Raw genomic sequence first — 144179 nt, 5'->3', positions numbered from 1 at the left:
AAAGCAATCTATTAGATATAAGGAAGAAATAATATCTCCTTCCATTCCAGGGGAGGTACAGTAGGTCAGGATTGAGTACTTGGCCAGGGCTGGCCTATCCTGGTTAAAGAGACTTGAATCTTTAACTTTTACAGACATGGACTTCCTTTTTATATCCCAGTGAATGTAAATGAGGACACATATTGCCTGAGGCTCTACTGACAGCTATCTTACATTGCAGACCAGTAGTTTTATTGCTAGCTTTACCCTGTGGCCAGATAAGTTTCTACTGAAGGAATACAAAAAAATGTTTTACATAAATGATAAAGGCACGTTTTAAAATTAAATACCCATTGCATTTTGAAGTTATTTATTACATGTTCCTACAAGCTAATATCTTTTTAAAGTATGATATTTGTAAAACACTGTGTAATATGAAAACATGAGAATTCTCATGAGCCGTCCACAACGTGTTAAGACTGTGAAGAAAGAACTTGCCCGCGGCAGCCATGAGAATACACCTGCAGATCGCCTATTGTAAATGGAAACAAAGCCGGACTCAGGGGTACCATCACCCCTTTTGCCAATTTAAAGAGAGACAAGATCTGTCTTTATCAGAGAAACCGGTAGCCCTGAGAAGGCAGGGGAATTCTGTCCACATAGCTGTCTTCACATTCTCCTGGTGCTGGAGGTTTTCAGAGGGTTCAGGGAGAAAAGGAAAAATAAGGTAAAAGTCTATGCAGTTAGTCACGTAACAATGTGCAGGAGGTGGGGATTCAGTTGCAGGAACATCTTCTCCACAGTTCTTCTTATATAGCACAGGCCCAATCAGCATGGTCCTATCGGGTGTCCTTGGTAAATCTTCAAGGTAGCTGGGGCAGGTGCCTCCCAGAAACAGCGGGGACCTGGCGCCTCTGAATTGTCTGTAAGAAGACTCCCTTTTTTCTTAGGATACAAAGTAAAGATCAAAAGTTAGTGAACTAAGTTTCTAATTAATTTATAGGCCTTGACCTCTCACAGTACATCCTGTGGCTAGGCTTTTATAAACAACTATTGTGATTTAAATTCCCCTAATTGTTCAGTCCCTTTCCAATGTAAACTTTCCCAAACCTTCCTGCAAGGGTAAACTTTTCACTACATTTCAAAGTAAATAAAGGCCAGGGATCCATTAAGAGATAATAGCTAGTAAATTAACTATTTCTTAACCCTTATATATCTTCTATTCATTACAACTAAAAGCTACTATTACGGGAGCCAAATTTCTCACTTACGGGCTTCCTTTTCACTACTACAGGAATATGACAGGCAGAGGGCCTTGGGCGATGCACTTTGAGACTCATTTCTGCATTTGTGCCCGGTCTCACTTATCGAGGGCTACTCCCCCTCAACGACTGAGTTTCTAGAACACACAGACTTCATGGTCAAGGACTCCCAGAAAGTTTTCTGAACCTTCCTTAAATGTAAGGCAATGTCAAGCATTCTCTCTTTTTCTGTCTCTCTGCCTGCCTCTCTCTCTCTCTCTCCTTCACTGCACTGAGGGCTGATGACTCTCCAGACACTCCAGCTTCCTCCCTATTTCCATTCACATAGTCACTTCCTCTAATAACATCTCGGTACATTTAATCAGTCATGTCTCAGTGTGAGCCTCTAAGAAAATTTTTGCTCTATCTGAACAGAGCCAAGAAATTGAGAGAAAGAAAGAAACTGGAACTAGCTATCTTAATTAAATTCTAGATGAAAACTTAGCTAAAATCATATCTAACTTTCGACTGTTGTTATATAAGCCAGTAAAATCCATTTTTTTCTTAATTAAGGTTGAGTTTCCTGTATCTTGCAACTGAAAATGTCCTAAATGATATAATGATATCTCTAAACAGCACTAGCTCTAGTATATTTTGACCTGAATTTTCATCACATATGTGTTGCTAACATCCAGATAGATAACTACCAGGTTTTGAAGTGGGTCTTTGCAAGTCTTGAAAGGTCAGAAACAGTCACATTTTAAAAGAAATATTTATACTGGAAAATATTTATATAAGTGGACTTACTTAAAACAGTGCAAAAAAATTGACACAATTCCCTCTTTCTTTTAAAGTCTTAAATAAAAGTTAAGAAGAATCTGGAGTCTCTTTCTTGCCTGACTCCCACGAGTACGGAAGAGGCCTAGTCAAAAACATGTAGGGAGCTCTCCGCTGAATTTCCCAAGACCCATGAGACAAGCTTCAGAAGGTAAGAAATTTGTGGTGTTTCATTTTATTGTGTTGTCAGGCATAAATGACAAAAGTTCTTATCACTGAATACTCTAATGCAGGGGTCCCCAAACTATGGCCCGCGGGCCACATGCGGCCCCCAGAGGCCATTTATCCGGCCCCCACCGCACTTCCGGAAGGGGCACCACTTTCATTGGTGGTCAGTAGAGGAGCATGGTTCCCATTGAAATACTGGTCAGTTTGTTGATTTAAATTTACTTGTTCTTTATTTTAAATATTGTATTTGTTCCTGTTTTGTTTTTTTACTTAAAAATAAGATATGTGCAGTGTGCATAATAGGGATTTGTTCATAGTTTTTTTATACTCCGGCCCTCCAACGGTCTGAGGGACAGAGAACTGGCCCCCTATGTAAAAAGTTTGGGGACCCCTGCTCTAATGTATAGTAATATGTCTCAATATTTTAACAAAAATCATTAGAAATGGATGTCCTGCCTTTTTAAAGTAGTTACTCGGGGGTAAAATAATGTTTCCAGTGAGGCTGTCATTCTTCAGACTAGCTTTTGAATTATTTTCTTTGGGAAATGTCAGTAAAGACTTTGACACATTCTTTTGACTTCTGTCCATGACAACAAATTTATTTGACTGGAAATCTGCTAATGGAACTAATCCAAATGTACTCCAAATCAACCAAAACTTTTGAATCAGAAGGTGATTAAGCTGGGTAACACCATTTTTAATCAAAAAGTGATTTTAAAAAGTGATGAAGAAGCTATGTGTGAATTTTTTTCTCCTGTGTTTTGAGTTGAAACATTAGGATAACCCTGCTTCCTCTCCTTGGGAAAATTTTTAAAAACTGGAACAACGAATTAGTGATTCAGATTTCCCCACTGCCTAGCATGAAACCAGTCTAACGTGAAGGATGATTCTTTGGTTTTGAAAGCCTTTTGGTCTTTAAGACATTCCCATGAAAATGCATCTGTCTATAGCTGGATGGTGAGGAGGAAGAATCGGCTGCAGTTTAATACTTTATTAATGATAACATGATGAAGAAGTGGGTAGAGGAAAGAATAGTGTGAAAGAAGTTGTTAAAAGGTGAAGGGAGAGTATACCTGGAAAAAAAAAACTACACTAATTTGAGGTTTATATATAAGTCACTCTTTTGTTATAGGGAAAGAATAAATTTTGAGCACTCTGGCTGGGCAATAGGGAGAGAGTTCTTCCAAGTAACTGTAAATATCGAATTGGTTGACATTTATTTTCATTAACTCAGAAGTTCTCTCAACTTTTTGCCTTCTTGCATTGAGAAACATAGGGCTTACCATTTCAAACCTTCTTTATATTGGTGATGACAATCATGTCTTTTAAGTATTATACAACATTGGTAATTCAGACTTTATTCTTGGATAACATTCTCTGCACATTTTTTTTTTTGTATTTTTCTGAAGCTGGAAACAGGAAGAGACAGTCAGACAGACTCCCGCATGCGCCCGACAGGGATCCACCCGGCATGCCCACCAGGGGGCGACGCTCTGCCCACCAGGGGGCGATGCTCTGCCCCTCTGGGGCGTCGCTCTGTTGCGACCAGAGCCACTCTAGCACCTGGGGCAGAGGCCAAGGAGCCATTCCCAGCGCCTGGGCCATCTTTGCTCCAATGGAGCCTCGCTGAGGGAGGGGAAGAGAGAGACAGAGAGGAAGGAGAGGGGGAAGGGTGGAGAAGCAGATGGGCGCTTCTCCTGTGTGCCCTGGCCAGGAATCGAACCCGGGACTTCTGCACACCAGGCCAACGCTCTACCACTGAGCCAACCGGCCAGGGCCTCTCTGCACATTTTTTTAGGGCATGGGGGAAACAAAGAATTTTTTTTCTTTCTAACTGATAAGGGGCTAAAAACATTTTTCTCATATCTTTCAATATATTTCTCCAAAAAAAATATCAAACTTCTTTCTGAAGGTAAAAGAGATTCCTTAAAGATTGGAATGTTGTGAGATTAGAATATTTTTTTCTGATTAAAATAGACTTGAGTTTATTTGACATAAAATAAATATATTGAGTAGATTTGAAGCATTTGGGCAATTGTATACCTTTCATTTTCTGATAAGTAAAACAGACTCAATCATTTCTAGAGACAGATTTTTTATTAGAGTAAAAGTCCAGCAGGAACTGACCATGGGCCTCTATTTACAAACGGAAAGGTGTAAAGCGTTATTTGACTAACTACGGGTATGTGGAATCTGGGCACTGGGGAATGCTTTCTGTCGTCAAATAAAGAAAACTCTGTCAATCATTCTAAACAGTACCTTGATCAAGATCAAGATCAAAGAATGCTTCTGAGTATTTTCATTACATTTTCAAGGTCAAAAAGAGTTTGATGTTTTCATACTTTATAATCCAGTGCAAACTTATTCAAGATCATCACTTTCTTTCATGTCCTGCTTTCCAAATTGATTCTTAAATTTTCTCCTTTAGCTGGGTTGTTTTTTTTTGTTTGTTTGTTTGTTTGTTTTGTTTTGTATATTTTTGAAGTGAAAAGTGAGGAGGCAGAGACAGACACCCACATGCGCCCGAACGGGATCCACCTGGCATGCCCACCACGGGGCGATGTCCTGCCCATCTGGGGTGTTGCTCTGTTGCAACTGGAGGCATTCTAGAGCCTGAGGTGGAGGCCATGGAGCCATCCTCAGCGCCAGGGCCAACTTTGGTCCAATGGAGCCTTGGCTGCGGGAGGGGAAGAGAGAGACAGAGAGGAAGGAGAGGGGGAGGGGTGGAGAAGCAGATGGGCGCTTCTTCTGTGTGCCCTGGCCAGGAATTGAACCCGGGACCTCCACATGCTGGGGCCGTCACTCTACCGCTGAGCCAACCGGCCAGGCCCTCTCCTTTAGCTTCTTGATAATACTAAGAATATCTACATTCTGAATGAATGGAAGGCAGAGTGTATATGTGGCTTACACAGGATTCCTACCTGATTTGTAACAGATGTAAGGACAGAGTACAGATTTTCTGATTTCTATCTTAGAACTTGGGGTCTAGCAACACTCTCCTTCTGGGTGTTATTGCAGAAAATTGAGCATTGTATCAGAAAAGAAATTACCTCCACAGAAACATTCCTACAGAAATAAGCATCTCCCAGTTAGAAAATTCATTAGGTGGCTCTTTCAGAGCAGAAAGAGATTCCAGAGGACTCAGATTAGTTTGGACAGTCTTCTAGGTGAAAGTAAGGTCTACCAATGACTTTCCTCCACACCCACTGAGGGAGGCAGAATTCTAAAAGGACCCCAAAATGACCCTTGCCCTTGAATACCTGTTTCTCTTTGAGTGTAAGCAGAACATCTGATTAAACTATGTGGCCCTAAACTAGAAAAGATAATCCCAGTGGGCCTGACCCAATCACACGAACCCCTTAAAAGTGGAAAAATTTCTCTAGCTGGTAGCGGAGAAAGAAGTCAAAAAGATTTGAAGCACGAAAACTATGCAACACATCTCTGCTGCCTTTAAAGATGGAAGGGCTGCCTGACCTGTGGTGGTGCAGTGGATAAAGCGTCGACCTGGAACACTGAGGTCACCGGTTCAAAACCCTGGACTTGCCTGGTCGAGGCACATATGGGAGTTGATGCTTCCTGCTCCTCCCCTCTCTTTCTCTCTCTCTCTCTCTCTCTCTCTCTCTCTCTCTCTCTCTCTCTCTCTCTCCTGTTTGTCTAAAAATGAATAAATAAAATCTAAAAAAAAATAGGTTAAATTAAAAAAAAAATGGAGGGGTTGCACCAAAGGACCTAAGAAGTGTCTAGGCGCCGGAAGCAACCCTTCGCTAGCAGAGAGTGAACAAACAAAAGAGGAACCTCTGTCCTAAAACCACAAGAAACAAAATTCTATTCTATTACCAACCCGAATGAGCTCTGAAGTGAACCCTTCCTTAGATTTTCTAAATGAGAAAACAGCTTAGCCAACATTTTGGTTTCAGACATTAAAACCCTAAGCAGCCCGCCCACTCAGTGTCAGCCTACAGAACTTGAGATATTTTTAACATTTTGTTAATTTTTTTAAAAGGTGTTGTTTTAGGTGTAGTTGGTGACAATTTGTCATGTTGCAAGAAAAAATTAATATACTGACTTCGTCAGATACATTGAACGTTAGAACCAAATACACTGCTCACAAAAATTAGGGGATCAGGAAACATGCAGATACTCCAGTACTTTCAGCCTTTTGTATGGTGCGTTTTCGCCAATGAAATAAAACTTGGTTTTGCATCTCATTTGCATAATCAAAATTTCTTTGACTTGTCATTTGCTTTTCTGATGTTCTTGTTTAATAAAAAAATATCAAATACTTCTTTTTTATTGCTCCATATTCATCTTGAAATATCCCCTAATTTTTTGTGAGCAGTATATATATTATATATTGCAATATAATGCAAATAAATAATAGAGAACTTGAAATTCTGAGAGAAAAACTAGGCAATTAGATGAGAGAGAATTCAGACCCAACGTGTCTGGAAAATTTATACCTTACCAAGTATTACATTTTGATACTTGAGGAAAATATTAAAATGTATATGGGCCTGACCTGTGGTGGCGCAGTGGATAACGCATCGACCTGGAAATGCTGAGGTCGCCGGTTTGAAACCCTGGGCTTGCCTGGTCAAGGCACATATGGGAGTTGATGCTTCCAGCTCCTCCCCCCTTCTCTCTCTCTGTCTCTCTCTCTCTCCCTCTCTCTCTCCTCTCTAAAAATGAATAAAGAAAAAAAAATCTATATGGATGTCTATCTTCAAGGAAGAGCTTGGAACGCTTTGCTAACATTCTCTACCACCCTCCATACTAGTATTTTATAATATACTTTGTAGCCTTTGAATTATTTTCTTTGGTTCTGTCATCTACCTAGTCAACAGGAGTCTCTCCGATGATATAAAGAAATACCTAAATACCCTTAATAGGTCATAGTAATTTAAATTAACTTGTAAGAGGCAAACTTTCAAATCTTTTCACTATGAGCCAGTGTTATCTTTGTTGAAAAGCCACTAAAGTTCAGAGTCCTTTGACTCAAACTTTCTATTTTCCAAGCTTAATTTTCATTTTCACTGGTTCATGGGGAAAAAATTTACTCGAGAAGACAAAGCTGCATTTTCATCCATTTAGTCAACCAGGCAATTCATTCAATTGCTCATTCGACCCAGAAGTACAGCATTAAATTAAGCTCCTTCTATTTGCCTGCCAGATTCCCCCTGATACCCTGGAGAGCTAGATGAGACAATCTGCATCTTTGCTTGTATAATCTACAGCATCTCTCATTGACTTCTTAACTGGTATCCGAAATGCCTGTTTATGCCCTATCTCACCTATTGGAAGTCCCTTGAGGATCTTGTTCTTTGTTTACTTCATGGACCTAGCCCAGCAGCAAGCACATTGTATTTACTCAATAAATATCTGCTGAAAAAATAAATACCAACTGCTGTGCTAGTCACTGAGCATAAAGACTTAAAAGAGCTTTTCATTGCCTTCAATAGTTCTGTCTCCAAGCACACATACAGACCGGAAGAACATTATTATACGGTGTGATAGTTCTTATGCAAGAACTCTGAATAGGGTGTTCTGGGGGCATTTAAACAGTCTGGTCTGGGAAATGATCATAAATAGTGAGCAGCAGCCAGGTAAAGAAAGGCAGATAAAAAAGGCAAGTAAGCATTCCAAGAAGAGAAGGTAGCATGAACCAATGTGGCAAGCAAGACACAACTGAAGCAATCATAGAAATATTAGGTGATTCACTTTCAGGATGGTAGACAAAGGGGGTCCTAGTGAAGGAGAAAGCTAGCAACTGGGACTCAGGTTCAAAAGAAGAAATTACTCCTGTTACAAGATCTAAATGAAGTCCACGGGGGGGGGGGGGGGGGGAGTCATTGCTCACAGGAACAAAATAGCGTTCATTCACCCAAACTGAAGAACATGGTCAGAACAGCGTTTCTGGCAAAGCTGATGGCTAATCAGGTTGTATCAATCTTCCCTAAACATATAAGTGATCTACTATTGAGTTAAAAAAAATAAATCCAGAAAGTTAGAAGCCTAAGACAATAACCATGTATTTCATTTTCTTCTGTCGGTCAGCTGAGTATATTCTTTTGCCGATCCCACTGGGATCACTCCTAAGTCTGTCCGTTGCCAGCCAGCAAGGTGGCTCTGCCTCAGGGGTATGGCCAGCCTCTGGTTGGACCAAAGGTCTCTCATTATCCAAAAGACTAGCCTAGACTTGTTCTCATGGTTGCCCAAGAGAGCAAGAAGCATAAAAAATCTCTTGACTCTCAGAGGACTCAGAACTCATACAATTCATTTCTACCTCTTAGTGTCTAAAACAAGTCAGAAGACCAGTTCCTATTCATAGGGTCAAGAAACAGACAGCACCCACCTGATAGAAGGAGCACGAAATGCAGCACAAGGGTATGGGAGCAGGAGAAAAGCATCCGTGGCCTTTTAAAAGATCTTCCACATTCCCTAGGAGAAGGACTAGCCTCAGCTGTTCAAAGGAGAAGACTGTTTAGGTGGCTATAAAGAGCAGAGTCAAGCAGTCTAAGCCAGACAAACCTGTCTGCATCTCGGGCTGACTGAATCCAACTGCAAGACGTTTGAGTCCTCTAGACTAGAGTCCAGAGCCCTGGGCATGTCTGAAGAAGATTTAAGGCCTTTAAATAAATCTTTCTACATTAGAAAAACTTATTGTTGTTTGGGTTTTTTTTTTTCATTTCCCATCAGAGAAACATAACATTTTCATTGTCACCTTAGAAGCCTGAAAGGAATATGATACAGAGAAAGTTTTGAAGTAGGGAAAAAAGATAAGGACTGTAGGGAAATGTTACTCTAGTGCTTTAATCCTCAGTAGTAGTCCATCAGAATAGAAGCATCACAACATCTGGAAGTATCCTAGAAGGGCAGGAGATCTCACCCCAGGTGTCCGGAAACAAAATCTGCCTTTTAACCTGAAAACCAGGTAATTCATATGCACATAAAAGCTTGAAAATCTTATGGGTTAACTGACTCGATATTTTAGTATTCACAGTATATAAAAGGGGTTCTAAAACTTGTGTGTGGTCATAGGTGTGGGGGGGGAGCGCCCCCACAGGGTAGGGTAGGGGAGGGTAACAAACTACCAGAAGAGAAGTCAGTGGAATGCCAATGCCAAACCACTCATTTCACAGTTTTATTTAGCAATTTGCACTGATTCCTGATCATAGCACATTCACAATACTAGTTAACATATTGATTCAGACAGTTGATAGGATAAGAAAGGCACTGTTTTTACAATCAGAAGAACGTGTTCTAGCTGTACAGTTTACCAAGTAGGTTAATTTATCTTCAAGGTCTTTGTTTAAACGTCAGGACTATGTCCAATGGGATTCACCGCAAAGACACAGGAAACCCTACGTTTCCAAGTATAATCAGACTTGCTTCAATACTCCACATCTTTGCTCTGATCTCCTCATTAGCAGAGCGTGTGTTGTAACCTTGTGCTTCTCTCCAGAAGTTCCTGGAGTCGTAGCACTGACCCTTACCCAAATCTGAATAGAATACACAAACAAACGATAAGCGTAGTCCTGTGCTAGAGTCCAATACCTATATTGGGGAAGCCTGTATAAACTTATCAGTATATTTATGGAAAATGCACATATTGGTGGTTTACACTTGGTTATTATTATTATGTTATCTGAGTTTTTCTTCTTGAGCTTGATTGCACATTCTGTTTTTGCTATATAATCAATGGAGTATAAAACACCTTTCTTCTTCAGATGAGACCATGGTTTCTTTGAAATCAACATATTTCATATGTATCTTGGTGGTTTATGATCCAAACTTATCCTGTGCAGGTTGGCCACTAGCATCCCTGTGTATTCTTTCTCCTGCTTCACCACATCCTTCACTGTTACTAACACTTTGCATGAATATACTGTGCAGTCTCCTGAGTCTTTTTAATAATGTAAACACCTGTGATTAACACTAGTGGCAAAACTTCTCCGGGAAGTATGCTCCACTAGCTCTTCTTGGCTTTGAGCTTGGCCACATTAAGTTGCATTGGCTAGTAGTATGCAGACAATAGTAACAATCTACCAGTTCTGAAACAAGGATTTAAGAGACCTTGCATGTTTCTCTGCACCCTTGTACTTCTGCCACTGCCATAAAAAGACTTCTCCACCAGCTAGTCAGTTGCTGCTTCTACTTAGACCCAAGACTGAACACATGGAATGCAGTTGCCTTAGCCAAGCCCAGATGGACAGACAACTTGAAACAGAACCACACTGCCAAATCCAGCTGGTCAACCAACCTCCCACAAATTGCAGATTCACGAGAATAGGTCATTGTTGCTTTAAGCCCCTGAATTTTGAGATGGCTTATTTTGCAGCATTTATAAATAAATAGCCAATTGGCACAGATCTGAATGGAGAAACTGAATTCTTACAAACCTGTTGGAAGGCTGGGAAATCACTAAACTTTTAAGGAATGCTCAGAGAAGATGCAATCCAAAGGTGAGAAAACTGGTGTGAATACCGAAGTGTCAGAAAGCTTTAGGAAACCACTTCTCTACAACCCCCAAACCAGTAACTGGTAGGAACATAAAGAGGGGGTTTAGCTGTGTAATTTGATTTATGAGATTTCAAGAAGGAAGTTAACCAATTTTCCAGGGAAGAAACTGTATGGTAAAATTCAGGATATTTAATATTGTTTTCATTTGTTTCTTTTCTTTGCTTAAATTCTTCCATACCTACAAAACCTACAACAAAAGATTGTTATACTTGTGTTAGTGTACTGTAAGGAATAAAGGGAGAGGCCACTTGAAGAATTAAAGTGGGACAGCATCCTGGAGAGGTATCTTCATACATAGGAATCAATTGACCCCTCTTTCCTTTGGTAGTAAACACAGACGTCAATTTATAACACTGTACACCTGAAACTTACATGTTGTAAACCAATGTCACCCAGATTAAAAAGAAAAAGAACTGAGATAGGAAGACATTCAAGGCAAAAAGTGAAGGAAGACCACTAAGTACCATCCATAGAGCCCGGAAAAAATACAGACAAAGGGTGTACACCTTCCGTTTTCATATGATAAAGTCTGAGCTATTTCATTTGGACATTAAAGGGAAGAGAGACCCCAGAACACTGGAAAATATGGGGACTGCTGGACTACATGAGTGTATGGCCAGCAGCCGCGGCCATCACGGCCAGGCACGTGCAGGTTCCCACTAGATTCAAACAGACAGTAAAGAAACTGCGGAGCCAAAAACTGGTGGGCCATTCCTTTATTCTAGCCTCGCACTCGGCCGGCAAGTAAAACACATGGGGCACCAAAACCTGCTCACACATTCTCCCGTTCCACAACCAGGAGAATCTTTTCTAGGTTTTCTTAGAATCAAAGGCCCCCCCACTGTTGTAAGGTACAAAAAAGCTGAAAATTGATATTGATATTCTGGGAGGAAAGGTCAGGCTTTCCTGTCCCATCCCTCCTTTGGGTTATTTAGTTTTAAATCTATAACGGAGAAACATCTTCTCTTTCAATAGGAGGCAGAATTTACATACCACCTTGCATGGACTGTAGTTCCTCCCCCTTCCTGGAATCTTGAGAGTAAAATACCTCTAGGTTAGTGAGGGAAGAGGAGCCCTGAAAGATTTGTAAACATCTTTGATTGTGTTACCTTGAGAGTCTTCATGTTTCTGTGTCTCCCCTAGACAAATGTTATAATCTTGTTAATAATTGTGCCATGATATCATGCTCTCCCCCGCCCATGTGTGATCAAGGGTATATAAGCAGCCCCTGAACTATTTTGGGGGCTGCACAATTTGGGCCTGCAGATGCCCCATGTCAGCCATATGCGGCCGGCATATTTAAACTTTCCTCCTTTAATAAAACTCTTCAAACTTTATCTGGACTGGGTGTTTCTACGTGAACTCGATGAAATGAGGTACAGTGCCTCTCAGAATCTGGGGTACGGTACTTTATAACACCACCAGTCTTAGTCACCTCTGGTTCCCCGTCTGCCAACATGGCTTCTTACTCTGAAAAACTGGCTTCTCTCTCCTTCCCCTCCATCTTGGCTTCTCCTTCCTTCCTCTCTCTGCACAAACTTTTCTTGGTGCAAAAACCTCTCCTCTGGCAACATTAGCATAACAATGGCCCTTCCCAAGCAGGAAAATAATTAGCAGTTTCACCTGGGCAGTGCCATTTTTAACAATAAAAGTGAGAAACCTAAAAATCACATTTTACAAACTTATTTGCCCAACAATAAGCAAGTATTAGACTTACAAGTAATAAAAAAAAATTCCAGTAGGTTGGAAGTGCCTACAGATGCACAGACTACAGTATTTCTCATCCTTCATTTCCTATTATTAAATTATACAGAAGAAAAAATGAGCATATAATATTCAAGCAATATATATCTTTACAATTTAGGCATGAAAAGTACCAGAAATATCAGAAGATAATTTAAATTTGTCCCATGAGATAGTCTGAATTAATCTAAGGGTCATATTACAGCTCCCCTTCATTTTATATTTTTGCCTTAATCTTACTCATTGGATACTTTTTTAAAAAGTCCTAATTGCCTTAGACAAGGTTTAAACAGGGAAAGGTGAATCTTATAAGATTTCAGGTCTTCTGCAAGAAAGGACATTTTTACCCTTCATTAAAAAGCTAGGAAATGCCTGACCTGTGGTGGCGCAGTGGATAAAGTGTCGACCTGGAATGCTGAGGTCACAGGTTCAAAACCCTGGGCTTGCCTGGTCAAGGCACATATGGGAGTTGATGCTTCCTGCTCCTCCCCCCCCCCTTCTCTCTCTCTCTCTCCTCTCTAAAAATTAATAAAAGAAAAAAAAATAAAATAATAAATAAAAATTTTAAAAAGCGAGGAAATATAGCCATTGTGCTATTAAGAAGAACAATATGTAAATCATGACCCCACATCTTTATATTATAAAGGCCACAAGTTATTCAACCCAAAGCAAAAAAAAAAAAAAAAGTCTTCATACTAGTTTTTTGGGTTTTTTTTTTTTAATGTCTTGCTTGCTTTTAACAAAAGAATGATATCTTCGAAGTAGATAAAGCAGGTGGGTGACAGCCAGGTTTTCTCTGGCTTCCACTCATTGATATTAAAATTGTGTTTGGGTGTTGAGTGCACTTTTGGGCTGAAGAAATCCTGGTCAGAAATAACAGACAAAGAAACCAAGTTTCCTTAAGCAGACAGTGGGAGCTCAAGGTAGAAGGGATTTTTCTGGAGAGATCTTTGTCCCATTTATCATCTTATTTCAATCAGTCCTTGTATTTTTTAATATCTGAGTTTCAAATAAGTTTCTTAATGTCATCTCTTTTCTGCAGAGGAGGTGAAACTTTCTTTGGCTACACACACACAAAAAAGGAAAAGCAAATGCTCCATTTAGTCTTCCTCTAACTTCCCATTTCATATATCTTATTGTCCTTTGCTTCTATTCTTTTACTACCTCCCTTAACAGTACAGAGTTCTATTTTAGCTCTTTTGTCTCTGTGTCAGTGTTCTCTATAAGTAAGGACTCAAACAAATTTTGTTGTTCAAGATGGTCTCAATTATACTGTATTATGGCTTCTTCTGTCATTTCCTACTCTCATCTCACTGGCTACTGAAATATCAAAACTTTCCAAGTCCAATACCTTGACCTCCTTCATTTCTCTTAATAATCTCAGTACAATTTCTCCTACATTTCTCTTAATAAACTCAATACAAAAGTAGGCACAATTCTATTTCAGGAATAAAGTTTGATTTTTATTAAAATATGCTTAAAAGAATATTACAGTATAGATTTGGGGGTTTTCTCTTCTTTGTAGTTGACCTCATATATTGTGAGTAATCATGGAATAAGACATAAAAACCGGGCCATCAACAGTGAAGCTAGACATTTGGGTTTTAGGGAAAATAAAAACTAAATACAATCTATTGTATTTTTCCAAAAAATTGCTTTATTTGGATGTCTGCTATGCAGTTATGTCAGCCGATTTGGCAGTTATAAACCCAAATTCTTTAGGGTAAATATCAGTGGTTCTTGGTGATTAGTAGAAAGAGGTATCTATACCTCTCTTTCCCCAATGATCTCTCTGTTATATTATAATGAAAGCAAATGTCAGATACTAAGAAATCTCCATCCATAGGCACTCCATCAAACCCACCACAGGAGATCCTCATTCCAAGGCATCTACAATAATATCTTGACATGTCATCCAACATTTTTTGGAACAGGCAACAGGCAAAATGCAAGATACATGCTACCAAATGAATTTCTAGAACTTGTAACACTACACTGGAACTACCAGGCACCTCAGCTTAATAGATTCTTGTTCCTGGATCATGGAAGGTGATGGTGCCTACATCACTGTTTTAGGCAGTCATATATCTTGAACTTTATTTATTTCGTCAATGAAAAATTATTTCTAACAGTTCTTATACTAATTATTGAACTCTTTGGAGTAGATTAATATTTTAAAAATATATGAAAGCACAATTGGAGTAAAAATTTCTAATTAAAGTCTTTCAAATGCTACTATTATACTATAGTATATATACTACAATATATGTAAGATCACATATTAAAGTTAAAATATTTAACTACTTACATCACACAGTTCAAATGATGTATTTGGAAGCAAAACTACCACATAAACATTCTAGTAGTCTTGAACCCCAATTTGATTTTGATCACCTTGTAGATGGTAACTATGTGTTCTGTGTTCAAGCACCATGTTAATAGAGGAATGACAATCAGTCACTCAGCTATATTTATTTGGTAGTGAGCTAACAATGAGTTAGAAGAAAATGAAGAGCAAGGATGTAATCATCGAGTTAGAGAAAGAACCAGAGCCTCTCAAGGACTCACAACAAAGTTTTTCATTATAGGAATCTTTATTCAAAAAGTGTTTCTCTTGGCAGTAATTACTGTCAAGTACCTCTCCTCTTGATTCTCTCTTATGTTACATTACCTTTGTCTTTTTATGTTGTTTTGTAACATTGGAGGGGTTAGCATTCACTGTTTTAGATAATTTTTGAAAATAAAGAATAAATGAATTTAAAAAGAGATTTTGGTGTCAGCTATCCTCCAGCCAGAAACTATACATCTGATTTTCCTAACCGAAGCTTTGAGTTCATCTACTTCTATTATAACTATTTAGAATACCCTTCTCCATTTATGTTTCAAAACTGTGTACTTCTCTTCTTTCAGTTTACATCCTCCATGAACCTTTTCCAAATTAGCGCTCTTGAAATATTTTGTTTTCATACTCTTGTACCCCAACACCATAATGCCAACTTCTACCTTCAATAACTATCTTCCTCAATAAATAATAAGCACCTCAAGGAAGGTGCAAATTTATCGCTCTGGTTTTTAATTTTATTTTAGCAATCATACATACCTTCAATGACATTAATAAATTAAAAGTAGGCTTGACCAGGCGGTAGCACAGTGGATAAAGTGTGAGACTGGGAGGTAGGGCCCAGGTTTGAAACTACGAGGTCACTGGCTTGAGCGCGGGCTCACCAGCTTGAGCGCCGGGTTGCTGGCTTGAGCATGGGATCATAAACATGACCCCATGGTTGCTGGCTTGAAGCCCAAGGTCACTGGCTTGAGCCCAAGGTCACTGGCTTGAACAAGAGGTCACTTGCTCTGCTATAGCCCCCTGGTAAAGGCACATATGAGAAAGCAATGAATGAACAACTAAGGAGCCGAAACAAAAACTGATGCTTCTCATCTCTCTCCCTTCCTTTCTGCCTGTCCCTATCTTCCCTATCTCTGTGTCTCTCTGTCTCTGTCACCAAAAAAAAGAAAAAGTAAAAGTAAATTATTTTATTTTCTAGCTTTTATTACTGAATGTTTGAAAATCATCTTTATATTTATCAAGGTTTTGTACTATACATCCTGATGGAACTATGTAATAATAGCTCACATTAATTTATATTTTACCATAAAAATAGAAGCAATATCTTAGCCTTATCATCTTTGGAGAAGCCAAAGCTTACAAAGGTTAAATAATTTCCTTAAATCACAGAGTTAGTAAGTGATGGGACCTAGTTCTAACTTGGACCTGCTTTACCACAAGCTCCATACTCTTAACCAACATTGGCCACAACATCCCTATGGAAACAGAGGGTTTGACCCTCAGGAACATATCATTTGTTTCTTAAGTGAAAGAAATCCAAAGTGCCAAATACAGTTGAAGGAATGCTTAGAAGAAAATTTAATGCACTAGAGACAAAAAGTTAAGACATAATGAAGTTTAATAAAACTAGAAGTCAGAACCCCAAAACCAGTTCTCACGAAACAGTTATGCAAACAAAAGTAAACTGCTTAATCTTTGAATTTCAATCATTTTGCTGTTAAGTGAGGTAGATAAACTAGATGAATTCACTATGGTATGCTGTTTCCTTCCTTTTTTTTTTTTTTAAGAGAAAAAACTCAGCACAAATGTATTACTTGTACCAAACCATATTGTGCTTGATCTTCCTAACCAGGCACAGTGCACAGCTTGCCGAGAACTACTTTGAAACTTGTATTTGAGTATATTATCCATGTGTTTATAGGCCCCTTCAGCCTGGGGAAAGTGTGATTATATTAGCCATAATAAACAGCATTTATGTTTCTTGTTCCCTCTCATTATTTCAAGCCCTCTAGCTCTTCCTCAAGTCGTTTTTTGGTATCTCCAGGGCACGTTTCACAGGTGCTCACAGATGTGACTTTTGCCCCTTTTCCTCCTCTGTGAGGGATCTCCAAGCCTTGTCTGCCACAGAGGATTCTGCTGCCTGGGATGCTATGTGAGCCACGTCTTTGTGGCCACTACTCCTGGTACTTGCTGATGTCCGGAGTCCACGTGGCCATGCCAAGGGCACTGTCCTCTACCATCTGTAAAACCATGTTGGTGCCTACTGTTCCTGGTGCTGCCTTTCTCTTATTGTAGAACCCTGAGAGCTGGGTGCCTCTCTTGCCCCCCTGTCTGGAGGGCTCCTGTGTCCGGGCACAGCCAAGCACTGAAGTTAGGCCAAGCTCACAGTGCTCTCTGCCTAGTTGCTCTCCTCACATGGTCATTATTCAGCTTAAGGATGTCAGCCCTTCCTCACATTAGAATTGCCTGGGGCATGGGGGGAAATATCAATGTGTGACATGCCCTGAGGGTCTGTTTTAATATGCACAGGTCTCAGGTGAGTCCAAGGTGCAGCTGGACATAAAGACTCTGAATCAGCGAGCTATCAAAACAATCTGGGCTTCTTTCACAGAGTGCAACAGAAAGTTCAATGAAAGGGATGCAGAAACCTCAGAGCTCGTAAACCCTGAATCTCTCCCTGAACAGAGGGCAGCCACTGAATAAACTGCTGCTGTTATGAGGCATTATTTTGCTGCCTACTTGTTATTTAGAATGTACCGATAAGAGAACAAATTTCTATTCAGCAACCTAACTAGTGATTCTACATATTGTGGCATTAGTATGCCATGACCACAGTAGATCCAACTTCCCCCAGATCCCTTTGGACTGCTAAGGTATGTCCTTCACAACTCTCATGCTTTCTCCCTCTCTCTCTCTCACACACACACACAGAGTTATAAAACCTTGATATTGGAAGACTCTCCCGAGCCCATGAATCTCTTGCTGGGTAAACAATGTAAACGTAGTCAATGCAAACCAAAGAAAAGAAATGGGGGTCTTTGGGGAAAAGAAGTTGTCTCACAGAAACTCATTTTGTCCCTCACAGAAAAACCAAAAAAGCACTTAAAACACTCGATCTGGATGTGGTAGGTAAGAATATTGAACAAGCTCTTTAAACGCCCTGTTTGTCCACCTCCACTGGAATCAAGTTCTATAAAATTCATTCTAACTTTAATGTAACAGAATGCTGTCTTTACATTTTTTCTATTTTAACAACAAAATAAAATCAGAAACCGATTAGACCAAAGATTAGCCTGTACTGCATTCTCTGCTCCATTTCAACTACTGAAATATTGAACCAAGGACGGCAGTTTGTATTACCAGCATTCCCATCAATTGTTGTCCTTCCAGCTACCAGAGGGACTCGCTAACTGAAGGGCTTATATAGGATACAAGTAAAACATTCGTTTGAGTTCTACAAAACACTTTCATTTTCATTTATTTCTACAACATAGACCTTCTGTTTAATATTGGTTAGTCTCAGTAAACACTGAACGATTAGGAACGTGACAAATCTTTTACCAATTGCACAAGAAAAAAAAATACTACGAAGTCAATATTCTAAGTCAAAGAGAAACTGTGTCTTTCGTATGGATAATAAGCCCATATTAGAGCTAGCAGTTGACCAGATAGCAAATAATCCTCACCTAAGAAAAAGCCCAGGTGGTGTGGTGGTCATCAGCTTATTCAGAAAGTCAGATGTTACCTCTACGTTAGGGTTACACGCCATAGCAATGGAAGATACAAGAGCGCTTGATTTCTTTAGCCTCTAAGAAATATTATGGAAATACCTTCTTCTTTAAACCAAAGCAGTCAGGCTGAGACGGTTATGAGGCAATGAGAGTGTGGCATCTGATTCCTTGCTGACTTCGGAACACTAACCGTGCCAACACAACCAAACAATGTGCTGTGATTTGTGTCACTTCATGGATTGTTTCCTAAATCAGATTTTAGTTCAGAGAAAAGTAGAAATTCTCTTCCTAGAATTAGAATGTTAATTAGTATGAAAGCATAAAGTGTCTTACAACACCAGGAAGAACCCCCAAAATACAGTACTCTGAGTCATTCAGATTATTATATAAATATATGGTTCAATCAGGCACAATTGGCCATAAGGTAAATCCGATTTCTTGTTAACTTCTTGTAGAGTAATGAAGGTCACAGACACCATTTTGCTACTCTCAAGTTCTGTGTATTCTCCATAAAATGTAACTGATCGCATGTGTGTGGTTGAATTCAGAGAAGAAGACAGGTCCCGAAGTACAATGTCATGATAAAGTTCATTGGTTTACCTCACTGAGAAGCTCTCAGAAAAGACCCAGCCTTGTCTGCCCCGTTATCTGGCAGTGGGAAATAGCTTGCATGGGATGTTCTGTCAGAAAACCTGGCATTTAAAAAAGTGCCACAGGCATTTTTTCATATTGATAAACATTTCTTAAATATCAGATTTTTAGTATTAGAGAACATGTCACGGAATGTTTGTGTATAATTAAGTTTAAACTTACAATGTGATAGCCACATTTCTATCTGTAAGTAAAAACAAAACGAACAACAGTGAGGGACCACTTCGTGCCTTCTGTGAATTACAAATACACAGTCATCTACCAAAGTAAGGTCAAGTATTTTACGGTAAAACAAGGATTTGGACAAGAGAGGAGTTGGTTTTCTATTTATGTATAACAAATCACCACAAACTTAACAGCTTAAAACAACACACATTTAGTACCTCATGGGTTTCCCTGGGTCAGGAGTCTGAGTCTGCCTAGCTGGGTTCTCTGCTTCAGGGTCTCACTGCCTAAAATCGAGGTGTTGGCCGGGCTGCATTCTCATCTGGGGCTCTGATGGAAAACAGTCACTTTTCAGCTTCCTTGGGTGGTTGGCAGAATTCATCCCTTTGTTATAGGACTGCGGTCCCTGTTTTACTGCTGCCTCTTGACCAGGGGCTGCTCTCAAGTCTACCCATAGGCCTTCAAAACATGGCAGCTTACTTGTCTAAAGCTAGCAAAGAGGGGGGGTGTCTCTCTAACCAGTCTGCTAAGAGCAAGTCTTATATAGTGCAACCTACCCCAGAGAGTGACATCCAATCACCTTTGACATATTCTAGCGGTCACAAGCAAGTCATAGGACCCACCCATACTCAAGCAGAGGAAATTATATAAGAATGTGACTCATGGAGAGGTTACTTTATGGTGTGTCTGCCACAAGAAGCAATAGACACACTCACAGAACCAAAGGGAAGACATGCATCTTGCTCCCGTGGAAAGTCAACGACATGCCAACCTGAATGGACACGTGGATATTATAACTCTTTTCCCTTTTAGAGAACACAGGCCAAGTCACGTTTCCTCTAATACTTGACCCATCTGAATGTCTCAGTGCATACAGCCTCTCTCTTTAAATTGCAGACATTGACTCAGAAACTTAACAAGAAATTAACTGTGCCAGATGGTAGGTGCTATCAGCTGCTGCTCTAGCAACACCAAATACCAACCCCACTGCGAGAAATAATTTGTCTCCGTGCTAGATATGCTTCATTTATAGTTTGATACATTTTCCATAAACCCACTCCCCCCCCCCCACCGCCAAAATAATAAGAAGCAGGGTAGGGTTTGAGAAGTCCAGCAAATGTAGGAGCCTGAAAGTTGTTCTTGTTTGTTGTTGCTTAATTTTTCCATTGATTTGAGAGAGAGAGAGAGAGAGAGAGAGAGAGGAAAGAAGGGAGAGAAAGAGAAGCATCAACTTGTTGTCCCACTTAGTCGTTTTATTTTTTAGTTGTGCGCTCACTAATTGCTTCTCATATGTGCCCTGGCCAGGATTGAACTGTGACCTCTGTGTGTCAATACAGTGCTTTACCCATTGAGCAACCTGGCCAGAACCTGAAAGTTGTTGTTTTTAAGAGGACGAAAATTCTTACCTTATCTTGTGTGCACATTGCATATATACCATCAACCTTTCTATCCAAAAATGGATCAGCAAAAAAAAAAAAAAAAAAAAAAATTTAAACTCCCTTCATTAGGAATGCTCCTGTATTAAGAAATCGTTTGGCTTTATCTGAAGACCATCTGTTCTATCTACCAGTGTTGCCTCATTATCTGAAAGGTCAGTGAACATTCCTGTGACCTATCAATGTGGTGTAGTGAAGTCCCTTCTAGGATAATAAAATGAACCTTCAATTTACCACGTTTAAATGCAATCGTAAATAATCAAAAGAGTTCATCTTTATCTTGGAGGAGTTTAAAATAATTTAAAAATCAGAGAAAAAGACTTGGAGAAAGAATTTTTAAATGGAATAAGAAAGAAGAATTAATATTTGAATCTTACAGCCAAATTACTGGGTTATGAGGACTTAGCTATAATACTGCTTAAGGCCATGGGGGGAACACATAACTTTTCAGAATTACTTCTAGTCCACATCCTCACAGAATTGGAAGGGTTTAATTTAGAGCTTGATAAGAAAAGAATTTCTCTGGTAGTTTGCATCTATAGATTGACTTTGTTTTTGTTTTGTTAATGTTCTTAGCTTTTACTTTGGAAAATTTTCAGACTCAAAAAAAAAAAACTTGTAAAAATACCACAAAGACTTTCTGAATACCCTCCATCAAGATATTCCAAATAGTTACATCTTATAAAACCACTGTATAATCGTAAAAATTAGGGAATTAATATTGATATAGTATTAACTGATCTAGAGACCCCATTCAGAGTTTTCCAATCGTCACACGAATGTCCCATTTCTGGTCTGGGATCTAATCTAGAACTTCTATTGCGTTTATGCGTCATGTCTCATCTGTCCCCTTTAATCCAGAACAATTCCTCAGCCTTTTAGCTTTCATGACCTTCGCTCTTATGAAAGATACTGGACAGTTATTTTATAATGTCCCTGAATGGGACTTTAGTTACTGTTTCATCATTATGAAATTCAGGTTGTGCATGTTTGCCAAAATCCCACAAAAGTTTCCTTGGTCTCTTGTATTGGAGAGCTATTCATTTATTTAAAAATTTTTTAAATAAATTTTATTTATTTTAACCAGCAGTTTCTAACCTTTTTTCATCTCATGAAATACATAAACTATTAAAATTCTGTGGCCCACCAAAAAAATATATTTTTGCCAATCATAAAAAAAGAAAAAAAAAAGTATAATTTTGATTCATTCACACCAGACAGTGACTGTTGTATTGGTTGTGGTCATCTCTTTATTTGACAACCTAAGGGAAAAGAGGTCAGTGTCCCTGACTACACAGTCAGGTATTGAATGTTTTAAACATCCTTGCAGAACACCCACGTGCTCCTGCACGCCTGTTGAAACATGCTGATTTAAACTCTTTACCAGGTAGTACTTTCCACTAGCAGAATAAATTAGTAACCTAGTCAATGGAGTAAAATCCCATCCTACTCTCAGCCCTGCCCACACCCAAGGGGAGGTGCTCCACAGGTATTCACAGTAGAAGACAAGAATCTTAGTGGCCATCTCCCATTCAAAACCTCCACCAACAGATCTATGTACACCAAAACCAGAATAAGGCGGTAAATGTAAACATTCTCAGACCACAAACTGAATGTTTAAAAAGAAAAAAGCTATTGAAGTTGAACTATGGTAAAATAATTACTCACTAGATCAATATATTTGCAGCTCTGACGATTGGTTCGTCTTCTCTGCTACTTCTCTCCTAAGCTATTTCCTCTTCCCTAGAAGAGTGGGATGGTATACATTCTAGGCACAACACTGGAAGCCTCTCACTCTAAATTTTGATCCAGTCCATAAAAAAATATGTCACATTAGGACAATACCTCTCTCTTTAAAATAAGGTCAATATTTACATACTTATTTGGCAAATACATATACTGTTGTAATCATAAGTAGAAAGGAAATTAATTAGCCTTTACCCTGTTCGTGTAACTCTAGAATCAAGTTTTGCATTGTAAATGAATTCTTAAGTAGAGAGAAAAAATTGGGGGGGGGGGGAGGTGGAGAGAGGGATTGAGCATAAAAAAGAAGGAGAAAAACTCATGAACACGGTGTGTGGTGATCGCTGGGGGGGAAGGGGGGAGGGAAAGTAGAGAAGGATATGGGGGGCTATATGGTGATGGAAAGAGACTTGACTTGGGGGTGAACTCACCATACAGTGTACACAGGTGATGAGTCCTGGAATTGTGCACCTGAAACCTGTATAATTTTGTTAACCAATGTCACCTCAATAAATTCTATAGAAAGGGGTAAAAGGGGAGAAAATTTGATTTGACTGCCACAGCCACTGAAAGGTAAATGGAGATATCCCATCAGCATGCTGAACAGAGCTAGCCACTCAGTTTTTAGAAGTTCTTCATCTGCTTTATTACTATACTACATTCACCTTCAACCTCTTTACCAGCTAATTCTCAATAGCTAGTAAACATCAGGATTAGATGATAACTGACACTCAGGACTTCTGGTAGGGCAGGCCCTGTTGCATTAAATCGGGAAGTACTGACCTAATTTCCCAGACATTTAGAAAGCACCAGTGTTTTGCTGCCTTCTGGTATTTGCTGGTTATTAAGGCCAATTTAAATGCTGTCCCACCACTTCACAGAGCTGATTGCTTCTGCAAGAGCTCTCCAGGATTACAGAATAAAAACTGACTTGAGAACTTCAACTGCCATCATTTCTGATTTTGAATCTAACGCAGGCCTGACCTGTCCGTTTCTCCTTCAGCCGTCTTGCAGAATTGCAGTCCAATTAGCCTGCACATCCTGCACATGTGTCTCAAAACCATAATACTCACTTCAAAGTTCTTTTGCCCGAGAAATTATAAGGAAGCAGAGTAATAGCTTCTTTTTAGTTGTAGGAACTAATGAGACTGACACACTAGTCTTTTCTGCTGGGAAAGGAAGTTGGCGTAGTTCTCACTCTTCATATCTTTGCTCCTCACAATGTGGCCCAGGGAGTCAGCATGACTGGACTGGCTCCAGCGTGGCCCCACAGCAGAGGGACAGAACCAGAATCTCCCTGTGACGAGCCCCCCAGGGGACTCTCACATACTCATGATTGAGAAGCAGTGCTCAGTGGGTCTCAGGAAGCTATGAACCAGCTCTGTTTCGAATAATAATGACTATAATAGTTGTGGTTATTACTATTACATTTGTTAGTAATATGATACTTTTTTTCCTGAGAGAGTCTATATCCCTTAAGAAGAGCACAGAGAAGGATTAATTTCTTCAAAAGCTCAAACTGAAGATATTCAAAGGCTATTCAGCTTTTTTTGCTTTTTTTTTCCTTTATTTATTTATTTATTTTTATTTATTTATTTTTTTTTTTGCTTCCCAGGGTTAGGGATAGAGAGCACTATACCCCAAGGCAGATAAAAGAGTGGATTTTTTATAAATCCTACTACAATCATCTCTCCCCATAGAATGCCTTGCCTTGGTGTTGGCCCTACAACAGTGCAGGAAATGTTTGGGAGGAAGAGCAGCCTTGAGCCAACTTGTCTGGGCTGCATTGGAGAGTCTGGAAGAGACGGGGTCACTCACAGAGCTCCTCCCTTAGACACGATCAACGTCACTGAGCTGAATGTGAAACATCTTCCCTTCCGCATGTCACTTTTCATGTCTTGCCAAGCAAAAGATGATTTTAAACTCACGATAATACTCAAGTGCTTCTTGGCTCAGCTGCTTTTCCTGTGAAGCACATAAAACTAAGGTGACCAACTTTTTTACAATGAAAAGGAGGACAAAAATAAATTGAAAAAAACCAATATTGTAAATAAAAGAAACATTTTATTCATTGCAACAATACACTATAATATGATAAATGCATAATAAAAACATTTGTGATATTTTATATTGTAATTATGCTTACCTGCCTATTAATTTTAATAATAATTGTAAGAAAAATTGTGAGAAAATTGTAATATCCATTGAATGAATATTTTTCTCAATGTATCATCTTATAACAATATATTAGAAATATCTGAACAAGAAATATCCTTCATATTGAATTTTACGTGAATTGTGCTTACCTGTTGATGATTGAATATTCACTGAGAAAAATAATCGTGAGTCTACAATGTCGTGTGTGCTGTGCCATGTTTCAGTAAGAAGTACACAAAGCCATTCACGCGCTCGGTATATCACGCGCTCTCTCAAGGTCTCCTGTGTCGAGCGCATGCATCTCATAATCTCATCTCGCCGCACTGTATTGATCCTTGGCGAATCGTCATGTCAAATACAAATACATCACATCACACTCAATGGATCGACTCTGCATCAATTGAATATAAACATTTATAGACTAGTCTTCCAATATCAAAAAGGAGGACACTTTTCGAGGGAGGACAGAACTTACAAAAGAAGGACTGTCCTCCCTAAAGGAGGACGATTGGTCACCTTAATAAAACAAATGGGCATTTGCTTCCCTGAAAAGCTTACTCTTTCTCACCTTATAAGGATTCCAGCCACTTCAGGACGAGCTCATTCTTATTACTTCCCTCCAGCCATCTACAAACCTACTCTGAACTTCCATATTCCATTAATGAACACATATCTGATAAGTATCGGTGCTTTAAGTAAATGATTCCCGAACATTAACATCAGAATTAACTGGAGAGCTTGTTAAAACAGATTGCTGGGCTCCAACCACAGAATTTTTAATTCAGCAGGTCTGAAGTAAGGCCCCAAATTTTGGATTTCTAAGAAGATTCCAGGTAATGCCGAGGCTTCCTGTCAATGCACCACACTTTAAGAACCACTGCTCTCAAAATGAAAATTCCAGGTATTGGGAATGGGGTGAGAAGCTTTAGAGTAACTAGGTGTCACATTAAGCTCTCTTCTATGGATCAGATTAACCTGGGTCTGCTAGTGCCACCCAGATTTGCCCAGACCTGGCTGGACCAGGATTCACACAGCCAGTGGAGTGCTATGCAGAAATACTCCCTTCACATCTAGGCTTCTCCAACAGTCACCCCTTTGTCCAGCCATACTGTGCACAGGCAGTAAGTCACTTAAGAAACACACCTTATAGATGAGGGTTGTAACAACCACCCTGCTGCTATTTGTGTTTGGAAGTGACGTAACTGGCAATCTGGCTTCCTGCATGGGATATTTAATGGGTAAAGCCGCCATGCCAATCATGGAAAATAATTTGGGTTGAAAGAGCACAAATTTTATTGTCTACTTGGTCTCTGATTAATCACCTGTCAAAGAAAATGGATTTTTTTTCTTTTCAAGAATGTTAAGAAAACCATTTATTCTCTTAGCAAAGAGAATAAAGAGAGATGATCTAATGTGTCATCTGAAGTATGTGTTGAACTGTTATATATCCATTAATTATTTGTCAAGTTTTCAACCACTTAAGAAATTACTGTGCTGAATGAGGACTTGAAAAGTATAAAGTCTCACGTGCAATATGAACATGGCAATGTACCACTGTGTGTATTCATTCAAAGATTCATTCATTCCTGCACAATTATTTACTGACTGGTATGTACCAGGAAATGTGAAAAGTTCAGAGACAACAGAGGTAGGGAGTCAAGGATGATGTTTGTCAGTACTGGAATGTGACTGCTGCCCTGTGCCCAGGAATGCCTGAATACCACCCCACAAATCTTCCCTTGTTTAGTGGATAATCTAAGTACTACATTAGTAGTAGAAATACAAGTGCTTCAGAGATGTGTTTAACAAATTCAGTTAAAATTACATTAGAATATCTGAGCTTATACTTAAAGCATAAAGTGGCTTGATTACTATATCAGCCATGGAGTTGGCAAGAACTCAGGATACACAGAAAGTGCTGAATGAAAGATAATTTAATGAGGGCACTGTTTAGAGAGGTTTGGACAAGGTTAAGAAAACAAAGAAAGCTTATGCACTTGGGGACTAAAACAATAGGAATCATTTGCCACCCCTGGCCTGATGGATCGAAGGGAAGAACCAGAATCAGAATTAGAATCTTGGAAGGGAAGCTCTCTAAGAAGAACTGCCATCTAAAGAAATGTAGCCAGTGCCCAAACCATGGCCAAGTTGGAGGGACAAGTAAAATTATCATAAATTCTCTTTGCCTCCATTGTCAACCCCCTACAGTGCCTCCCACTGGCTGAACCCAAGAAGAAGCCCAAGGGACATAATTAGTAGATGTTAACCTCCTGAAACATAGTGCAGGGTCAAAATGGACTATAAGTTACACTCCTCAAGTCCCCCCTTCCTCCTGACCTATAAATTGCAGGAATGGAAAAGCCTGGAGTTCATATAGTATCCCATAGAGGAATTCCCATGACAAAGCTAGAAGGATACACTAGCCTCCAAAATGTTTGTGGCTAATTCCTTTTGACAATTTAGCTACATTTAACAGACAATATGGCACAACCAATGAGCATCCTCCACTGGGAATGTGACAGCAGGAAGATCAAGAGAAACATAATGCACAGTGCAGACATGTAACACACTGACCCTGCTTGCTCTAAACCGAGACTAAATCTACGTTTAACTCAGGCTAGAAATTCCTTCTCCCTTAGGACTTTGCCGCTGGGGAGTGAGCACAGGATTCTGACATGATTAAGGCGGAGGTGAACCTCTTTCTGCGATTTATGAAATTAATGATTGAGATTTACTTATGCAAAACATATCAGTCTTTTAAAATTCAGAGAAAAGGTAAGAATAGTGTTTTAAGGTGCATAGGTCAAAAGTTATGGGGTTTTTTTGCCTGACCAGGTGGTGGTGCAGTGGATAGAGCATCAGACTGGGATGCAGAGGACCCAGGTTCGAGACCCCGAGGTCGCCAGCTTGAGCGCGGGCTCATCTGGTTTGAGCAAAGCTCACCAGCTTGGACCCAAGGTCGCTGGCTCAAGCAAGGGGTTACTCCGTCTGCTGAAGGCCCGTGGTCAAGGCACATATGAGAGAGCAATCAATGAACAACTAAGATCTCGCAATGAAAAAAACACTGATGATTGATGCTTCTCATCTCTCTCTCTATTCCCATCTGTCTATCCCTCTCTCTGACCTCTGATTCTCTCTCTCTCTCTCTGTTCCTGTAAAAAAAAAAAAAAAAAAAAAAAAAGTTATGGGTTTTTAATGCTGTCTCTAAATGTTACTGTCCTAATTTTCTCCTTGGAAATAAAACAATAATCTCTGTTCTAAATAGTAATTTTTTAAAAAATTGTTTGCAAAACAGGCAAAAGCCTGCAGTAACAATTTAGTAGAGTGCTTTTTAAAAAATTAAACAATTTGAAAAACAGCAGAGCTAGTCTACATTGATAATAACTAGAGGACAATGTTCTCTTCCATAATGGACATTGATCCACTAAAAACTACCAGTCATGTATCTCAGCCAGGAAAAAGCAGCAATCAAGAATGAGGCACAAGATTAGAAATTAGCTGATCTTTGCTATGCCAACTCTAGCCTTATGCTACAATTCACTCCTCTCTCCAAACAGCACGCTCTATAAGCAATAATGATGTAGAGAGAGGGTGTTACAATTCTATTGAAAAGCAGCTGTGTGCTCTTACCTAGATAGGGTTATGGGGATTTGTCACAGGGAGAATGACCCAACAATGACCCACAGATTCCTTCTCAGAGGCCATACCAAGATGTGAAGAAAAGCATGAACAAAGACGATGTCTCTTTCATACCCAGGATAGAAATCATACCCAGGATAGAAATAGAAGTCTACTTCCTAGCCCTGGCTGGTTGGCTCAGCAGTAGAGCGTCGGCCTAGCGTGCAGAGGACCCGGGTTCGATTCCCGGACAGGGCACACAGGAGAAGCGCCCATTTGCTTCTCCACCCCTCCGCCGCGCTTTCCTCTCTGTCTCTCTCTTCCCCTCCCGCAGCCAAGGCTCCATTGGAGCAAAGATGGCCCGGGCGCTGGGGATGGCTCTGTGGCCTCTGCCTCAGGTGCTAGAGTGGCTCTGGTCACAACATGGCGACGGGCAGAGCATCGCCCCTGGTGGGCGTGCCGGGTGGATCCCGGTCTGGCGCATGCGGGAGTCTGTCTGACTGTCTCTCCCTGTTTCCAGCTTAAGAAAAAAATGCAAAAAAAAAAAAAGAAGGCTACTTCCTTTGATTCTGGTGATGAAAATTTGAAAAGAGGGGAAAAGGAACAGGAAGTAACCTGGCCAAAGCAGGCAGCAAGGAGACTGCCTCTTACCATGTGCCTGGGTCAGTCTCCCACCTAAAGCCTCTATTATTTAAACTAGTCTGGGTATTTCTGGTCTGGAGGTGAGGCAGTGAAGAGAAGACATGTCTTTCTGTGAGTCCCCATCACACTCCAGGGATCCTCATGGGTCTCTAGCTCTAAGTAATTGATTAAGCTCTAATTAATGTGTTGCCAACACAATCCAGTTGTTTTCTATTTGTATCAAGGGTGTTAGTGTGGTTTCCCCAAACTCTTGAAGTCAAAGGTTAAGTTTACAACAATTCATGGATCCAGCCATTCCCCCTCCAGAAAACAATGGTTTCAGACACACACAGAATATTCAGTGTTGATATCTGGCTGACATGAGTTAGTCCAACACTATGAAGTATATGAGCATATCAAAGAGCATCTTTTCTCTTCTGGAAACGCTTTTATATCATTTTAATAGCAATTCATTTTATATCAAGAAAATCACAGGCTTTGTAATCTAGGAATTACTGATGTTAACCATGTAAATACACATATAACACCATTATATCCATGTAACCTAGAGTAGTGAAGTGTTTCCTATTCTCAATCTTAAAGACTTTTCTTCAAAGTTTAAAGTTTTTCTTCACAGTAGACATTATTCATTTAAATTTGAGTCTTTTGCCTGACCTGTGGTGGCACAGTGGATAAAGCGTTGACCTGGAAATGCTGAGGTCGCCGGTTCGAAACCCTGGGCTTGCCTGGTCAAGGCACATATGGGAGTTGATGCTTCCAGCTCTTCCCCCTTCTCTTTCTCTCTCCTCTCTCTCTCTCTGTCTCTCCCTCTCCTCTCTAAAATGAATAAATAAATAAAAATTAAAATTAAATTTGAGTCTTTTATTTCTCCTCACTTTAATAGCCAAAGTGTAGTTTAACATCTTTATTTTCCTCTGGCATAAATTCAGTGATTGCTTGCCACCCGTAAGCAAGAATTTGTTCTGGGTCTCTGAAAACTAACGCTGTTAACCCATCAGGAAGGAGCTCAGCAGGGCTGGGAGCGAGCCAGCTCCGCTGCCAGATATTGGAGTATGCAATTAAAGCAACAGGACAAAATGAAGGAGTTAAGCCTTTAGTCACTTACTGCAGTAGTAAAAGCAAGAGTCTAAAATCAGAAAAAGATGCCAGCTCCCCCTGTTCCATCTTCCCCCGAGGAATAGCCCACTTATCGAGGTCAAATGGATGAGAACAGACATGAGGGTCCTCTCATTGTTGAGGAAGCCCCAAACAAAAGGCTCTGGCAGTTCTATGGGCCCTGAGGTGTGGGAGACAGCGAGGGAGGAGGGTTAGGAGGATAAAAGTTCTCGGTACTGAATCAAGGAGGGGGAAGTGTCTAAGATTTTTCCTGCCTCCCCAAGTAAGGAGGTCTCAGCAGGAGTACCTAAAGAAAACAAAGAAGAGCATGGCTGGCCAGATGGGCCTAAATCCCTGACTGCAATCCCCTCCAGGGACCACAACACATGGGCCAGGTGCCACTTCGGGCATGGAGGGCAGCTTTCCCCGTGGGGGCCAGCCAGGCAGAGCCTTAGTACCTGCCTGTGCTTGAGCCCGAAAAATCACACACAGACTTCTAATAGGAATCATACTCCCCAATACTGATGTCTTCGTGGAGGTCCACTTTGTCGTTGTCCAGCCAGGTCTAATTTTGATGAGATCCATTTATCCTCGAATGGATTTCTAGTTTCTCTTTCTCCTACACTGCCTTTGACCAAATACAGACAGGACCTGGCTGAAAATAATGGTAAGTATGGTAACTGACATTGAAGAAAAAAGAATAATGATGTACATGTTTCTCAATGTCCATTTATTTAAAATAATCAAGAAATTACATAGCCTGACCAGATGGTGGCGAAGTGGATAGAGCTTCGGACTGGGATGCAGATGACCCAGGTTTGAAACCCGAGGTCTCCAGTTTGAGCGTGGGCCCATCTGGTTTGAGCAAGGCTCATCAGCTGGAGCCCAAGGTCGCTGGCTCGAGCAAGGGGTTTCTCGGTCTGCTGTAACCCTCCAGTCAAGGCACATATGAGAAAGCAATCAGTGAACAACTAAGGTGCTGCAACAAAAAATTGATGCTTCTCATCTCTCTCCATTCCTATCTGTCTGCCCTATTTGTCCCTCTCTCTGACCCTGTCTCTGTCACACAAAAAAAAAAAAAAAAGAAAAGAAAGGAGAAAGAAAGGAAGAAAGAAAGAAAGAAAGAAAGAAAGAAAGAAAGAAAGAAAGAAAGAAAGAAAGAAAGAAAGAAAGAAAGAAAGAAAGAAAGAAATTACATAGCTAGGAGTAAATGAGAATGGCAGGTCCCCTTCCTTTTTCTTTGTGTGTCTTCTCATAGCTGTAATAAAACATAGAGCTACTTAGAAACACTGCTGTAAGTGGGAAGGACAGGGACTGGAGTGGAATCTTGGTTCTCTGCACCAACACAGGGGTGTATGATGAAAAACCAAGGCTGCCTTCTCTGTGCACAACGCACATCGACTTCTTGAATGCGGAAATTCACAAGGGGACCACCGAAAAGAAAAAAAATTTTTTTAATGTAAGAGCTTTGTCTTTAGACTTAACAACTTATGGAGGTAACTTACATGTGTAGTAGGCATAGGCTTAAAAGTTTTTCTAAAATTATAAGTCAGTTCAAATTCTTTGGGCTACAATCAGATATTTGGATTCTTTTGTGTGAATTTCTGGTCCAGTGGCATGTAGAGAACTCCGTTTTATCTAATCTTATGTAAGAAATAAAGCACTCCAATGTCTTGGTGAAACACCAGAAATCCCTGCCTATATTAGTCAGAATTGGCTACCCGATGTTGCAGTAACAAGTAAACCACAAATCTTAGTGGTATAACACAACAAAATGACATACCTTGTTCCTGTCATAATCTAATGTTGGTTGGGTAGTCCTCTTAAATCCTTTTATTTCAAGTGGTTAGTTATCAGCAGTTAGTTCCCTTCTTGTAACTCTGTATCTTGAAATCCTTCTAATCAGCCATCTGAGCAAGAAAGAGCCAGCAGGCACGCACACAGAGTTCTTTCTCAAATTGCTTCCGTCCCATTTTATCGGTGAGAGTAATTCACACGATGGCACCTTGCACTGTGAAGGAGCACATGAATAGTCTCTGAGAACTAAGAGACTTATCCACCTTCACCAAACCCTTTCCTTCCTGCTAGGTACTGGGGACAGCTCTGAAGGGCCTAGCAGGATCTGGTTGCTAGGAAAGGATGGATTGTCATTGGCCCTCGGTTCTAGTCTGCGAACTCACTGAACTGAGGAAGTGTGGTTAGGAGGCACCGGCACACCTGAATTCTCTTTTGGCTTTTCTGGTTTTTTTCTCTGCATCTTACTGCATAAATACAAACTAAAATCTGTGGGTTTTTAAAACACCCAATAGCCTAAAGAGGGAACCTATTTTATGTTTTAAATGAGATTTGGAACATGAGCGTAGTTGTGGCTGGCGTCGGTTTCCGTCATGTATTCCTCTCTGTCCTGCATTCTTTTTTCTTTAACCCTTGTCATACATTAGTAACTTTCAGATGAACATCTTCTTCGTCCAATGTGAGCTTGACATTGAGGAGCCGACATGGCTCATGTGTGCCTGAGCAAGCAGTGAGGTAAGAATGAACAGGCACAAAGTAAAGTGTTGGGAAGATAGAGTGACAAACAAAATCTGTTGGCCATCCAGGAAAACCTCTCAACAAAGTAGCAGAGAAAGAAAACAGTTTTAGTTTTATTATTGAATAAGCATTAAACCAGCATGTGATGCACGTCATAGACAATCAACTGCAGAGGTGGCAAAAACAGAAAGAAATCTGACCTTCTCGTGTATAGCCAGGCCACTACACCTTACCTGCCTGTTCTCAAGATAAACTGTCAAGCAAATGGCATCAGTTGCCTCTCATCAGGACTAGACGTGCAAACGCTTCTGACCCACTGTTCTCGGCATCAGCCTCACCAAGGAATACCCAACACAGCTGTTGGAGTAACCAAAGTAGGCCTAAGGTGAAGTCACTCATCATAAACCCCACATCAGCAAACCAAAACGTCACTCAGTTCCTATGCTCAGCTCTCCTGGAACAGGGAGGTCTAGGTCAACCACTCAGTGCTTGCCCGCCCAGCACCAGTCAGAAGACCCAGCTCTGAGAAGTCTCTTTGCTCCATAGAAGAAAATGAACCCTACTTTAATCAATCAGCTAATGCCCAGTACAGTGTGTCCTCACTTAACGCCATCAATAGGTTCTTGGAAACTGTGACTTTAAGCACAAAATGATGTTTAATAAAACTAATGTTACCAGAGGCTAATTGATATAAACAAATGTTAAGTCCCTACTTCATTTTACTGGCCACAAAAAACATCCCCAAACTTCCAAATGAAGACCCAAAACATTTCTAATATTAAACATTAAAATAAATGTGAGTGATACACACGCATTTGAGAAAAAATTAATAAGAAATATGTGAGATCATTCTTTCCCAACCTGTTTATTCAAGTTCAGAGTCCTGGGTGGCCGGAGCCTCTCTCAGCAGCCCAAGACACAGGCAGGACCCATCTTGGACAGGACACCCTTCTGCCACAGGGTCTACTCACCCACTCTCCAAAGACAGGGACAATTTAGATGAGAATTTACCTTCACTGTTCATCTTCAGGATGTAGGAAGAAACTGGAGTCCCCAGAGAAAACCCACGCAGACATGGGAGGAATGTGCAATCTCCACAGAGACCGTGGCCCCAGCCAGAGATTGATTTGTTTTTCTCATCAACATTAGAACAAAACAACATCCAACAAAACGATGTTATTCAAAGACCTGTTGTATAACTTCCTTGAATGTTGCCCGACCTATGAATCACTGAAAAAAGCCTGTAAGATCTTTAAAATGCACTCAGTTGAATCTTTGACTACCTATCTCGTATGACCAAAAATGAAAATCTTCTTGTCTTTCTTATCATTTTTATTAACTTGACTGAGCAAAAAAAAAAAAAAATGTAGAAAACAGAATTCAAATCATAAAAATATTAGACAGATATGAAGGGAACGGAGGCTCCAAGGTGTGCTACCTTGCTCCTCAAATTCTTTAAACAATGATGCGGTTCATCCAGATTGGATTAATTAAACAACAGAGTCACATTTACTTGCTTTTCTCTATTTTTTATTTCAGCATAGTTTTTGTTTTTTTTTTTTTTGAAAAGACTTGTAGTGCAAGAAAGGAAATAATTTGGGGAGAAATAACAGCACAATCAAGTCTGATGTTTACAATCTGAAATCATTTGTGTGGAAAATCAGTACTTTGGGATAAATATAATACAAAACTCCCTGCAATCATGAGACTAGAGGGGGCGACCCAGGAATCAGAAGACACCAAGAGTTTATAGCTAATTTATTCCATCTAACTTTTGATTATAGCATTTACCTAGCAAGTGGCATCCAATTAAGGCGTGAGTCATAATGCACCTGGGGATGGCTGTCTCGGTGCCAGCAGCCCTCTGCTACCAGGTGGGATTGTACAGGCACTTCAGGGCATTGCTAAGAGAGCAGGCAACAAAGGCTCAGGACCCGAGTGAGCAAGACTCACAGCATCCGGTGTTCTTTTCCTAAAGACCTGAAACCTGTCTGGGCAGGGTTGCTCTCTCATTCATATTACTAGGAGCTGTCAAGAGCCCTTCCTATCAGACTAATAATACTTGAGGTCTAGAGTCTCTCTGTGAGGTGCCAGGAAAAAAGGACTTCTCGGGTTTTGCTCTCACAGAGCCCCTCCTGTATTTGCTATTGCATTTCTGATACTGATTTATGCTTACTGCAGAGGGAGGCTCTGTAACAGGCTTGTTGAAGATGCTGGCTATTAGCTGTGCAAAGGGGTGACCATTGTGAGAATTTTGTCATTACTCGGCCTCTTACACGCCTCACCTTATAAAGAGAGTCCTACAGTTCTCCCCTCATTCGATCTTTTGTAACACAGAATAAGGGAGAGAGAAAGAGAAAGACAGGACTGCGGAGTGCAGAGAACCGGGAGAGGGAGAGAAATGCCAAGGGCCACCTGGGCTCCCGAAGGTGGAGGAGGAGAGTTAAGAAGGAGTTAGAAAGGGAGGCAGCCTCACAGCAGCTTGGGCAAGTGAGACTTGGGGTTTCAGCAGGAGCCACTGAGGGGTGTGAGAAATGCAGTACCCTCTAATGTGCTCTGGGAGTCAAAGTGCATTTCCTTTACTGCAGCCCCGCTCTGAGCCTGGGCCACAGGAAGGCAGGGCGAAGTCTAGTCCAAGATGGTTCGTTTTCTCACTGTACAGAATATGAGGTGATCATCACAATGTTTATAGTAAACATTCAGATTGTGCCCTATGGAAGAGCCGGCAGACTTGACTTTCTCACACAGGAAAGCAGCTCAATATATAGGAAGGAAGGAGGGAAGGAAAGAAGGAAGGAAAGAAGGAAGGAAGGAAGGAAGGAAGGAAGGAAGGAAGGAAGGAAGGAAGGAAGGAAGGAAGGAAGGAAGGAAGGAAGGAAAGGGGGGAAGGAGGGAGGGAAAGGCAAACATCCTTTGGTCTCTTCATTTATAGTAATTTACATATGCATGAAAGTTTCTACAAAATAAAGTGAAAGTACACTGTTTAAAAATTGTTTCATTTCTTTCTAAATTTAGCTTTGTATCCTAAACATTTTCCATGTTAGTATATGGAATTTTCTCATTTTGATTAATCACAATAGAATTTCAGTGTTGAATAATCCAAATTTAGTTAACCAATTCCCTATTGTTGAACATTTTGCTTCTTTGCATTTTCTTGATTTTGCAAAAAAAAAAAAAAAAAAAAAAAAAGTGCTACGGTCAGTCAATTCTCTGCACCTAAATCCTTTTTGCACAGTTTCCTACAGAATAAACTCTAGATAAAATATCAAATCTAGCCTGACCAGGTGGTGGCGCAGTGGATAGAGCATCAGACTGGGATGCGGAAGACCCAGGTTTGAGACCCCGAGGTCGCCAGCTTGAGCGCAGGCTCATCTGGTTTGAACAAAGCTCACCAGCTTGGACCCAAGGTCACTGGCTCTAGCAAGGGGTTGCTTGGTCTGCTGAAGGCCCACGGTCAAGGCACATATGAGAGAGCAATCAATGAACAACTAAGGTGTCGCAATGCGCAACGAAAAACTAATGATTGATGCTTCTCATCTCTCCATTCCTGTCTGTCTGTCCCTGTCTATCCCTCACTCTGACTCTCTCTCTGTCTCTGTAAAAAAAATAAAATTAAATTAAAAAGATATATATCAAAGCTAATTAGGCAGAGGCAGATTTAACAGCGGGTACACCGGGCACATACTCTGGGCCCTGACTTCTGAATGGCCCCTCAAACCCCCAACTTTATACTTTTTTCTAATGTAAGGGGCCCGATATTTTTTTCTGCACCTGGGGCTTCAACCAACCTTAATTCACCTCTGTAGTTAGGATAGTTTTAGCAACAAATAACAGTGTCATATACCAAAAGATACTACTTACCTCTCTCTACAAGAAATATGAAGGTATTTCTAGATCATTTCAGAGGCTCAACAATATGGGGATCCTGGATAAGTGTCTCTACAATTGTCTTGTCCCTGTGTTCATGGTGTCAAGCTGGCTGCCGCAGATCCAAGCCCCTTGTCACGCACAGCAAACTCCCAAACAGGAAGCAAGTAGGAGATGAGGGGGAAAGAGGAGCTCTTTTTACTACAGTATATACCCTGTTATCAGTAAGAAACTTATTGTCCAGAAGTCCCAACAGACACTCTCTTCTGTCTTACTAGACAGAGCTGGGTCTCAAGGCTAACCCCACCTGTGAGAAAGGCGAGGAACCCTCCTGGGGGCAGGCATGCCTCCTTCCACCACCGTCTGTCCCCCACTCACCCTCTTCTACCTGCCCCAACCCGTATTCCCTCTGGTGATCATCATACATTTGCCTGTGTCTATAAATTTGGTATTTATAGCAAAATCATATGGTATTTGTCTTTCTCTGACTGACTTATTTCACTGAACATAATACCCTCTCCATCCATGCTGTCACGAAAGGTAAGATTTCCTTCTTTCTCATAGCTGAGTAGTATTTCATTGTGTAAATATACCATAGCTTTTTAATCCACTCATTTACTGATGGGCACTTTGGCTACTTCCAGACATTGGCTATATATGTATAGTAAATAACACTGCAGTGGACAGAGGGGGGTGCATATATTCTTTTGAATCAGTGTTGTGGGTTTCTTAGGATATATTTCCAGAAGTGGGATTGCTGAATCATAAGGCAGTTCCATTTTTAATTTTTTGAGGAAACTTCATAATGTTTCGCAGGCAGCTAAACCCATCTGTATTTCCACCAACAGTGCAGGAGGCTTCCCTTTCCTCCACACCCTCACGAACACTTGCATGATAATTTTACTTTAAATTGCAAGTTGCCTTGGAAGTCAAACTACAAGTTTCTGAGAAAAGTAAACTAGCCATTAGCATAGTGAAATAAAACAGAGTTCCCGGAAAAGAAGAGAGGAGAACACGGGAAGGCAGAAGCTTGGTGTTTAGTCTGCTCGGGCTGCCACGACAGAGACCGTCAACTGTGCACCTTGTGAACAACAGAAACATTTTCCTCACAGTTCCAGAGGCTGGGAATTCCAAGATCAAGGGCACAATTTTTCTCCATCTTCCTATTAGAATCCCATTCCCCTTCTCCCTGGTTTCTAGAACGTGTACCAATGCCACATTTGAGATTCCTTTTATTTTCAACCCAAGCTTCATCTCTTCTTTTTATTTTTCTGTTATTACTTTTTAATTAACATTTTTATTTTATAAATTTATTATATTAATTCTTGCTACCTGTTGGTAGCAAGATAAAATACATTGGGCTCACTTTGTTAAAGATGGCGCTGCCCACATGGAAGCCCACCACCCAGGTGATTGCTTGGGATGGGTGTGATTGTATTAATGTGTGTTGGGGGCAAGCTGTGGGCAGGCAGGATCCTTGTAGCCTGAGGCTTGGTTTTGGGACTAAGCCTTTCCCACCCTCTTTGATGTGAGGTGGTGCACTCTCATGAGGAATCCTTATGCCTCAGACAAGTGACTTTGTATTAGACACTTCCTTATTTGTATATTGGATTAAACATTTTGATTTCTACACTATAAAATGGGGCAGACCGAGAGCTTGCTCTCTCTCAGTTCCTGAGATAAGCATTAAAGGAGAGAGCAGAGAGAGGCCACGTGGAGGAGGCCAGGAGAAGCAGTCAAGATGGTGGAGTGCTGAGTGAGAAGCCAGTTTGTGCAGAGTTTGTGCAGGGAGAAGGAAGGAGATGGGGAACAAAGGAGAATAAGTCTGGTGAGCTAGAAACCTCTAGAAACTCGGATAAATCAGTAGCTTCGTGAGCACTGAATGAGTGGGTTTTGGAGCCCAGTGTGTGTTTTTACTTGCCCACCCGGTGCAAGCTAGAATTAAAGGTAATGGCCCACCAGTTCTTGGCTCTGTTGTTTCATTACCGTCTGTCCAAATCCAGTGCGAACCTGCATGGGCCAGGCGGCTGTGATGGTGGCCGTGGCTGCTGACTTCACACTACCTCCCTTATTTCCATTCACTAAATTTATAAAATATCACCAGGACATAGGTCAGATTTCATGATAAAAAAATGAGGGAACTATTAAAATTTTAGTGTAAGGAACTTCCAAACGTGTAACAATTTTTTTGTTTTTTAGTTTATTTGAACCAAACTGTCTACAGTTGCTGGGAAACAAGATCTCAACTGATTGAGAAAGTGCTCCAGAAAATGGCGACCTCACCACTTATTTCATACATCAGAATCAAAGAGGAAGATGTAAGAGGGTTACATGAAACTGATTGCTGTTACATTAGGGAGGAGGTAGAAAGCAAAACTGGAAAATCTCTGGGATTGGATAAAAGTAAAAATGTATAAACTGAAGCTTCTTTTACAGGAGGAGAAATAAGATAGTTAATTAACATGATAATAAGAACAATAAGAGGGTTTGTTGGTTCCTGCTCTGGTGGGACTCCTGCCCTGGGTGGGGGGGAAGATTACTTTACATTTCAAAGGTATGTTATTAGGTACATCGTTGTAGGTGCAAAAGACAACAGACAGCCTAGATTAAGGCAAGCATTGACCTTTGTTAGAGAAAAATACTTCCCTAAAATAGGACTATCCACCAAACTTTCTGCTTTTAGTTAGAAAGTTTTCATTTCAGGCCATCCTTTGTGGTTACTTTAGACTCTGAGTTTTCAAGGCCATCGTGCAGGCTTTCCCTGAGCTTGTCAGGTTCAGCATGTGGCCTGTAAAGCCAGTAGCCACGGCCACCATCACAGCAGCCTGGCCCATGCATGTTCGCATTAAATTCAGACAGATGGTAATGAAACACAGAGCTAAGAACTGGTGGGCCATCATCTTTAATCCTAGCTTGCACCTGGCGGGCAAGTAAAAACACACACTGGGCTCCAAAACCCACTCAATTCTGTTGTAAGGTATCTAAATCCACAAATCTGCAGGTGTTAGTAGAGGTATATAGTACAAATAAGTTTTTGAAAAGTTTTATTAAAGGAGGAAACTTATTAAATATGCCTGCCTCCTATAGCTGACACAGGGCAACAGACCCAAATTGTTCAGGGGCTGTTTATATACTCCTAATTATACATGGGAGGGGAGAAAACCTGACATCATGGCATAAATTTATACCTTTGTTTAGAGATACATACATTAATTACATGCTTTCAGGAGGGGAGGGGTGGTTTCCATGGGAACAAATGCCTGCAAATAATCCATCAGCCTAAGAAAAGATTTAATTCCTTTCTCTGGATATCTATGGGGGAAGGTCAGGGAATCCAAGTCTCCTTCCTCTTTCTGCATTTACAACACAATGCCATCTTGGTCTTATGCTAATCACACAAGCATGGAAATCACACTCACAATATCTTTCTGCACGCCTAGCCCAAATTAATAAAATATTCTTTAAATTTCCTAAAATATTAATATCAATTCTGTAGTTTTGGGCACTTGACAATTCAATGCTCACAAAGCCACTGACTTATCCGAGTTTCCTAGAATCAAAGTTTCTAGCTCACCAGCCTTATTCACCTCTGTTCCCCATCTCCTTCTCTCTGCACAAACTCTGCACAAACTGGCTTCTCTTTCAGCATTCCACCATCCTGGCTGTTTCTCCTGGCCTCATCCTCATGGCCTTTCTCTGCTCTCCTTTCTAATGCTAATCTTAGAAACCAAGAGCAAGCAAGCTCCCAGTCTGCCCCACGTTATAGTGTAGAAACCAAATCCTTTAATACAATATACAAACAAGGAAGTCTCTGATACTAAGTCACTTATCTGAGGCTGTTGGGCAGATAAAATGTATTATGCTCACTTTGTTAAAGAGGCCATCGCCCAGGTGATATTAATGTGTGTTGGAGATCGTTGTAACCTGGGGCTTGGTTTTGGGATTAAGCCTTTCCCACCCTTTTTGCTGTAGGGCGGTACAATCCAATCATGCCTCAGAGAAGTGACTTTGTATTAGAGACTACCCTATTTTGTATATTGGATTAAAGGTTGTGAAGCTACACTATAAAATAGGGGTAGAACGGGAACTTGCCGCTTGGTTCCTGAGATTAGCAAGAGAGAGCAGAGGAGAGCAGAAGGAGGCCACGTGGAGTAGGCCAGGAGAAGCAGCCAAGATGGCGGAGTACTGAGTGAGATGCCAGTCTGTGTAGAGTTTGTATCTGGGATAAGGAAGGAGATGGGGAACTGAGGAGAATAAGGTTGGTGAGCTAGAAACCTTTGATTCTAGGAAACTCGGATAAGTCAGTGGCTTTGTGAGCACTGAGTGTGACTGGGTTTTGGAGCCCAGTGTGTATTTTTTACTTGCCCGCCGGGTGCAAGGTAGGATTAAAGGCTATGGCCCACCAGTTTTTGGCTCCATGGTTTCTTTACCGACTGTCCGAATCCAATGCGAACCTGCAAGGGCCGGGTTGCTGTGATAGTGGCCCTGGCCCTGATTACTGGCCTTACAGAGGCATAATGGGATTCCTCATGAGAGTGCACCACCCCCTATCATGCAACAGTTAAGGGTGTGGGGAAAAGCTTAGTCTTAAAACTAAGCCTTAGGCCAGGGGTCGGGAACGTTTTTGGCTGATAGAGCACCACATATTTTAAAATGTAATTCTGTGAGAGCCATACAATGACCCGTGTACATTAAGCATTATCCAATAAAAATTTGGTGTTGTCCCGGAGGACAGCTGTGATTGGCTCCAGCCACCTGCAACCATGAACATGAGTGGTAGGAAATGAATGGATTGTAATACATGAGAATGTTTTATATTTTTAACGTTATTTTTTTTTTATTAAAGATTTGTCTGCGAGCCAGATGCAGCCATCAAAAGAGCCACATCTGGCTCACCAGCCATAGGTTCCCAACCCCTGCCTTAGGCTATAACCACCCTGCCTGCTTACAGCCTGCCCCCCACACACAATGCAAACTATAAGTGAGCAAACATATATACCAATTTATAAACTTATTTGACCAACATGGCCCCTTTTTTGTCCACAAAATGTATCAATTTTTATTCTGTGATATAAAGAATTCTAAGTAAACTTCAGACCACTCATAAAGATGCCTTTAAAAATCTGGCTCAGTGGTAGAGCATTGGCCCAGAATGTGGATGTCCCAGGTTCGATTCCTGGTCAGGGCATACAGGAGAAGTGACCATCTGCTTCTCCCCACCTCCTTCTCTCCCTACTCTCTCTCTCTCTCTCTCTCTCTCTCTCTCTCTCTTCCTCCTTCTCCTCCTCCTCCCACAGCCATGGCTTGAGTTTGAGTGCATGGTGCTGAGGATGGCTTTTTGGAGCCTCTGCCTCAGGTACTAAAAATAGCTCAGTTGCAAGCACAGCCCCAGATAGACAGAACATTGCCCCTGATGGGTGGCTGTGGGTTGCTAGGTGGATCCCAGTTGGGGCAAATGCAAGAGTTTGCCTCTCCATCTCCCCTCCTCTCACTTGGAAAAGAAGAAGAAGAAGAAAAAAAACCTTAGTTTTGTTTTTGTGGTAGGCAGAATTTTACGACAGCCCCTGCCTGATCCTTATGGGCTGCTATAACTATCAATAAATACCATGAACTGAGTAGCAGCTTGTAACAAGAGCAGTTTACTGCTTACAGCTTGGGAGGCCAGAAGTCTGAGCTCAGGGCACAAACACAATCAGGTGAAGGCTCTTCTTTAGGTTGGAAAGATTTCTCCCTGTGTCCTTACATGTTGGAGAGGACAAGGGACCTCCCCAAGCTTCTTTATAAGCTTCATAATCTAAGTACCTACCTGTCGGTCAAATAAGTTTATAAATAGGATATATATGTTTGCTTACTTAAAGTTTGCATTGGTTGTGGGACTGTAAACCAGTCATTATAGCCTAAGGCTTAGTTTTAAGACTAAGCCTTTCCTGCCATTTTAATACTAAGATCTTTTCAAAACTAAGCTTTTCCCCACACCCTTGACTGTTGTATGATGTGGGGTGGTGCACTCTTATGAGAAATCCCATTAATGCCTTGGATAAGTGACTTTGTATCAGAGACTTCCTTATTTGTATATTGGCTTAAAGGTTTTAATTTCTACGCTATAAAATGGGGTGACCGAGGGCTCTCTCTCTCTCTCTCTCTCTCTCTGTTCCTGAAATTAGCATTGCATAGGAGAGGTAGCTAAGATGGCGGAGTGCTGAAGGAGAAGCCTGTTTGTGCAGAGAGAAGGAGATGGGGAACAGAGGTGAATAAGCTGGTGAGGTAGAAACCTTTGATTCTAGGAAACTCAGATAATTCAGTGGTTTTGGGAGCCCTGAATGGAAAGGGAAGTGTTTTCCCACTGTGTGTATCTTCTTGCTGTTGGGAAGATAAATTATATTATGCTCACTTTGTTAAAGATGGTGCTGCACATGTGGAAACCCATCACCCAGGTGATGGTATTGGTTGCCCTTCTTGCTTGGGATGGGCGTGATTATATTAATGTGTGTTGGGGGCGGGCTGTGGGCAGGCAGGATCCATGTAGCCTGGGGCTTGGTTTTGGGACTAAGCCTTTCCCACCCTTTTTGATGTGGGGTGGTGCACTCTCATAAAGAATCTCATTATGCCTCAGATAAGTGACTTTGTATCAGAGACTTCCTTGTTTGTATATTGGTTTAAAGGTTTTGGTTTCTACACTATAAAGTGAGGCAGACCGGGAACTTGCTCTTTCTCAGTTCCTAAGATTAGCATTAGAAAAGAGAGCAGAGTAAGGCCACGTGAAGGAGAGGAGAAGCAGCCAAGATGGCAGAATGCTAAAGGAGAAGCCAGTTTGTGCAGAGAGAAGGAGATGGGGAACAGAGGTGAATAAGGCTAGTGAGCTAGAAACCTTTGATTCTAGGAAACTCAGATAAGTCAGTAGCTTTGTGAGCACTGAATGAGTGGGTTTTGGAACCCAGTGTGTGTTTTTACTTGCCCACCAGATGCAAGCTAGGATTAAAGGTAATGGCTCACCAGTTCTTGGCTTCGTTGTTTCATTGCCATCTGTCGGAATCAAATTCAAACCTGCTTGGGCCAGGTGGCTGTCATGGTGGCCATGGCTACTGGCTTTACAAGCTGCAAGAAATATATTTTACCATGTGAGCATAGAAGAGGGCACAGGCTCCAGATATGAGCCCAACCCCCAAGCAACATCTTGATTGCAACCTTGTGAGAAGCTCCAACCCAGAGGCCCCAGTTAAGTCATAACAGGATCCCTGATTGTTGCAGTAATATAATGTTATAGTAATTAAATATATAGAAATATAGAAAAATATGAAGATATATAGAAATAATTAAGATATAATATTAAAAGCAATTAAGGAAAGTAAATAATGCTATGCCATCTGGATAGGAATTAATCTAGTATATACAAATATAATAGGCAGATTCTGCCTTTCACTCAGGGCCCAGTTAGTGTGTGTGTGAAGTTATACATAGATAAGAAGTGGCTTGATGTCATCACTCTGTAGGTTAACATAAACAAGAAACTTTCCTAGTAATGTCTAAAAGGGTTTAAAAGTGGCTCGATGTGACATTTCAGTACATTAACATATAATGGGGTCCCTGGTAAGAACTCCCAAAAAGGTGGTTTGAGGTGATAATCCTGTAAACTGACACCTGTTAGAAGGAGTTGGCCAGAAAAGGTACTAAAGCTAAGGGGCCCCCCTGCTGCGGTAGTCACCCAGACTCCAACATGAACATGGACTGTCTCCACACTGCTCTGACCAAAGACAGCCGAGAGGAGTACGCCGACGGAGCCCCCTTAAGCTGTACCCAGGCATGCCAAAAAGATTTGTAAGTAATAAACTGCCTGTGTGATTCTTGCAACTAACTTGTGTGTTGGTCATGTCTTTCCTCCTGTGGCGATTGGTCTCAGTACCAGTAAGTAGAATGCCATAACTAGCCTTAAGAGTAGTCTTGAAGAGGCTGCCAGCCCTGCTGTTAAGCAAGAGTGTCCCACTGTGCGGGGAAGTCGAATCGGGGTCACCTGTTCGACATAGAGCTCGGGCTCTACTGGGACACTGATCCACTGAAACTATGATATAATTAATGTGTTGTTTTAAGTTTAAGTTTGTGGCAGTTTGTTGTGCAGCAATAAAAATCTAACACACAGGTCAAATTTAAATGTTAAATATGATAAGTGCAGCAGCCTAAAAATAGGATTGATGTTGGGCAAATAAAGTCTGTATTTTTTTTTTAATTTGCTCACTTTAGTGTTAAAAAAAATGGTGCTGGGCAGCGCCAGGTATATGTCTGTGAAATTACAAATTACCTTCCTGCTTGGGAAGGGCTGTTGTCTTGCTAAAGAGTGCTGAAGGAGAAGGAGGGGCTTTGGGACTGGTGAGGAGAAACCGGAGAAGAGTCTCCTGGTTGTGGAACCGGATACTGTGTCAGTGACTTTGGGAGCCCTGAGTGAAAGGGAAGTGTTTTTTCCCTGTGTGTTTGCTCATTGGCCAGTGCGAGTCTTGAAAAAGGAATGGCCCACCATTTTTTGGATCCACTGTTTCTTTACCGTCTGCCCAAATCTAATGGCAACCTGCATGTTCATGGCCACAACGGTGGCGACTGCTGGCCATACAGTTGAAAATTTTAAAAGTTTATGGTTCCACAAGAAAAAAATAGTTATAATTGTGACAAAAAACTAATTTAAAATTTAGATTAACTATTGAACGGCCAGCTATAGATCTTCTATTGATTAGGCAAAATTGAAAACATTGACATCTTTTGATTTTAAACATTAAAATAGTTTTTAAAGGCTCACATTAGGTAAAATATTTTAAAAGTCAATTAAATAATTACAATGCCTCTAATAAATCAGTATGTCAATGAAATCATTTCTAATGTATTTAAAAACACTGTAGATTTGATTAAATAAGAACTAAATAAAAGTCATAATAAATTGTGAAATAAGATGGCAGGAGAGATACACTATCCCAGGACTAAAGAAAACCAGTTCTATTTCCTGGTTGTAATTCTCTTTTAGCAGAATTTATATTAGTATCCTCACCTGGTGAAATGGCAACCCAAAATGGCAGGCTTGCCATATTGAATAAATTATAACCCTACCTCTTCTTTAAAATTTTTAAATTTAAATCTTTTTAAAACATTACCATCTCACTATAAATTCTTCAAATTTTAAATCTTTAAAATTTTTAACATTTAACAAGTCTCACTTGTGAATCAGAGTCCATTTTTGAATTATATAATTATGTACTATGCAGTGCATGTGACAGACATTACACTACATATATAAAAAGCTTTTACTTTCTAGACAATTTGATCCCATTAGGATCAGCAAGAAAATTAATTTGACGGGCTACCCAGATTCTATCTAATGATCTAATTGAAGGTGTTGTTATGACCCCGCTTTCACATTTCTTAGAATGGTTCTAAGCAATGACACTTGCCGAATCTATTCAATTTAAGACAGGCCTCGTAGTAATGACACAGGAAAATTCAAGAGGAAGGACTAGCTATAAAATAAAGCTGTGGAGCCTGACCTGTGGTGGCGCAGTGGATAAAGCGTCGACATGGAAATGCTGAGGTCGCCAGTTCGAAACCCTGGGCTTACCTGCTCAAGGCACATATGGGAGTTGATGCTTCCAGCTGCTCCCCCTTTTCTCTCTCTCCTCTCTCTCTCTCTCCCTCTCTCTCTCTCCTCTCTAAAAAATAAATAAATAAATAAATAAATAAATAAATAAATAAATAAAAGAAAAGAAAAAAAAGAAGGAAAAATAAAATAAAGCTGTGACTCGGACTTTTTAATATTAAATTTCCCTATTGGGCCATCTGTTTGTCTTCTTTGAAGAAAAATGTCTTGTCTTGTCCTCTTCCCAGTTTTTGATCAGATTGTTTTGGGGTTTTTTTATTTATCTGACAGAAATGAAAACATGTTCACTATCGCTAATTGTCAGGGAAGTACAAAATCAAAATACATTGAGATGCCACCTCACACCAGTCAGAATGGTTATTATCAAAAAGTCAACAAGTAACATATTTTGGAGAGGATGTAGAGAAAAGAGAACCTTTGTTGTTAATAGGACTGCAAATTGGTGTGGCTACTATGGAAAACAGTATAGAAGTTTCTCAAAAAGTTAAAAATAGAACTACCTTTTGACCCAGCGATTCCACTTCTGGGTATTTGTCCAAAAAATTCGAAACACTTATTTGAAAAGATAGGTCTACCCCTATATTTCTTGTAGCATTATTTACAATAGCTAAGATATTGAAGCAAACTAGGTGTCCATTAATAGATGGATAAAGAAAACATACATGCATAAACATATATATTTATATATAATGAAATATTAGGCAACAATAAAAAAGAATGAAATCTTGCCATTTGCAACAACAAAAATTGACCTAGAGAGTATTATGCTAAATTGAATAAGTCAGACAAAAAAAAATACTGTATAGTTTTAATTATATGTGAAATATAAAAATACAAAACTGAAAAAACAAAACAAAACAAAAATATACTCATAAAAAGAAACCCAAAGGAATGATTACCACAAGGGCGAGCTGAGGGCAGGCTGAAAAGGTGAAGAAGAATAACTCTATTGTATACCAGAAACTAAGGTAATTAATATAATATTGTGTATCAACTACACTTCAATTAACAAATAAATAAATGCCTGACCTGTGGTGGCAGAGTGGATGAAAGTGTTGACCTAGAACACTGAGGTCGCCGGTTTGAAACCCTGGGCTTGCCTGCTCAAGGCACATATAGGAGCTGATGCTTCCTGCTCCTTCTCCCTTCTCTCTCTCTCTCTCTCTCTCTCCTCTCTAAAATAAATAAATAAAATCTTAAATAAATAAATAAATAAAATTTTCCTTCTCACCTGTGCCACATTTATGAGTGTATTGGTTATAAATGGATTTGCATGTGAAAATGTCTGTTATTGTCATAGTAGCCTATACCTTTGCAGCATTTTGCATACCTGTCATTATTTAATTAATAGTTTATAAATATTTAGTTATCATTCATCTTTCTAAGAACACTCTCAACTTCATGTAGGTAAGCCTACCTCTCTGGTATCTACCATAACTTCTCTAGTGCCCAGCAGAACAATAAAGACTGTTTATAGACTGGTCTTTAAAAGCTGCTTTTCTATAACTTGGTTTTCTATTTATACTTTTTTCCTGATTTCATCATTATAAAAATTTTCAGCAGATGGGAGAAATATAAAGTGATTCCCCTGAAATTCAAATTCTTCTAGGAAAGTGGTTCTTTACCAGGAATCATTTTCTTGAAAATACCAATGCCCAGGTTACATCTACAGGGATATAATTTAGCCATCAGAGTTTTTCAGCCCTGTGATGACAGCTGTGAGATCCACTGCACTAAGCTAGTAGTTCTCAATGTTAATATGCTTAGAATCAGTGGGGGTGGCTGTTAGAAAGTTCTTTCTCTCCATCACAACATGATAGACTAAATAAATGTTTCAATTCCTCTCCCCCCACCCTTGTGCCACCTAAGATTGTGGTGCCTCTCCACTGTGGAGGAGGCATACTTCCCTCTGATTTCTGCTGAGCCATGTGACTTGCTTTGGCCAATGGGATGTTACCCGACATGACACAGGCAGAGCCTGGAAAAGCGCCTTTGTGATCAGGCCTGCACCCTGGCACTCGTGCCACTGTTATGAGAAAAATATGCTTGTTCTCGCCAGCTGGTGTCATGAGGAGGATGAGCGACACATAGAGCAGAGCCAAATTAATCCAGTCAAGCCGTTTAGATCAACTGACTCCCAAATGAGTGGGGAAAGCCCAGCTAAGATTAATTAGCAGAGCCACCAGGCAATGTCACCTTAGATCAGCTGAACAGCCCCCCACCCCACCGTTGTCTACCTACAGATAAGGTGACTACTTTAGTCAGAATCCTTATGTTTATAACTAAGTAGAAGCTATCCCAAACTCATTTTGAAATAAAAGAGAATTTTCAGCCTTACAAAATGAATAGTACAGGAATCAGCACAGCTTCATAAATGACAGAAACCAAGTTTTTAAATGGTATTGTCAAAAATGTGTCCCCCTGTCCCCCTCCATGTTGGTTTCATTCCAGGGAAAGTCTGACAAGTGACAGAAAAAATGGTCCAGGTTTCCATTCTTAAAGTGACCAACTTTTTTTGTGTGTGTGTGTGTGTGTGTGTAAGTGTGTGAAGTTATTTTTATTGCATCTTTAAAACATGAGAAATGAGTCCTAGAAATCATGCGCCATCTTGCTGTTTCTATAGCTCAACAACTTAGATCTTATTCATCAACCTGCTGAACTGTTCCTTTTTCAGAAATATAGATACCATCCAAAAATTTTCTGATATCCTTGTTTTTAGCTATTGTGGCTTGCTGAATCAACGCAGCTGAATTTTATACAAGCTCAATGTCGTTTCCTTCAAGAATCAGTTCATCTTTCTGGGCTTGAGAGACTGAACAAGCAACACCTGACCTCATCCGAATCCTGCAGATGTATTTTTAACCCAAGAAATTTCTGATTTTAACAAGAGAACCATTCTCCTGAATAATGACGTTGATGGGGAAGTGAGCGTACACAGACCTAATCTTGTAACAAAAGCCCAGTGTTACACCCTTGATCATGTTCTGTACATGACTGCAGATAGTGTGAACTGTAGCCAGTTCCTTTCTGTTTCCCCACTGTTTGTCAACCCGGAGCCTCTTCTTTTTCTTTCCAAGGAGGCTGAGTTCTACATTCATGTGATTGAAGTCCCTCCACAAGGTGCCTCTGGGACCCTTCACAATAGCTGTGCGTCCCTTCAGAGTGACATCGACATTTTCTGGGATGTCAACCGTCTGATTGCTGAGAATGGTCTTCATCCTCGCAGTAGATGAGGCAAAGAGCAAGGTGACCAACTTTTTTATAATGAAAAGGAGGACAAAAATAAATTGAAGAAAATAATATTGTAAATAAAAGAAAGATTTTATTCATTGCAACAATAATAGACTATAATATGATAAATATACAATAAAAATATTTGTAACATTTTATATTGTAATTATGCTTACATGCCTATTAATTTTTAATATTAATTTTTAAAAAAAGAAATATTTTAAAGAAAAACATTCATTCAATATCCATTAAATGAATTTTTTTGTCAATGTATTATCTTATAACAATATATTGGAAATATCTGAACAAAAAATATCCTTCATATTGAATTTTATGTGAATTGTGCTTACCTGTCTATGATTGAATGTTCACTGAGAAAGAAATAATCGTGAATCTACAATGTCGTATGTGCCTTGTCGTGTTTCAGTAAGAAGTACACAAAGCCATTTGTGCGCTTGGTATATCACGCACTCTCTCAAGGTCTCCCATGTGGAGCGCATGCATCTCATAATTGCATCTCACTGCACTGTACTGATCCTTGACGAATTGTCATGTCAAATACAAATATGTCACATCTCACGCAATGGATCGACTCTGCATCAATTGAATACAGACATTTACAGATCAGTCTTCCAATATCAAAAAGGAGGACATGTAGGAGTACACTTTTCAAAGAAGGATGGAACTTACAAAAGAAGGACTGTCCTCCCTAAAGGAGGACGATTGGTCACCTTAACATTCTACCTGATGCACCTTGCTAAGAAAAGGACAAGACCTCTTTCAAAACAGTGCCTAGTAAAGTCCAAATGTTATAATTTACATTGGTTCTAACTGGATGACCTGCCAACTCCTGAACTAATTACTATAATTCTGATTGGACAGGCTAGTGTCTCATGATTATTCCTTAAACTGGAGTGGCAGTATTCAAAACAGTCACATGGACTGAGAGTGTGGAAAAGGTTCTACAAAGGAAAACCTAAGTGCTGTTACTGAAAGGAGGAAAGATTGCCAAGTGCCACAAGCAAGTTCCAAAGCAGTAAGCTTGAGTTGGGGCTGGTGGACTAGGTGGTTCTATTTTGTGGAAGCCCAGGATGACATTTTAAGAGTAATTATATGATGGATAGGATCCCCTTACCCTTAGAAATAATCAGAAGGAAGAGGCGTAATTTAGCCAGCTTTTTAAAATATTGCAAACAGTATTTTAGATTTAGGATTCGTGAAGGAATTCTGGTCAATAATTATTCACGATTTCAACCTTACCCCTGGGGTTTTACTTCATGGTGGAGGTGTCGGCTGCCCTAAATTCTTATTTCCTGGTCACTTCTTAGGCTATAAAAAGTTTACAGTAATTTTTCTTTTTTGTTCTGATTAGTTTGATAGGATGGAGAGGGGATGGAGAGCCTCTTTAATACTTTGAACATGAACATGTACCGTAGTTTTGTGGCATTTGGCAAGTCGGCTTATTTTTCTCCACTTCTAAGAACCAGGAGTGAGAATCAAGCATTGATGCCATTTGTAATGGCATTTTTATTGCAAGATCCTTCAGTAGGAGAGTCTACCAGAGGTTTTATCTGGGGCCAAACCCAATAAGCAGCCAGCAGAGACAACAGGAGGCAGTCTCAGGGAAACTTGGGTCTTTTGCTTACTTGCCTCCAATCCCAGGACTGGTAAAAGCCAGCTTAAGAAGGCAGCTTGGTCCTTCCATGTGCACCTAAGCTCAGTAGAGGCAGCCACAAACTCTGGATTGCTTATAGCTCAAAAAAGGTTACTGAGGGCCAGTCACATGCAATGTGTTACACTAGACTGCACCAGGTTTCCTCCAAAGAGGTCCAGAACCAACACGTCCAGTGGCCAGCTACAGACCACATCAGAGCAGGACCCAACTAACCTTACTAGCAGTATATCCAAAGAGAGAGCTTGTCAGGCACCAAACCCAGCTGAGGCAAATTCTGCTTTCTGTTGTCAACACCTGCACAGCAGCTCACACTCATTGGACAAGGTATAGCTTTATAGTCAGCTGGCCCAAGTCCCAGATATCCTCTCTACTGGGCTAAGATCCACAGGGGAAGGGAGAGAAGCTTAGAGCAGATATTCAAAGGGTGAGTTCGTTGGAACCTATTGTTGGGATCAGTCAAGGGGCTTAGCTACCTTCTTGGAAGTGGGGGGGCACAGTCATCCCCAGTGATAGACTCTCTCAATCTTCCTTCCTGAGGCCAGGCACTCCCCAGCTGGAAGAACTTCTGTAGAGGGGACTATCAGCCCCACCCAATCTGAACCTGCTGCTCACCTCACTAGGGAGAAATAGAATTGGAGTATCCAGCAGTGGCTGAGGGACTAGGCACTAGAGTAAGGGCCACTTTCTCTGTACAGGGCTCCTGACCTACAAAAGAGCCCTCATAAGGCTAATATCTGACTTCTTAACAGAAACACTTCAGACCAGAAAGGATTGGCAAGAAATATTCAAAGTGATGCAAAACAAGAACCTACAACCAAGACTACTCTATCCAGAAATGCTATCATTTAAAATGGAAGAGAAAATAAGGAGCTTTCCGGACCAAAAAAAAATGGCTCAAGGAGTTCATTACCACTAAACCAGTACTGCAAGTAATGTTAAAGGACCTGCTATGAAAAGAAGAAATAAAAAAAGAAATACAGAGAAAGAGGATTATAGGTTTAAAAAAAATGGCAATAAATAAATACATATTAATAATAACCTTGTATATAAATGGATTAAATGGTCCAATCAAAAGACATAGGGTAACTGCATGGGTAAGAAGGCAAGACCTGTACAAATGCTGTCTGCAAGAGACCTACCTCAGAATGAAAGATACAGATAGAATGAAAGTGAAGTGACGGAAAAAAAATATTCCACGCAAATAGAAACAAACAAAAAAAGCTGAGGTAGCAATACTTATATCTGACAAAATAGCCTTTAAAACAAAGGCTACAGTATGGGACAAAAAAAAAGTCACTACATGATGATAAAGGGAGCAATCCAACAAGAGGATATTACCATTATAAATATTTATGCACCCAACATAGGAACACCTAAATATATAGGGCAGATTTTGATGTAGATTAAGAGAGACATCAACAGTAATAGAATAAGTAGGGGATTTTAACACCTCATTAATATCAATGGATAGATCCTCCAGACAGAAAATCAACAAAGAAACAGTGTCCTTAAATGACACACTATTAAATTAAATTAATTAAAACAACTGGATTTAATTGATATCTTCAGAACATTTCATCCTAAAGCAGCAGAATACACATTCTTTTCAAGTGCTAATGGTACATTTTCTCAGATAGACCACATGGTTAGGACACAAAACAAGTCTCAGTAAATGTAAGAAGATTGAAATAATATCAAACACCTTCTCTGGTCACAATGGTATGAAACTAGAAATCAACTAAAACAGAAAAATGAAAAAACATTCAAACACTTGGAGGCTAACTAGCATGTTATTAAATAAAAAATGGGTTAAAAATTAGATCAAAGAAGAAGTAAAAAAAATGAAACATATGAATATGAACATAAAACAACCCAAAATCTATGGGACACGGCGAAAACAGTCATGAGAGGGAAGTTCATAGAATTATAAGCATATCTTAAGAAGCAAGAAAAATCTCAACTAGACAATCTAACCCTGCACCTAAAGGAACTAGAAAAAAGAACAACAAACAATGCCCAAGGAAGTAGAAGGAAGGAAATAATAAAGATCAGAGTGGAAATAAATAACATAGAAGCTAAAAAAAATACAAAGATCAATGAAACCAAGAGCTGGTTCTTTGAAAAGGTAAATAAGATTGATGAACCTTTAACCAGACTCATCAAGAAAAAAAGAGAGAGGACCCAAATAAATAAAATTAGAAATGAGATGTAACAACTGACGTCACAGAAATGCAAAGGATTGTAAGAAAACACTGTGAAAAACTATATGCCAAAATATTGGACAATCTGGGAAAAATGAATAAATTCCTAGAAACATACAGTCTTCCAAAACTGAATCTGGAAGAATCAGAAAACCTGAGCAGACCGAGTTACAACAAATGAAATTGAAATAGTCAACAGCACAAGGACTCTCAATGGCAAAGTATAGTGGTAATGAGTGGAGTATGAGTCAGATGGTTTTGAGATCCAGGTGACATTGCCAGTTACGACTGGGCCAATAATTATTTTAAGCTTAAATACTACTACTTCCACTTTTCTTATTTGTACCCCCTGCTTTAAATAAAAATCACTGGGTGACTTTTGATACAATATTGAGGATGGGTTTTATTTTAAAGTCTGGGGACATCAGTATAAAGAACCTTACCCCCAGCCGGGGATTTGGGGGTGCTTTTGCACGGCACACTATTGAGAGTCTCATCAAACTCAGAAACATCCACCACAAGAAAAGCTTAATATGCCACAAAACAGACTAACCTTAGGGATGCTGAGGTAGAATAAGAATTGTTCGAGGACATGAGATTATGCAAGTATGACTAATAAGAATTCCATTATTTTCCTTAGAAGAGGGAAAAGAGGAGATCATAATGTGACCTACTTTACCCATTGTGAGGGTAATCTATTATACTAGGGAAAAAATAGTAGTTGCATTGTCTCTACAAGGAAACTGAAAATGGCATTATAATTATGTACAGGAGAAATACTCTTGAACTTGTTCAGACTCCCTCCAACATGTTAACCTAATATTTGGCTCAGAAATAAATGCGATAATAAATGCTAATAAATGAGATAAGCCATTAGCTTCTCTGATTAATCTTGTTTTGGGATATCTGAAATAGTTTTAGGCTATAGATTATAGTATACTGGATAATAATGACAAAGAAGAAAGAAAAGTGCTAATAGTTCTCAATTAGCCTGAAGTCCAATTCTCTACACAAACAAAAATAAAAAATAGCTGATGTAGATATGCAAAACACATCAGGGAAGGAAAAAGAAAAGAAAGAATGGGATAGAGATAATTTCGAGAGATTTGGAATCTTTGTATTTTTTGATTAAGATAAACAGTTCAAATAGAATAACTTAATTTGTTGACTCAATTATTAAGATAGACAGTCACTCTCTTAAATTATATCATCAATAGTTTTATTGTTAACTAGAGAATAAAGTCTCTTCTGTTACATTCTATTGGTCACAGATATTCACAAGGTCAGAACAGATAAAGGAGTGAAGAAAACAGTTTATATAGTAAGAGGAACTGAAAAATCATAACAAAGAAGTGAATATGAAGAGTTGGAGTACTTACTGCAATATACTAGAGTTTCTATGAATGATTTCCCTGTATTTCTTAGACAACAAGTAAAGATTAAGGTTTGTGAACGAAGCTTCTAGTTATCTACAGTGCCTTCACCCCTTACAGGAAATTCTGTGACTTGGCCCTTACAAGAAATAATAACCCCTTACATAATCTCCTATTCGTTGCAGCTGAAAAGTTACTATTACTGAAGCCAAATTTCTAACTTTGGGGACCCTCTAGCACCAGGATCCCTTTACACTCTTAAAAATTTTAAACTCAAAAAAGCTTTTGTTTGTGTTAGTGATATTCATCGGTATTTACCATGCTAGAAATTTAAAATGTGGCATTTAAATATATTTATCTATAAAGTCATTGCAAAATAACAATAGTATATATATCACATATCATGTGCATACTGTGAACAGTTTTATGAAAAATAGCTAGCCCTGGCCGGTTGGCTCAGTGGTAGAGCGTCGGCCTGGCATGTAGAAGTCCCGGGTTCGATTCCCGGCCAGGGCACACAGGAGAAGCGCCCATTTGCTTCTCCACCCCTACCCCTCTCCTTCCTCTCTCTCTCTTCCCCTCCCACAGCCGAGGCTCCATTGGAGCAAAGATGGCCCGGGCGCTGGGGATGGCTCCATGGCCTCTGCCCCAGGCACTAGAGTGGCTCTGGTCACGGCAGAGCGACCCTCCAGAGCATCGCCCCCTGGTGGGCAGAGCGTCGCCCCCTGGTGGGCGTGCCAGGTGGATCCCGGTCGGGCGCATGCAGGAGTCTGTCTGACTGTCTCTCCCGGTTTCTAGCTTCAGAAAAATACAAAAAAAAAAAATAGCTATAGTTTCAAAAAATAATGAAAATAGCATTGCCTTATATTTTTGTAAAAATCTAACTAAAGTCTGGTTTAACAGAATTACAGCCAGATTTTCAAAGCTGCTTTTCATCCAATTTGTTGTGATGTTTTGTTTTTGGTTGAAGTGTAGGAAGACAATTCATCCTCACCCACACACACTTTCTTGGAAAAGGAACCTTGTGAACCCTGAGAAAAGGTCTTGGGGACACTCCAGTGGTCCCCAAAACACACTTTCAGAATAGCTACTCTAAAGCAGGTCAGCTGAAATGGAGGAACTACCCTAGTTATACAAAATAAATGAATGTGTTTTTTTTATATCTGTCATTCTGAATAACCATTTAAAATCCTTGCTTGTAGAACAAATTGTGCTATTGACTGAAAACTGGAAGGCCCTGTATTTGCCCACATTGTACTGTTAGTTGGGAGCAATTTTTCCTAATTCCTGCCCTTACATACTTCTAGTTTCAGTAACTTTCACAATAATGAAAGCAATGTTGTTGCATCTGTATGAAGAGGAATTGAAGAGGAGAAAAGTGCACAGAAACAAAACAATCATGGAAAAAGAAAATATAAATTGAGTTACTGGACAATTTTACTTGTTAGAGAAAGTGTTTTTAGGAGCATGATAAAAGACTGTAGTAGGTTTATGCTAATATACATAAATATTTCCAGCCATCAAAATATCACAAATTTGCTCTTTGTAATGCAACTTCTGCTGAGAGGGATATAATGAACAGCATCATCCCTAAGAGTTCTTCAGCTGACTCATAGTAAGAAAAAAAAATTAAAATATTAACATATGCTTAGAAAAATGACCATTAAAAGCCCACATCCACGTGACCTAATTTGGAGACTGTCCATTTTCCCCTTACATTTTAAAATCACTTTCTTCCTTGATTTAACAAATATTTAAAACATCTAGCTCATTTTAAAATGTGAAGCTTTTAAAAGATGAGTACATTTCATTGTACTTCATTTTTAATAAAATGTTACTAAATGAGGAGAACACCACAAAATATGAAGGATTTTATTTATAACACAGAACACATATATCGTAATTACACATAGAACTTGGTCTTATTAATCCAGCTACAAAATACTAAGCTTTTATTTACCAAGGACTGAGTAAAATGCTGATTGGGGTATTATTCAAATTGACAACAAAAATAAGGGGAACCAAACTTCTCTTCATCCCCTTTAACCTAATATTAAACATGACCACTTTGCTTCAAAATAGAATCTTAATGGCCCATATTCTAGAAAGTGGTGTCAAAGGTACTGTCAGTGACTTTTCGAGAGGAAATTGTTTTCTCTGTGCTGCTTTCAAAAGAAAAGAATCATTGCTTCAACAGAAAATGTATTAGTTATATGTACTAATAACATCACATACCTTTAAAATTACATTAATTCTTTTATTAAGAAATGTTCTCATTAAATTTGTGTTATACTGATTTAAGGTCAACTGTTTCTAACAAAGTGTTTAATTATTCCTCACCTATGAAGCAGTAAGTAATCTAAAAACTAGATAAATGACGACATGGGAGTAAGCCAAGCACTGCTCACAAATATTAGGGGATCAGGGAACGTGCAGATACTCCAGTATGTTCAGCCTGTTGTCTAGTGCATTTTCACCAATGAAATAAAACTTGGTTTTGCATCTTATTTGCATAATTGAACAACTTCATTTGACTTGTCATTTGCTTTTCTGATGTTCTTTAGTAAAAAAAAAAAATCAAATGATTCTTTTTTTTTATTGCTTCATATTCATTTTGAAATATCCTCTAATTTTTGTGAGCAATATATTTACAACCTGTGCCATGACCCACTGCTTGGAAGAGCCAAGTGCCCTTGGTTGCCACCCAGGGGTGCACCAGTCTGTGCTGCATGAGGACTCCTGCTCTGAGTTCCTGGCCGACCCTTTTATGACCTTCAGCAGGTCCCCGCCACAGTAATAGTGAAAATCAAAGCACCGAGTGAGAATAGTCTCCCAGGAGTCATGACATAACATGATAAGAAAGGGTAGTGAGAAAAATATGCTGCTAAATTTGGTGATTTTCTTAGATTGTTTTCCAGATGGAAAGATTAAGTATTATCCAGTATCTTTAGTCATGAAAATTTCAGGTGGAAAGCTTGGATATTTGCCCACCTGTTTTAAAATAGAATACCTTGCAACCTTATGGGAGCTGCATGGCCAGCTTGTGCCAGGGCTGAATTGGAACAAGCCCTTTGGCTTCCAGCCCTGTATAGCTTCCACTTAAATGAGGTTAGTCCCCTCATTGACTGGTTTGATTCCCATTAAACAGGGAATTAGCAATTATAGCTAATCATTTATCAATGTGAACATTATTGATAATCTGTGTATAATGAACTTTAAAGCCTGACTGGTTACATTGTGGGCATCGATTTCATTAAGAACCCCGTGAGAATCTAGTAAGAATTGATTAAAGCAAGATGATAAATAAATTGTTTTCCTTTCCATTTGGATAAGCTATATGATTTAGGGACTTTCTGCATTGGGCACTCATTAGTCAAATCTCTTCTATTTAAATATATTTCATATTATATTCCTCATTCATGTTCAGACCCCTCATTTCACCAAGGTTTTGTCATTTTCTTGAAAGTACAAGAAAAGAAGTAATTGACCACTTCTCATTATATCCTCATCATTCTGAAGTGTCTTAATTAATTCCCATTACTCATATTCAGGGATAATGACTTCATTTTTTTACAGATTCTTAATGCTGTTGTGTGTGAACATGCACATATGTTTCGGTATTCTGTTTTAATATCCTTTCTATATTTAACAGCATCTTTCAGCAAGCCAATTATTTAACATTATGCCCATTTTCTGAGAAGAACATATTGTTTCCCTATATAGTGTCATTGAAACATGGCCCAAGAGCTTCTGAATTTTAAATCTATGCAAAAATTGTAAAAATAATCACAGTTGGCCCTGGCAAGTGGTTCAGTGGATAGAGCATCGTCCCGTCATGCAGAGGTCATGGGTTTGATCCCCCGTCAGGGCATGCATGAGAGCAATCAACGAATGCACAACCAGATGGGACCAATGTGTGGAACAATGAGTTGATGCTTCTCTCTCTCTCTCTCTCTCTCTCTCTCTCTCTCTCTGTCCAATAAATGGAAAAAATAATCACTGTTACTGTGGAAATATTCTCACTGGATGTGACAGCTCTTAATTTAGATGTATTTTTGTGTTAAGCTTTCCTAGTTTTGAATTTTTAATTAAAATCTCTACATATTTACTATGTTTATCTACCTGATACTGAATTTGATAAATTACTTACAACTTTATTATCTATACCAGGGGTCAGGAACCTATGGCTCATGAGCCAGATGTGGCTCTTTTGATGGCTGCATCTGGCTCACAGACAAGTCTTTAATAAAAAAATAACATTAAAAATATAAAACATTCTTATGTATTACAATGCATTCATTTCCTACTGCTCATGTTCATGATTGCGGGTGGCTGGAGCCAATCACAGCTGTTCTCCAGGACAACTCCAAATTTTTATTGGAGAATGCGTAACATACACAGGTCATTGTGAGGTCAGGAAGTAAACTTCCCTCCTTTTAATCAAGTAGTCAGCTAGCTAATTGCAGAAACCCTTTTGACGAAGAAGATGGCTAAAAGAAAAAAGGATGAGGAGTATCGTACTTTTCAGCAGGAATGGACAGAGTGATTTGCCTTTGTGGAGAGAGCAGGTTCTGCAGTGTGTCTAATATGCAATGATAAAATTGCATCGATGAAACAGTCAAATATAAAGCGGCACTTCGACACACACCAACTACATTTGCATCGAAATATCCAGCGGGGGACAGCAAGAAGAAAGCATGTCAAGAGCTACTGTGCAGAGTGCAAGCTAGTCAGCAGCAACTCCGTGTTTGGACCCACCAAGGTGACTGGAATTTGGCTAGCTTTGCTGGTGCTTTAGCAATTGTGAGAAACAGAAAGCCATTCACAAATGGGAAGTATGCCAAAACATTCATGCTTGATGTTGCCAATGAACTTTTTGACAACTTTTCGGATAAAGACAAGATAATCAAACAATAAAAGATATGCCTCTGTCGGCAAGAACTGTTCATGATCATACCATCATGATGGCAAATCAAATTGAGGCAACACAAATGAAGGACATAAATGCAGCACCATTCTTTTCTCTCGCTTTGGATGAGTCAACAGATGTAAGCCATTTATCCCAGTTCGGCGTGATTGCAAGGAATGCTGTCGTGACACACTACGTGAGGAAAGTCTTGCTGTTTTGCCTATAAAAAAGACAAGAGGGAGGATTTATTCAAGTCTTTCACTGAATTCGCTAAAGAAAAAAAATCTACCGATGGATAAACTTAATTCGGTGTGTACTGATGGTGCTCCGTGCATGGTGGGGAAAAACAGAGGATTCGTAGCGCTTCTTCGTGAACATGAAAAGAGACCCATCCTAAGTTTTCACCGCATCTTACATTAGGAGGCGCTTTCTGCTCAGATGTGTGGCAAGCAGTTTGGTGAGGTGATGTCGCTGGTCATTTGGGTGGTCAACTTTATGGTTGCCCGAGTTCTAAATGATGGCCAGTTTAAAACACTGCTGGATGAAGTTGGGAATAATTATCCTGGTCTGCTTCTGCACAGCAATGTGCATTGGTTGTCAAGAGGGAAGGTGCTCAGCCATTTCGCGGCTTGTCTGAGTGAAATCCGGACTTTTCTTGAAATGAAAAATGTTGAGCATCCTGAGTTAGGTAACACTGAGTGGCTCCTGAAGTTCTACTATCTCGTGGACATGACTGAACATCTGAACCAGCTCAATGTGAAAATGCAAGGCATTGGAAATACAGCCTGATCCCTTCAACAAGCAGTGTTCGCATTTGAAAACAAGCTGGAACTCTTCATCACCAACATTGAAACAGGTCGTTTACTACACTTTGAAAAACTGGGTTTAAAGATGCATGCACAATAAGTGACCCTGCTCAACATCTTGATCTTCAGCAGCTAGTAGGCTTCACATCTAATCTCCTGCAGTCATTAAAAGTGTGCTTTGGAGAATTTCGTGAACACACTCATCTTTTTACGTTCATCACCCATCTACAGGAGTGTGCAGTGGACAGCGCCGACCTGATGTATCCCCGGTGTCTCCATCAGAGATTTTGAGCTACAAGCTCCTGATCTGAAGGCCTCAGACATGTGGGTGAATAAGTTCAAGTCACTGAATGAAGATTTGGAAAGACTTGGACGACAGCAAGCAGAGTTGGTGAGCAAACACAGGTGGGGAGAAATGAAAAAACTTTAAACCGTGGACCAGCTGATTGTCAAAACTTGGAACATGCTTCTCACGGAATTACATTTTAAAATATGTGGCGTTCATGGCTCTCTCAGCCAAAAAGGTTCCCGACCCCTGATCTATACCCATAACTCTCCACCAACTTTGTATGAATTCAGACACACACACCTCTGCCTATACATATACACATGGTACAAATAAAGAAAAATGGTTTACGCCTCCTTTTTTTAAAGCTGAGTTTAGTTCTTACTAATTTAGGGTCATGACTTTTTTTCATTACTATTGTATAATGATTATGTGTTCTTTTTTGTTACTCATGAATAAGTGCATGGACTTTGAATATGAGACAGCATTACATATGCAGAGCAAAGGGATGCTCCTTGACGTTTCCCAGAGCTTCTTATTCGCCTAGTTTCCTGACTGATACAGAAATCACCATTCAGTTTCAATACATGATATACCTACTCCAATGTGAATTATACATCACATATATATGAATTATGTATCCATATTTATCCTCAAATTCTAATTACATCAGTACAAAGCTCAATTCTGCATTTCAATGTAGCTCAGGACAGCTTCTAACTTACTACTAATCCATCACTGTAAGCGACAATCTATTTGAAGAAAAAAAGAAACCATGCCTTATCTTAGCATGCCTATTCCCTTGGAGAGAAGATTGTGCCCTGTATATAATGGAAATTAAGTTGTAATATATTTTCTTGATTTGCAATTCCATGCTTCACTACATTCAATTCTTTTCTTCACCTAGTTTTGGATGTTTAAAAGAGATATTCAGTTGGTTACATAGTCATTTTTGCTATTTTCTATTCAGAAAAATTGTGTTTTTAAACAGGTTATCATAGACACACATGGACCAGTATTGGAATTTTTTGTTTTTTATTGTATTGGGGTGACATTGGTTATTAAAATTATATAGGTTTCAGGTGTATAATTCTATAATGCATCATCTGTATATTGTGTTGTGTGTTCACTACCCCAAGTCAAGTCATCTTCCATCACCACTTATCTCCCCTCTACCCTCTTCTACCTCCCCCATCCTCCTTTCCCTCTTGTAATCACCATACTATTGTCTGTGTCAATGAACTTTTCTTTTCTTTGCATAATCCCTCTACTTTTTTCATTCAGTTTGTTTTCAACTTGCCATAAACCAAATAACAATAGGACCAAAACTTACAAAATGAATATGTCTTTATCATCTTAGAATTTGCAGAGAATGACTGTTTCTCTACAAAATGGATGTTACTGCTTGTTGCTAATGTAACTATTCCTATTCCTCAATGCCAATCCTAAATCCTACTCTCAGAATGATCTTCCTAACTACAAGAAACCTTACACGTCTCTCCCTGGACCCCTCTGGGATTCTTTCTGTCCAGTATTTCTCCCAGTACGAGCTGCTGAAGTCTCTTCAGAAAAAAGTCACTTGGGATGGTGGCTAAGCATGCTGCTCCCTAGGCTTCACCAGAGGCCTCATTAATCAGAATTTCTGCTGTGGAACATGGTAATATAAATAATTAACAAGCACCCAGAAAATTAGTGTGGCAAGTTAAGGTGTTAAAACACATTTTAAGTCATTTTCATATCTATGTTATGAAGTAAGGTTGTGCATATGTAATAAGTCTCATAATACATTATATTTTTCTCTGAACATCAAATATATTTTAAAGAAATCTTATATGTACAATTTTAACAAATGTGTGCACCTGTATAACTTTTATCTTTATCATTTAATAAAATATGTCCACATCCTCCCAAAATCCCCTCATACCCATTTCCTGTCATTCTCCCCTCCTCCAGAGCACTGTTTGGCTCTGGGTTTTGTTTGTTTGTTTGTTTGTTTTTTATATGACTTATATTAGTGCACATACCATCTGAAATTATTTCTTCTATTGATACCTAAAATAAAGGATACTCATAATTTCCAAGCATATGGCCTGAGCTTTTCCCTGGTTAATAGAACAAAAAAATAAAAAAAGAAAAGAAAGAAACCTTTTCCATTCAAATTAAATTTAATTAAGAACTAATTAAATTAGTGGTGGATGTGTGTATAAATTGAGGGTGACTATCACATCTGCTTCCTTAATCATTTCCAGATGAAAAATTACATGGATCATTAATTAAAGCATGGATGCATCATAAGGTTAAAAAGTATTTCATGTTAGATCCTCAAAACTCTCATCAACTGGCCCTGGCTGGTTGGCTCAGTGGTAGAGCGTCAGCCTCGCGTGCAGGAGTCCCGGGTTCGATTCCTGGCCAGGGCACACAGGAGAAGCACCCATCTGCTTCTCCACCCCTCCCCCTCTCCTTCCTCTCTGTCCGTCTCTTCCCCTCCCGCAGCCAAGGCTCCATTGGAGCAAAGTTGGCCTGGGCACTGAGGATGGCTCTATGGCCTCTGCCTCAGGCGCTAGAATGGCTCTGGTTGCAAGATAGCAATGCCCCAGATGGGCAGAGCATCGCCTCCTGGTGGGCATGCCGGGTGGATCCCGGTAGGGCGCATGCGGGAGTCTGTCTGACTGCCTCCCTGTTTCCAACTTCAGAAAAAAATACAAAAAAAAACCAAAACAAAAAAAAACTTCTCATCAACTGTGTTAATCATGTGTACCTCAACAACTAGTATTACAATATTCTATGATTAACCATATAAATGTTAGTCTAACTCTATATTAACTATAAATAACAACAAAAGAATATACATTCTTTTCAAATGGGTATGTAACATTGACAAAGATAAGCCACATAATATTCCATAAAATGTCTTAATAAATTTAAAAGAGTAAAAGTAGATCAAGATATATTAACTTATCCCACTGGAATTTAATTAGAAATAAATAACAGAAAAATATCTGAAAAGTCCCCCAAGTATTTGGAAATTAAAACAGTATACTTATAAAACAATCTATTTGTCAAAGAAGAAATTGGAAGAGTAATTAGAAAATATTTTGAAAAGAATAAATACAGCCCTGGCCGGTTGGCTCAGTGGTAGAGTGTCGGCCTGGCGTGCAGAAGTCCCAGGTTCGATTCCTGGCCAGGGCACACAGGAGAAGCGCCCATCTGCTTCTCCACCCCTCCCCCTCTCCTCCCTCTCTGTCTCTCTCTTCCCCTCCTGCAGCCGAGGCTCCACTGGAGCAAAGATGGCCCGGGCACTGGGGATGGCTCCTCGGCCTCTGCCCCAGGTGCTAGAGTGGCTCTGGTCGCAACAGAGCGACACCCCGGAGGGGCAGAGCATCGCCCCCTGGTGGGCAGAGCGTCGCCCCCTGGTGGGCGTGCCAGGTGGATCCCGGTCGGGCACATGCGGGAGTCTGTCTGACTATCTCTCCCCGTTTCCGGCTTCAGAAAAATACAGAAAAAAAAAAAAAAGAATAAATACATTTTATAAGATCAGCAACTCTCTAATACCCAAACCAGACAAAGACATTACAAAGTAAAAATAATAATAATAATACAGACCAATATCTCTCATAAATAGAGATGTGAAAATCTCCAACAAGTATTAGCAAATAGAATTCAACAATATATAAAACAATTATACACCACAACAAAGTGACATTTATCTCAGGTATTCAAATCTAGATCAACATTTGAAAATTGGTAATCCCATCACATCACTTGGCTAAAAGATAAAACTCATATGATCATTTCAATAGATATAGAAAAAATATTTGACAAAATCTAAAACTTATTCATGATACAAACTCCTTAAGCAAACTTCTTCAGCTCGATAAAAAAGAAATCTTAAAAAAATAACACCTACATACAACTAACAGCAGACTTAATGGTGAGAAAATAGAAGCTTTCCCACTAATATGAAGAACAAGGCAAGGATGTCTCATCACTGTTTTCAACATCATGCCAGAAATTCTAGCTAATGCCATAAGACAAGAAAATACCTGTATTTTCCAATGAAGATTATCTTGTTTGCCTTTACCCTTGTTTTTTTGGTATTCTCTCTGATACTAACATCTGGAGCATCTTCAGGCAGATTGATAAAAATGTAAGACTCTTCCAGAGCCTCCTAATTTAGAGGGCAAATTTCTCTAGTTATTTTTCATAATCTATCTACCAGTCTGGTTTTAAGTTTCTTAAGAAAATTTATGGAAAATTTTCTAAGCATATGATCTTCATTAACATCTTTGAATAGTCTAAGATTCTGTACAGAATTTCTGAATTTATTGTTACAAGCTTGAAGCAATCTTAAATATATATGCATATAGCCTGACCAGGCGGTGGCACAGTAGATAGAGCGTCGGACTGGGATGCGGATGACTCAGGTTCGAGACTCCGAGGTCGCCAGCTTGAGCGCAGGCTCATCTGGTTTGAGCAAAGCTCCCCAGCTTGGTTGCTGGCTCGAGTAAGGGGTTACTTAGTCTGCTGAAGGCCCACGGTCAAGGCACATATGAGAAAGCAATCAATGAACAACTAAGGTGTCGCAATGAAAAACTGATGATTGATGCTTCTCATCTCTCTCCGTTCCTGTCTATCTGTCCCTATCTATCCCTCTCTCTGACTCTCTCTCTCTCTGTCACTGTAAAAAAAAATATATATAGGCCCTGGCCAGTTGGCTCAGCAGTAGAGCGTCAGCCTGGCGTGCGGGGGACCCGGGTTCGATTCCCAGCCAGGGCACATAGGAGAGGCGCCTATTTGCTTCTCCATCCCCCCCCCCCTCCTTCCTCTCTGTCTCTCTCTTCCCCTCCCGCAGCCAAGGCTCCATCGGAGCAAAGATGGCCCGGGCGCTGGAGATGGCTCCTTGGCCTCTGCCCCAGGCACTAGAGTGGCTCTGGTATCACAGCAGAGCGAGGCCCCGGAGGGGCAGAGCATCACCCCCTGGTGGGCAGAGCGTCGCCCCCTGGTGGGCGTGCCGGGTGGATCCCGGTTGGGCGCATGCGGGAGTCTGTCTGACTGTCTCTCCCCATTTCCAGCTTCCGAAAAATACAAAAAAAAAAAATATATATATATATATATGCATATATAAAAATTATAATGACAAGCATGCATAGGCTAAGAACACCAGCAAATACAACAACAAATTATATTCCATATTTGATGATATTTGTGCTATTTGGTAACACATAAAGGTTTACATTATAAAACTGCTTACCACTCATAAAGTAGGGAGCTCAACTGTAATGAAGAAAAGGTTTAGGTCTGAGAAGGTCACATGAAAGATGTGACGGAGTGGGGACCAGGAATGATAGCACTTGGTGGAAGTGGTCATGCCCTCATCACCAACCCAATAACTAGCCAAAGGGGAAAACTAAACTACTTGATTGAAGCCTCAGAGGTCCCACCTGGGTGTATCAGTGGAGTCAATCCCACTCATCATGTGCCTCAGAATGGGGGAGTGGTGGTTTCCTAATGTGGAATTTTATCACCAGAAGGAAAGCAACAGGTACTGGGCAGCAATAACAGGATGTCCTCAGTAGCATCTTTCTTCTAATCCCTTAATTTCCACCAATCATAGTTTAATTCAAATCTACCTTTGTATTTGAATGTCAGTTAGCTTTACACAGTTCTATTTCTGATCAGGTAGGGGAAACAGAAAGGAGTGCAGAGGCTATGTCGTGTGCAAAAAATTCTTGTGGAAACTGTCTTGGTTTATTCATCAGACCCCAAAACAAGATCCACCGAGGTTAAAGCAGACATGGCTATTTTAACCCATGTGCACATTTTAAAGAGTTCCTATGATTAAATGATACATTCTTTTCAAGTTACAGTAACTTTGAAAATGTTAGATGCTCTAGTTGCCAATTGAAATGGCAGTGCCCCTCCACTAAGTGGAATGCCTGTCTTTTTCCTGCATACGTTGGCATGTTTCTAAGGCCTTCTGTTGCCATGCTCTGGAGAGGTCAAGGTGCGTAGACTTGGAAATGTTTTCGGTCAGCAAGGCTCTGCTGTGTGTCCTAGAGATGTAGAAAGAAAAAAAGAAAGAAAGAAACCACCAACAAAAACAAAAAGGCAACCAACGGAATAAGAGAAAATATTTGCAAACATCAGCTCCAACAATGGGCTAATATCCAAAATACATAAAGAACATATATATATAAAGAGCTCATACAACTCAACACCAAACAAAATAATTTTAAAAAATGGTCAAAGGAACTGAACAGACACTTCTCCCAAGAAGACATACAAATGGCCAACAGATATATGAAAAAATGTTCAACTTCACTAGCTATTAGGGAAATGCAAATCAAAACTACAATGAGATACCACCTCACACCTATTAGAATGGCTCTTACCAACAAGAAAAGTAATAACAAGTGTAGGAGAGGTTGTGCAGAAAAAGGAACCTTCATTCACTGCTGGTGGGAATGTAGATTGGTACAGCCACTATGGAAAACAGTATGGAGGCTCCTCAAAAAATTAAGAATAGAGTTACCCTGGCCAGGTAGCTCAGTTGGTTAAAGCATCATCCCAATATGCCAAGGTTGCAGGTTCTATCCCCAGTCAAAGCAACCAATGAATGCACAACTAAGTGGAACAACAAATTGATGCCTCCCTCCCTCTCTCTCACTCTCTCTCTCTCTCTCTCTCAAATTAATAAATAAATTTAAAATAAAAAAAATGAACAGAGTTACTATGTGACCCAGCAATCCCTCTGCCGGGTAACTATCTGAAAATTTTGAAAACATTTATTTCCAAAGATATGTGCACCCTTGTGTTCATTGCATTATTATTCACAATGGTCAAGACATGGAAACAATCAAAGTGTCCTTCAATAGGACTGGATAAAGAAAATACAGTACATTTTCTGAAATACTGCCATTTACAACAACAATATGAATGGACCTTGAGAATATTATGCTAAGTGAAATAGCTCAATCAGAAAAAGCTAAGAACCATATGATTTCCCTCATGTGTGGGATATAAAAACTGAAATTCACAGACACAGACAACAGTATGGTGGTTACCAGAGAAAAGGAGGTGGGAGCATAGTAAAGGCAAAGGAGGCCAAATATATGGTGATGGAAGATGATTTAACTTTGGGTGGTGGCCACACAATGCAATATACAGATCATGTATTGTAGAAAGCTACACTTAAAACCTATATAATCTTTTTTTGTTTATTGATTTGCACCTTTTTAATTTATTGGGGTGACTTAATTAATAAGATTATATAGTTTTCAAGTGTATATAGGTTTCCTGTTTGTCCCTCTGTCTCATCCCTCTTTCTCTCTCTCTCTCCCTCTCTCTCTTGCTAAATAAATAAATAAATAAAATTAAAAAAAAAATTTAGATGTTACATAAACTCACAACTTCATGTACTGAATTTTTTCTACTTAACTGTTTCAATCATTAAGCAAATAAGCTGTATAAACTCACCATATGGAATATGGTTTTGGAAGAGATTAGGGGTCTAAGGTGGAGCTGAATTTAAAAGCTAACAGCATTAAATTGAGTCAGTGACAGATAAATAGGTTTACCATTTTTCCTGATTCTATACCATTTATAGATACTTCCATTGCTCTGAGTGGTTTTTATAATAGTGAATAAATGGAGTCCTACATAAAAGCTATCTTTAAATGCCATAAAGACGAGCAATCAAAGATTAAATTGTTCAAAGTCATTTTTGCAACAGTACATAGGCAAATTTTCCCTGGTCTCATGAGGCAACTTAAGAACAGGATTTAGGTCTTTATATCTTTAATTAGATATTTTGGGTAGAATTTTTAAAAAGAGTTTAGATTCAAAACTTACTTTTCATTGTGATAGTAATGAAATACTGTGAGATAAAAATGCTAAATTTAGTCCAATTTAATCATGTTACTGTTTTTTACATTCCCATAATTATTGCTACTATCAAAATAGTTGAAACTAATTCTTTTTTGCTTCCTCATTGACTTAGCATACCATTAAGCTCTTGATAAAAAAAGTAAACAAGGGTCATATGAGTAAGAGAATAATTAGGAGCCTTGGAGTCAAACTGGACTGGGTTCAAATCCTGACTCAGCCACTTTGATCTGAAGCAAATCATCTCACTTCTGATCATCTCAACATTTTTTTGAAATGGTAACAACTACACCAAGTGTGTTCTAAAGATTATATGACAAAATATGCTGAAAATACTGAGCTCAAATCCTAAAACAAAGTGGTGGGTGTACATCTGTTGTCTACCTATACTATTCCTGACAACTCACAGGAGGCCATCTTTTTCTAGAATGTTCCAAGATGAGCAGGTAAGAGCTTTCCTGAGCAGTTGATTACCTGTGTGTCTTAGGGAGAGGGTCCACGTGGAGGACATAGGCAGAGCAAGCTTAATGAGAGAAAAAGATTGAAGTCTAACTCATTGAACAATATTTAATAACTTTAGAAAACACGAGACTGTCCTACACAGTTTTTAAAATAAATTCAACGATGTAAATATTTACATTTCTAAGAGGAAACAACTGCTGGTAAGACTGTGAATTATAGTTAAATGGCAAGCTAGACAGCATACTCTCATGTAAATGCAGCACATAAAATGCCATAAAAACTAGCAAAAGGATTAATCCCCATGAAGCAACCAGACAAAAGCAATTATATACTTAACTAATCAACCATCGCAATTCTTTCCACATAGTCAATATAAATCTCTGTATTAGATTTCTATGGATGTCATAACAAATTACCACAAACTCAGTAGCTTAAAACCACAGTAATGTATTGCTGTACAATTCTGTAGGTTAGAAGTCCAACAGGGTCTCACCCAACAGGCCTGTATTCCTCTCTGGAAGCTCCAGAGGAGGGCTCATTTTTTTGGCTTTTCTTACCTTCTAGAGTCTGCCACATTCCTTAGCTTAATGGCCTCTCCTCCACCTTCAAAGACAACAAGTGGCCGTCCTTATATATATCATTCTGGTTTCTTCTACTGCCACCTTTTCTTTTTAAGGACCTTTGTTGCCTACACTGGGCCCACCCAGATAATTCAGGATAATAATCTTCCTGATTAGCAACCCTTAATTCCACTTACAACCTTCCTCTTTGCCAATTAACCTACTATAGTCACAGTTTCTGGAGGAGGGGGTTGCATTATTCTCCCTGCCTTAATCTCCAAGGGAGATCACCTCTGAATTATATAACATTAATCTCTAGGTGTAAATAATATACTACAACTCACACATACCTTCTTCATTTTCTTCTAACAATTCAAAACCAGAAGATTTTTTTATTGATTGATTTTAAGAGGGAAAGAGGTAGGGGGAGAGAGAGATAGAAATATCGATTTGTTCTACTTATTTATGCATTCATTAGAACCTGCAAAGCAAAGGTGTTCCACGTTATTTAACAAGAGCAGAAAGAGACATGCTATGACAGTAAGAGCTATGTGACCTCTTTACACTAGATGGTGAAAATCGATTATCACTGATGTCAGGCTTTCTCTTGGCTCCAGGAAAGATGGTATTGAAATGTAATATCCATGTCAACAAGCCATATAAGGCTGTCTTCACACACTCCTGAAACCCATCATACCATTTCATCTTTTGCATCTAGAAATTGCTCTATTTTCAAAGGGAAAAATACCTGTTGTATTAGCAATAAGCACTTCTGCGTGGTGACTTAGAAAGTGAATCTTTGAACAATATGGCTGGGATTTGAAAGCACAGACATTGTGGGATAAATTTTTCTCTTACCAGGTTCATATAAACAGAATATTTGTTATTATATCAACCTTAAGTTAAACAATTATATATAAAAATTCTTGATTGTTTAACTTATTAGAAAAAAATTTAGATTATATAGGATGTCACATCCTCCAAGAATATTTTAGAAAAATTGCTACAGTTATATGTAAGTATATTGTCTAGATCAGGGCATAAAGCTCAGAAAGGTAATAGAAATAATTGGATGTGGCTAGGAAGGCACTGGGCATACTGGAGTCCCTCCGCCCCCTCTGAAGAGGCCAGCCACCAGCCACCAGTCACACTTGGTTGCAGTAGCTGATTGTTATCACATAAGGTTCTCTACTATTTTCATAACTAATAAAGTATAATTTTTATGTATAATCATTTCAATTTTCCATGTTGGCAACTAAATAATACACTGCAATCCAATGACAGAGCAACAAAGCACAGTAGTGGACCGAATTTAGCTTATCAGCCAGTAGTTTGCACTTTGGATCTAGATCAGCCAATCCTTGATAACTGTCTGATGCCTTACTTGATAAAATCAGTAGACTGGTCTACCTTATTGCCCTAGCTTTCTAATTGGATGCCAACATTATTAAAACCTAGAAGAAGATCAAGAGTCTTAGCAACTAAGGGGTTCTTTGCTTCTTCAGGAACCAGAGTGTGTCTTATTTTTCATTGTGGCCCCAGCACATAGCATAGTGTCTGTCACATAATAGGCTCAAAGTAAATGTTTGTTGAATCAATGGATGACTAAACTTTAAGGAAAACCTTGGTAAATCTGCAGGCTTTATTTGTACTTGTTAATATAAAGAGTAATGCTCTAGCCTTAGAATTTAGGGTTGTCTGAGAGAATAAACCCCTTAATATTTTCCATATTATCAAATGGGTATATATAGTCTAACAATGATCATGTTGCAACTACAAAGGAGGCCTTCTATAATATAATGGGGTAAAAGGAGTTTAACTGAAATCAATAATGTAACAAGAACCCAAACCAAGTATCCGTGTGAAATGTTTATGTTACAACATCCTTCCAATATGTGATTTCTCATCTCTCTAAGGTTGACAGGTATTTCATTTTAAAAAATTTGAATTACAAAGAAAGTTAATTGATTTTACAAAGCCTTGCACAAAACTAACAATGGACCTGCTCTTAATCAGCCCATGATGGCTCTCTCCTAACAGCGAAACAGCATGGAGATGCAAAAATGCAGAACTGAATCCGATTAATTAAATATGTACAATGGCACCTTCATAAACAGGAGGGGAAGGAAGCGACCTACACTTTGGCACAGAGGAGGAAGGAAAGAGAGAGATGAGAGTATAATATTTGTCAAGAGGGTATGTAGACACCAGATATTCATGAGGACACTATTCGCATGTTGGTTAAATCATTCAGCAAAATGAGATCCATCAGCTGACTCTGTGTCACCTCACCTGAAAATGCACCGTTCTGTGATATTTTCATTTCCTATGTCTCCCCCACTAGAGTGAACACTTCATGAGGGTCAGAGACTAAAACACATTACAATAAGAGCTCCTGAAGCACTCTCTACACAGAAAGAACTACAGTGGTACCTTGGGATAAGAATTTAATTCGTTCTGTAACCGAGCTCGTAAATCAGTCAACTCATATATCAAACTGCCGATACTGGACCCATGAACCAACGCGCCAAGTAGTGGCAGCTTCCTGAATCGCAACTTGTATCTCAGAATTTTGCTCGGATCTCAAACAAAAATATGGACTGAGTTGCAGCGTTGCAGCTCGTATCTTAAAAAAGAAAAGAAAATTTGTATGTTGGTCTATTTGTATCTCAAGATACCACTGCAATTCAAAATCTTTGATTGGTTAGTGACTGACCTATACACTGGTGGCAGGATAGCATAATGAACTTGACATCAGTAGTTCTATGTCTGACACCATGTTTTGTCAAGGACTGGCTGTGTGACTTTAGGCAAGTTGCTCTACCTCTGTGAGTCACAATATCATTTATAAAAAGGGTGACAGTGATAAGACTTACTCCATTAAGTCTGTAGTAAGGATTAAATAAGTTTAATGCTTATAAACACCAAGCAGGATGCTGGGTGTCTACCATGCACTCTAAATGTTTTACTACTGCAACATACTGAAATTTCAAGTTCAGAAAAGATCTGGAGCTACAATGCTGGTCTCTGTAGATATGGAGAAGGAACATTTGCTTGGTTCCCCAAAACACACTGTAATGCTGAGAGAAAATTGTAAAAGATGATCCAAAATGTATCTTTAAAACAAACTTTTAATTTATCCCACATGCCATTCAGAACATAGCAATAGAACAAAGAAGAGAAAATCATAGGTGTGCGTGATTTCCGATCAATATAAATGATTACAAACAAAAGTAGTTTGTAGACACAAGCTCACTGACAGAAAGCCTTGTGACAGGTCAAGGTTTACAAAGGGGTGAACCCTGCGACCTGTTCACAAAGGGAGACATTCAAAAGGAGGACTATGTACAATATTCTCTTTTAAGGTATTTTCCTTGTTCCTAGAGAGAAACAATTTAACTGTCATCAACGAAGTCCAGCTAACTTACTTTCCAGTGGTTACATGTTCTTCAATCTTTAATCTTCCAATATACACTTGCAGACCCTAACTGCTCCTACACACAGACGAAATGAATGCAGTGAGAGAAGGATATTCAAGTGAGGATGAGACAAAGAGTATACCAATTTCCTAACAGGAAACTGACACATCCTAAATAAATCTCTACCATACTTAGAGTGGTATTTATCAGAGCCAAGCAATTAAAATGTTTTCTACCTAAAAGCAGAAGAAAAATGAGCAATCACCAAGCAAGGACCACGTATCAATTTAGAAGAAAAACTCATGCCAAAAATAAGGTAATAAACTACACCAACTGACACGTCTTTTGTATCTTCAGTATTTATAGGAGCCAAGTCATGGAGCCTGATGACTTTTGTAAACACTTTAACCCTGAATTTTCAGCTCTGGAGCACAAGCAGAGGAGTGATGGCCAAGCCCGTGGGATCATCAGCTCTGGGACAACCAGATGGATCAGCTCTTTTAAGCCATAGCTGCTGATTCATAGACCATCCTCTGCTTCTCCTTTGCTTCCTTCAGGGTCTAGGGTACATGCCAATGGCCTGGAAGACACCAGCATTGGAGCTTCACTTCCTTGTCTCCCGTTACCTTCCTTGTTCTCCTCATGGATCAAGTGTGGCAGGCAGTCCTGCTCTGAGTTACTCCAGACATAGCCCGGTAAGGTCACGTGGCTGTCGGGCTGTTGTCTGGCCGTCTTGGTCGCTTTGCCAGAGATGAGGACCATGCGAGTGCTGGCCGCCATCTGCGACTGGCTGCTGGTGCTGTGCGTCATGGTGGTGAGCACGGAGCCGTATCTGTGGCCGCTGCAAGGGGGCGTCCTTTTCCAGTCGACGGAGATAGTCCACCGGCTCCACTTCTTCTTCATCTCAGCCTGAACCTAAACCACAAGAGCCAGAATGTGCCTCAGAAACCATCAGGGAGACCCTGCAGCTTTGTTAGGAGAACGTCTGCCCCGGTTTCAGTGATAGTAATAATCACTAATGAAGGGTCCATGGTGTGCTAGGGACTTTGCATATATATATTCTCTCTCAATCTCAAAAAACCTTCAAGGGAGGTGTTATTACCTCTATTTGAAAGAGATAAAGGGATCTGTCCAAGGTTACTATTTATTTTCATAGAGGCTGCAATACAGCCAATAGAAAGATCAGGCTTGTAAACGAGGACTCGGGTTGGAGGAGCGAGATAAATGGGGCGGTGGCAGAGGAATGTCATGAAAGGAACTCCACCTGTCTGTGACTGCCGCTCCAGCACCTCGCAGAGGCTGACTGAGGGGGAAAACGAGGAAGGGGACTGTACACTGAAAAGCGGGCACCGCAAATGTATTCTTGGGCTGGGCTCGTTTCCATTCCTCCGGCTGGAGAATGCTCCTGCCAGTGCCACCTTCCAGAGGGAAACTCATCTGGAAGTTCTGTGGGAGAATGGGAACCCGGTAAGTTTATGCCACATAAAAAAACACTGCAACTATTTCTCTCCAGCCAACTCCTGTAGTTTAAAAAAATGTAAAAATGTTCCAATGGATTTGCCCCAAGAACACATATTTGAGTTTCTTACAGAACTTGAAATTGATGGATAAGTTTAGGCATTAACTGGACACTCTGAAGGTCACTTTCCTTCCAAGTCTCAATTTGCATTCCAAATTGGGTTGGGTTTACAACTAAACTGACCTTAGCTTATTGAAGTTAATTCTTGCTTTCTTAAAATAATTTATGATTAAAACATCTCTCCTCTCCCTGCCCATTTTGTCCTGTAACTCTTGGGAATTTTAAAGAGTGACGGGTCACACTGTGACAGACGCCTGTGGGACGTCCAGCGTTCCTTCAAACCTACCTCGCCATTGCAGAAGCAGTAGATGATAGACACGAAGAAACCCTGGAGGACAAAAGAGCACATTAGGTGCTGACCATTCACGAAGATCACAGCACGACAGTGTCTTCCATCAAATAGTTCCTTCAGAAAATGTTATACATTGTTCTCTTCTAATGTATAGAAATCCTGAAGTTTACATTAAGTTTTACTAGACCTTTCCTTCGTGTCAGCTGAACCAAGCAAGTAAGTGAATAAAACATGCCAAGATACACAAAGAACTGATTTGTGTTGTAGTTTCATTTACGTTGCCACTCAAGGATCACTGAATATCGCCTGATCAGTAAGAGATATTTATGCACTGTGAACGTTGGAAACTACAGACATAGGGCATTGTATGGTAAAAAGACAAAATGTCTTTTCATTTATTCAAAGATACTTGTGGTTTTTTTTTAACAGAGACAGAGAGAGAGTCAGAGAGAGAGATAGGGACAGACAGACAGGAACAGAGAGAGATGAGAAGCATCAATCATCAGTTTTTCATTGCGACACCTTAGTTGTTCATTGATTGCTTTCTCATACATGCCTTGACCGCGGGCCTTCAGCAGACCGAGTAACCCCTTGCTCGAGCCAACAACCTTGAGTCCAAGCTGGTAAGCTTTTGGCTCAAGCCAGATGAGCCCACTCTCAAGCTGGTGAGCTCCGGGTCTCGAACCTTGATCCTTCCGCATCCCAGTCCGACACTCTATCCACTGCGCCACTGCCTGGTCAGGCTCAAATATACTTATTGAGCTTATCCAATGAGAACTGCTCATCGTGCCAGGGATAAACAGTTTAATTAAGACAGACGTGTTCTCTTAGACCTTACAGTCAAGAAGGGAATATAGATGGATAAAATATAAACAAAACAGCCATATGAGGAATACGTAAGATGATAAAAGCTATGCAGGCAAAACAAGAGATGTCGACATAGAAGAATGAAGACGTATCAGATAGGAACTCAAGGAAGTCCTCTCTGAGGAGGTGACAGTGGAGCCGATTTGAGTGACAAGAAGAAGCCAGGCCTTATGAATGTTAAGGAGAACAGTCTCCACAAAGGGAACAGCAAGTTTGACCCCGTGAGGCAGGAATGAGCTTAAGGAACCCTGCCACAGGAGACGGTGCACACCAGGAAATAACACTGGGACTTTATTCTGAGTGCAATAGGGAGCCTCTGGATACTTCTGTCAGATAAGTGGCACAATCAAACTTATTTTTAAGGTTCTTCAGACTATTGTGTGGAGCCAAGATTGGAAGCAGCAGGCGGTGGCAGCAAACGCACACCCGGGAGGAAGGGTCAGGTCTGCGGCAATCCGTGTGAGGAGTGATGGTGCGGTTTGCAAACAAGATAAAATGTGCAGAAGCCACCTCTAACCCTGTTTTGCCTCTTTTCTTTCCTTTTCCCTGCCTTCTCCTTCTTTTGCTCTTATTCATCTTCTGTACACACACAAGAGGTCCCTGTTCTGTGGCAGGTACCCAGTTTACAACAACGTGCTTTCTTGTCTTGCCACCCAGGTTTGTCTGTGAGGAGCAGCACCTGCTGTGGCCACAGGGTCACCTGACTTCTGTAAGAAACACAGCGCCAGAGAACAGCGCCCTCTCACGGCCCTCGGGATGGGTGCATGAAAGCCAGAGGGGCGGAGAAGTAGGACGCAGGGAGGGGAAAGGAACCTAGGAGAACCAAGTTAGTGGGTGGACTCTACCTGAAAGGAGTTGAAGAAGAGCTCACAGTGCATCCGGATCTCCCACCCGAGCCCCGAGAAGGAGTGGGGCAGGCATACGAACACGATGTAATGCACTCCGAAGACCAGCACCAGGACCAGCGTCGATTTGGCGAGTTTCCTGGGAGAGAATGCAAAGTCTTTTTAACTAATCCATTTAGAGTGCCTTTCAGCAGGGGCATCTTGCTGGGGGGAAATATCAAGCTTAGCAGAGCTAACGGCGGCTGACTTCTCCCATCGCTTTGGATCTCACAGCTTCTGCTAGTTTGGCCCTCCCTCCTCTTCCTGTCACTTTTATATTAAAATAGGTAGTTTATTCTCATCTCCCATGATCATTATCCCCTAAGCCTGTCTAATCTCATTTCTGCTCTCCTTGCATAAAGGACACTATTTTCATAAAGCTGTGAAATGTCTCGGTATCTGTCCCAAGTTCTCTTTCACGTCTATGTTTGAGACTTAAATAAGCATTACCTCCATCTATGTTAACTGTCTTGATTTTGATAGGCAGCATTTTGGCTTGTTATAGTCATTTTCATTTTTCTCTATAATAATGTAGAGAAAAAGGATACTAATTGAATTCATTTTCTATTGCTATGTAACAAATCACCACAAATTTAGAAGCTTAAACCAAACCTATTTATCATCTCTCAGTTTCTTTACGCCACAAGGCCAGGCACAATGTGGCTGGGCCCTCTGCTCAGGGTATCACAAGGCTGGAATTAAGGCGTTGACCAGGACTGCATTCTCATCTGGACTTCAAGGTCCTCTTCCAAGTTCACTGCGATTGATAGCGGAGCTCAGTACCTTGCAGTTGTAGGATTGCTGTTGGCCTGGGGGTCACTCGGTTCCTACAGACTGCCCTCAGGCTGCCCTCAGGCCCCAGCCAGAAGCCCTCACAACACGTCAGATTACCTCTTCACAGCCAGCACGAGAACTTCCCTCCAGGCTGTCAGGATGGAGTCTTACCTAACACGTACCATATACCGTAACCTAATCAAGGAGAAACCAACCAGTCAGAGACCTTGCCCACACTCAAGGAAGAGTGCGAGGGTGGGGGCTATACAGGGCTGTACACCGGGGTTATACACGGCATGTACACCGGGGAGACAGGAATTCTGGGACCTATTTTAGAAATCCACCTGTCACAGCAGTTGAAATAATTCCTGTCTGTAGAAATGCAAATGTTGTCTAATGGAATGCCACTAATTATAGCCCTATGGGTATAAACAAGTTTTGCTAATTTACATCCATTTGTAAATTCATTTCAGCACTCATTACTCTCTTTTAAATATATGTAATATCTTACCAGGTCCTTCATTATTAAGTTAAATAAAACTTTTGAAATGTGTTCATTTATATTGGTATAAGAGTTACAATTACAACTCTTTTAAAATTTGTCCTTCAAGGACAGTGAACAGGTTAACATAGCGGTGCATCTGTCTGCCTTTTCAGCTACAGAGATGGACTTTGCCACACATCAGATCAGTCAGCAGTCCTGGTACTGATTTCTTTCTGGGTTCTCCTGGTCACCAATGCATGCTGTACACCTTTGCAGCCCAGCTCTCTGAAAAGGCACAGCTGTCTAAAGAGATGACTCAGGGATGCAGAACTGAATGAGGCCTTCTGGCTTGTCGGAAACATGGTGGTGGCTCTGGGTCCCAGGGTAAAGGCAGGAGAGGAGTACAAAAATCAAACTGTTTGTTGAACTCAGTGTCCAATGTAGAAACCAGATACCCTAATCTTGCAGTCTTTCTCCTGATCTCTCCCCCAGTAAAAAGTTCTGGAAAATCTCTACTTGTTTTTTGAGAGTCAACTTAGCTTTAAAAATAAAAAAACTATTTCTTAAACAGTAATGCACAGAGATATGTTTAAAACTGTTTTAGATGTTGCAATTTGGAAATATATTTTTTTATTGTTTTACTTTCACAAGAATACTTGAATATCTGTTTGACAAAGGTAATAACCAATTGAAATATAAATTTAAAAGTACAAAAATGAGTGGCTGTAAATTTAAATTCTCAATTAATCCTCATAGGAGGAATATCACTGTGACAGAGACACATTACATTCTCCTACGTCTCTTTGTCATTTAAACCTGATAATTTAAGGACTCAGAAACTGCATAATGAATTGAATTTCCAAATCCCCACCAAGTAGGTTCCCACATTTTTTTTCTCCCAACGCAAGTCATTTCCCACTATAGTTTTATCTCTAGCTCAACTTTGGACATTATAAAAAATACTAAATATGTTTCATGTATGAACAAATATATTTTGGCTGAAAAATACTTTCCCTGACAACTATTAGCCTAGAGTGAGTTCTAATTAATCACTTCCAGATTATTTTAAATTAATCCTGAATTCTTAATAGTAGATACTTTCAATCCTTGATAAATGACTCTCTTCAATTATTCTGAGAAATGATCCCCATGAATAAACTCAGAGTATTGTCTGTCCTGTTTTTAAGATAATTCACTCTTGGTTCTCTCCACAGTTTCTTAAATCTCTTGGGCAACTTTTTACTGCAAAGACATGTTCACATCATTCAGAATTATAGAAATAAGTTGCTTTTATTAAGAAGTAAAGAAATAAGCAGCTTTCCGACACCTTTTAAGTTTTCACTTTCAGAAGAAGAATAAAAGGCTATTTATATTTCCCATTGTTCTATCATCCTTTGGCCTTTGTCTTCAGCCAGGGGATGTGGCAGGAGACAAGTTATATTAGAATAGCAAAGGTCCTCCACTGTAAACTCTTACACACAATTTATATTATCATACTTTCACTTACAGTACATTGAAAATAATGAGCTAGCAGTTGCTGGCTTGTTCTTTTTTAAACTCCTGTCTACAGTTGTAGTCTCTTCAGCGGAACAGTAAATGCTGCCTAAATGCTGAAGGGGAATAATTCAACAAAGACCTTACAGAACAATTGTGAGAGAATCAAAATGCTGACTGTGATTCCTTCCCTTCTGTGTCTGAGGCAGCATTTCGGAACAATCCAAGGTAGGAAGAAATAGTTACCTGTTTGGGAGGTAGAAAGATCAATTCCAATCCACCAGACTACAGGACATGCACATCTAGTTGGACAGAGGCCCCTGTTATCCAGAACTTACAAACTAATCATTGGAAAAAAATGGACACACTCTTAATCTCTCTCTCTCTTTTTTTTTTTTTTTACACAACCAAAAGAAGTCTGTCTAGTAGTTTCTTTTTAGTCTGTGGCAAAACTATGGTTTGTTAGAGGGTTTTAGAGTAATTCAAATTTTTAAACATAGTTTGATAATCATAAACATTTAGTTTGCCTATTTCTTCATGAAAGATAAAATAATAGACCTTGCTCACTCAGTATATTTGAAAGTTAAAAATGTCTATTTGGTAGGTGCCAATTTGATGGAAAGATTGAAAACAATGCAACGATCCACGTTCTTGATTCTTTTCAGTTACGATATACATTATTTCAAGAATGCAAATAAAAGCAGGTCTTTGATCATTGGCTGCCTGTGACTGTGGGCATGGTGCCATCTCCTTAATAACCTTTACTTTTTTGGCTGCAGAAAAAAAGAAAGAAAAACAAACAAACAAAAAGAATGCATATAAAAGTCTGCCAAGATCATCAACAAGAGATTGGAGGGTCACATAGTTTATAGGAAAACCCCAATTTGCTAATAATAAGTATACATATATATATATATATTCTCCAAATTTAAGCATATTGGGAAAGATTTTGGTTATTTATATTCCCCTAAATAAATAAATAAATAAATTTCTGATAAATCACAAATTGAACCAAATGAAAATACACATTTATAAATTTATCTTTTAGAGACATTTCAGATCAATTGATAACTGTTTTTTTACACCAAATAGTAACCAAAATATTTCCTCTGATGGACACCTGTCCTGGAATTACCTGTATTGCTTTCTTGTATCATGCCCAACTGCATTGGTCTCCCAAATTTTGGTCGCCAGAACTCTAACCGTATTCAGAAACAGAATAAAATTCAGCTGAAAGAGAAGGTAAGATTACAAAAAATTATTAAGTTTGTCCTCAAAATATTTATAAAACTTGCATAAACTGAACTTCTTTGTATTCAAAAACTGAAAGTTACCTATTTTAGTCTTTGTATACAAAGAAGTCCACTTCAGAGGGACTCTGAGATAAGATACTGGAGAGCTAATGTCTCTTGATTTGCTCTCATAAAGAAACAGAAGAAAAAGTTTCCATAGCACTGGAAACTAGAAATACAAGGAGATGATCTGCCAGATTCCACTGGGAATTTCCAAATCCAAGTGCAGATCAAGTCCCGTAACAGACTGGCAGGACAAAAGGTATTAGTAATTATATGAGACCAGATGCCCTTTTTGCGATGAAGTCCCAGCTTCTGTCTCTACTTGAGGAAGAAAAATAATAGAGTTGTTTGAGGGATGCTGTCTCATAACATATGAAAAATATTAGGTGAAGTATAATTTTTTTAAGGCAAATAAGATGCTGTATAAGAAAAGGCCCCCTGCTCTGGTTGGGTAGCTCAGTTGGTTAGAACATTGTCCTGATATGCCACAGTTGTGGGTTTGATCGCCACATGCAGAAATCAACCAATAAGTGTATGGATAGGTGGAACAACAGATTGGTCTCTCTCTCTCTCTCTCTCTCTCTATCTCTCCTCCTCTCTCTCTAAAACCAATCAATAAATAAAAAGAACTTTTAAAAAAGAATAGACCCCCATCCCCATGTAGGCAATTAAATTAAATTTGAAATAGTATAGGTGTAGACATCACCAGGGACAATCGAGTTTTGTCTTTAAAAACAGAGGGAAGGTATTGGTAGGGTAAGCTGGTTTGTGTCTGATGGCTTCAATAATCAGTGAAGAGATTCAAAATGAAGAGAAAGAATAGTGTCTCCAGGTCTGGGATCATAAGGAAGTAGAAGCTTGATCTCTTGAGTCAGTCCTTCATTCAGGGAGATGTCTATAGTCCAGAAAGTGCTAGGATTTAGAATTAGTGGAAATGTGGATTGCCGAAGGGCTGGCAGTCACAGAGGAAGACCCTTGCTGCATGCACGGGGAACCCTTGTCTCGCACAGTCTTCAATCATCTCTGGAATTTGGAGAATTTTAGTTATTGCGTGATTCATGTGTCCCACACCCTGGTCCAGCTGATCATCCGTGCCAGCCCTTAAGCCCCTGCCACCTTGTTTGCCCTCCTACCACTGACCACCTTGTAGGCACCTCTCCCCAACTGCCCAGCTGTCTACAGGAACTGGGGGCTGGGTCTTGAGCCCCATACCCTGGAGGAAGGACAGAGGTGTGCTGTGAGCAGGCAGAAGAAGAAGGATATTTTCAGGCCAATAAGAGCTGCTGTTTATTGAGCCCTCCCTAGTTCAAATGCTCACATGAATAAGGAACAGGCATTTTTTATTATGTCCATCTATTATAAACAAAGAAACTCTGGCTACTCAACTATCAGCTGGAAGTTGAACCAAGTCTATGTGAGCCTGTACTGCGAATTCCTGACCACCACCTTGTACCTTCTTTTAAGGAAGATAAAAAGAGACAAAACATGAGAGTTGAGGATTCCCATTCCTCCCCACTAACTACAACACCTGGCTCACAGACACAGAATCTTTTTCAATAGGGGATGATAAGCTGCTCCTCTATCACATGAGTGCTATTTTCTAAACGGTCAGTCCATGCCCCGTTAATTCCTCTCCCCCAAGACCACAGTCCCTGGCAGTACGACGCAGCGGGGAGTGACACTGTGGGCAGTGATGCTGTGTGACCTCTGCATGAAGGGCACAGGGGCAGGAGCGGGTGCTGGCAGAGCTGTGGAAGCATGCCAGCTGGGAACTGGCATTTGTCATTCCCTATTCCTGTGAAAAGGAAGAATTATAGGTGGCTTCAGATGGGCCCCCCGGACACTCCATCCACATTAAAATGAGGATGACCAGGGACTCCATCCTCAGGTCAGTAGACCACACTAAATAAATCCTGAAAAACCTCAGAAATTTGACTAAAGAAGATACATTCAACCAATGCACTAATTTAATAACTAAGAAGATACATTTAAGGACAATGGCATGAATTATAGAAAGAATTAAGAAAAACTAAGATAGAGTAAAACTTGTTGCTTTAAACAACAGGTAAACAAAAATACATACATGCATACACGTATTTATTGATACATGCAACAGTAGTTGGGCCAATTTCCAAATAATTATTCTGAGTAATTTTGGAAATTATAGAATAAAGGTTAACTGGAATCTAAGTTACTGACTACTTATTGTTCTAAGTTTCTTACATAAATTAACTCTTAGTCCTCAAAGCAGATATATGAAACAGGCATATTATCCCTATAGATCTGAGTCACAACTTACATAAATTATGCATAATCGCACAGCTGGCAAATTGCACAGCCCTAACGAGGCCCACGCACCCTGGATACAGTGTGGATACGTAACCACTGCACTACACTGCCCACAGCAGATTGAAATGGAGAATGAATTTTTTTCTTAAAGAGCAGAATGGATTAAAAAAAGATTTTAAAGAATCTGAAATATAACTACTTTTTAAGTCAACATAGAGACCCTGGCCAGTTAGTTCAGTCAGTTAAGAACATCGTCCTAAAACAACAAGGTTGAGCGTTGGATCCGCAGTCAGGGCACACATGGGAAGCATCCAGTGAATGCAGGACTGAATAGAACAGCTAATGAATGCTTCCCTTTCCACTCCCCTCTCCTTTCCTCTCTCTCTGTCTCTAAAAAAGAAAGAAAGAGAGAGAGAGAGAGAGAGAGAGAGAGAGAGAGAGAGAGGAAGGAAGGAAGGAAGGAAGGAAGGAAGGAAGGAAGGAAGGAAGGAAGGAAGGAAGGAAGGAAGGAATTAAGTTAGGAAGGAAGGAAGAAAGAAGGGAAGGAAGGAGGGAAGGTAGAGAGGGAGGGAGGGAGGGAGGGAGGGAGGGAGGGAAGAAGAAAAGAAAGAAAGAAAGAAAGAAAGAAAGAAAGAAAGAAAGAAAGAAAGAAAGAAAGAAAGAAAGAAAGAAAGAAAGAAAAAGAAATTAAGAAAAGAAAAGAAAAAGTTAAGCCCTAGCTGGATAGCTTGGTTGATCGAAGCATCATTTGGGAGCAAAGCCTGCCGGTGGGATTCCCTGGTCAGAGCACACAGAGGAGCAGCTCTATGTTCCTGTCCCCCTGCCTCTCTCAAAATATTAAAATATAATAAAATAAAATAAACACAGAAACAGCAAATGGTAGATCTAAGCAGGAAAACAGATTCAGCTATTTACTTAGAAGACCCCTAAGAATCTCCCCAAATGGAGGGACGAAGAACAGAGGTTTGTATGATGAGGGATACGCTGCCTGTACGGAGCGCACGGACCCGAAAGGCCTCACGCAGATTATTTCTCTACCTGAAGAAAAGCTACTGATAACCTGCGCCAATCACTGAAGACACAGGAGAGAGAAATTCCTGGGCTAATAAGAAAAATGAGGCTATAGATGGAAAAATGGCATTCTATTTAGTGGGCAAATGGAACAAAAACGGACAAAACTGAGAACAAGCTTCTTACAACTTTTTTTAAAGATGAAGAAATAATTCTAAGTGGAAATCATTTACAGTTTTTACATAGCTCATGTACTTTGGAGGAAAAATGTTGCTTAAAGATAAACTTCAGGTAAACTACTGGTAAGGCAAAACAAAGAAATCAAACATAGAGAGGGTGAATAAAATGACCTTTCTTAAGCATTAGAGCTCGTAACATAGAATGAATTTTATGCAAGTATGGTTTTAAAAATAATGCAAATATAAACAGCCAGATTTTTAAAAAATCTCAGCTTTTCATTTGGAGAAAATTGCTGTCTTTTTCATTTAAAGATATGAGGTCTTAGGTCACAAAATGTTCTTGTTCAATGATTAGTCTTAGATATACTTCAATCAACAATATTCATTAACTCACTTATACCTCAGTGCCCTCTCTAGAGGGTCATATCACGAGTTTTATATTTAAAAAAAAAACCAATAAATTGCCTTTCATCAAAAAGTGTTGAATAAAATCATTTCTCCTCTGGACGAGAAAAAAAATCCCTCAAAATTTCAGGCACGAACTCTCTCTCTCCTCAGGCAGTCTCTGACCCTCGTTCCCAGAGTGCCCTTGTCGGGACCTTCTCTCCCTCCGCTGGCCCACCCTGAACAGGTTAGCTCGTCCTCAGCCTCGATCTGAATGCCACTTTTTCTCACAAACTATTCCTGACACCCCAACCCCACCGTAGCACTTGTTACTTTTCCTTAATTTTTTTTTTTTTTTTTTTTTAGAAGCTGGAAACGGGGAGAGACAGTCAGACAGACTCCTGCATGCGCCCGACCGGGATCCACCCGGCACGCCCACCAGGGGCGATGCTCTGCCCACCAGGGGGCGATGCTCTGCCCCTCCGGGGTGTCGCTCTGCCGCGACCAGAGCCACTCTAGCGCCTGGGGCAGAGGCCAAGGAGCCATCCCCAGCGCCCGGGCCCGGGCCATTTTGCTCCAATGGAGCCTTGGCTGCGGGAGGGGAAGAGAGAGACAGAGAGGCAGGAGGGGGGGTGGAGAAGCAAATGGGTGCTTCTCCTATGTGCCCTGGCTGGGAATCGAACCCGGGTCCCCCGAACGCCAGGCCGACGCTCTACCGCTGAGCCAGCCAGGCCGACGCTCTACCGCTGAGCCAACCGGCCAGGGCAGCACTTGTTACTTTTCAATGTGTGCCTCACCCACTGGATTTAAGCTGTGTGAGGATTAATTGGGGCCCCTCTCGGGTGGTCCTGACTAACGCAGGGTCTTCAGCAGGACCACTAGGCCCGCAGACCTGAGACCACACTCTCCAAACCAGCCTCCAGCGGCTCTAAGGGGTTGGTTTGGGTTCTCCCCACCCCTGGTTTTATAACTCTGCTCACCTAGAATCTGAGCAGCAAAGAGGGAGCTAGGTATTAGTTCCCCTCAGGACCCTCTGAAGACATCACGTCTCACTCCACATATTGGCTTACTTTTCAATATCATGAACATAAGAAATTTTTTGCTTTGTCTATATGTATATTGATGCTAAATATTGAATTTAGACAATAAAATCCTTAATCTATACCAACTGTTAACAATTTCATTGTCTATATGATAGATATGAGGACAAAATATACGGCTCATTTTTATCAGTTGGCACTGAATTTATAACTTAGGGACAAGCATCTATGGTAAATGGTGAAGTTTTTATTTCATCTGAAGTTCTAAATGTGACTGATTTAACAGAGGAAAGGGATTCTGGAGTGGCGAGCTTCCTCTGAGGAAGAAATCAGTCTGACACAAGCAGTCCCGGGTGCCAAATGCGACAGGTTCTATAGGTTTGTTCTTAAGCTGAATTGGTGGTATGTAAATTGGATCAAATACACTGACCTATTAAATGCAACTTAGACAAATGTTTGTCTTAACATAGTATTTATTTTTACCTTTCTGCACATATAAACACTTAAAGATTTTCAAACCTATAGAACCTATCTTGTTCATAACCCGGGGACTGCCCCTATTTGCAATTCCATCAAAGACTAGATTAAGTGGTATTCTTTTTCCCTTCCTCTCTGACCAGTCACTGCTCCCCACCCCTTGTTTTTCACGAGTGTGCCTCCTTTAATTACAAGTGGGGGAGATGAGTCATCTGCTCAACAGCAGCTCAGAAGCTTGCATCCTGTTCGTTTCCCTCTTTTCATAGTTTACAAAATGCACTGGATAGATTTTAAAACTTATCACTTAAAATTTTTCTTAAAGGCTTTTATTAGAAGGACGGTCTTATTCCTTCTTCTGCAATTCCCTCAGATGTTCTGAAAGGTATTTGGAGGAAAAAAACATTTATAAGGGAAAACACTGAAAAGCTGGAGGTCTCCATTTAATGCACTCAAAGTGACTTGCAACCTCCTGGAGAGCCACTAGCTGGTTAGTCATTCAAACTAGATCATTACTCACACGGTGCGCAAGCCCATGACACATACCGCAAACTATGTTCAACACGGAGGGTAGTTCTTAGCTTGGGTACACAATGGTACTGAGTCATAATAAATATTTAAAACCAAGTAATTATACCAATAAAAAGTGACAAAAAAGGAAGTAACCACGATTGCCTCATATTTTCCTAAAATCCATCAACATTTATAATACAAACCATAAACTCTCATAGTAAGATCAGCTCTCTGTAGGATTATTTAAGGTTCAAAATATTTGCAATAGTGTTAACAGATTAACAATAGGCAAGAGACCCCCAAAAGGCTTCCCAACATTCTTTGATTCTGTGGCTTATTTTTGAGGAGTTAACCAGAAAATAAACTACTGCAAGAAACCCTGAGGTTACCTGCAGAAGAAGAACAAGTACATGGATTCTCATGTCTGAGTGGCTGGCCCTGATTTCCAATTCAAGTCTCTCTAATAAAAGCTCTGAGTTGCTCTGAGTCTAGGATTTTCTATTTCATGACTCCATAGTATAAACATTACTTTCACATATGTGCTATAAGAAAAGTGACTCTGGAAGAAATTTTTATTCTTCAAATATAAAAGGTATTAATTAACTTCTTTATATACCTTTCCTTGGTTCCATACAAATATATGGTCCTTCTTATATTGTACACTCACATTTTAACAGCTAAGATAAAGCAACATATTGCACCAAGAAATATTTTTGAGGCTTCCTGGCATACCCCAAAAGAGAGACTCATAAAAATGGAATACATGGGATTAACTTGCATCAAAATGGAAAAAAGCCAGGTACTGCCATCACGCTGCCCATGGTCACCTGCTGCAGCACCAAGTGTCCCTTTGCTGTTCATCTTAACAGCTGACATTGTTCCACTGTTAATACAACTCTAATTCCTGTGTCTTTCTTTGGAAGCCTGCATCAAGAATATGGTCTCTCATATAGAAATTTGAGGACCTTTAAAATATAGTAATTGAAGTCTGAGCCAATCAGATAGGATTATGCACTTAAAGTGGATAATTATCACATCTCTAACAAATATCCACATGTCCAACTAATTCTTCTAACCCATCACCATAAGGCCTTAAGAGTTTTCTTCAAAACCCAAGTCTAGTCAAATCTTAATCCTGCTTAAATTATTTCAGTGTTCACCATAATTTTAAAAAAAATTCCAGTGTCCTTCAGTACAGAATGTGAGTCCAATCGTGCTTTAACTCCCATCCCACCTTCCAGTCTGGTCTGCATTTCCTGCAGATGCACCCTTCATACCAGCTACAGAAAACATGACCTGTCCATGTTTTAGCACACCTTGGCACATGCACACCTCTGTCCAGAAAACCCTTCCCTCTCTGCCCATTAGGTGGTTTCTACTTTTCCTTCATACTCTCGTTCAAATCACATCTACATGGTGTTTTCCCAAACTAAGCCCCCAGACAGACTTGGGTGATTTCTCCTCCTCATTCCTGACTCCCTGACAGCCATAGAAACACTCAGACAGCCTGTATGATGGCTATATCCACGTAGCATCATGGCCATGATTACCGCCTCTGCCGTTACCATGCCGTTCTATCACTAGTGTTACTCCTAATGCTACTTCCGCTCTACTGTTCACTGAGGGCTTGTCATAGGTTAAACACCTTAATTATCTTATTGAAGCCTCAAAATAGCCCTATGAAGTAGACATTAGAATCCTCCATTTCCTTTTTAGAAAGCTATAGCTCACAGGGGCTAAATTATAGTAAATTCAGAAGCTAGAAAGAGCACCAGAATTCATGTGCCTGTTCACAGTTCTGCCAAGGGCATTATGCACACTATTTTGTCTTGTGTCTGTTGCCTTAACATGCTATATGACTGGTTATGAATTGTATTACCTATAGAATGACAAGTCATAAGTCTAGACTATATCTAAGAGCCTCCCCACAAGCTCTGAATCCTATGATGTTAAGTCAGATATTTCTCTTGTATGCCATCATCCCCAGTCATCCCTACAACTGTAACAATAACATTGATATACTTATTATAGACTTCTGTTAAGGAAGCTGCATTTTAAATGATTATAAGGTATTTAAATGTGGAAAATGCTTTAAAATTTGGGCATGCTTATCAAATAATCTTATGATGCACCATAAGTATCATTATCAAACATATATGGATATTTTCCATTCACTCAATATTTGCTAGGCATTGGAAAGTTAAACGAATAAGAAATGGCCCCCACCACCAGAGAAGCTCACAGGGAAATGAAGACAGTAAGTAAAACGCAGTATGCTTTTGTTTTCTAGGGTATGTTTTTAATTGTTGCTGGCATTTTTGCTTTTTTTGTTTGTTATTGTTGTTATTCTCTTTTTAGTTGTGTGTGTGTGTGTGTGTGTGTGTGTGTGTGTGTGTGTACAATACACTTTTAAAGTGCCTGATCACATGAAACCCAACTAGCCTCCCACAACCATGTAGATATTCATTCACGGTTACACTGATCAGGCTTTGTGCAGTAATTCCAAATTTCATTGTTAAAGAAATTTGTCTAGTTCAGTGTTCTCCAAAAGAACTTAGGGTGCCACCATGATTTTGTCATATCAATTATTCACCTACTATTATTTGCTTAATAGTTTCTTCAAACAATCTACCTTTATTAAATTATTGAAATTTAAATTCCATATCATTACCATAACTGAAAAACCAGTAGAAGCTGCTATAAACAAGAGGCAACTGGCTGGACCACTGGCAGCACATTGGAAAGAGCACTGACCTGGGACACTGAGATTCTAGGTTCCAAATCCCAAGGTTGCCAGCTTGAGCGCAAGCTCACAAAACTTGAGCACAGGGTCATCAGCTTGAACATGGGACCACTGACATGATGATCCTGGCTTGAAGCCCAAGATCACTGGCTTGAGCCCAAGTTTGCTGGCTTGAGCAAGGGGTCACTGGCTCAGCAGAACTACTATCCCCCATCAAAGCACATAAGAGAAGCAATTAATGAACAATTTTAAAAAGTGCCTCAATCATGAGTTGATGTGTTTCATCTTTCTCTTCCTCTCTCTCTCTCTCTCACTAAATAAATAAATAAATAAAGGCAACTTTAAAAATAAATATAATAGAAACAAGTCATGTGGAATTTTATCTAGATTGGGTTTCCTATCCCCCACCCTCAACCCCCAAAGAAAGAAACACATCACACATGTTAGGGTTGTGTTAAAGACAAGTACCAAAATGAGAATGTCACTTTGATGTGTTCAGAATGGTAGAAAAGGGACCAATGTTCTCAATGTATAACTCAATGTCACTTAATGACTTTGCACGTACCATCTAAATCCTCTACTGCACCAAGCATATCCCCACCTTGGGAAACCCTGGCCTAGCTTAAATAGAATCAGCACTAATAGTAAACACTGTGGGCTCCAGAACCACACCACCTGGGTTGGGCTCTTGCTTCAGCACTATCTCAATGTACAACCTTAAGCAAGTTATAAAACTTCTTTTGGACTAAAACTGAGAATAATTAAAAGACCTATCTCAAAGTTCTTTGAAAGGTGATGCAAAAAAGATTCTGAGACATTCCTGAAGGAAAAAAAGACACTCACACTTTTTATTCATCAAATGATGACTAGAGAGAATAAGATTTAACTCTGTCAAGGGACAAAAGAAAAAAAATTTTAGTAAGGAGAAAACTGAGCAGGGGCTGAGAAGACCGTTTGATTTCCTATCAAGGGATGATGGTTGAAAGAATCGATAGATGGAGCAGACTAACACGGGATGAAGGAAACAACTAATTAAGACAAATACCACAGAATTCCTCTTTTTATTTTCCTTAACTGATCGTTTCAAGATCTCAGATTTCTGCTAGTACCAAACCTCTCTCCACCCCAATTTAGTGGCATCTTCAGGGTATTTCTTAAGTACTCATGAGCAAATCTGCTTAATTTCCCAATCTACATTCTTATGTCTGTGCTTTTATTTCTTTTCAGTTGTTAGAGTCTCTATTAATTGACACCACAGGGGACAGTGCCCTGCTTGGTCAGGACTGATCAAATCTGTCGAGTTCACCTTTACCCCTTCTAGACCGCACTGCCCTGCTAGCTGCTTCTACTGTTCTTTGGGGCAGAACATCCTGTTCCTTCTTATGATGCGCTGAAGGCCCAGGACCAAAACAATGCTTCATGCTCTGTTGTCAGTTAGGAGATATACCTATCATATTTTGATATTATACAGAAGAATTTAAAACTCATACTAAAATCATCATCAAGATGTTGTAGGTGAATAATTAATAGTTATATTTGGAGAGATTAATTTTCAGAACAAAAAAAACTAATGTTTTCTAATGACTCTAGTCTTCTTTAACAGAATTTTAAACATGTAAACAAAACACAGAAAAAAACAGTGCTACAAGTTTGTATTCTAGGATTCCAAAATCAAGTGGTTTCTTCCAAATCTCTACTGAAGCCTGTGATTATTTCTCAAATTCAGTTATTTTATCATGACTTATTCTCATTAGAACCTATAAATACCCATCCTTTACAAACTCCTTTATTCTCCCAAATTTATTTTGCTTCATATATTGCTTAGTAATTCTGACCAAATTTTATCAGATTTTATTCCCAGTGTGCAAAAATCCAATTAATAGAATCTATGCTGTTATAATTTCCAAAGCCAAAACCAAGTGAGGAATCTAACTTTTACTTAAAATGGGAGATCATTTTTGACAGCATGTATGGAGTCTATTCATTTACATACAACCATGTGTTATGTCCTGTAAGACTAAAAAACAAACCATTAATCTTAAAGTTAATATATAAAACACTACAAATATTTCTATAAAGATTGGGAAATCTTTTTTATAGATTCAAGAAACAATCTCTTTTTTATTTTTATTGAATATATTGAGCAAAAAAAGATCTTTAATGTTTTGGAATGCAAGTGAAAAGAACATGGTCAAAAAATATGGGTTACATTCTTTGGTCTGCCACACCAGCCATGGGACCTTTATTTTATCTGTTTGGGTTTCAGATTCCTTCTCCAGGAAATGAAAAGGCTGCATGAAATGGACTCAGAAGTTCTATCATTATACTTGCTTGGGGCGCTTATTTCTCCTCTTCCTTCTTATGTTCCCCAGGAAATCTTATTCAAATGCATGTTTTATTTTTTCAACACTTTTTTACTGAGTGACCAGTATTTGCCAGGAAACTTTGCTAGGCACTAGGAATACAGTTTAGAAAAAAAACATGGTTTTTTGTTCACTTCGCCTTGCAATTTAGTGAGCAAGATGGGCATTCAACCATCAGAAGCATCATACATTGTGATGATCTTGAGAAGAAAAATCCTCCTTGTGCTCTGCAGGTTATAACAGGTGACTTAAATTAAACTGGGGGCATCAAGGAAGCCACAGAGAAGTGGCATGTAGAGCAAGGAATAGAAAGAAGAACATCCCACCTTGCAGGGTGACAGTGTAGAGCAGGGGTCCCCAAACTACAGCCCGCGGGCCACATGCGGCCCCCTGAGGCCATTTATCCGGCCCCCGCTGCACTTCCGGAAGGGGCACTTCTTTCATTGGTGGTCAGTGAGAGGAGCACATTGACCATCTCATTAGCCAAAAGCAGGTTCCATAGTTCCCATTGAAATACTGGTCAGTTTGTCGATTTAAATTTACTTGTTCTTTATTTTAAATATTGTATTTGTTCCTGTTTGTTTTTTTACTTTAAAATAAGATATGTGCAGTGTGCATAGGGATTTGTTCATAGTTTTTTTTATAGTCCGGCCCTCCAACGGTCTGAGGGACAGTGAACTGGCCCCCTGTGTAAAAAGTTTGGGGACCCCTGGTGTAGAGTGAAAGGGACAGAAGTGGACACGTTCAAGTAACTGAAAGGAAAGCCCAGCTGCAGAGGGGCGGAGGCATGAGTGACAGGGTCTTCTTAGAGTACTAGGGATGTTTGATTTTGTTATAAGTACAGGGAGCTTATCGGGCAGTGACAATGACCCTAAAGTTAGAATCCCAGCTCCACCACTTACTAGCCGTGTGACCTTGGGCGGTTTCCTCATTTAGAGTGTTGGAGAGGACTAGAAAAATCAATATAACGAAGCACTGAAACCGTGCCCAGGCTGGTGAGCACTAGGCAGAGTTTGTTATCATTAGCATCATCCTTCCAGCTCAGGACAGGAACGGCTCAGAGGAAGGAGCGCCACAGCCCCATGCTGACGTCCGTTCCTGCGCTGTCTCCTCTCTTTCAGACTGGTTCTACAGCAAAACAAAGGGACTAGAACGGAAATTGTGACAACCCTGAACTGTAATAAGGCAACAAAAGGTAACTCTCAGTGAACAGAAAGGTGCTTTTGAATCTCTTCTCTGATTCTGGAGATTAAACGAGCATTGTAATATTGGGAAAATATCTAAGAATTCTTGCTTTAAAGATGTTCAAGAAGATGAAATGGCCTTTTCTATCCAAGTTTCCTTCCAAATTCATTGAGTGTACCTCCATTTGTACTTTTTCTTCATCAATGGCAAATCTTTTAGAACCTCTATAATCACCTTATTGTTTCACTTTGCAAGTTAGAAATCTCAGCAAATAAATTTCTCGGTGTCAGCCATGGATAAGGGTCTGATCCCAAACCTAGACTCTCCCAACAGCTATTGCTGTAATGTGAGAGTTTCTAAGCCTTCCTAGAACAAAGTGACAAACTTTCTCTGGGTTTCAGCAGCAGCTTAACTATGTATCCATTAAAAAAAGAAAAAGGATCCAGGTTTTAAACTTACCCCGATAGCTGCTAAGATTGGGGCTTGATAAATCCACTTGATGTGTCCAGCACTAAGTTCCCAGCACCTGAGACATGGAAAAGAGCTTTCATGAATAAATTGGCAAAGCAAATAGGCAGTAAGTGTTAAGTAGTATTTTAAGTTTTACCAAAAACTCCAACCCTATGCTTTTAAGAAACATAGATTTTTTTTAAAAATCTCATAAAACTCCCAAACCAATGGAAAAGAATATGTAATAGGTCCTGGTTTCCATATTATTAGCTATAGAGTATTATAAATATTGGTGAATTATTTTTTATAGTAACAAGAGTCCAAAACCACATTTCCAGAACCACAAAAAGTTAGTGTTCTAAATGTTGTGCAGTTGATACTTTATTATCATTGAAATGATAACGACCTCTCACTTTCAGAAGTTACAGCAATTCTATATTATAACTTCTCGTCTTGTAAAACACTGACAGCAATGCAAATCATTCTTATCCCTAAGAATACAGGAAAAGCCCTGGCTGGATTGCTCGATTGGTTCAAACATTGTCCCGAAGCACAGAGTTTGCCAGTTCAATCCCTGGTCAAGACACATACAAGAACAGATGTTCCTGTCTCTCAATAAAACAACCATTTAAAGAAAATTTTTAAAAGAATGCAGTATAAAATTTACAATAATACAAATGATTCTTATTGATAAAAATGTAAAAGAAATGTGAGTGCAAATGATTTTTGTCCATAGAAATGAAAATTAGCTGTGTTCTGTGTTCAGTGAAATATAATTGATTAGTGTCCTGTGAATATTGACCAATTTATGCAAATATCTGTAAATTTATTTCAGCATTCATTTTACTAAATATAAACATGTGTTTCTTTTATTTCTCCTTTGAGTCAATTATAACATCTTACAGATTCCATCATTAATTAGTGAGTAAAAAGTCTTTGAGAGGTGCTCATCTATATTTGTATAAGATCCATAATGTTATCTTTTAATCTTTTTGCTTTTTTGTTATCTTTGATTTTTAAAAGTTAGTTCTTAGCAGTATTTAATGAAACACTATATAATTTACCTAATTGTTATATTTACCTTTTACTTCCCTCCTACCCCAACTAGAATTTCAGTTCTACATGAGCAAGGACTAACTGATTCTTGTTTTCTGTTGTGTTTTAAGTGCTCCAAATAACACATAGCATGTAGGTATAAATATTTGTTGGGTTGAATTAAATTCAAAATAAGTTTGATTCGACCTCACCCAATCTGGTGTGTAGTAAATGTCTTCCACTAGAATAATTAGCAAAGAGTTGATGAAAACTTATTCCACTTAAAACTTTAATGTAGAACCTTGAAGAATTTTTTAAACTAAATATACATAAATAAAAGTCTTCTGGGTTTTTTTTCTTAGACAAAACCCAGTATTGATTGTGGCAACAGTAAATGAAATCTTTTAAATATGTTATAAAGATATAATGATAATTTTTCATTCTATGTGATAAACTTATAAAGAAGTTACTTTTAAATTAATAAACAAGTTATAGATAATAAGAACCTATTTCAACTATTCTTTGAAGGCAAAACACTTTCAGTATATATGTAATAACTACAAATTTTTTAATTTTATTTTTTATATAGGCAATACATTCTAATTTCAAACACCAAATTCTACCAAAAATGGACATTGAGACATCTCAGTCCTCCCCATATTCCTGCCTCACCTTGTCCCTGGCCTTCCCGTTATAGGTAATACCTTTTATTACCTGTAAGGCAACTGTGTGTTCTTCTAGTGTTTCCTTACTCATACACAAATACAAATATTATAATCTTATTTTCCCTTGTGTAACAAAAAAATGCAAAGTATACCCTATTCTGCAATGTGCTATTTCCTTTCAACATTATATTTTTTCTTTCTTTCAATCCAAAGAGAGCTCAGCAGCACAGCATTCCATTGGAAGCATGTACCACAAGTAAATCAACCAGACCCCTAGACCTAACTGTCATTCTGCCACATTAAAATCTGCAGAATCAATAGACTTGAAGTTTGAATAACATGAAAATCAAACACAAGAAAAAAATTTTTTTTGTATTTTTCTGAAGTTGGAAATGGGGAGGCAGTCAGACAGACTCCCGCATGCGCCCGACCTGGATCCACCCGGCACGCCTACCAGGGGGGCGATGCTCTGCCCATTTGGGGTGGTGCTTTGTTGCAACCAGAGCCATTCTAGCGCCTGAGGCAGAGGCCACAGAGCCATCCTCAGTGCCCGGGCCAACTTTGCTCCAATGGAGCCTTGGCTGCGGGAGGGGAAGAGAGAGACAAAGAGGAAGGAGAGGGGGAGGGGTGGAGAAGCAGATGGGCGCCTCTCCTGTGTGCCCTGGCCGGGAATTGAACCTGGGACGCCCGCACACCATGCTGACGCTCTACCACTGCAAACACAAGGAAATTTTAGATTTGCACGTTATTGAACATTTCCTAGCCTTAGATGTATGAATCTACTTTTCACATTATTCAACCAAACAAGAAAAAAAATTTTTTTAAAGTTACTGAGTTGTATAGAATGTCTATCACACTACCATAGAAAGGCTTTCTACCATTAAGAAAAGTGGCTTATATTATGTGAATATAAATTGAACATTGATTCACAGGCTAAAAGACTCTTGGAATCTATAAATCATCTTTTTTTATTTTGACGCTTGGTAATATATCCACAGTCTTTTCTTTGCCTCAATGACATTTCATTGTGGTGTCTGGTAACACAGTGGGATTCAATCTCTACACAATTCCAGCTCCACACCATACTTGGATTGGGAAGCAGGTCAAAACCAGCTTCCTCTAAAAGTAGGAAAATCTTGACTTTGATCATTTTTAATGTCAAAGTTTCAAATTTGCCCTTTGATATGAGAGGCAACAGAGATTTCAGATTTTTTTAAGAAAATGCTATTGATCCTTATTTTTTATTAATTCTTCAATGCCTCAGCTCACACTGTGTTTGTTAACATGACCCGTAAAGTACCCTTTGTTCAGATTTTTAAAAATAAATTTTAGCACTCTAGAAAATGCAGGAATGAATCTCAGTAAATATGTGGCTGTGAATGGTAGAGTATGAGACCCAAAGGTCTGACTAGAAAGTAGGACTTCTTGCAGCCAGAATTGGAAACCGAACGCATTGGTTTGCCAGACAGGATGCTGAACCCAGTACTCAGTCAGGTCTTTGCACCTGCTTGCATGGTATCCTACATGTGTTACCATATTTCCTCATGTAGAAGGTGCTCCCGTGTATAACACACCTTAATTTTGGGGCCCGAAATTTGAAAAAAAAAATATTATATACTCAAGTTTTATTCATCATAAAATTCATACAACTCCTCATCTGCATGAAAAAGCAGGAAATGCAAATAAAAAATCTACAACCACTGCATAAGACATACCCAGTGTTTAGACCCCAAATTTTTCGGGAAAGGGGTGCGTCTTATACATGGGGAACTACGGTAACTTACCCATCGATTTCCCTTTGAATCACAATATGTTTTAATTTAAACTGATTTCATAAGGCATGGAGTTTAGCCATCCTAATCTAGTCTATGGGTCTTTCTGTCCCATGACCTCTGGGACGGACAGCTTGCTGGTAATGTATCAGAAGCTACCATTACATCAAGGTAATTTCCCACATGACATCCCTGAAGGGCAATGCCATGAAGTGCGAATTCCATGCAGGAAGTCTGAGTCTTGTGAAAATCCGAGACTCCCTCCTTCCCTCTTCCTTTTCGCTCACCTCGCATCAGCCAGAGTCGCTCGCGCCACAGCCCAGGCTGCAACAAACACCACTGGGAACCCTGCAATCAGAGAAGGGTTCAGAGACTGTATTTCTTTTCATATTAAGGGATTTCCTTTTTATACTTTTTATAAAAATAAGAAAATAGTATATTTTAATAGTATTAAAAATATACTATTAAAATTTGAGAGAGGAAAAAACAGACTTGAAAAAAATGTTAATATGTGAACTAGAAAAGTTCTCATTTTCATCTTGTCCATTTGAGAAATGAGCCAATATAGGGATGCTTTTGGTCCCAAAAGTCTGAAGATGAAGGTTAGCCCAATCTTCATTTGAGAAATCGAGGGTGAAGCTATATTGGGAGTGGACCTGGAGCCAAGAAGAGGTGGTGGTTGGTGCATTCAAGTGTGACTCTTGACAGCCCCAGGGTTTCAAGGAAGAGTGAAGCAACAAGAGTGACTCATGAAGAGCTGCAGGGAGGCTATTGTTACAAAAAGAAGTTTTCGTTCTAAAACTGGAAGGCCTAGGGAGGCTATTCTGCAAGTTACAAAACTGGGAAGTTTTGATCAGTTTAGCTTCTTTTTGTTGTTGTTCCTATTGGCTCATGACCAAAGCATTTGCCAGCATGAAAAGCTTAGAAAAGGAGGTTGCTATGTTAGTTGGCTGAGTTTGTCCTTCACAAGTGAAAATCCCTTGTGAGTCTGCAACATCAAATCTATTGCATTGAGTTTCCACAAGTCCTTTGCCACCTGGAAAGGTTAACTATTCAGTTCATGCTAGAGTTGATGAGACTTTGTATCACAAAAAGAAATTGCAAACCGTAACTTTCACGGAACATTCAATAAGGGAACCAAAGGAGTTAATAAATATGTGGGCTTTATAAAGGTAGTTTAAAAATACAGAAAGTAAGAGAGAGAAACCATAATGAAAACACTACAAAAGCTAGAAAGCACCCTATAGAGTAAGATAAAAGGTTCTAGTCTAACTTAGAACATATTTTATTAAACACAATATTAAATTCTTTATTTTTTAAAAGCAGATTTGTAATTTTTCAGATACTCCTTCTTAGCAAAAAAGTCAACAAAGAAATAAATGGAAAAAACTTTAATGAAAATAAGATGATACCTTACAACAGAGTTCTCCTCAGCTATCACCTAATGGAATTTAACCTAAACCTGCCTATGAGACTATTAATTTTATAATTCTATATTCAAATTTTATTTATTGTTTATATATAACTTCTATTTTTTTTAATATTCTTGAATTCTATCTTCTAGATAGAAGATAAATTTTTTGCCAAAATAAATTAGTTATTTCTTAGGTTTGGCTCACATACCTTATCTATCTATCTATCTATCTATCTCACTATCTGTCTAGCCATCAATCCATCATCTACCTATCTATCCATCGTCTACCCATACATCGAGTAAGCATTTATTAAGTGCCTATTTATGTGTCAAGGATTGTTGTAATCTCTGAAGATTAAAACAATGAACAGATAAACAATATCCCTGTCTTCCTGAAACTTATTTTAGTGGGGAGGCAAAATTAATAAGACATTTTCAGTTATCAATACCCTGTGAACTAAAACAAGAATGACACCATGTAATGGAGAGAGCATGTCTGCTCCTGGCAGGATGTTTCAAAGGCCTGACATAGTCCCTTTGTTGCTCTGCTACCTTGGCTAGCTTTAAAGGGTGGCTGTTGTTCATTACCTAAGTTTTCCGTTTCGCATTTGCAGCTTTTTATTTATTTATTTATTTATTTATTTATTTATTTATTTATTTTTCTGAAGTGAGAAGCCAGGGGAGGCAGACAGACAGACTCCCGCATGTGCCTGACCGGGATCCAACTGGCATGCCCACCAGGGGGCAATGCTCTGCCCATCTGGGGCTTTGCTCTACTGTAACCAGAGCCATTCTAGTGCCTGAGGAGCCTTGGCTGCAAGAGGGGAAGAGAGAGATAGAGAGAAAAGAGAGGGGGAAAGGTGGAGAAGCAGATGGGCACTTCTCCTGTGTTTCCTGGCCAGGAATAGAACCCCGGACTTCCATACACTGGGCCGATGCTCTTCTGAGCCAACCGGCCAGGGCCGCATTTGCAGATTTTTATCTTCTGCTTCCTTTACAATCTCCTGACTGGGCAAGTTCCTGAATGATGTTCTACATGCATTGATTAATGTTATTTGAGTAAGAATTATGTTTTAGATGATAATTAGAACAAATATCTTGTATCAGGCACGATGTCTTAATAAAAGTTGCTTTTCTCATACTCTTGGAAGACCCTCATTCACAAATAGCATAGAGACAATCATGGAGGAATAAAGAACAGAAACCACTGTGGGGCTCTTTGAGAGTTTTCGACCACCAGTCTTAGTAGCACATGATTACATAATTGAGAACACATAAATATAGAAAAAAATGTTTGAAATTCAGATGTCTTCAATTTCAATTTAAGTAAATTTAATGTAAATTTAAATGTTATTCAATATATGCATTTATCTTGAGACCTGAGTTATTTTCATAAAATATGTCAGTATAAATAACAGACTTTGAAAAGGAAGCAATCTCTGGCCTAAGAATAAGTAGACTTGGGTTCTGGTGTGGTCCCATCAGCATTCTCCTTTAAGATGAAGGTTTGGACTAAACTACCAGTCAAAAATGCTTTAGCAATCAAACCCTTTCTTCAAATAAAAACATATGCAGTATCCCACTGCATAAAACCGCCATGTTTTGAAGCCAAAGAGAAGGAATAGGGTCTCCTCATCTCGATCTATGTAGTTGCATCTTGTTTTAGACACTTCAGCAGCTTCACAGAGCCCTACCTCAGCCTTGTCCTAATCTTGTCTTGCTATTGGAGTCTTGTGAGGTCATAGATCGATCATAAAGTATACAGTTGGTTGTAAAAATTAGTAACCCATCATGATGAGGATTCCTAGATATGCTACAGATGTACAATGTTTTAGAAACCGGAAATCTTGATGCCCCTGGGAACCCAGTCTGTAGCGGCTTCCCAGACAGGAAGTTCCAGCCTGTGCCTCCACGACCCTCACTATTTGTGGCAGTAGGCTGGAAAGCATTGCCTGTGGGTTCATTCTTTAAGGAACCTAGAAGACTCTCTATATAGTGTTGGCAGGATTGTCCTCATGGGATTCTAAGCTACTGTGGAATAAATGCATCTCTCTGTCAGGAAGATTGCAGAGCCTTTGGAAGTCTTCTGTTGTTACAAAGAAACATGTTTATTTTTAAAAAATATAGAAAAGCTACCTCCTCCTGAGATAGAATTACTGTAGAAACAGAAGAAATCTTTAAAAAATATATCTAATGCATAGTCCACAAAATACTCTAAAAGAGTAAAACAGGGCATTGTAAAAAAAAAAAAAAAAAAAACCCACAACAATCTGAAACAGAAGAACTACAATGGAAAAGACAATGTTTTTACTAGTTAAATATTGCCAGTGAGCAGAAACTGTAGAAAATCAACTTGGTGGAGAGGAAGTAGAAACTTGAAACCAGGTAAATCTACAGAGATAAAGCCACATAATTGTTACAAATGTGAATTTAAAGTGGACTATCATTTTTTTAAAAGAGTTCATAATCTATATAATTTTGTGATTGAATAAAACCCCAAATTACGTCTTAACAAAATGGAAAAAGTGATCAGCAGAGAGAATCAAGTTTATTATTTTTCATCAAGTAGAGCCAAAATATAGATCTTTTATTGGCTCTAATGGTAGATATAATTTTACTTTAAAGTAACCTTCAGTAGAATTAATAATGACATTAAAAACATAGGAGAACATTTTTTTAGACCTTTAAATTATGTTTTCAGCAAACAATGAGATTTTTAATTATGCAAGGGTGTTCTACTGACTATTATGAATAATTATATAAATACATTTTATAAATTAAATATTTTAAATATAACACATACCATCCAAACAGGCGAACAAGAAACAGAATAACGTAAAAGGCCAGACTGCATGTTTCTTGTGTGTGGGGACTCCATACGTATCTCCACATTCAATTCTATTTATGCCAAATGGGTGATCAAATAATCCTTACTGGGTTGAGACCATTTTATTTTATTTTATTTTATTTATTTTATTTTAATTTATTTTTGACAGAGAGTCAAAGAGAGGGACAGACAGACAGGAAGGGAAAGAGATGAGAAGCATCAATTCTTTGTTGTGGCACCTTAATTGTTCATTGATTGTTTTCTCATATGTGCCTTGATGGAAGCTGAGGGCTACAGCAGAGCTAGTGACCCCTTGCTCAAGCCAGCGACCTTGGGCTCAAACCAGTGACCATGGGGTCATGTCTATGATCCCACACTCAAGCCAGCGACTCCGCACTCAAGCCGGATGAGCCCACACTCAAGTCGACAACCTTGGGCTTTTGAACCTGGGTCCTCCATGTCCCGGTTCAATGCTCTATCTACTGCACTACCGCCTGGTCAGGCCAAGATCATTTTATATAGCAATAACTAAACTGGAAATGTAGTACCATCTCCTGATTATTTTCAGAGAATATAGAACATGAAAATATTCTACATAAAAGCCTGGCAATAGGGACATGACTACATAATATAACCAGAAAAGATGTTTTTATATGATATGCATATTCAGACATTTCATTTGACAGCTGAAAATTAAGAACGGCTGTTCATATAGATGTAAGTTACATTCAACAAGGATAAAGAAATAAGATTAACACCTTTTAAATACAGAACTAGCTACGTTTTTTTTTAATGTGCAGTGGAAAAGAAACAAAATGGAACGGAGAATAAAGTGCCATTTTTATGAGAAGACTGAGGCAGCGATGGGGAAAATGAAGAATGAGGTTGGTTGCAAGAAAAGAAACATAGTCATCGTCAGTATCTGCCTTTACTCCTCTACATATCTTGCTACATAATAAAGAAGTGCAAAAAAATAGTCATTTTAAATACTTGCCTTCAATTTACTAAAGGTCAACTGTGGCATCTGTTCCTCTTTAGACTCATTTCCTTCCCTTCCAACGGATTGTTAAAAATCAGCAAAATCGATATAAATAATGTAACTCCACAGCCAGCTGAAGAGAGCTGAATGTTATAATGAATGAGCCCAAATGAATAACAAAGGAATCCAAGCAAGCTCTCTTCTCTACTGAAGGCAATAAATCGCATCATTGAAAGAAGGTATAAAACTGGGTTCACTATGAATTATTCTAGCAAAAGATCCTGGCAAAGCAGCTTTAATGTTTCTGACCATTATTTTTCTCATAGGGATTTTTAAAAATGAGTAAGAAATACAAATGTTTTAAAATCGTATTCTCAGTGTTGAGATGAGAGAAAATTGACTAGTCATCAAATAAATAGTATTTACTTTGTTAAATAGTAGTTGTGTTTGAGTAGCAGAGAGATATTCTTCAAAGAATATTACTATTCTCTTAATTATGTATGTCCTAGACTAGAGCATATATGGTTTTAAAAAATTAAGTTTAAAAGAGAAGGAGTCAAAACATAGCCCAACTCTAATATTATAACTCCATAATATTGGTTATTAGTGTTTTAGATTGTGGTTAATTGAGTTAGCATAATATTGTGTGTAAAATGTTTTTTCAAAGCGAGCTTTCATATAAATCCTACTTGCTTTCATGTATGTTCTTCAACCGCTTGATCAAATGATTTCAAGGAATGATGCTTACCTACTATAGTTATTCTTAAGCCAAAATTTCTGTGGACAAATTAATAATAAAAGTAGTAAAAATAAAGTAAGAAACTCATACTTACACAGAAGCTCACTTGATTTTTTAAAAATTCTTTCTTTTATAGAAAGATTTAAAAACTAGTTTCCTGGGTTTCAGGGAAATAAATTCCTGACTATAAGGATGGAGAATCAATGGATATAGTTAAATAAGAATTGATACAGATAACAAGACAGCAAATCCCAGAGGGAGGGGAGCAAAGGGGGTATAAATTAGGACATGGGGGTGGGGGTGAGGGTGTTGTATTCAGTGGGACAGTTGAATCCGTGTAAACATAATAAATTAAAATTAATAAAAATTTTAAAAAAAGAATTGATGGAGAAGTTGGCTATCAAACCAATAAGTAAATAGAAGGAAAAAAATTTATTACAAATGTGACTGGTGCTGCAGAAATAAAAAGAATAAAATACAATTTAGACAAATGTCTATATATATTGTTAAGATTTCTATGAACACTTTTACCAATGTCTAGTAATTATGTAAGTACACAGGCATAATTTTGTCTTGAAGTCAAAGTACTAAAAACTGTCAAAGAAATTTACAAGGTACTCCAAAAAATGCGATGTATATTTAGTAACTGCTAGTTAAAGATACAAGAAGACCTTAAAAACAGACAAGCTGCCTTCTGAAATAAAACTTCTTTCATAACAATCATTATATTATAATAAATGAAGTGTTATGTAAACTGACCATTTGTCTTCTTAAACATTAGTAATTAAGTAGCAGGAAATTCAATGTTTCTCACTTCAAATTTTCAAGTGTTAAAAGAATTTTAAGGCAAAATGGGCCAGGAAATATTCTGATTTTGGAGAGGGGGAAACCCTTTAAATTTGAGTTTAAGACACTTCATTTTTTTCCTATGCTGAGCATCTCATAATTTAAATATTAAAACAACAAGTGCAATAAGTGACTGTTAATCTTGAAACTTCTTAATTTTAACCACATATGAGTTTTAATACTTCTTAAATTTTAACAAACACAATCTCTCTCCATATCATGCTGTGCTAGTGCTAGTCCAGTAATCCCTCTAGTACTGATAAGGCATTTTTAAAATGTGGGCTGAATATCTTTATTTAAAATTACTTATCCCATAAGCTATTTGAATTACTTCTACCCAAAAGACATGGTAAATCTATGTAATTAGTTTGTAATTTTTATTGTCACATGGAGTCATGATGGTCTTATAAGTTCCTCTCTGGCTTTTTCATCATACAATCTAGAAATACAAATCAACAGGGAGGCATTACAGCTTAGAAATTGAAAAGTCAAAATTTTTAAGATAAAATTATTGCTAAATCAGGACACTGGCAGAAGATATGAACAGAGTAGTTGTAAATGTGTATGTCTAACAATGTGTTCTCTTATGTTTCCACCAAAAATCCTTCTCAAGAATCTGGCCTAAGAACACCAACCAGACGTTAACCATGCAAAGTTTGTTGCCACTGGGAGAACTAGAGACTTGCTCTTATAATTCCCCTCAATGAACAATGAAAGAGAAAGAAGGAGTAATAAACTAAAGATGAGGAGTGACCTCAGGAAAATGGCTGAATGTTAATGATAGTCATGACAGAAAGCCCAGAAATCCATAATGTAGTTTAAAGGAAAAAGAGACATAATTTCCTTACCCCAGCCTATAAAGGTGAAGCCCCACAGGTATTTGGTGTCAGAAAAGAAAGCCACAAAGATTAGACTATGCAGGTAGAGACCTTCCACCAAGATCCAATAGTAGTTTGTAGCCAAGAAGTAAATAAACATCACAACAGCAATCTTGCACCCAATCTGTCACAAATAAACCAGAATTGCATCATATTAGAACTCCTAATTGTGCTGAATGCCAACATCAGACGACTAAAAAACAACTTCTCATTTTTGTTTTTTTTTTTAATCTATATCTCTTCTACATAAGAAGGCCATGGCTGTTGAAAGAGACTAGAACAAAATTATTTTAATGTAACATTTTTAAGATTATAGTTTTAATTCTATTTTTAAAATAAGATTTTTTCCTTCAAAAATTACCCAAAAAAATCACTTTTGCTTAATTTCTCCTGTTTTTAAAAAGCATCCATGATCATTAGAAAAAATTTAGAAAGTACAAAAAAATCAAAAAGAAAAAAATATTAGCCATCATTCTACCATAAATCTATTTCATTCTGGGTTTTGTTTATGCTCCTAAAGTTAATGACTTAAAAAAATAAACATTTCATAGATCCTATGACTCTGGATTGGCTAGGCTAGGTGATTCTGCTGATCTGGACCCAGCTCAACTGATCTTGGTTGGCTAGGCTCACTCATAATGGTCTACCCTCAACATGCACACTATGACTTCTACTTTGTTCTATTGTATAAAACAAGTCGCAAAGCCAGTCTAGATTCAGAACCAGCAGGGAAGACAATGCTACAAGGCACAAGGCAAAGACACAGAGAGGGCATTAATTCACACCAACAAGACAATTAACCGACTATACTTAATTTCCAGATATATTCCTTTAAGGATCTAATTAACTGAAATATTGGGTGATTCTATTTACTAAATAATACCAGGATAATTAACAGCAGACTCAAGTACTGTACCGTGAATCTTACATTGAAACAAGTCTGTGAGTCTACAATAAAGGAACTAAATGTCATGGCCTTTTAAATCCCAAGTTTCTGGCTTTATGCATAGGCTTTTACTTCTGTAGTAACAGCTGCTATGAGCCATACATCAAATGCAATCCCAATCACACGCTTTTTTAAAGTTTCCATTCTAAAACATTCTTGAATGAGTGATTAGGCATGAGAGTTAAAGAGAGAATTGAGATAGTAAGCGTTGATACATGAATTGGTCACCTATTTCAGTTAGTCCAGGAATAAAATAAGCCAAAATTTAGTGTATTGTAAAATTTCCCTTGTATAGTGAGAGAATATGATGGAAACACTTACATATTGTAATTTGTCCATAGAAGGCACACCTATGAAATTCTGCAGGTCACCCTGCATCATCTGGGACTGCAGCTCTTTTAGCCCTGTGTCAGCATGGACCACTCTGTCCTTGACGAAGATGCTTGCAGCTCTCAGCATGAAAGATACAAATAAGTGCAGGTGGATATAGTTCCTAGTACAATGCAATCGTCTATGGGGAGAAAATAAAAAGTTATAGATTTTAAAAAAAATAAAAATAGGCAAAGAAAATACATAAATGAGCCCAAACTCCTCCCAAGAAAGAAAAAAAATATAATAAAACTGAACAAAGATAGAAACTCATTATATCTTTCCAACAGAAACAATTGGGATCAAAAACTAAAATGTAACTTTTGGGGAATTAATTTCAAATTTACCCTTATGTTCATCCAGAATTTGAAATGTTGAATATTATACTAAATTATACTATAGTATTATATTATACTGTATATTAAAGTAAAAAATGGTAAATGGTTAACTTGAACAGAGATAAACATTATTAAAACTGAAACTTTAACATTTTCAATACATTCTCTGTAAGAAAAAATAAAATATTGTGATAGTATTACATAATTTTATTTTCTAGGCATGTTAAAGAATAAACAAGCTTATTTTAACAACAAAAAAGTGTTAGAATTATAAAAGGATCATAGACACAAGTTAAATTAGTAACCTCGTTTGTGTTAGATATAATAACACTAATTTCCAGAACAGAAAGCTAACTACATAAAATAGTTTTTCTTTAAGTTTGATTTTAGAATAAATAAATAAATACAAACTCTAGGAAAACTGTGTGTAACTTGGTCTAACAGCCCAGTTCTGCCGTTGCTTAATTGTGAGAAAGCACAACTTCCTAATTTTACCTTTCTTCCAGAAGACAAAGCACCTAAGTATAGGGAGTAAGAAAAATTTCAACCCAATAACTTATTTTTTTATTTCATAACATAGGATAGGGAGGTCAAATAAGAATAAGCTACATTTAGCTATTCTGAAATCATTCCAGTGTTAATATGTTAGAAACATGTATTCGTGTCCATTGTGCCCAGATGGTCCTCTCATATTGACTTCCCTAGGAGTGTCTTCACAGATGAGCAGTATTTGGCCAGATAGTTTATCAAGTGTATGTGGCAATTATTTACTGTAACTAGTGCCATCACCATATATAAGTAAGTTTTGATTTTTCAAAGACTCAACACTATTTACTATCCTAACAAAAGAGTATTTTGTTTTTGAAACAGAACAATTTCTGATATGTTTGTGTAACATTTTCTATATATGTGTATATAGCAATTACATATAAAGTAATTATGTAGAAAGAATCCACTGTTAAATACTGTGATGAACTATTAGGTAAATCAAAGAAATATTAGTCGTGCCTGACCAGGCGGTGGCGCAGTGGATAGAGCGTTGGACTGGGATGCAGAGGACCCAGGTTCGAGACCCAGAGGTCACCAGCTTGAGTGTGGGCTCATCTGGTTTGAGCAAAAAGCCCACCAGCTTGAACACAAGGTCGCTGGCTCCAGCAAGGGGCTACTTGGTCTGCTGAAGGCCCACGGTCAAGGCACATATGAGAAAGCAATCAATGAACAACTAAGGTGTTGCAACGCACAATGAAAAACTAATGATTGATGCTTCTCATCTCTCTTCGTTCCTGTCTGTCTGTCCCTGTCTATCCCTCTCTTGACTCACTCTCTGTCTCTGAAAAAGAAAAAAAAAAAAGAAAGAAATATTAGTCATGTGCATCCTCCTGAAATTTTAAGTTCCTTATCAATACTTGTCTATTATTCTGAACAAGCACAGCTAAGCTTGGTGTAAAGGAATGACCTCTTGGTAGGAGTCAGAAAATGAAGGTTCTGTTTCCAGCTGGACCACCTATCAACTATAACCTTGGACATGGAGCTTCAGTTTTTTGGTCTCTAAAATATACCTGCCAAGCCAATTTTACAAGGCTATTTTGAAGAATCCTTTTATAATCTCACAATTGTCTCCCTTCGTTACTTACTTTTAGAAGACTAAATTCAAAGCTCTTTTAAAAAGCTTGCAAAGCCTGACCAGGCAGTGGCGCAGTGGATGGAGCGTCAGACTGGGATATGGAAGGACCCGGGTTCGAGACCCTGAGGTCGCCAGCTTGAGCGCAGGCTCATCTGGCTTGAGCAAAAAGCTCACCAGCTTGGACCCAAGGTCGCTGGCTTGAGCAAGGGGTTACTCAGTCTGCTGTAGCCCCACGGTCAAGGCACATATGAGAAAGCAATCAATGAACAACTAAGGTGTCGCAACAAAAAACTGATGATTGATGTTTCTCATCTCTCTCTGTTCCTGTCTGTCTATCCCTCTCTCTCTGACTCTCTCTCTCTCCCTGTAAAAAAAAAAAAAAAGCTTGCAAAACCTAGTGCCACAATATCTAGTCTCTTCCTGGACATTCCTATATGGCCACTACTCCCTAAGCACCAAATCCTGCATTCGTATGGGACCCCTCTTTGTTCCCTGAGCGTACTCTGCTGCTCTATGCCTCTGACTTTTGCACATTGTGTTTCCATCCTCTGGAATGCGCCGAATTTCTTCTCATTTTTCAGTGTTATTCTGGGAAGTTTCTCTCCTCTCATTAGTTTTGGCCTGCCTCCTTGGTATTCCCAAAGCTCCTTATAGAAACTGGCATTACAGTACTAACAATATTTTCTTTGATAATCATTTAATGGGTTGCTTTCTCTCAAGGGTGTGTATTCTACTTTTCTGTTCTGCGCCATATCTCAACTTGGCCTCCATCGATACCAAAAAGGGTCTATGGTAGAGAAATATGGTAGAGAGATATACTTGTTGAATAAATGGACTAGGGAATCAATAAAGAAAAAGCTTTGGAAATATAAACTGTACCACTACAATGTGGGTAATTGTGGTAGGAGAAGTTATTTAAACAGTAGAACTAGTCATTTATTTGTTAATTCAGTAGCAGTACATAACAAGTACAGATCAGCTACTGAAATGCAGCAATGAACAAACAGGGAAAAAAATGCCTACTCGTGTTGCTTTACACTGTAGAAGAAGAGACAAAAAATTAAAAAAATCAATAAGTAAATCAGGTAGTACATTAAATAGTAATAAACCAAAGGAAATAAAGCAGGAAATAGGCATGAAATGTTTCAAGGAAGAGATAATTATAAGATAAAAAGAAACAAAATATAAAACTTTTGTTCGTTGCAGTTTCCATTAGCTTCTAAAATCTCCATTTTAGCTTTCTAATTATGTCATCTCCCCTCATTTCTTTGCCCACCCATAATTTAGCACTAAATTCTTAAACTCTACTATCATCATGAATATATCTCAACACCCTCCATATCTATCCGACCCCCAGTGCCACAGCCCTGGACCAGGCGCCATCTTCTTGTCCTGGGTTATTCCAATAGTCTCTTCCAAATGGGCTTCCTGTCTTGCTTCCCACCAGCTCACACTCCCCTTTACAATGTAAGTAACCTTCCAGGTCACTCCTCTGCTTAAAGTCCTTCAATGGCTCCTCATGGCTCTTGGTGTAATGTTCAATTCCTTATAACCTACCGGTCTCAATTCTCAGCCCTGCTTACCTCTCTTTCGATGCCCGTCACTTACCTACACCAAAATTCCAAATTCTCAATGATGCTGTGCTTTTTCTTTCTTTAATATAGCATTGAAACTCTCTCCCCTACTTTCCTCTTTTTTGTACTCATGTATTATTTGAGATTTTACTTCATTTGTTTTTTTTTTAAATATTTGTTTATTTATTCATTTTTAGACAAAGGAGGGAGAGAGAGAGAGAGAGAAGGGGGGAGGAGCAGGAAGCCTCAACTCCCATATGTGCCTTGACCAGGCAAGCCCAGGGTTTCGAACCGGCAACCTCAGAGTTCCAGGTCGACGCTTTATCCACTGCGCCACCACAGGTCAGGCAAGATTTTACTTCATTTGACAAGTCTTCCTCCATCTCCCTCTTATGCCTTCCCAAATGACTGCACACCAACTGGATCACAGCGCTTCTCAAACTCTGCACCAGTTGTTGCCTCTGCTGTTTGCATCACAAACCAGCTGCCAGCATCATGACTCTATATAGCCTAGATATGTTATTTTATCTCCTTATTGGTAATCAAAAATTTGTGTTGATTTAGATTAAGTTGAGTTAATTTGGACAAATAAGTAAATAAAAATATACCACAGCAAATGTAATAAACAGTATTTCTTGATATATGACATCAGATAATTTGGGAAATTATTTAAAGTACATTTCTATCTAATGGCACTAAGATCCTTTGGGAAAAGTGACATAAGTCTTCACATCATGAATAAAAATTTATGTAACTCATTCAACTCTATCCTGTATCACTGGGCAAACAAATGCACTGCAGTACAGCTCGATTGGCCTAATGATGTCAGCTGCTTCTATACTTTAAGATTTTAAACAAACAAACAAAACCCTAAATTCTCATAAAAAATAATTTGTCAAAGTCAAAGGAGATAACACTAGGCTGGATTCAAAATCCCGTGTTGGGAAAAATATTTGGGGGCACAAGTTGTGAGACCTCTGTGTCTTTGATGGATAAAAGTGTGAATGGGAACCACTCACCTGAAGTAACTGATGATGAGAATAGCCACAGCCAGGGAAGCGAAGGAGATGGAATATCCAATAGTGTACATGACGTAGAGACGTTCAAAGAACTCTTGCTGCAAGCGAAGAGATTTGATTAGAAAAGCAGGTTTGAACAAATCATCAGTCAATGGAGATGAACTTAAACATCATGCTTTTATCACTTTAGACAGTGGCAATGTGTAACCATAGAAACTATAGAGTATTCTTCTGGTCTTCCTTGTACTTCCTAAATCTAAGTCAGGGTTAAAGGTGTAATAATAATATTTGGAGTTTCTTAATGCTTAAGTGAGGTCAAGTTAAATATTGCAATATTTACATCATATATTTTTGTACTGTTCATTTTAACTAATTGGAATTGTATATCTGACCCATGATGTATGGAGTAAACAAGACACATGTTACAGGACTACTTTAAGAGGACACTGGTAAAAAAAGACTGTCATTTTTGGAATGTAATATCGTTTTCTTTAACTTTTTTATTGAGCTATAATTTACAGGAACTAAAATGTACAAATCTTAAATGATTTTGATGGGTTTTTGATAAACCAAGTTTGTTGTGCCCCTTGCAAGTCCAGAGAACACCCACCATCCACCCCCATCCAACTCCTGTTCCCGTTCCTGTCACCACAAATTAGCTGTATCTGCTCATGTATTTCATAGATGTCTTCACTGTTCTTGGAATTCTTAGAATTTTACAGCATGTATTCTTTTTGTTAACATACTGTTTTGATACTCAGTGACATCGCATGAGTCAATGACTCATTCCTTTTTTTTTTCATTTTAAAATAATTATAAATTCACAAGAAATGAAAAAAAAATAGTAAGAAAGGTCCCATGTACCCTTCACCCAGTATCCTTCAGTGGTTACATCCAATATACTAAAATACCAAAACCAGAAATTTAACATTGGTGCAATATGTGTGTTTATAGTTTTATGTCGTTTTAAACATATTTAAATTTTTATGCCCATCACTGCAATCAAAACAGAACTATTCCATCACCACAAAGATTCCTTGCGCTGTCCTGTCACTTTACTGTCACACCTACCCTCCTCCTCCCCACCTGCTCTAACACCTGACAACCATTAATCTGTTTTCTATCTCTATAATTTTGTCATTTCACAAATATTCTATAAGTGGAATCATACAGACAGAATAATGACCTCAAGACCCATTTAAGTTGTTGTATATACAGGTTTGTTCTTTTTTTTTTCTTCTTGTATTTTTCTGAAGTGAGAAGTGAGGAGGCAGAGAGATACACTCCCACATGTGCCATATCGGGATCCACTAGGCAAGCCCACCAGGGGGCGATGATCTTCCCATCGGGGACTTTGCTCTGTTGCTACTGGAGTCATTCTAGCGCCTGAGGCAGAGGCCATGGAGCCATCCCAGCACCGGGGCCAATTTTGCTCCAGTGGAGCCTCGGCTGCAGGAGGGGAAGAGAGAGAAAAAGAGAAAGGAGAGGGGGAAGGGTAGAGAAGCAGATGGACATTTCTCCTGTGTGCCCTGGCCGGGAATTGAACCCAGGACATCCACACACTGGGTTGTACTATTAAGTAGTCATCTGGATCATCGGTTTCCTTCTATTCTTATTTTTATTCTAGATTTTAGGGTCTGCCTTGTAATTTTTTATGATATTGCAGGCATTGTAGGTTAAATAATATAATATTAATGACGTGAAAAGGACAGACCTCTCTTTTATCAGGCATCTTGGTGGAGTGACTGGATTACTCTGTTCTTAAACTGAAATTGGGCTTTGTTGTCATTTTTATTTTGTTATTTGTTTTTTACAACTCTTTTATTCTGGTTTTAGGTTTTGAGAGTGAAATCAAGACATTTCCTTCATAGATCCCAGATTCTGAGCACCAGCAGCCTCTAGTGACCACTTATGGGCTGTAGTTCATCTGACTCTTTTCTAAGCCACAGAAGAACTCTTTCTGCTTTTTGAACCATCCATCAGCTCTTTAGTTTGGTGGGAGAGTTCTCTCCAGCTCTTCCTGCATCTCAGGAGAGTTTACTCCACCCTGACGCTCTGCCGCAGTCCTCAGCTAGCCGCTGCCTTGCTTTAGGAAGACCTCTGTGGCTGGGAACAATCTTTCTCAACCCTACTTTTCCAGGCTGCTGCTGCCTTTCAAGCAATGAGACTGTGTATCTTGAGGATTTCCTTTCCTTCCTTGGCCTGTGCGCTACAACCATCATACGCTAAGTGGGGATCCCATGCGCCTCAAAACATGCCTCTCGGCTCCTCTGCTCTGTCCCATGCCTTCAACTAACTGCTGCCCTCACTCTTTAAGGGCCCCACACACATCCTGGGGAATTTCTCTTAGCCCACCGGGTTGGTCCTGTCCCCAGCCTTTGGCATACTGCCTCCAGGCACTCAGTGGAGGCCCCCTGGGAAACAACTGGCTGGTGGTGATAGTTCACTGTGACTGGGACTCACTCCTTGGAATTCTAACCCCTCATGCTAAACCTTGTCTGTTAAAAGTGGGTTTAGAGGTCTGGCTCTTCTCTTTATCCCTTTCCGTGTCTGGTTGCCCCTCTTCCGCTGCAGACCCAGGGATGGCTACAGCCATAGGTCTCCTCTCTCTCAGGAAGGGCTTGTCCACCTCTGGAATTTGGCTCATTCTAATTTCTTGGTATCCTTAACTCACTCATACATTTATACAAGTTAGTGATTTTGCATCTTACTCCACGTATTGTCACACATTCTACAGCCCGACTGCCAACTGAAAACTTTGCTTTTTGTTCCTTTTTTAATTACTTATGAAATATTATTTTCTGTTAATAAAATATTCCAACTTTTTATAGAAGATATTTGGATAATGTGTGTAATACAAAATAGAAGGGGGGAAAAATTCCCAAATTCTCTCCACCCAAAAACAAACATTTTCATGTGTTTCTTTTCATTCTGTTTCTTTGCATCATTGCCTGTTTTGAGCATCTCATCCCCAATTGATATACATTTATTGTATGATTATTTTCAATTAAATATAAGAAGAGAATTTCCCAAGGTCACAAACTTTTTACCAAAAAAATGAGCTTCTTTAACTAGTTCATCATTGAAAATTTTGATTCTTTAGAATACCCACATTATTAACAATTCAATGAACATTTTTTTCATTTAGTTCTTCCCACTCAATGCTTGAATCTTAGAAGAAGATAAGATCAAAAGATATGATCCCTTGTAGTTTTTTAATATATATATATATATATATATATATATATATATATATATATATAATTTGCTCTCCAGAAGTGCATATTTAGACATGAGATATATTATAAGGCAATTTATATAATATGCTAGTGGTGTTTTAAATATCATACTTTAAGGAATTCAATAACCTTGTGATCTAACATAAGAGTTTTTTCCTTCTTTTTATTAAAAGTAATTATCTCACTTTGTCAATCAACAATATGAAAATTATTTAAAGATTGAAATAATAGATGATTAAAAATCTTAGTCTTGCCTGACCTGTGGTGGCGCAGTGGATAAAGCATCGACCTGGAAATGCTGAGGTCGCCGGTTCGAAACCCTGGGCTTGCCTGGTCAAGGCACATATGGGAGTTGATGCTTCCAGCTCCTCCCCCCTCCCCCATTCTCTCTCTCTGTCTCTCTCTCTTTGTCTCTCCCTCTCCTCTCTATAATGAATAAATAAAAAATTTAAAAAAAAAAAATCTTAGTCTTATTTCCCTGCAAAGACATTGCATTTATTCTAAATGCACACTTTCTATTTACTTTATGTTTCTTATATAAAACTTCCCTTTATAACTATGAATAATTAATATTTTATAAATAATATCATTTTCTCTTACAGCAGCGGTTCTTAACCTGTGGGTCGCGACCCCGGCAGGGTCGCCTAAAGCCATCAGAAAATACATAATGCATATCAGGTATTTACATTCCGAATCATAACTGTAGCAAAATTACAGTTATAAAGTAGCCACCAAAATTATTTTTTGGTTTGGGGTCACCGCAACATGAGGAACTGTATTGCGGGGTCACAGCATTAGAAAGGTTGAGAACCACCGTCTTACAGTATATCAAAATTTCAGGAGATATCCAGTTTTCTTATCAGAGGATATTTACTTCTCTTATGTTTTCTCAAATTATTGCTTAAGGGTTGTAAACAGTAGAAATGCTTTATATATAATTTTTTTTGACAGAGAAAGAGATAGGAACAGATAGGGACAGATAGATAAGAAAAGAGAGAAATGAGAAGCATCAATTCTTCGTTGCAGCACCTTAGTTGTTCATTGATTGCTTTCTCATATGTGCCCTGACCAGGGGACTATAGCAGAGTGAGTGACCCCTTGCTCAAGCCAGCAACCTTTGGCCAGCGACCAAGGGTCATGTCTATGATCCCACACTCAAGCCAGTGACCCCATGCTCAAACTGATGAGCCCTTCCTCAAGCTGGATAAACTCCCACTCAAGCTGGATGAGACTGAGACCCCTCTCAAGCTGGCGACCTCGGAGTTTCAAACCTGGGTCCTACACGTCCCAGTCCGATGCTCTATCCACTGCACCACCACCTGGTCAGGCTTAATTTTTTTTTCTAACATAAAGTATTATTACCCAAATGAGCTTTAATAAGTTGCTGAAAGATCTTTAGTTTGCATTTCATTGTTGACAAACTTAGATAAAATTAGTCAATGTAAGATTGTTATATAATCTACAATTGAACTAAAGCCAACAATAACAGTATAAAATGTGTCAAATTATTATAACTTGATAGACACAAATAAACATTCACAATATTTTGTGTACTCTGTGATGAATTTATTTGTGCATTTAATGATGACAAATGCAGCTCTTTCACAGGTTTTAAATGGCCTTTAATTTAAATCATGGTTACATTTACACTGAACTCTAATTGTATGACCTTTTTGTGTGTGATTATTAGATATTCCAAGAAACAAGATAACTAAGAATTGTAATATACCCAAGATATTTATCATTTTATATAAAAATTGCTTAAAAGTTACTGAAAAACTTTGAAGAATTTTGTTAGCATAATTATATCTCTTTAATCAAAAATATAGCCTGACCAGATGGTGGTGCAGTGGATAGAGTGTCGAACTGGGATGTGGAGGACCCCAGTTCAAAACCCCAAGGTTGCCAGCTTGAGCGTGGGCTCATTTAGTTTGAGCAAGGCTCACTGGCTTGAGCCCAAGGTCACTGGCTTGAGCAAGGGGTCACTCAGTTTGCTGTAGGCCCCCCTGTCAAGGCACATATGAGAAAGCAATCAATGAACAACTAAGGAGCCGCAACAAAGATTGATGCTTCTCATCTCTCTCCCTTCCTGTCTGTCTGTCCCTATCTGTCCCTCTCTATATCTCCTTCTATCTCTGTCACAAAAAAAGAGAAAGAAAAGAAAAATTAAGAAAGAAAGTTCTGACTATTAAAGCAAAATCAAAGAAATCTTCAACTCAAAATTTTTCACTCTCTCCCTCAACCCCCCTCCTTGGCAAAATCATCAAGCATAAAGAAAAAAAATGCCTAACTTCAGAGAGTTTATGTATAATGACTGTTTTCAGGGTCCTAATAAGAGTCACTGATGCGGCCCTGGCCGGTTGGCTCAGCGGTAGAGCGTAGACCTGGCATGCGGGGGACTCGGGTTCGATTCCTGGCCACAGTACATAGGAGAAGCGCCCATTTGCTTCTCCACCCCTCCGCCCCCTCCTTCCTCTCTGTCTCTCTCTTCCCCTCCCGCAGTCAAGGCTCCATTGGAGCAAAATGGCCCGGGCGCTGGGGATGGCTCCTTGGCTTCTGCCCCAGGCGCTATAGTGGCTCTGGTCGCGGCAGAGAGACGCCCCGGAGGGGCAGAGCATCGCCCCCTGGTGGGAAGAGTGTCGCCCCTGGTGGGCGTGCCGGGTGGATCCCGGTTGGGCGCATGCGGGTGTCTGTCTGACTGTCTCTTCCCGTTTCCAGCTTCAGAAAAAAAAAAAAAAAAAGAGAGTCACTGATGTATCAGTCTATCATGTTCACTCCTAGCATCAAATGCATATTACTCATCAGGGCTTAGTGACAGGAGTTCAAGCATGACTTTTTTTTTTTTTTTTTTGTATTTTTCTGAAGCTGGAAACGGGGAGAGACAGTCAGACAGACACCCGCATGCACCCGACCGGGATCCACCCGGCACGCCCACCAGGGGCGAGGCTCTGCCCACCAGGGGGCGATGCTCTGCCCCTCCGGGGCGTCGCTCTGCCGTGACCAGAGCCACTCTAGCGCCTGGGGCAGAGGCCAAGGAGCCATCCCCAGCGCCCAGGCCATCTTTGCTCCAATGGAGCCTCGCTGCGGAAGGGGAAGAGAGAGACAGAGAGGAAGGAGAGGGGGAGGGGTGGAGAAGCAGATGGGCGCTTCTCCTGTGTGCCCTGGCCGGGAATCGAACCCGGGACTTCCTCACGCCAGGCCGACGCTCTACCACTGAGCCAACCGGCCAGGGCCAAGCATGACTTTTACAACACCACATATACCTTAAAGGTAACCATCTAGTATTTTCAAAGTTTATATATGATTACTATCCTAGAAACAGCACTGACAAGGAATTTGTATTGTATAGATCAAGGCTCTGCTTTCAACCTTGCCATCAGTGAGCTGTGTCACTTTGACCAACACTTGATCTCTGGTTCTGGGTTAAATCACATGTATTAAATTAAGGTTTGTGCTGGAAGACCTGCAGGATGCACCTTGCTCCTCTTCAATTCTACAACTCTAATTTTTCATGTACTAATGAAATCAACTACTGACAAATCTTAGAAAATGGAAAATACATCTTTAAAATACAAAGCTCCTTTTGAAATATAGAGTGAGATGAGATACTGCCATTTACAGGTAATCAAGAGAAATTATGACTCACGTTGCTGATTACTTATTTAAATCTTTGCATGTAAAATAATGTAAACATAATGTAATGTAGCAGTACACAGAGAGACACATATTTATAATTTTGTATGTCTATATCTCAGCCAGGTAACTCTAATCTAAAGAAAATACCAGAATATTTCAGGTCCTAGACCTTTCCTTAACCAGGTATATGAAAAGATTCCAACTTTTCTCTTTTGTGATGTTTGTGTTATAGAATAAAGGGGTTTTCGTGCATAACGGCTGACAATCAAAAAGTGCATAAAAATCATTATTCTGCTTTCCCTTCAGGGTTCACAAATATAAAATTACCACTACCTTTCCTATGCCGAGATCTGGCTGAAGAAAGCGAAGACAGTCTGAATAATTAGCCCATGTTTTATTTAAACTGTCCATAAAATCCCATGTTCCATTGGGGTTACAATGTCGAAGAGCAACGCCTGTAAAGACATGAAGAAATACAGTGAGATTGCTCAAGTCCTTTAGAGCTCATTACATTGTGTGTGTGTGTGTGTGTGTGTGTGTGTGTGTATACTAAATTTCTGTTCCAAATAACTATTTCAGAAGAACCCAATACCTTTATGATTGAAGTCATAAATATAAGGAGGGCATGGGACAGCTGATATTTTTCCCACAGTTCCTCTGGGCCAACAAATGAGTCCATCCCATTCTGGAAAACAACTTCCCTCTGATGAGAAAAAAAAAATTAAAAAGCAAATGAACAAAAATGCTATTGGAACCAGAAAGTAAATTCACTCAAACTACAAAATGCCAAGCCACTGCTTCTACCAAAATGTAAAACAAATTGGTAGTTTGGGAAACTAGAATGAGGTGGGTAGAATGCAAATATCCCAAAATTCATCTACTTAGCATCAACAAAAGACCATTGACAGGAACATTTGATTTGCATAAATTTAAAATATTATAGTGATTCCAATATGAGTGAGTTATAGCAATTAATATATAAGAAACATTAGAATTCATTGTGAACAACTTCTGTAGTAAAATTCTTCTAACTATTTAGTTGTAGCTACATTTTTTTACCCTAGATTTTCTTTAATTGCTGTTTAAAAATATGACATAAAAACAGATGAGCTTTACAAGTAAGTGCCAAGATTTGGGTTTGCCTTTTACCAATAACTTCAGTAATTTCTTTGAGTCTAACACTCATCTCAAAAAAAATCCTCATAAGCCCTACCCTCCTCACAATGCTTCTAGGACCCTATCACTTCTCACAGCCTCCAATGGCACCAGCATGGTCCAGGCCCCTCATCTTCAACCCAAACGACTGCAATTGCCTCCTCCTGGTCTTCCTAACTCTGTTCTTGCTCGCCTCTCATTTATTCTTTTTTAAAAAATTATAGTTGACATTCAATACTATATTAGCTTCAGGTATATAGTTTGGTGGTTAGACATTTATGTAATTTACAAAGTGATCCACCAACCCCATAAGTCCAGTACCTACCTGGCATCATACATAGTTATTTTAATAGTATTGACTATATTCCTTATGCTGTATTTATATCCCTGAAACTGTTTTGTAACTACCAATTTGTACTCCTTAATCCCTTCTTCCCCTTTTCACTCAGTCCCCTAACCCCACTCCCATCAGGCACTGTTAGTTTGTTCTCTATATCTGAGTCTGTTTCTATTTAGTTTTGGGGGGTTTTTTTAGATTCCACATTGTAAGGCCAGTAGTCGCGGCCACCGTTGTGGCCATGTACATGCAGGTCCTCATTGAATTTGGACAGACAGTAAAGAAACACTGGAGCCAAAAAATGGTGGGCCATTCCTTTATTAAAGTCTCACACTGGCCGACGAGCGAACACACAGGGCTCCCAAAACCACTAACACATTCTCCGGTTCCACAAACAGGAAGGAGAATCTTCTCCAGCTCCTCCTAGAATCAAAGGCCGCACTAGTCTCAGTGGAGTTCCCAAAAGCCCCTCCCCTCTGTTCCCCATCTGCATACCTTCTCACTTCTCTGCCAACATGGCTTCTTCCTCAGCACCCTGCGTTCTCTCTGCTCTCACTCTGCAAACATGGCTTCTCTCTCTCTCTCTCTCCTTCTCCTTCTATCTCTTTTCAAAACTTTCTGGCATGAAAACCTCTCATCCAGCAAACATTAGCAAAACAATAGCCCTTCCCTAGCAGGAAGGTAATTTGTAATTTTAAAGGCCACATATACCTGGTGCTGCCCAGCCCCCAATGCAAACTATAAGTGAGCAAACATAAAAATCATATTTTACAAACTTATTTGACCAACACACATATAAATAAAATCACATGTGTTTATCTTCCTCTGATTTATTTTGAAAAGCTATCCCCTATGTTCAATGCAGCATTATTCACAGTGGCCATGACATAGAAACAACTGAAGTGACCTCCAATATATCACTGAATAAAGAAGATGTGGTACACATACACAATGGACTATTACTTGCCCATAAATAAAAAGAATAAAATTTTACCATTTGTGACAGCATGGATGGGTCTATAGGGCATTATGCTAAGTGAAATGTCCTTTCATTTATTCTTTTTTTTTTTACAGAGACAGAGAAAGAGTCAGAGAGAGGGACAGATAAGGACAGACAGACAGGAAGGGAGACAGATGAGAAGCATCAATTCTTCATTGCAGCTCCTTAGTTGTTCATTGATTATTTCTCCTATGTGCCTTGGTCAGGGTGCTCCAGCAGAGCAAGTGACCTTTTGCTCAAGCCAGTAACCTTGGGCTCAAGCTAGCAACCATGGGGTTATGTCTATGATCCCATGCTCAAGCCAACAACCCCATGCTCAAGCTTAAGCCAGCAAACTCGGGGTTTTGAACCTTGGTCCTCCATGTCCCAGTCTAACACTCTATCCACTGCACCAGCACCTGGTGAGGCTCCTTTTATTTATTCTTAACACAATAGCTCCAAATCCTCCAAAGTCTTCTCACCTCACTCTGAGCAAAAGCCAAGTATTTACAATGTCAGAAGGCCCAGACAGGACCTGCCCTCTCCCCTAGACGATCTCCCCAACCTCATCTGCTGTAAGGGCTTTCCCCCCCCCTCCCGTGAACCCACCGCTATTTCCCCAGAGAGCCTCGGGGCTTATTCCCTTACCTCCTACAGATTTTTACCCAAACTTCAACTACTGAGTAAACTTTCCCCATTTGAAATTACATCCTGGCACTCCTTATTACCTTTCCTGCTATATTTTTTTATTTTCCAATATTGTGTTATTCTATTATCATTTCCTTAAATCACAGGGTTGAAGGACCCTGAGGGTGGGGGATTTTATCTGTTTTGTTTCATGCGTCACCCACCGGGCACTTGGTAGGGGCTTAACAAAACCCTCATGGGTGTCAGCACTCTGTTCGCCAGGGTTCCTCTTCATTAGCTGTGTACTGAACTTCCAAGAAGAGAGCATATCAGCCATGTCACACCCCAACTTCCCAAAAAGAGACCTCTTTTAATGGGTGAAGTTTTCATTTTCTATTGCTACCTTCACACATTACTACAAATTTAATGGTTTCAAATAACCCATTATTTATTATCTCACTATTCTGTTATTCCAAAGTCTGGCAAGCTTGGTTGGATCTCTGCCTATAGACTCATAAGGCCAAAATCAAGGTCTGGGCAGGGCTGCATTCCTTTCTGGAGGACCTGTGGGATAATTTGTCTCCTTGCAGTTCCTTGCAGTTGTAGGACTGAGGTCTGTTTCCTTGCTGGCTGTCAGTTGAGGGCTGCTCCAAATTTCTAGAAGCCACTGCATTTCTTAGCTCATGACCCACTATCTCCATCTTCAAAGTCAGCAAAGCAGGTTGAATCCTTGACACAAATCAAGTCTCTCCTCCACTCTCCTTTCGGTGACTCTTTTGCCTTCCTCAGCCACTTTTAAGGGCCCATGTGGTTACATTGAGCCCATTCAAATAATTCAGGATATTCTCCCTATTTTAAGGCCCATAACCTCTATCCATCCGTGTTGCCCCTTGATCATGTAACATGACACACACAGGCAGAACAGCAGATATTAGGGAGTGGACATCTTTGGGGCTCCATTAGTCTGTCACCATAGGTACTTATCCATTATGGCTCTCTCAATTTTTTAGTTACCAATTACACTAATTGCAGCTGAGGATTTTTGTTCTGGCTAATGTTCATTATGTGAAGTTGTTTGTTCAGTTTTGAACGGTAAGCATAACAGAACCTCACACAAACACTGATTTCTACAAAAAAGAATTCAGCATAAACCTAAAAGTAACTTATTAGTGTCCATTACACCATATGGAAACAAATATTTGATGAAGAAAAAAAAAGTCATGTCTTGTCAGCATTGTTCTTATAAACAGAACCTTTTCCTGGAAACGGCCTCACTTTGTTCCCATAATAAAAGTCTGGGCTTTACATATCACCAGCGACCCAGGAAGTCATCACACTGGCTCCTGCTTCTGATGCACAGTTTACCTGCCTCTTTCCACCATAACCAGCTTCTGTTTGTTTTCCTTCTTGTTTAAACAGAGTGTAATAAATCCATCTCTCATCAACTTTGCCCTAGACATTCTATCCTGATAGCATCCCATATGGCATCCCAACCATTTATTTTGTCTTTAACAAGTCATGCAACCTTGTTTGTCTGCACTGCCCAATCCTTTACCAGGGAGATGTCTATTGTGCAATCTACATAAATTGAAGGAGAACACACATTCTCGTGTCCTTGTAACTAGTTGTCTCTCTAAAATGTATGCAGCAGTGAATGTCATGTGGGATGGTATAGCAAGAGTTAGTCACATTATGGAGTAAGATCTTCACGTAAATCTAAAAGCCAATGACAGGTTTGTTCTATAGTTATATAGTCTTTCAACTGTTATGGAGAAAAAGCTGCTGATTCTTCCTCATGTTCTGAAAGAGACAGTTTTCTAGTTCCCTACAAGGTAGCGCACACACATACACACAGAGACATAATCCCCCAAAATCAGAACACTAATACTCCCCAAAATAAGGTGTCTATAGATCATATTCATCTCTCTGGTGGTTCTTTGAAAAAGAGAATGAAAAATATTCATAAAAGGGAAAAAAGGAAGCTATGACCTCACAAATAATACAGAGATATTAATTAACATCCACTCTGATAATCATCTTACATCCTATGTGAATAAATACTTTCATCATTTAACAAGAAAATAATTGCTTGATGACTCACCAATCTCCCTTTATAAATTAATAGCATTAAGTACATTCCCTATAATCTTTTATATGTGCCAGGACAAAAATAAATTAGTGAAGCCTGTCAATCCATGATATTTTTCACAGAACAATCTAAAATTTGAAAACTCTAACTTGGTCTCTTTCAGTTCTCCAGTTGCCTATATAATACAATTATAATTACCTATTATACAATGTGACCACATGTTTGTGAGTAGAACCAGGATCAATAATATTTTAATTTGTGTTTTTAAATACTTGAATAGTTTTATAACTAGGTATTTGCATTTATATTTTCTTTTCTTTCATTCACAAACATAAAGAAGAATTTATTTTTATTATAATTTTTTTCATAAACAAAATCAAAAATATGATATACCCATCATCTAGAATTAACACTTGTTAATATTTTGTAATATTATTTCACATATTTTTGTGGTGGTATTTTAAATTAAATTGCAGACAGCATAACAGCTCACTCCAAAATATTTAAAATGCATCTCTTGATTTTAGAAAAATTTTTAATAAAAAATTCTTAAATTAGCTAGTGAATTCAAAATATCATTCTACTTTTCTATATACAAAGTTAATACATCTTGAGTTAATTTACATATAGAGATTTTTTTTATTAAAGGTAAACCAAAGTTTGACCACATTTAATTGTATAAAGAAAGATCTCAAATAAAGTGTCTTTTCTCTTTTAATATTAATTCATTCATTGACTTATTTCATATCTTCACGAAATTTAGATGCTATAGTTGACATCCAGATCACTTACTCTTTTTATGTGTGACTCCTGTGTTGTGTGACTGTTTCCCGCTTGGCTTTTACCCATCCTATTCCCTCTGCCAGGAGTGTCTTTCATGTCCTCCTCTATGCATCTAGTTCCTGTTCTTTTCACTTTAAGATCAGATGATTATTCCTCTAGGAAGCCTCCTCTAATCCCTCCCCAATGAACTAAGGGGCCTTTTTAGTGAGTCCATAGCTGTGATGCCTCAGTTGTTAATAACACCATACTGAAAAGTATCCATCTCCCTCACTATATTATTATCTTCACAGAGGCAACGATAGAATCTGATAAGTTTTCTCCAGTGCTTAGTACAGAAAGAACACACTATGGACACCTATTTGTCAGACTGTTAAAGGGACCCTGAAGAAGATAACATTGGACTAGACAACTCCTGAGATATCTTCCAACTCAAAATTTCATGAGACTTCATAGAAGATAGATCAGTCAGCCCCAATAGATAATAAGTCTTATAAATTTCTCAGGAAGTATTGCTCCTTCGGTGTTCTTCAGAGGTAGCAGAAGTGATTCCCCTTTTCAACACTATTAGTCTGGCCATTCAGGCAATTGCTTCCTGGTACAAGACACCAAGAAAGTATGAACCAGTATAAAAACATTTTTCCTTAAAACATGGCATTAGCTGGTTGTAAATTAAAAGGCTGAATCTGAGACAAGAGAGACAAGAAATTATCCTACAGGGTAAGCAAGCACTCCATTTGAGGCTTTTCTAGGTTAATCATTAAAAGAATTAAATATAATATATATCTTCCAAGCTAGGAGGGGAAGGAAAGATGAAACAAGAAAAAAAGAGTCTCAAGGAATTCAAAAGAAGCTAAAAGAAAGTGGGGGTGAGGAACAGAAGGGAGGAAAAGCTAAAGCCCAAATAAGATGAATTAAATAAGTAGAATTAAATTCAAGGACTGTAAATTATAACCACAATTAATGTAATTGGACTAAATAAATCGGTTAACAGCAAAATTATCAGAATAGATAACAAAAAGTCACAATACATTTTTAAAAATCAGTATCATGGCCTGACCAGGTGGTGGCACAGTGGATAGAGCGTCGGACTGGGATGCAGAGGACCCAGGTTCGAGATCCCAAGGTCACCAGCTTGAGTGCAGGCTTGTCTGGTTTGAACAAAAGCTCATCAGCTTGGACCCAAGGTTGCTGGCTCAAGCAAGGGGTTACTCAGTCTGCTGTAGCCCCACGGTCAAGGCACATATGAGAAAGCGATCATTGAATAATTAAAAGTGCCACAACGAAAAAATGATGGTTGATGCTTCTCATTTCTTTCCATTCCTGTCTGTCTGTCCCTATCTGTCCCTCTCTCTGACTCTCTCTGTCTCTGTAAAAAAAAAAAAAAAAAATCAGTATCATGAAGACCACATTCTTTGATAACCAATTGAGGAATAAATCACAAAACATCTTTAATATTTGGAGACTAAAATGAAGCAGGTACAAACCATATATTTTATTATGGGGCACAGCTTTACGGGCATTATCGCTGCGTTCAGATTGTTGGGAATTTAGGGAGTCAGTAAACAGTAGTTTTCTTCCCAGTTGAACTTGGAACCATTTGAGAAACTATATAAGTAGTCAGGCTGATGGAGATAAAATAATCAGTTTATTAAGAAAAAAGGTTTTTTGGAGAACATAGCCTAGGTATAAATAAAAGGGCTTGTTTATTTGCACCGTTGAATTGTACATACTACCAAAAACTGCAGGCAATAGCCACAAGGATGGAGCCTACCCCTCCAAGCTTATTGCGTGATCAAGGATAAACCAGCATGCACGTTCTCTGCAAAAGGATAGATCCCAGAGAGAGGCCAGAGGAACGGAGTGATGTGCACGGCTGCTATTCCCAAACTCACAATCAGGCAAGCAACTCTTCCCACAGGGAGGGAAAAGCTAGGCGGTTAAAGAGATGAACAGAGCCTTATTCTGCTAAACTCCCTTCCACATGGAACCAGAATGACTAATGAGGGTCTCCTACTACTAAAAAAGGAGGGAAATTTGCCATCTTGGTGAGGACTGAGGTAGGGGCCCAAGGAGGACACAATGTTCTCAGTGTCGTTACCTCCATCCTGGAGCTGCGCTGTGATGTTGAGTTCACACTGTACCTTAGCTTTCAGCACCAGGACAATCTGCTCCTCTATCGTAATGGTGCCATCAGAATCCAGCTGCAGAAAGGAACAAAACATAAACATGAAAAACACTCTCATATTTTACCTTCTAATATAATTAGAGTTTTGATCTCAGGCTATATGAAATAGTCCTTTATTTGAATCAAAATTCAATGTCCACCAATGTGATTTAAGAATAATCTTACTTTTACTTGATTTGCCTAAAGAAAAAAATCCCATACTAGAATATTTTAATATAAGTAGATAATTATAATAAATAAAATATAATTAGAAAAAAAAGTAGTCAACAGATAGGAAATTTCCTCGAATGTTATGGAGACTCAATATTTTATTAATTCTGTTTTGGTATTCAGTTCTGGCACATAGAAAGAGACTGGACTAGAAGACTAAATTTAGCTCGACTAAAAAATTACCATGAAACCTTGGGCAAATCACTCAACATCTTTAGGTTCATTATAGACCGAGACATGTAAGTGGCCCAGGAATCAGAGAAATCAAAGGAGGACCCAGGGAAAAGTAGAGCAGTTGCAGGCCTGGCTACTGCCCCTCTCTCATGAGCTAAACCAGCAGAGAAGGAAAAACCTGTGTGAGATACAGAAGTTTCTGCCTTGACCTTTTGAGTGTAAAAAACAAAATGCTGTGGCTCCACCGCTGCCTTCCAATGCTCAGGAAAAACTGTGCCTTGTGGCTCACTCTACCCAGAAACATAAAGGGAAGGGGATTCTGGAAAATACAGTCTAACACAGCCAAGTTTACATGTAACAAAGTCACAATACCTACCTCTGTCAACCTGACACTGTACACATCTCTTTTAATATTCCAAAATATTCGGTAACCAAGTCATGGTTCTAGCTAACATGATACAATTTATTTGATACCAAGAGTGATTCTAGAGGACCAGAATTTTAAGGAGGGAAACTCTGTATTTTTCTTCTATGGCTGGGTAGCAAATTAACCCAAAACTTGTGGCTTAAAACAACAAACAATAACTATCTCACAGCTTGGGAGAGACTTAGCTGGGAGTTTCTGGCTGAGAGTCTCTTATGAGATTGCCGTCAAGACTTCAGCCATAGACGATGTCATCTGAAATCTTGAGTGGAACCAGGAGATCCAGTTCTAAGACGGCCCACTCACATGGTTATTGGCAGGGACCTTGGTTCCTCAGGGACTGATGGGAGGAAACCTCAGTTCCTCACCACATGGTTCTCTCTGTCAGGAGGAAGCTTGAGTGTCTTCACAACATGTCAGCTGGCTTCCCACAGAGTAAGTGATTCAAGAAAGAGAGCAAGAATAAAACCACAACACCTTTTATGATCTAGTCTCAGATGTCACTCATGATCAGTCCCCTCATGATCGTGTGTTTGTTAAAAGCAAGTCACCAACTCTTACTCAATGAGAGAGAAATTAATCTCTGCCTCTTAAAGAGAATTATTTAAAAATTTATAAATAGCCCTGGCTGGATAGCTCAGTTGGTTAGAGCATCGTCCCAAAGTGCAGAGGTTGCCAGTTTGATTCCCTGGTCAGATGTTCCTATCTCTTTCCTGTTCTCCCCCTTCTTCTCTCTAAAATCAATAAAATAAACTTTTTTTAAAATTTGTAAATATATTTTTAACCAACCTATTTTTTAGAAAAATACTGAGTATGATGTGTTCTGTGGGTTTATCAGCAATAATAGGGTCCAGAGCTTTGCAGTTTTGTTTTCGGTTAGAGATTTAGAGATTCTCAAATCAAATGAGATGATAAAACCTATTAGTTTACCTAAATGACAAACTTCTTATAATACAACCCTTTGTAAATCCCAAATCTTTCATTCCAGCTGCAAATACACTTATTCTCTAGAACTATTAGCGAAGGAAAGTGGAAAAGCAAGATGTTTCATATATAAATTTAATATAATAAACATTAGGTTTATAATATGACATTATGGATTGAACATTGGAAATCAAAAGATGTTGACATCATTATTCATAGGACGTACAGTTAAGATTAAGAATTATGGTTTTACAATTCCAGTGCCATGTAGACTTTTCCTGGATGTGGACTTTTCCTGGACTCCTGCTCCTTCGGACAGCTCCTAACAGACTGAACTGGGGTTGGGTTGTATTTATCAGGGACTTGGCATGGTGTTGGGGCCAACTTCGACTTGGTGAACTTGTTAAGGACACTACTCTTTTATGGATTCTTGCTGTATTGGCCAAGAGTTTGCTTAAAGACTTTAATCACTGTAAAAAAAATAATAATAGAGGACTGGATAAAGAAGATGTGGCACATATACACCATGGTATACTATTCAGCCTTAAGAAATGATGACATCGGATCACTTACAACAAAGTGGTGGGATCTTGATAACATTATACGGAGTGAAATAAGTAAATCAGAAAAAAAAACAAGAACTGCAGGATTCCACACATTGGTGGGACATAAAAACAAGACTAAGAGACGTGGACAAGAGTGTGGTGGTTACGAGGGGCAGGGGGAGGGAAGGAGGGAGAGGGGGAGAGGGAGGGGGAGGGGTACAAAGAAAACTAGATAGAGGGTGATGGAGGACAATCTGACTTTGGGTGATGGGTATGCAACATAATTGAATGACAAGATAACCTGGACATGTTTTCTTTGAATATATGTACCCTGATTTATTGATGTCACCCCATTAAAATTAATAAAAATTTATTTATTAAAAAAAATAATTATGGTTTTAAATGACACAAAATTATAGACTGGCAAATTAAACTAAAATGAAGGACACAGAAAAGAAAATCTATCATAAGAACTAGTTTCAGTATAAAAATATGTGTTAGTCCTGAAAATCATGTGTATTATTTTCTAATATATTTATAATATACAGAGTAGCTCAATAAATTAGTAGATATATTGTTTTGGAGATGGCTGGATAATATTCATAACTCAATGCCCATATTTATTTTAATAATTTTTTTTCATGAAAAAAGAAGACAATTAAAAATGAATGAGGGGGAGGGTTGGCAAACACAACAGCACTTACCTCTAAGGCCAACACAATGCAGATTCTGAGTTAGAAGTAACCACACTGAAAGTGAGCCACAAAATCACACATAGCATAAAGGGAAAGTAAAATGAAAACAGATGAGTCACCTGTGAGTGGGCATTGAAGCAAAATCAACTACTTCCCTATTCATTCTCCAGAAAGTGAGGCAACATTCAAGTTGTTTGCTTTTTTATCCCCTGGATGTTTTTTTCAGCTCAATAGTTACTTTCTTTGATTTAAATCTTAGAAAATACTGTGACCAAGTTTCAGAACTATAAATTTGATTTAGAGAAATCTGACTTTAATATGAAATATGAACATTTCAAATCATTCCTTGTACCAGTTTTACTTGAATAAATACATTGTTGTTTTCCTTTTGTGTGTATGTGTTCCTTTACTGTGATGACCTTTTCAGGAACATAAACATTTAGACAAACTATAACTTCTAAATATATTTTATTCTAAAAAAATGTGGCCAGTTTAATCCAGGAGCAAGTTTGCTTAGGATGTACTAATTCATGATCTGTTAAATTGATCTTTAGTCATTCAAGTGAGAATAAGAAAATGCTGAACATCTTTTTATATTGTTTTTCCTTCCTCCTTTGTTACAGATACAAGTGCTCTTCCCCTCAGACATTAAAATCATAGTTGATTTAAAACAGAAGAGCGGCCCTGGCCGGTTGGCTCAGCGGTAGAGCATCGGCCTAGCGTGTGGAGGACCTGGGTTCGATTCCCGGCCAGGGCACATGGGAGAAGCGCCCATTTGCTTCTCCACCCCTCTGCCGCGCTTTCCTCTCTGTCTCTCTCTTCCCCTCCCGCAGCCAAGGCTCCATTGGAGCAGAGATGGCCCGGGCGCTGGGCATGGCTCTGTGGCCTCTGCCTCAGGCGCTAGAGTGGCTCTGGTCGCAATATGGCGACGCCCAGGATGGGCAGAGCATCACCCCCTGGGGGGCAGAGCACCGCCCCTGGTGGGCGTGCCGGGTGGATCCCAGTCGGGTGCATGCGGGAGTCTGTCTGACTGTCTCTCCCTGTTTCCAGCTTCAGAAAAATGAAAAAAAAAAAAAAAAAAAAATTAAACAGAAGAGCACTTTTCATACCCAATGCCTATTTCAATGTTTCGTATTCAATATTATTCCAAAAGCAATAATTGCATCCAAAACAAAACGGTACTTCTAGAAAAATAGATGTTAGTAATTTTATCTAAGTGATCATTTGCAATTTGAAATAAAATGTTGAATTTCAATCTGTCACATATTTGATAGCTAAAAGAAGCTTTAATTTGATCATGTGTATCTTACTGAAAGTGCCGACAGTTGTCAGTAATTGTTAATATCAGAGTATGTGAATACTCATAATTACAATATTCACATTTATTCCATTTTAAAGTCAACATGAATCCATACATTAGATATACTTAAAAGGAAGCATTCTGGATCATCTAATTCTGGTGTGATGGAGTAGACCTATTTCTTCTATTTCTCTCAATGAGTGCAACTACAATTCCTGGATATCATATATAAAATGAACCTAAGATGATTCTGAGAAGTGGAGTGCAGGAACCAGACCAGGTAGAGACCTCAGATCCTAAAGAACAATACATTGGGAAATTCTCTGGGTTTTCTTTTTGTTTCATATATTCCCAGCTTGGATTATTAGAAACTGGCAACTCTAAAATCCCAACAGGCATTGACAAAAAAAAAAAAAAAAAAAAAAAGTCCGAAGAAAACCCTACTTTCTACAGCAAAGAAAGAAAAGAAGCATCTGACAACACAGAGATAATAACAGCTCAACCCGGACACCACAGAAGTAAACCACAGTCCAATCCCAATCCACACCAACAAACGCCAAGTGTATGGCAATTTAAAGAGGTGCTATAAGGAGGTGCCCCTAGACTCTCCTTAGTGTGGTTTCAGAACAAAGTAGAGAGGCAGGACTTTCACCCACACTGGTCTGAAACAAGGCCATCCACAGACTCCCCACCCCAGGTGTCACTGGAGGCCATGTAGGGAGCCTGGACTTCAACTCCAGCCTGGCAGTAACAAAGTGTCCTTCCATCTGCTCGCCAGGGTGGTATCAGAGAAGACCTACTGGAGAGTCAGTCTCTAGCAGCAACAAGTCACCCCCACTGTGGTGTAGGTGAGACCACGTGAGGAGAGCAGAACCCATACCCTCACCCATCAGTAACAAGGAATGCCCCACCTTGGGTGTCAACATCTGGCTGGGGCACCTAACCTTCTACTTCCACTGAGAAGTAACAGAGTAAAATTTCTTGGCACATGTATGTAAATCCACAGGTAAAGCAGGCTTCTGGAGAATGAGAGAATGTAAAATTTATAAGAGCAGGGATTTGGGGTTTTGCATTTTTTTCAGAGTATCCTTACTCTACTGCTTACTTGTCTGTGTTTGCCACACAATCGGTGAAGAATGGAATGGATGTTGAAGAGGCATAAAAATTCTCATTGTCTTCTTCATAAGGTAATTTCAAGGATTAAAGAAACTAATGTATGCCCTGGCTGGTTGCTCAGTGGATAGAGCATCGTCCTGGAGCACTGAGATCACTGGTTTGATCCTGCGGTTGCCAGCTCAATTCCAAGGTTGCTGGCTCCCAAGGGCACCAGCTTGAGCCCCGGTCAGGGTACGTATGAGAAACAATGGGCGCACAACTAAGTGGAAGAAAGAGTTGATGCTTCTCTCTCTCCCCCCTTCCTTTCTCTCTACCTGTCTCTCAAAAAATAAAAAGAAAAAATGAGGAGGGAAGGAAAGAAGAAAGGAAGGAAAGAAGGAAGTAAAGAAAGAAAGAAAGAAAGAAAGAAAGAAAGAAAGAAAGAAAGAAAGAAAGAAAGAAAGAAAGAAAGAAAGAAAGGAGGGAGGGAGGGAGGGAGGGAGGGAGGGAGGGAGGGAGGGAGGGAGGGAGGGAGGGAGGGAAGAAGGAATGAATGAAGGAATGAAGGAAGGAAGGAAGGAAAGAAGGAAGGAAGGAAGGAAGGAAGGAAGGAAGGAAGGAAGGAAGGAAGGAAGGAAGGAAGGAAGGGTGACTAAGTACTTTTACACAATGGAAACCGTGTAAATGTTAACTATATATTATTATCACCAAGTCTATTCTTTTACCACCTTCTAAGTATATTTGATCAAAATTAATTTACTGAAGCAAAAAGAAAGAAAATCTTGAACATAAAAGTTGGGTAGAAATCAGGCAGGCTCTCCCCATCTCCAAGTGAGGGTCTTAGTAGTCCAACGCAATTTTACTGAATTGAAAATGAAGAGACCTGGGGAGGAAGAATTTTAATTGAAGGATGCCTCCTATGTTCACAGAAAAAGCTTCCTTTCTGCTCATTCTACACTGTTTGTGCTGGTTTAGCAACAAGGACTGTTGAGCATATTTATCCTACAAGTATTTGTTGAGACTGACCGGGGGAAGACACTATTTGCAGACACTATGGCAGAAGATAGATACAAAAGAAACCCAAGCCATGGGTCTGGCCCTGGGGTAGGTCAGAAGTACAGTACGGTTCTCGGGCACTCAGTACACATTTACCATGAGTGGTAAAAAAAAAATGCAATAGACTCACAAACAAAATGCCATTACTAATATGTTACCAATCTGGTGAAAATAAAAATCTGTTGTATCTTTCAATTGATTTTAAAAGACATTTTCGAGGCTCCAGGAAAGTCCTACATGTCTACTCAAGGTTTCATCTAGTTCTTAGATGTCTCTAAGACATCTCTAAGTTCAATTAATCAACATGAAAGTTGCACTTAAGTTTTGCTTACATGTGTCTGGCCAACACACTGAATGTGCCCAATCTCATCCAATCTCATTAGTTTTGCTTATGTAACCACCCAAAACTTCCAGATGTTGTATCTTACAGACTTTAGTTGTCTAGAAAATAAGATGCCAAAATATGTTGAAAGGAGAAATTTCACCTTGGAACTTATTATAGGCATGAATGCTTTTCTGAAGGCAGATTCTCTTGGGATGTAGGCAGGAGAATATACAAACTTAGACATATCTCATGCCCACAATCTTGGTTTAAATGTATTGTTAAACATAATCTTACTCTGAAAAATGTCTTTAAAAAATAAGTAAAAAAAAAACTTTTCTCATCAAAAAAAGAGCTAGAGCTAGCCTGAATATGTAAGTAGGAAAATGGCAAGTAGTATAAATTATTCTCATTTAGGAGAATTTAGGCAGTTTGCAATTTGATGTAAATGGTTTCATAAAGGAGAGGCAGAAGTGTACCTTCATGAACTTTCATTGTGGTTGTTGTTTTTTTAGGTGAGAGAAGGGGAGATAGTGAGGCAGACTCCTACACACACCCCAACCAGGAACCCTGTCTGTGGCTGATGCTACAGTACTGAGCTATTTTTAGCACCTGAGGCTGACACGCTCTGACCAACCAAACTATCCTCAGTGCCCAGAGCCATGCTAGAACCAGGCGAGCCAATGGCTGCAGAAGGGGAAGATGGAGAAAAGGGGAAGAGGGAGGGGGAAAGTAGCAAATGGTCACTTCTCCTGTGTGCCCTGATCAGGAACCTGGGGCATCCATATGCTGGGTCAATGCTGTATCCACTGAGCCACCGGCTAGGGCCAGGACCTTTCATTACATATATGTGTTCCAATCTTGTCACAAAAATATTTGGCCAAATAGTATTAAGCAACATTTTTGTTTGCTAGATCTTTTAATTTGTTACTAATCCGTATCTTATTGTTAGCAAAAGTATTTGATTTATTTGCTAATTCAAGTAGCAATATATTATAGTCCTCCTACCTATGATCATGCAAGCACCAATATATAATGAACATCTTCTAGGTACCATAATGCTGTAGAAAAATTACTAAGAATCACTTCTTTTTTTTTCAGGCAGCCCAGTATCTGTGGCAGGAGTTCAATACAACTAATATGACATTTTTAAAAGAAATAACATACTTACAACTTTAGAGTAAAAATCATACATGTTATCATTCAAAACTCTTATTCTATCCTACATTTAACAACTTAACAAACTTAGCAATGATGTTATGTCCACTAAAAACCTAGAGTAAATATCATATTTAATAATAAATCTTTAGCAATCCTAATGAAGTAATAAACAAGATAAGATTCCTACAATAATAACTACCATTCAGTGTCAGACTGGGAGCTCTATTTAGTGCACTATGATGAGACAAAAATAAAAGGAAATAACATAGGTAGATACTGGAGAAAATTGTTACTGTTCAAGAATAAACTTGGGGCTCTGGCAGGTGTTCAGTGGATAGAGCATCAGCATTGCATATGGACATCCTGGGTTCGATTCTCAGTCAGGATACACAGGAGAAGCAACCATTTGCTTCTACCCTCTTTCCCTCCCACTTCTCTCTCTCTTCCCCTCTCGTAGCCAGTGGCTCGATGGGTCTGAGCGTGAACCTGGGTGCTAAAAATAGCTTGGTACTTGAGCATCGGCCCAGATAGGGTTGCAGAGTGGGTCCCAGTCAAGGTGCATGGAGTTTGCCTATCTCCACTCCTCTCACCCACAAAAATAAAAATAAAAATAAAGAATAAACTTGATAGATATGAATCAATATTGAAAATAATAGTAATCATCTATACCAGCCATAACTAATTAGAAAATGTAATAAAAATTACAAAAATGATGATGATGATGACAATGATGGCTGTCACTTAGAATAAGCAAACTCTGTGACAGGCACTACATCAAATGCTTCTCCTGAGGTTTGCATGGAATCCACACTCCAACCCAATGGGTTTGGCATTAGGGCATCCTCATTTTGTAAATGAAGAAACTGCACTTTTGAAATGTTAACTAACAGCTAAACGAGTAGGAAACAGATTCCAAATTCTGTTTCTGATAAAATCCATAACCTTAACCATTTTGTATACTAACCTCCCGCTCCAGAAAGCTATGATTTACTTTATTTGAGAGTCGACAAAATTCCATCAGCCAATGGAATGTTTTCCAGGCTCAACACTTAGCCTGCCTGCTGGTCAGTGACTAAGATAAGAGAGCACTGAAAACATGAACTCTCAGAAGCATATCTACCAGCTGCTCTCTTCTCTCCATCTTCATGACCAGATGCAGGTTCCCTTTGTGTACCTACGGCAGCCATCTCTACCCTTCAGAATACAATGACCTTTTTAAAATTAAAACTTGAGTAAATGATTAGAGACTTGAGTTCTAAGTGGGATCAAATAGGATGAATTTTCTTGGCATGAAAGAAAAACAAATTAGCTGATTCAAACAATTATGGAGAACCTACCTCCCAGAGGCACCATGTTCATTGGGCTAGGGAGTTCCAAATAGTTTATTAGCCCCTTTTCCCTGTGAATTTATAATTGAGACATAATCTTATAAAAACCCATCTGTGTGTTATTTTCCAATCAAGTTAGCTGGCCCCTTTAATGCTATTATACTCTCACTGAGAGTATTATTCACATGTGGCTTCAGGCACTCCTTGTAAAGTAATGATGTTTTTCTCAAGCTCCACAATGCAATATCCAACCTACTAAATATATCACAGGCTCGTCATGCTCAACTTACCTAGAAATTTACTATCAGACATCCTGACTGTTCGTCCTTCAGTTGAACATACTTTCTAACTGTCCCTGGATTCCACCTGCCTCCTTGTAATGCCACTTGTACAAGAACACATCAGTGACTATTAAGATGGCTGCATCTGCCTTCTGATTACTTGTTCTGTCTTCAGATGACTTCTTCAAAGGGGGAGATAAACTGTAATCAGGTGCTTATATTAATAAAGGTAAAATTAAAACCTTTCTCAACACTATAGATAAAATGTCTAATAGGACATTAGACATTAGGTTTTTCTGAAGGAGAAACCACAAGAAATAGAAGGAAAAGTGTAGCAGAGAGACAAAATAGCCTTGCAAAATTCACACACACACACCATTTAAAATCCTTCAGTGGCTCCAAATCATGTTTATATATCATCTCACTCTAATAATAATTTCATTAAAAAGCCCTTTATTAACCATCTAATACAGTGGTTCTCAGAGTGTGCACCAGGGTGCACTGGTGTGCCCTAGAAGATTTCCAGGTGCGCCCTATGGTATTCCAGAGAAATATGTGCCTGTTGGGGACCAAAAAACCAACAGGGTTTTTGGAGTTTAGAATTTTGGGGGACAGAGGTGTGGGGAATTGGCTGAAAGCTGACAGTCTGCTCAACTCCCCACCTCACTTGCCTGACTAGGTTGCAAAAGGCCGTTAAGCTGTGGTGCTGGATTGTTTACACCACTCCCCATGTTCCCCAGAAAGACTGGAGGCAAGTTTCTTCTATCCTTTGTTTGGTGTAAAGTTAAGATGATATGTATGGTGGGGGTTTTCTGCACTCAACACAATTAAGAGTAAAAAGAGAGGAATTCTTCAATGTATTGACGAGGAAATGAAAGTTTACCTTTCAAATATATGCCCAAACATTGAAGAAAAAGCTAGGACACATCAGGCTCATGTTTCTCATAAACACAAGAATGAAAAAACTTAACACATTTGCACCAGGACCTGCCGGATTTACTAAATCTTACTAAGAATGTATCTATATATATAAAAAGATAACTTTTTGTCTTTTTTTACTTTTAACCCCTCTTTTTTATGAATTCTAAAAAGCATTAACTCAAAAATGTAACATAAAAATGTTTTTTAATGTCAGAATAAATTTAATTGTGTCATATTTATTTCATTTAATTACCATAAAAGCATGCTTGGCCTTTATATTTTTTCTTTAATATTTGACTTAATAATGATAACATATTTCTCAGAAATTTGTATATAGTGTACCTACAATTATTTGTAGGATTTTAAATGCGCCCCAACTTCAAAAAGTCTAATAGAAAAAAAGAAGAGAGCTGATACTTTTATTATCAGACACCTTAAGCCTTTGTCTACTTGTATATTTTTATTTTCTTAATTAGTTTGTTTTTACATTTTCAAACTCAATACTCTCTCACAGTCTGTAAGGTAAATGCCATTATTGTTCCCATTTTAGAATGGAGGAAGTGGAAATTCAAAGAGGTGTAATGAACTGGCTAAAGTCACATTGCCATTAAAGGATTTAGAGAATAACTCAAAGAAAATACAAAACTAAACAGAGGGGAAAGAAAGGAGATGATTTCTAGCAGGTGTCAAAACTAATTGAAGCTCAAGATAGGAGATTAAATGGAATGTATGAATGTCAGTTGAAAATGCTCTATTTTTCTTCACAGTGAATTGAGAAAGGTCTGAGGAAATGAGACCTACTCTTCATACATTGCCAAGGAAAGGCCACATGTGGCTCCCATCCACCCAGCTGCTTCTGGGCTCCCAGGGCTGAAGTGACTATACACAGTTAGTGCGGTCACCAAGGCCACCCAGCAGGCACACAAGGCTTCCCCATAATTAGAGGACAGGTGGAAACAGCATCGGCTGTCAACAGGAAAGAAGAACAAACAGGACTGCTGGAAATAAATACGCACAACAGAGAGATATCCAGCAGGCAAGTTCCGATTTTATTTTGCTAAAGTTAGTCCTCAAACTCACCATTCTGGAGAAACTGCCTATGTCCCAGTTGTGTCGTCTTTCTAAATCTACCAATAATGACTTGTTGGTAATTCCATCTATTATCACCATATTTTCCAATTAACACAAGAGATTGAGGTAACAGAGTGTAGGTTTACTCACTTTATTTATTACCTATCTATCCCCTTTTATCTCTCTATTCCACTCCAATTTCCCTACCCTCCCATATGCCACCATTTATGTGAAACATACAGGGTGGGGCAAAAGTATGCTTACAGCTGTGAGTACACAAAACAGAGTTGATTCTTGTATTATTATTTATTATTGTATAGTTTTCCATACAAACAACTATAAACCTACTGTTGCCCTACCCTATAAAAGTTTTTGTGCGTTGAATGAGATTATCAACAGTGAAAGGCAACCTCTATCCCAGAGTTCTCCATGGGGTTAGCCAAGCCCTTTTCAGATTTGCATCTTGGTCGAGGCTCTCCCTATCCAGTCCTGCCTCTTCACCCTTTTATCTTTCAGAGGCATTACCCACCAATAAACCTACTGCACCCCTAATTTCATCTTGGAGTCTCTTCCCAGGAGGACCCACTGACACAATAAAGAAAATACTAAACACGTGCACACAGTGGCCCTCATTGCCATGTGATAACCCTTCTTTAGAGAATATATTGCTGGACTCTGTAATGACACCTGATGCATGAATGAATGAGTTCTGAACTGTGCACTGAGTCAAAAGAGCATCTTTGACAACCAAAAACCACAGAAATTATTTAAATAATTGACAAGTACCGGCCTATGTTATCTATTTTGTGATGTGGTCCAGTGTTTATTGAATATTAAAGAATTATTCTATATAAGCTCATTCTGCTTGAATGAGTTCTCTTTGTTCTTATGTCAATATATTAATTTTAAATATATATATATGTATTAGCTGGGAATGAAATGAGAAAACTGAAGATCAGAGAAGGTGTCAATGTGTCAATGTAAATCACTTTAATTTAACCTTTAGATTTTGTTTGAAGCGCCAAAAATGTAATATATTATCACAAACTGTCATATCGTTCAATTCTTAGTCTATAAACATAAATGGAAGTCAGTTTAAAGCAATGAGTTTCAACCAAGGACAATTTTGTCTACAAAGGGACATTTGGCAATGTCTAGAGACATTTCTGGCATCACAGTTGGGCAGGGGTGGGGGATGCTACTGAAATCTAGTGGAAAGAAGCAGTACAAGGTAACCCCACCAGAAAGAATGACATGGCCCAAAATGTCAGTAGTGCCAAGGCTGCAAAACCTTGGTTTAAGATTATAAGAAAGAATGTTTAATATCCTGATTGTTTTACTAAAATCTAAAAGTTAAGGAAATATTTTGTCCATAATCCCTGAGTGATTTTTTTGTTATTGTATTAATCAATATCTTTCCATTTCTTTAGAAAAAGAAATCTAGAACATAGAGTAAAATAAATGGTTAGAGTTTACTTGCCTCTTATACAGGGAAAGTGTTTTTAAGCATATTATTCAAATATCTTATGAGATAGAGATACAGGAAGTACATTAAAGATCACCAGAGTTCTATAACTGTCACCAAATTCTTAGGATTTTTTTTTCCATTCAGTCATATTACTTTTGTCAATGAAATTCTTTAAGTTTAAGTATATCCTAGTCTTTAGCATCATTAGTCAACGTTTAACATACAGACTGTTTTTAACAAAGTAAATTCACAGAAACAGCCTGGTCACATTAGGTAAAGCCCAGTAATTAGCAGGACACTATTTCCTCTCATTTATGTGGTAATGTAGTCTTAAAAAACAGTTGTACTTTTAGAATAGTTGAAAATTAAATTGATCATCTGACAACCAATAACAGAATTAAGGTTAGATAGTAGCAGTACATAAATCAATGATGAATTTTCTCACAGTGAAAGAATTTAAAAGAAAAAAAAAAAAAAGTCGGGGTTTCATTTGATGGTCAAGATGCGCCCCCTACCGAACGGAAGGGAGAAATAACATTGATTCAGTTTAAATTCACTGCGCTCTTTAAATTGCATTGCACCCACCAGCACATCTCTTCCTAGCTCATCCGAAGAGCTGAGTGTAAAATCTAGATTTTATTTGGCACAAGAAAAATGTGTGGATAAAATGTTGACCTACACATTTAAGAGGCTCCATTGTGAAAGAGCGCCCAGAAAACTCTGTAATCGGTAGCAGTTCTAAATGACAACGACCACTTATTCCTAAAAACTGAGCTTTATTTAGCGATATTTTTTCTACCTACAACTTTCTTTGCTTTAACAATACGTGATTCTGTATCAAGGAGAGCCATTTATCTTCTCAGACAGTGGTCGCAATCCGATCCTAGAAGTTGAAATTCTCAAAAGTAAATTGCCAGCAGGCAAAAATAATTTGGACTGATTATTAAATGGGGACGAAAGAGACTATGAATAAGAAAAGTTTCTTCTCCTCCCGGCCTCGCCCTCCTGATCCAGAACCCCGCTGCTCTTAAATATCCCCTTACTTTACAGATATCATAGCAGATGTCAAGATGCTGGTCTGAATAGTGCCCGCCCCATCACATCACTCCCCTAAAGCACGGCTCTACTAAACGCGCGCGCGGGTGTGTGTGTGTGTGTGTGTGTGTGTGTGTGTGTGTGTGTGTTCTAGAGTGAGTGTGTGTGTGTTTTAGCGTGTGTGTGTGTGCGTGCGTGTGTGTTCTAGCGTGAGTGTGTGTGTGTGTTCTAGCGTGTGTGTGTGTGTGTGTGTGTGTGTGTGTGTGTGTGTGTGTGTGTTACTGTGAGCGTCTCAGTTTACTCCGAGTCCAGCCGGAGGCTCGGGAAAGCAGGTGCCGCGGGTCCCGGGCTCTTACCTGGGCTCCGGCGAGGAGGCAGCCGCCGAGCAGCAGCCACCCCCAGACGCGGGGCGACGCCCCAGGCCCGGCCATGCCTGGACCAGCCCCCGCGAGAAGCAGGACGCTCTTCCCGCAGCCCGGGAGAAGCTCCGCGCTCGCAACTTGGCGGGCGCCGGGCAAACTTTGTGGCCGGGAGCGCGGCGCAGGTGGAGTGGCCGGCCCCGGGGTCACTGGTCTGAGGATGCCCGGAGCCGGTCTGCCAACGCGCGGGCGTCTCGGACCCAGGTCCTGCCGCGCGGCGACTCGTCGCTTGGTTGGGTCTTACGGGGAGAAGTGATCGCATCCAGCCTTGCCTCTGGCCCGCAGCCCCCGGCGTGGGGGGCGGGCCCGCGCCCCTCTGCGCCCCCTGCAGGAGAAGCCGGGAGGCGCTCGCCCTTCTCCTCCCTGTTACCGCGTTGAGCAGCCTAGGAGCCCAGAGGGCAACCGACCCAGAACACTGCTGACGCCACCTGCAAGTCGCACCATCTCTGTCATCCTCCATTCTGTCCTCGTCCCAACGTCCCGTCTCTAGAAATGCCCTGGGCCCACCAGGAGTGTTTCCAAAGTTCCCTATTGTCCAGACGTGCGCTGACCAGCCACCAGAGGCACTGGACCCATGTGGTTAAATGTTTTGAGGCCAAACGCGTTTTCCATCTGCGGCTGTGTGCTCAACAGTCCCTACAGCCCTCTAAAATTCTGTTTTTCTCGTAACTACTGCAATAATACTGTGTGTGTGCGCGGGCGCTTGTGTGTGATAGAGATGGAGATAAAAAGATAGATTCTACTCCACCAGAAATCTGTGTCAAAATTCTTTGTACTGTTTTGTGAGTTTTAACGCCAGGCATTGGACACAACTAATATTCTTTAAAAGGTTGTTTGTATAAATACCTTCGTTTAGAGCAAGGTCGGTTCTTCTGTTTTTCTTAGGGGCAAAATCACCAAGATGCCAGAGACATCTGAGTTGATGCTTTACAGACATTTGAGTTGAAGAATATTCGGTCTCCCGGGATCTGATACAGTTAGGAAGGAATGATGCCGGTAAGTGAGGCACAATTTCCTCATCTCCTCTTGACAATGAGGATCTGAAATCTGTCACCGTCAGCTTTCATTTGTGTGTCAAAGTGAAAACTGGGTTTGCTTATCAAAAGTCTAAATTATTAATGGCTGGCTAGCTCTAAAACACCAGAAAAGAATGACTTTTTATTTCTATTTCTACATGTCTGAAAATATCTACTTTAATACCTATCTCTAATATAATAACATTGTTTATATTATATATTGCATGTATTATGTCAGCTCATGTGCTTTTTGAAAGTAGCAAGATCTAAATTATACAACATAATCCATAGGCATACACCTGCAAATTTACCAAGTAGAGTTCACTTTCCACTTATTCTAGCAAAGATTTAGGTTTTGTCGAGTTTGTGTGTGTGTGTGCGCGCTATTTTTCAAAAATATAGTTCTCTATAGTCACTGTTATCTAAAATCTTCCATTTGATTAAATTACTTAAAATGATTACCTGTTACATTATCCTACTCAAGCAAGAAAATAATGGTAATAATACTGATTGGTAACATTTATTTGGCATTTTATTACATTCCATTAGTCTTCTAGGGTACTTTACATAAATTAATCTTAATATTAACCCTGTGAAGTAGGCATTATATATTATATAAATATAATAATATTTGTAGATGTAGAAATAGACACTAAATCATTTGCCAAGGTGCAGATACTCTATCATTGTAGCACTATAGATCATCTGTTCCCCTACTTATACAATAGTATTATTACAGGTTTGTTTTTTTTTTCATATTTCCTAGGCCATACAAAACAAGGAACACTTTTCCAGCCAGTTTTTCCTTTTCATTGTTTATTCCCCCTCCCAAAGCTCAAGAATAATTTTCTGTGTTACAGCAGTGGTTTGGAGCTAGGGGTAATTTTTGTCCCCCAGGCGACATCTGGCAATATCTGGAGACATTTTGGGTATCACATTACATGTTATTGGCATGTAGTGGCTAGAAACCAAGGGTGCTGCTAAACATCCTACAATCCACAGCTTCTTGAGACAGATAAATACTGAAAAACCCTGTATGATAGCAAATAGGGTACCCAAAACGATTAGTTGTTTATTAACTAGACACTCCATAAAATTAGATAGGCCTATATACTGGAACTTACAATCACTATTTGTAAAACATACATTATCTAAATATTCCATTCATACAAACAGGTATAAATCCACAGGCTGTAGATGGTTTAAAGCCATATTAAACTATGGTAAATAAATAATGTTAGGTAAAGTTAAAAATAATTACACAAATTGCTGTAATATCATCAAGATATTTGTGACCCATGCCTTAAAATATATAATTGCTTACAACATGGGTAAATTTGGAATAATTAGTTAACAGTATTTACAAACTGACAACTTAAAAAGAAACCTTTGTGCCAAGTTATCAGATCTTTTTCAAATGACATCTCATCAATTCTTTTTTTCTTTTTTTTTTCTTTTTTTTTTTTTTTTTTTTTGTATTTTTCTGAAGCTGGAAACGGGGAGAGACAGTCAGACAGACTCCCGCATGCACCTGACCGGGATCCACCCGGCACGCCCACCAGGGGCGACGCTCTGCCCACCAGGGGGCGATGCTCTGCCCCTCCGGGGCGTCACTCTGTCGCAACCAGAGCCACTCTAGCGCCTGGGGCAGAGGCCAAGGAGCCATCCCCAGCGCCTGGGCCATTTTTGCTCCAATGGAGCCTTGGCTGCAGGAGGGGAAGAGAGAGACAGAGAGGAAGGGGGGGGGGGTGGAGAAGCAAATGGGCGCTTCTCCTATGTGCCCTGGCCGGGAATCGAACCCGGGTCCCCCGCATGCCAGGTCAACGCTCTACCGCTGAGCCAACCTGCCAGGGCTCATCAATTCTTATAACCAATGAAAGACAGGTAACATTTTTAGTCATCCTCATTCGTAAATGAAAAACTAGATGATAAAGGGATTCAAGCCAAGCAAAGCATAGCCCCAAGGAAATTATGGTCCTTTCTGGTGAAGTTTTTTTCCCCCTATGGCTTATTTATTTTTCAGTATAGTCTTTAGTAGGTCCACTATGTCACATACTGACCACCCACTTCTGAAATTAGCTCGCATGCTTGTTAAAATGTGCATTCTTCGGCTTTACCTCACACTTGCTGGATCCCATTTTCCACCACTGAGTTCAGGAATCTGCATTTTTAACAAGCTCCTGAGCGGTTCTCTTAAAAGATAAAGTTTGGCACCGCTGTCTAGACTGGTTGATACACTCAATTAGCATGGGTTTCTTGGGAAGTCGTAAGGTCTGTTAGTCTAATGCTTCCTTCCATGAAAAGTTCATTATCCTCTGCATCCAGGGGCAAGAGCAGTGGTGTCTGAGTCGGAGACATGGGGACAAGCAAGCTGCTAGGACAACCTCCTCACGACTAGAGATGGACGGCCGCATTTTGAGGACTGCTTTTCTTTGTGTTGTTTCCATCTCTGAGGATAGGTATCTTTCCTTGTTTTCATGCTGTGCTTCTTTCTGTGTCTCTGTTGGGGAGGATTGTAGGATCTGAAACTTCTTTTTCAGGCTCCAGCATCCCCTCTTGAGCATCTCCTGAGCAGACCACCCACTGTCTCTACACATTAATTTGGAAGGTTTTATTCTGAGAGTAAAGATCCCTGCTATCAGCTGCTCTGTATTTGAGGGAAGGGCAAGTGAAATGCTAACATCAATTAATTAATTAGAGATTAATTAATCATCAATGTAATTCAACTGCCTTGATAATTTCTCTAAGTCCTTTCAAACTTTTTGATCCCAAGCGTGGTTATGATGGCTGCTGTTGTTGTGTGTGCCTGTACATGTGTCTGTGTGTCTGTGACTGTGAGTGTATGTCTGGAAGTGTGTCGGTGTCTGTATCTGTGTGAATGAATATATCTGTGTGTGTCTGTGTGGATGTCTGTGTCTGTATGTGTATATTTGTGAGTGTTTGTGCGTGTCTGTGAGTACATTTGGAGTATGTTTGTATCTGTTTGCAATTGTATCTGCTTTTAACATTCCAGGAATTTCTCAAAAATTTTAGAGAACCAATCTCATTCTTTGATACTTTACAATATAATGCAGTTTGATTATTTAAAAATATATACTATTTTTTCTAATTTCAATGGGACTTTGAACAGGAAGTAGAAATAAATGTATATTCTAAAACTCATCCTTTTCAGGAAACCCAGGGTAAAATGCATCTTTAAAAATTCTTCGTCACTTTTTTTATTATAATACATGTTTCAAAAGAAATTTTGAAATGCATTAAATGGCAAAGAGGAGAATATAAATCAGCCAAATATTCTTTACCTAATCTTTTGTCTGCTCATAATTACTTTAAAGCAAAACTGACCTTGTACTGTATATAAAATATTTTAAAGGATGAGAAACAAACAGATTTGATGAGAATGTTGGGCTAGGTGAGTTTTATTAAATTTTCTATACTTTCTACATGTCTATTATGTGATAAAATATTCTGAA

At 39.2% G+C, this 144179-nt stretch overlaps 1 protein-coding gene, 1 non-coding gene and 1 pseudogene across 3 annotated transcripts; 1 reads left to right on the top strand and 2 right to left on the bottom strand.

Annotated features, from left to right (window-relative positions):
• Window positions 1-48661: 48661 nt before the first annotated feature.
• On the bottom strand, window positions 48662-49339 carry LOC136378411 (large ribosomal subunit protein uL6 pseudogene; annotated as a pseudogene).
• Window positions 49340-62922: 13583 nt separating this feature from the next.
• Window positions 62923-62998, top strand: TRNAA-CGC (transfer RNA alanine (anticodon CGC)). Its single transcript has one exon. It is a non-coding gene; the product is annotated as a tRNA-Ala (tRNA).
• Window positions 62999-73381: 10383 nt separating this feature from the next.
• PTH2R (parathyroid hormone 2 receptor) lies at window positions 73382-139702 on the bottom strand. Of its 2 annotated transcripts, XM_066345661.1 has the most exons (13): window positions 139628-139702; window positions 125175-125277; window positions 117699-117809; window positions 117440-117561; window positions 110232-110329; window positions 105629-105818; window positions 104332-104485; window positions 96966-97026; window positions 93216-93282; window positions 80416-80510; window positions 76490-76628; window positions 74772-74813; window positions 73382-73821 (listed from the first exon to the last, which is right to left on the bottom strand). In XM_066345661.1, the coding sequence occupies exons 1-13, from the start codon at window positions 139700-139702 to the stop codon at window positions 73426-73428; spliced, it is 1653 nt and encodes a 550-aa protein (XP_066201758.1). In that variant the 3' UTR covers window positions 73382-73425. The 2 variants fall into 2 exon arrangements, with proteins under 2 accessions (XP_066201758.1, XP_066201759.1); XM_066345662.1 differs by lacking the exons at window positions 74772-74813; window positions 76490-76628; window positions 80416-80510; ... (1 more) ...; window positions 125175-125277; window positions 139628-139702 and having other exon boundaries at window positions 117440-117517.
• Between the last annotated feature and the right edge of the window lie 4477 nt (window positions 139703-144179).

Source organism: Saccopteryx leptura, chromosome 7, assembly GCF_036850995.1.
Source record: "Saccopteryx leptura isolate mSacLep1 chromosome 7, mSacLep1_pri_phased_curated, whole genome shotgun sequence".
In the NCBI taxonomy this organism is placed as follows: Eukaryota; Metazoa; Chordata; class Mammalia; order Chiroptera; family Emballonuridae; genus Saccopteryx; species Saccopteryx leptura.
This window is presented reverse-complemented; position numbering and strand designations above follow the sequence as displayed.

What these genes read in the sequence shown, in the direction of transcription:
- PTH2R (XM_066345661.1), bottom strand. Translation starts at nt 139,702, where the DNA reads ATGGCCGGGCCTGGGGCGTCGCCCCGCGTCTGGGGGTGGCTGCTGCTC. An exon ending in AGCGCAGCTCCAGGATGGAG is followed by an intron (nt 117,810 to 125,174) that starts GTAACGACACTG and finishes TTTTCTCATCAG; the next exon opens with AGGGAAGTTGTTTTCCAGAA. An exon ending in CTCATCATCAGTTACTTCAG is followed by an intron (nt 105,819 to 110,231) that starts GTGAGTGGTTCC and finishes TTCTCCCCATAG; the next exon opens with ACGATTGCATTGTACTAGGA.